Here is a 144179-nt window from a genome sequence, read left to right on the forward strand (position 1 = left end):
TAGATATATGCGTATTGTCATTATCATATAGTGTGAGTAGTGTTAGACATGGTTGTTGTATACATTTTTATGAATTATTATTAATAGTATTATACAAGTGCTTAAAAATGGTAGTAGCTTATTATACATATTATTAGTATTATTACTTCTGGTAGTAGTAGTAGTATTATAAATATTGTTAGTAGTAGTTCTATTATATTTTATCATTACAGTTAGAATTGTTTATATTCTTTTTAGTTGTAAAAATGCAGGAGCCAGGCTCATATTTCTGTCCAGCTGCTACACCGACATCTCCATTATGTGTCAGAAACTGTACTGGTTGTCCTTCCTCCATTGAATACAAAATAAATGTATTACTGTCACCCAATAGGCTCTCCACAGTGCTGCACTGCCCTACATCTCCTCCCTCATCTTTGTCTACCACCCTATCCATCCTCTCCACAGTGCTGCACCGCCCTACATCTCCTCCCTCATCTTTGTCTACCACCCTATCCATCCTCTCCACAGTGCTGCACCGCCCTACATCTCCTCCCTCATCTCAATCTACCACCCTATCCATCCTCTCCACAGTGCTGCACTGCTCTACATCTCCTCCCTCATCTTTGTCTACCACCCTACCCATCCTCTCCACAGTGCTGCACCGCCCTACATCTCCTCCCTCATCTTTGTCTACCACCCTATCCATCCTCTCCACAGTGCTGCACCGCCCTACATCTCCTCCCTCATCTCAATCTACCACCCTATCCATCCTCTCCACAGTGCTGCACCGCCCTACATCTCCTCCCTCATCTCAATCTACCACCCTATCCATCCTCTCCACAGTGCTGCACCGCCCTACATCTCCTCCCTCATCTCAATCTACCACTCTACCCATCCTCTCCACAGTGCTGCACCGCCCTACATCTCCTCCCTCATCTCAATCTACCACCCTATCCATCCTCTCCACAGTGCTGCACTGCTCTACATCTCCTCCCTCATCTTTGTCTACCACCCTACCCATCCTCTCCACAGTGCTGCACCGCCCTACATCTCCTCCCTCATCTTTGTCTACCACCCTATCCATCCTCTCCACAGTGCTGCACCGCCCTACATCTCCCTCATCTCTGTCTACCACCTACACGTCCTCTCCACAGCCCTGCTCCAGCCTACATCTGGCCTAAATCTGCTCCCATGGCTGCAACATCTCCAGACTTGTCTCCCATCATGCACAGGGATATCATTGGCCTAAATGTGCTCCCATGGCTGCAGTATCTCCAGACTTGTCTCCCATCCAGCATATCTGGGATGTCATTGGCCTAAATGTGCTCCCATGGCTGCAGTGTCTCCAGACTTGTCTCCCATCAAGCACATCTCGGATATCATTGGCCTAAATGTGCTCCCATGGCTGCAGTGTCTCCAGACTTGTCTCCCATCCAGCATATCTGGGATGTCATTGGCCTAAATGTGCTCCCATGGCTGCAGTGTCTCCAGACTTGTCTCCCATCAAGCACATCTCGGATATCATTGGCCTAAATGTGCTCCCATGGCTGCAGCGTCTCCGGACTTGTCTCCCATCGAGCACATCTGTCACATCATTGGTTTGTGACTACACAGGAGCTGCCAGCAGCGGACCTTGATGATTTGCTCAAGTGCACTCAGCGGCAGAACCTTCCTCAGACGCCCATTAATAACTTCACTGAGTAAATCCAGATGTTTTGAAATTGTTGTTTCCATTTTTCATTACTTGCATATTAGTAACTTGTCTATCCATCCCGTGATTTCCATCTTTCTACCCCTTTTCTTTATTGGTGCTTCAGTTTCAATGTTGAGGAGTGTATATGTATAGATATAGGGTAAAAGTACTATTAATATTGGCAGCAGTAGTCAGATGATTTTTCTTCTCCCGTTGCAGTTTATGGAGAGTTAAGTGAATCCTGGCACAATAACTGTATCATCCAGACCACTCCGTGGAGCCCGTGCACCAAGACGTGCGGCATGGGAATATCTACACGGATATCCAACGACAACGACAAGTGTAAACTGCTCAAGGAAAGTCGCCTCTGTAACATGAGACCCTGTGAGGTGGACATAACGCGGCATTTCAGGGTATGATATAATTATATGCAATATCGTACTTTGATGCTGTATATAAAGAAGGCGTGAGAGGGACCGGTACAAGCTACAAATCCTTATATTTTTGTAGGACATGGTTAGAAGCTCTGTTTGCAATGGGACACAAATGTAGTACCAGACACAGCCATAGACAAGAGTGGCGCTGTTTTTGGAAAAAACAACAACAAATAAACAAACAAAAAAACAACAACAGATCCTTCATTCTTATTTCATAAATCCCCCAGATGTTGAGCATCTTTAGCTTTTCCCATTGGTCTTCATTTACCTCTAAGAAACCCTCATCTCCACTTAAAAGGGTTAGAAAAACATGGCTTTTTACTTCAAGAAACAGCACCAGTGAAGATAAGCTGCAATACCACACACAGCCTGAGGACAGGAGTGGCGCTGATTTGCAAGAAAAAGCCATGTTTTTTTTTTCAATCCTGTACATCTCCTTTAAAGTTAACCTGTTAACTTGGAATTTCTGCACCTCTTGTAGTCACAAACTTAAAGATGATCTATCTCTTTCCATAAATTATATATATAACCTGATGTAAACGCCGCTGTTCTCCTGAATCAGGCGATGTTTTTCTTTTGTTCCTGCGCCTCTCCAATCCTGAGATATGGCCCACACTCTTTTTTTGTATATAAATCTTACAAGTGGGTGTGACTTTCAACTATTTTCTTGTGGACCATGCCCAGTTGGCTAAATATCATAGACTTATATAGAGGGAAGAAGTGGCCGTATTTCAGGAACGGAGAGGCACAGGAAGAAAAGAAAAACATCGCCGGATTCAGGAGAACAGCGAGATTAACATCAAGTAAAAAAATAACTTATTTATGGCAAGTGGCAGGTCCTCTTTAAAGGGATTCCTTAACGTAATAAAAAAATAAATAAATAAAGAGTAGGGATTATTATTAATTAATTCAAGAAGCTCTACTCACTGGCTGTTACCTCTGTGTCTCCAACGTTGGCCTCCGGTGTTGTCTCCGGCAGGACAGGAGGCATGGGATATACATTGGATGATGTCTCATTCCAGTCCCTTCACTGCTGCAGCCAATCACTGCAGTCAGGAGTTAGAAAAATAGGACCGTTGGAGAATACTGGCTTAGTCTGTGCTTGCGTCAGGGTTTTTGTTTTCTTTACAAGTCAGAGAACCTCTTTAAATGAAAATTAATTTTTCACATTAATATTTTTTTGTTCTCCCCCCCCCCCCCCCCCCAGCCTGGTAAAAAATGTCTGGCAGTTTACCGTGAAACCGAAGCCAAAAATTTCACTATTTCCGGCTGCGTGAGTAAGAAAGCGTACAGACCCAAATACTGCGGCGTGTGCTCGGACGACAGATGCTGCACTCCGTACAAGTCCAAGACTATCAATGTCCAGTTTGATTGCCCAGGTGGGTCGGGGGTCTCCTGGAACGTCATGTGGATCAACGCTTGTTTTTGCAACCTGAACTGTCGGCGACCAAATGACATTTTCGCAGACCTGGAAAGCTACCACGATTATACCGAAATTATAAACTGAGGAAAAAATAATGAAGACCCGGACGTCCTGCCCCCGAGGATCCGTAGATGTTAATGTTGATATTGGTGCTATACCTGTAAAGTGCATTATTGAGTCTCAGGGTGAGATATGACTTATAATCCGCTGCTTAACTTATTATTATTTCCTTTAAAGACGCTTCGCACTTCTATAAGAAGATATTAAGATATAAGAGAAGAAACGTTCCCTCCTTCCAGCCTTCTCTTATCTCCATATATTGTAAGTCCAGTGTTTCACTCTTCTCGAGAGTAAGTTCCGACATCATGGCTGCCAGCTCAGACTTTCCAGTGTGACAGTAATTAGAGTGCCCCATACCCCCCCCCCCCAAAAAATCTTTAAATTGCTGTGGAATTAATGGTGCTATATAGGTGAGTAAAATAAATAAATAAATAAATAAAGGGGTATTCCCATCTCTAAAATCCTATTCCAATAAATAGTAAATGTAATAATAATATTATCAGTACATGCATACAATTAGAAGTGTAGTATAGTTCTTCTGATTAGCTATGTCGCTTACCCCATGTGCAGGGAATTACAATAACTAACTAATAACTACCTGTCACCATATGAGTGGTTCTAACCATGGATACCTAAGCTACTGCAATGCCCTGTACATGGGGTAAGCAGCATAGCTAATCAGAAGAACTATAGTACATTTCTATATCACTTACCCCATGTGCAGGGAATTGCAGCAGCTTGTGTATCCATGGTTACGACCACTCATATAGTGACAGTTAGTTAGGTATTAGTGGTTGTAACCATGGATACCAAAGCTACTGCAATGCCCTGCACATGGAGGAAGCGATATACAGTGCTGGCCAAAAGTATTGGCACCCCTGCAATTCTGTCAGATAATACTCAGTTTCTTCCTGAAAATGATTGCAATCACAAATTCTTTGGTCTTATTATCTTCATTTAATTTGCTTGCAAGGAAAAAAACACAAAAGAGAATGAAGCAAAAATCAAATCATTGATCATTTCACACAAAACTCCAAAAATGGGCCGGACAAAAGTATTGGCACCCTCAGCCTAATACTTGGTTGCACAACCTTTAGCCAAAATAACTGCGAACAACCGCTTCCAGTAACCATCAATGAGTTTCTTACAATGCTCTGCTGGAATTGTAGACCATTCTTCTTTGGCAAACTGCTCCAGGTCCCTGATATTTGAAGGGTGCCTTCTCCAAACTGCCATTTTGAGATCTCCCCACAGGTGTTCTATGGGATTCAGGTCTGGACTCATTGCTGGCCACCTTAAAAGTCTCCAGTGCTTTCTCTCAAACCATTTTATAGTGCTTTTGGAAGTGTGTTTTGGGTCATTGTCCTGCTGGAAGACCCATGACCTCTGAGGGAGACCCAGCTTTCTCACACTGGGCCCTACATTATGCTGCAAAATTTGTTGGTAGTCTTCAGACTTCATAATGCCATGCACACGGTCAAGCAGTCCAGTGCCAGAGGCAGCAAAGCAACACCAAAACATCAGGGAACCTCCGCCATGTTTGACTGTAGGGACCGTGTTCTTTTCTTTGAATGCCTCTTTTTTTTTCCTGTACACTCTATGTTGATGCTTTTTCCAAAAAATCTCTACTTTTGTCTCATGTGACCCGAGAACATTCTTCCAAAACGTTTTAGGCTTTCTCAGGTAAGTTTTGGCAAACTCCAGCCTGGCTTTTTTATGTCTTGGGGTAAGAAGTGGGGTCTTCCTGGGTATCCTACCATACAGTCCCTTTTCATTCAGACGCCAACGGATAGTACGGGTTGACACCGTTGTACCCTCGGACTGCAGGGCAGCTTGAACTTGTTTGGATGTTAGTCGAGGTTCTTTATCCACCATCCGCACAATCTTGCGTTGAAATCTCTCGTCAATTTTTATTTTCCGTTCACATCTAGGGAGGTTAGCCACAGTGCCATGGGCTTTACACTTCTTGATGACACTGCGCACGGAAGACACAGGAACATTCAGGTCTTTGGAGATGGACTTGTAGCCTTGAGATTGCTCATGCTTCCTCACAATTTGTTTTCTCAAGTCCTCAGACAGTTCTTTGGTCTTCTTTCTTTTCTCCATGCTCAATGTGGTACACACAAGGACACAGGACAGAGGTTGAGTCAACTTTAATCCATGTTAACTGGCTGCAAGTGTGATTTAGTTATTGCCAACACCTGTTAGGTACCACAGGTAAGTTACAGGTGCTGTTAATTACACCAATTAGAGAAGCATCACATGATTTTTCAAAGGGTGCCAATACTTTTGTCCACCCCCTTTTTAGGTTTGGTGTGGAATTATATCCAATTTGGCTTTAGGACAATTCTTTTTGTGTTTTTTCATTGAAGACAAATTAAATGAAGAGAATAATACCAAATAATTTGTGATTGCAATCATTTTCAGGAAGAAACTGAGTATTATCTGACAGAATTGCAGGGGTGCCAATACTTTTGGCCAGCACTGTAGCTAATCAGAAGAACTATACAACATTTCTAATTAGAGGTATTTGCTAATATTATTATTATTACACTTAATACAAATTTGGATAGGATCTTTGAGACGGGAATACCGCTTAGTGAAGAATATCTAATCTGTATGTCTACAATATATAAGGGGCATGCACATATCAATAAGGGGGCCATATGGGCATACACACCATAGAGACCATACCATCAAGCCCAGACCAGGCTGTAGAACTATGGAAAATATGCAAAAGTAGTCAATAAATCTTGTTTCTGATGATTTAGAGGAAGGAAGTACAGGAAGTACTGCAACCCCCAATCTGACTTATGTAACTCTGTGTTCCGCATATTTAAACGGAACTTGTCACATTGTACATTCCGTCTGATCTGTGCTCAGCGTGGTACAGAGAAGGAGAGGCTGAGCACAATGATATACAGTACAGACCAAAAGTTTGGACACACCTTCTCATTTAAAGATTTTTCTGTATTTTCTTGACTATGAAAATTGTACATTCACACTGAAGGCGTCAAAACTATGAATTAACCCATGTGGAATTATATACTTAACAAAAAAGTGTGAAACAACTGAAAATATGTCTTATATTCTAGGTTCTTCAAAGTAGCCACCTTTTGCTTTGATGACTGTTTTGCACACTCTTGGCATTCTCTTGATGAGCTTCAAGAGGTAGTCACCGGAAATGGTCTTCCAACAATCTTGAAGGAGTTCCCAGAGATGCTTAGCACTTGTTGGCCCTTTTGCCTTCACTTTGCGGTCCAGCTCACCCCAAACCATCTCGATTGGGTTCAGGTCTGGTGACTGTGGAGGCCAGGTCATCTGGCGTAGCACCCCATCACTCTCCTTCTTGGTCAAATAGCCCTTACACAGCCTGGAGGTGTTTGGGGTCATTGTCCTGTTGAAAAATAAATGATGGTCCAACTAATCGCAAACCGGATGGAATAGCATGCCGCTGCAAGATGCTGTGGTATGCCTTCAATTTTGAATAAATCCCCAACAGTGTCACCAGCAAAGCACCCCCACACCATCACACCTCCTCCTCCATGCTTCTCGGTGGGAACCAGGCATGTAGAGTCCATCCGTTCACCTTTTCTGCGTCGCACAAAGACACGGTGTTTGGAACCAAAGATCTCAAATTTGGACTCATCAGACCAAAGCACAGATTTCCACTGGTCTAATGTCCATTCCTTGTGTTCTTTAGCCCAAACAAGTCTCTTCTGCTTGTTGCCTGTCCTTAGCAGTGGTTTCCTAGCAGCTATTTTACCATGAAGGCCCGCTGTACAAAGTCTCCTCTTAACAGTTGTTGAAGAGATGTGTCTGCTGCTGGAACTCTGTGTGGCATTGACCTGGTCTCTAATCTGAGCTGCTGTTAACCTGCAATTTCTGAGGCTGGTGACTCTCATAAACTTAACCTCAGAAGCAGAGGTGACTCTTGGTCTTCCTTTCCTGGGGCGGTCCTCATGTGAGCCAGTTTCTTTGTAGCGCTTGATGGTTTTTGCAACTGCACTTTTCCCAATTTTTCAGACTGACTGACCTTCATTTCTTAAAGTAATGATGGCCACTCGTTTTTCTTTACTTAGCTGCTTTTTTCTTGCCGTAATACAAATTCTAACAGTCTATTCAGTAGGACTATCAGCTGTGTATCCACCAGACTTCTGCACAACACAACTGATGGTCCCAACCCCATTTATAAGGCAAGAAGTTCCACTTATTAAACCTGACAGGGCACACCTGTGAAGTGAAAACCATTTCCGGTGACTACGTCTTGAAGCTCATCAAGAGAATGCCAAGAGTGTGCAAAGCAGTCATCAAAGCAAAAGGTGGCTACTTTGAAGAACCTAGAATATAAGACATATTTTCAGTTGTTTCACACTTTTTTGTTAAGTATATAATTCCACATGTGTTAATTCATAGTTTTGATGCCTTCAGTGTGAATGTACAATTTTGATAGTCATGAAAATGCAGAAAAATCTTTAAATGAGAAGGTGTGTCCAAACTTTTGGTCTGTACTGTACCTTGTAGGTTTGTTGGAAAAGATTCAGTATAACTCGTATATTATTCATTAAAATCCCTGGTGTTTGGTGTGAGTCCAGTGGGCGGCGCTACTCAGTGATTGACAGCTATCACTGCATGCAAAATCATACAGAGAAGACTGTCAATCACTTAGTAGCTGCGCCCACTGGACTCATATCAAATACCAGGGATTTAATGAACAAATTACAATTCTTTTCCCAGAAAATTGTATATCAATTCCTCCTGATCTATAACATCCTGCCATCACATACCATTATATCATGACAGGTTCTAGTTCAAGCAGTTTTCCAAGACTTTATTACTTTTGACCTTTTTTTTTAATAATAATATATTATCTAAGGTGGTCTGATTTCCAGAATTCCCACTGATCATCTGATTGAAGTGGTCAGCGGAAAAAACCAGAGGAGTCATGCAGCGCCACACATTGCATAGTGGTTGTAAATGGGACTGCGCACTCTTTCCCATAAAAGGTATAGCCTGCAATACCATTTGCTGTCACTGCGCTGTGACTTTTTTTGGTGCACTGTGATTCCTTCAATCAGTTTTTTTCCACAATCTGATATTTGTAAATTATCCTAACGATAGACCATGAATATTTAACACAGTTCAGATCTGATAATAGTAATGAAACGGCCGCTTACCATGACATGGTTTTCCTGTAAAAGGTAGCAGGGGAGGATACACACACGGTCTCACCTGCTACCATGAGCCCTAATATAATAACATCATTAATAAAGGTGTTTAAAAAAAGATGCATAAGCCTCATAAATTAGCAAGAAAAATTTAGTCCAAACACAAGATAATGCCACCCCAGTACCCTAAGAGCAAAGCCTGTGGCTAGATAATAATGTCACCAAGTACCCTAATAATCCTGACATACAGTACACTGCCTAAATAATTGCCATGGGAGGTCCTGATCGAGACTCTGGACCATTTACCCCTTTATTTGGAAATTATTTTCAGAAGTTGGTAACTAGGAACTAAATATGTGTCAATAACTTTATGTTAATTAATTTAAATAAAAATATCTATTTTGTTTGACTCCTTGTGTTGATGCAAATTGGGGTTTCAGAAGTGGAGAATCTGTTGAACTCATGGTTGCTGTAGTGAGATAAGCCCTTTACATGTGAGGATCTTAGCGCACATTTTAATCTAAGTGGGGCAGATATTATTATTCATGGTATATTTTTTGAAACTTGTGACTCAAATTACTGACTAAATGAGTCAATTACACAACCATTTCCAGTTTACTATGTTACAGAATTGCAATGTATCCATAAAAAACCAGATGTTATACTGCGTCTCTGCATGGCATCGGAATACTCACCTGCGCTGCTCCACTGAATAACTTTGGTTGGAGTGCGGTCTGTTTTTTTTTTCATGGACAGCACTTGTACTGAGCCCTGATTATGAGGCTTTGGTGGAGGAAGCCATCCCTGCCCATAATGAGAAGAGGAAAAGACCACCGAGAGGGTAAGCAGGTAGATGGGCTAGTAACAGAAACAGTTTATTTCCAGGTGAACGTCTGCTGTGCTGCATCCCCTGAGAGTCCTGTGTGTACATGGAGGGTGAGGAGTTTGTCACCGAGATTGTGAGATTTCTTATACGAGTGGGTTAGCAAAGCTGCTGAAGACACGTGTGACAAAAGCGCGGCCGGCAGAAGTGTCTCCCGGGGAGAGAGTGACTGAGAAGTGGATGGATGCAGAAGCGTTCTTGTGATTGTCCGCCTGACTTTTGAAGGAGAATTAGACTAAAATAAATGAATAATTAAGCGTCATTGAGACGTCAGATTTTCGCGTACGAGTGCTATCAGTGATTTTCACGGATAGCCCTTGTACCTGTGATAGTCTATGGGGCCATTCACTTGTCCGATTTTAATCCGAGGTTTGGATCAGCGATGCAAATCAGTGGGTCTGTGAAAAAATTGGACCGCACTCAGATGACGTCCAAGTGCGGTCCGATTTTCACTGACTGTCAAAATGGAGAAAGTGTAGAAATATCTTTTTTTACATTTCTCCACATACAAGAAAATCAGATGACACTCCTACCACACTCTGATCAGAATTATCGGTCCGATTTTCTCACACGTGTGAATGAGGCTTTAGTGCTCATTTAGACGTCAGTGATTTTTATCATACGCAAGAAACGGTCCATATTTCATCAGTGTTTTTGATGATCCGAGTGTCATCAGAGTCTTCAGAGTTTGATCAGAGTCTTCAGAGTTTGGTCAGAGTCTTCAGAGTTTGGTCAGAGTCTTCAGAGTTTGGTCAGAGTCTTCAGAGTTTAGCCAGAGTTTCATCAGTTTTTTTTTCCAGTGGAAAAAAAAAACTGAAGGAGGTTCCCGTGAAAAACACTGAGATCACATGGATGTCATCTGGGCGCTGTCCAATTTTTTCACAGACCCATAAACTTGCATTGGCAAGTTTCATCCAAGACTCGGATCAAAATCAGACATGTCTCCATGATTTTGTGTGGATTATAGACCATAGAAAATACCCGGATATTTTAAAAGCTCCAGACGATAATAGGTACGAGTTCTATCCATGAAAAACACTAATATAACTCATGTGAGAAATACTGATGTCTGAATGAGCCCTAAGGTCACGTTCACACATTCAGTATTTGATCAGTATTTTACATCAGTATTTGTAAGCCAAAATCAGGAGTGGGTCAAAAATGCAGGAGTGACTTGTTTCTATTAAACTTTATTTTGATTGTTCCACTCCTGAATTATCAATCATAGCCTAGTGGCTAAAGTTGTCAAATGCAATTAATTTTCAAAAGTGCTCTCTGCTTCGGGTATATCACCCCCTGAAAACCCGCATTTAAGGCTGCTGTCAATTTGGCTGCCCATGGCTACATTCTGTAGTTTTTTCATGACAGGTCACACATGCTCAGTAGATACTGGCTATTGTTCTGCAGCGGGTATCCTCAGGTCACACATGCTCAGTGCATACTGGCTATTCTTCAGCAGGTATCCTCAGGTCGAACATGCTCAATAGATACCGGTTATTCTTCTGCAGCCGGTATCTTCAGGCCACACATGCTCAGTGCATACTGGCTATTCTTCTGCAGAAGGTATCCTCAGGTCGAACATGCTCAATAGATACCGGTTATTCTTCTGCAGCGGGTATCCTCAGGTCGCACATGCTCAGTGCATACTGGCTATTCTTCTGCAGAAGGTATCCTCAGGTCGAACATGCTCAATAGATACCGATTATTCTTCTGCAGCGGGTATCTTCAGGTCACACATTCTCAGTAAATACTGGTTATTCTTCTGCAGCAGGTATCCTCAGGTCACATATGCTCAGTAGATACTGGTTATTCTTCTGCAGCAGGTATCCTCAGGTCGCACATGCTCAATAGATATAGGTTATTCTTCTGCAGCGGGTATCCTCAGGTCACACATTCTCAGTAAATACTGGTTATTCTTCTGCAGCAGGTATCCTCAGGTCACATATGCTCAGTAGATACTGGCTATTGTTCTGCAGCGGGTATCCTCAGGTCACACATGCTCAGTAGATACTGGCTATTCTTCTGCTGCAGGTATCCTCAGGTCGAACATGCTGAACAGATACCGGTTATTCTTCTGCAGCCGGTATCTTCAGGTCACACATGCTCAGTAAATACTGGTTATTCTTCTGCAGCGGGTATCCTCAGATCACACATGCTCAGTAAATACTGGTTATTCTTCTGCAGCGGGTATCTTCAGGTCACACATGCTCAGTAAATACTGGTTATTCTTTTGCAGCGGGTATCCTCAGGTAGCACATGCTCAGTGCATACTGGCTATTGTTCTGCAGCGGGTATACTCAGGTTGAACATGCTCAATAGATACTGGTTATTCTTCTGCAGCGGGTATCCTCAGGTCGCACATGCTCAGTAGATACTGGCTATTCTTCTGCAGCGGGTATCCTCAGGTCGCACCTGCTCAGTGGATACTGGCTATTCTTCTATGGCGGGTATCCTCAGATCGCACATGCTCAGTACATACTGGCTATTCTTCTGCAGCGGGTATCCTCAGGTCCACATGCTCAATAGATACCGGTTATTCTTCTGCAGCGGGTATCCTCAGGTCGCACATGCTCAGTAGATACTGGCTATTCTTCTGCAGCGGGTATCCTCAGGTCGCACCTGCTCAGTGGATACTGGCTATTCTTCTACGGTGGGTATCCTCAGGTCGCACATGCTCAGTACATACTGGCTATTCTTCGGCAGCGGGTATCCTCAGGTCACACATGCTCAGTAGATACTGGCTATTGTTAAGCAGCGGGTATCCTCAGGTCGAACATGCTCAATAGATACCAGTTATTCTTCTGCAGCAGGTATCCTCAGGTCGCACATGCTCAATAGATACCGGTTATTCTTCTGCAACGGGTATCCTCATGGACGCACTTGCTCAGTAGATACTGGCTATTCTTCTGCAGCTGGTATCATTAGGTCGCACCTGCTCAGTGGATATCGGCAATTCTTCTACGGCGGGTATCTTCAGGTCACACATGCTCAGTATACTGGCTATTCTTCTGCAGCGGGTATCTGTTACAACTCTCCTGTTAGTTTTTTTTTTAGTTTGCTGGTCACATGACCAGTTTTGCCTATTTAATCCGGCTCCGCCCTTCTGGCATTGCTGGACTTCATTTGTATTTACTACTGTTGAGCTAGCTTGGTGCTCTGTTGCCGTTCTCTGTTAGTTTTGCTAGGTCTTCTGGCCTCTTTACTTTTTGTTGTGTGTTTGTCTTTGTCTGCTACGATTTCTGCTAGGAGATGTCCAACTTTTCCCAGTCCCTAGATCTTGTAGGGATCCCTCCCTCACATCTATAGGTCTTCGTACAGACTAGCCGAGGACTTTAGCGGGTCTGATCGCAGGATCAGGTTCCCCGTTACATCGTAGGGATCTAGTTTAGTTCTATTGTAGGGACAGATCTCCTGTCTTTCCTTAGTCTCTGTAGCAGATCATAACAGTAAGTCCAGCCTTAAAAAAAAAAAAAAAATTTCTCTAAGGAAAGACCTCCAGTTTTCCATCATGGTCTCGGTGCAAGATTTGGCTCAACGCTTGCAGGGACTCTCTCTGGAGGTGGCCAAGCTCCAACAACACGTGAGTAGCTGTTCTGGAGCGCATTTTGTGGAACCAAAGGTACGTCTGCCTGATTTATTTTTTGGCGAACAATAAGATTTTTTTTCTTTTAAAAATGCTTGTCTATTATATTTTCGTTTGAGACCCGGATCCTCTGGTGATGAATCACAGCGCATAGGGTTCATAATGTCACTTTTGCGCAAAGATCCTCAGGGATGGGCCTTCTCTCTCCAACCTAGTGATCCGTGCTTTAGATCAGTGGATAGTTTTTTTTCTGCTTTGGGTTTATTGTACGATGATCCTGATCGTGTCTCATCTGCTGAGTCTGAATTAAGACGTTTGAGGCAGGGATCAGGTAATGTGGAAAAATATTGTTCTCACTTCCGTCGGTGGTCTGCCCAGGTGGGGTGGAACGATTCAGCTTTGAAAAGCTTGTTTCTTGCAGGACTCGGTGAAAGGGTTAAGGATTTACTGATTGCTTATCCCACACCTGGAAACTTGCAGGAGGCAATGCAATTAGCTATACGGGTGGACAGGAGACTGCGTGCAAGGGTTAATGAGAGCAAATCCTCTGCTATGTCAGCTTCGAGTCCTGAGAGGTTCAGTGCTGACAATGGTGAGCCGATGGAAATTGGGGCGATGACACCCCGCTCTCAGGAAAAAGACCGCCGACTTTCTGAAGGCTTGTGTTTCTATTGCGGAAATTCTGGTCATTTTATTAAGAGCTGTGTGCTTCGTAGGAAGAAAGAAAAAAAAATGGTCAGTCATGCCCGTATTGCCTGTTTAAATTCTAAGGGAGTATTCCTATCTGCCACTACTGCTGCTCAGGATGAATTAATTGAATTTCGGGTATTTGTCGATTGTGGATCTACTCTGAATGTGATTGATGGGGGATTCTTGGAAAAACTTAGATTAGAACCTAAAACTTTGTCATCCCCTATTGCTGTGGTTTCTGTCGATTGCTCTCCCTTGAAGAGTGTTACTCATAAGGTCTGTGAATTTCCCCTCACTATTAATGGTATTCATCAAGAGAATTTGGATTTGGTGGTATTGGATAATTTGCCTTCTCCAGTAATATTGGGGTTACCCTGGTTAAAATTGCACAATCCTGTACTGGATTGGTCTACCAATGAAATTAAGTCCTGGAGCCCTAAGTGTTATGACAAGTGTTGTAACGGGCGCATTGCTGCTGTGGATAGAGGGGAATTGCCTGTACCTATTCAGGATTTTTGGAGAGTTTTTTCTGAGGAGGAGTCGCAGGTTTTGCCTCCCCATAGAGACTATGATTGTACCATTGAATTTGTCCCTGGAGCGACTCTTCCTAAAAGTCGTTTATTTAATCTTACTATTCCTGAGAGAAAGGCTTTGGAGGAATACATACAGACAAGCTTGGCCGCTGGTCACATTAGGCCTTCCAAGTCTCCTGTGGCTGTTGGATTTTTTTTTGTAAAAAAAAAAGATGGCGGTTTACGTCCTTGTCTGGACTTTCGTGAGATTAATAAAATTACTGTACGCAATCCTTACCCACTGCCATTGATTCCTGATTTATTTAACCAGTTAGTGGGGGCCAAGTGGTTCTCTAAAATTGATCTCCGGGGGGCATACAATTTGTTGCGCATGAAGGAGGGTGATGAATGGAAGACTGCTTTTAACACTCCTGTGGGTCATTTTGAGAATCTGGTTATGCCTTTTGGTCTCACCAATGCTCCAGCATTTTTTCAGAATCTTATTAACGATATCCTTAGACCTTTAATCGGCAAAAATGTGGTTGTGTATTTGGATGACATTTTGATTTATTCGCCTGATCTGGAGTCTCATTGGCGGAGCGTACGTGAGGTATTACAGTTATTAATGGACAATTCGCTTTTTGCTAAGCTGGAGAAATGTGAGTTCGCTGTACAGAGAATTAGTTTTTTGGGCTACATTATCTCCAGTGAAGGTTTTGAGATGGATCCGGTTAAGGTTCAGGCTGTGCAGGAATGGCCTAGACCTATTGGTTTGAAATCGATACAGAGGTTTTTAGGTTTCGCCAATTATTACAGAAAATTCATAAAAAAATTTTCTATTATTGTCAAACCGCTGACCGATCTCACCAGGAAAGGTGCTAATGCGGTTCAGTGGACTACTGAGGCCATTGAAGCTTTTGTGTTTCTAAAGGAGAGGTTCACCTCTGCTCCCATCCTTATGCAGCCTGATGTGACTAAGCCATTTTTGGTTGAGGTTGATGCTTCTTCGGTGGGGGTTGGTGCGGTGTTGTCTCAGGAAAACAAGGATGGAGTACATCCCTGTGCCTTTTTTTCAAAAAAATTTTCCGAGACTGAACTTAATTACGATATTGGTAATCGGGAATTGCTGGCGATTAAACTCGCATTTGAACACTGGCGTCACCTCTTGGAAGGTGCTGATTTTCCCATTCAGGTTTTCACTGATCATAAAAATCTGATCTATCTTGATGCTGCCAAGCGCTTGAATGCCCGTCAGGCTAGGTGGGCACTTTTTTTCTCGCGGTTTAATTTTTCCGTTACTTACATCCCGGGTACCAAGAATGTTAAAGCGGATGCTTTGTCTCGCAGCTTTTCTCCCATGGTCGGTGTTGAGGAGGAAAAGGAGACCATTTTACAAGAAGGTGTTGTGATTGCTGCTTTGGACTCCGTTTTGGAGGATGAGATTCTTAAAGCACAGGAGAATGCCCCATCTAACACTCCCCATGGGAGGTTGTTTGTGCCTAGGACCTTTAGGAGAGATTTGTTTGTTGAGTGTCATGAGTCTCGGTTGGCAGGTCATCCAGGAATTTCTGAGACCAAGAGACTTGTGGGTCGCAGTTTTTGGTGGCCTGGATGGCAGAAGGAAGTCATTAAGTGGGTGCGCCAATGTACTGTGTGTGCTAGATCCAAGTCTTCGCATGCTCCTGCTGCGGGGTTGCTTTGCCCTCTGGAGGTTCCTAGTGCACCTTGGACACATCTGGCTATGGACTTTATTACTGACCTTCCTCCCTCTGAAGGTTTCACGGTCATCTGGGTGGTCGTGGACCGTTTTAGCAAGATGTGTCACTTGGTTCCCTTTATCAAACTGCCTTGCGCTAAGACACTCGCTAAGGCCTTTGTCAAGGAGATTGTCAGACTACATGGTGTTCCTACTGACATTGTTTCTGATAGGGGACCTCAGTTCGTGGCTCGTTTTTGGCGTGCCTTTTGTGACAGGTTGGGAGTCCATTTGTCGTTTTCATCCGGATATCATCCTGAGTCTAATGGCCAGACAGAAAGGAAGAACCAGGATGTTGAGCAGTTCTTGCGTTGTTTTGTGGTAGACAATCAAGAGGGGTGGTCTGAGTTTCTGCCACTTGCTGAATTTGCTCTTAACAACCATACATCCTCTTCTGCTGGGTGTTCGCCTTTTTTTTGTTGTTCTGGGAGACATCCGTCTTTTGGGTCATTCTCCAAATTGGTTTCGGCTGTGCCTGAGGAGGAGAGTTTTTCCGGTGATTTGGAGAGAGTTTGGACGGATGTGCGTGGTAATCTTCAGGAGGCTAACAAAAAATCTAAGAGGTACTTTGATAGGAAACGGCAAGAGGTTTTGTTTGCTGTTGGTGACATGGTTTGGTTGTCCTCTAAGAATCTGCGATTGAGGATTCCTTCTAAAAAATTGGGTCCCAAGTTCGTAGGGCCCTTTAAGGTGCTTCAGATAGTTAACCAATCTGCTGTTAGGCTGGAGGTTCCTACGTCCTGGAGGATTAATCCGGTGTTTCATGTTTCTCTGTTGAAAAAAGCTGATGTGTCGGATGGTGACGCCTCTGCCACTGTTCCTCCGGTGGTGGAGGACGGGGAATATGAAATTTCCCGCATCCTAAATTCTAGAAGGTATAGAGGGAGTTTGCAGTATCTTGGAAGGGTTTCGGACCTGAGGATAACTCATGAGTGAGGGCGGATGATGTTTCTGCTTCCAGACTTGTCCGAGCATTTCACAGGAGGTTTCCTGGTAAGCCTGGGCCTAGGGGATCCGGAGGATCCTCTTAGAAGAGGGGGTACTGTTACAACTCTCCTGTTAGTTTTTTTTTTAGTTTGCTGGTCACATGACCAGTTTTGCCTATTTAATCCGGCTCCGCCCTTCTGGCATTGCTGGACTTCATTTGTATTTACTACTGTTGAGCTAGCTTGGTGCTCTGTTGCCGTTCTCTGTTAGTTTTGCTAGGTCTTCTGGCCTCTTTACTTTTTGTTGTGTGTTTGTCTTTGTCTGCTACTGACGCGCCCCTGGGCCAGTGCTGTTTGGGGATTACCCGGAGCCGGATCTGATGGGGGTTGTAGTCTCCGAGTGGCGGCGACCCGGTCCGTGCCCAGGGTGTCAAACTAAGTGTGTGGCAGTCTTTACAGATGTTATTAGTTGTTCTTAGTGTCGACTACGCCACACGTTGATTTGCGGTCAAAAGGCCGCCGCTGCAGCAGGGTCCGCTGAGGCTGGTGGTATATGTGCAGCTGTGGTAGTATAACCCCCAACGGGAGGGGTATAGCCTCAGGGGGTCAGGTGTAGAGGATGGTGGTAGTGGTGGTGCAGTGTGGATGGTAAGAAGACTCAGAGTCGGGCTGTGCAGTTCAGGGTTTTTACTTACTGCTGTTCTGTTGGTCACTCTGGCCTTGAGTGACCGCCCGAGCCGTGCTGCGTCCACCAGGTCCTGGACTCGGCCAACCCCCAAGCAATTCTGGAGCGTGGTCCTGAGCTCCCTTTCTGACTGTCCTCTCTACTGGCCGTTCCCACCAGGGGTCCACTTATGTCCGGCTCCCTCGGGTCTCCTGTTGGGTGAACCTTCTTTGGCTTCCCTGACCCTATGCTCGGTGTGCCTTCTTAGTGGACTTGGTGAGGGGCTGCTCCACATGTAATGTCGCAGCCTCCGGTTCTTAGTTGAGGGTAGTTTCTCTCCTCCACTAATTTGGGATCCGGTTCCCTTGCGTGCCAACCCTTCACCCTTCTGGTTGTATACTGGGTTCTTGGGGTTCCTTCTTCTCCCCCTCTGGGTCCTTCTCTTCCCCTCTCTCTCTTCTCTCTGCAGGCGCTCCTGGACCTCTCTCAGGACTGACTGACCCTCTACAGAAGACTGACCCTGATCTAAGATGGTGCCCACCTTATATACTCCCTCTATGTGTGAGCTCAGGTGACCAGCACCCAATGAGCTCCTAGCCTTACCCAGACTGCTCCCCCTATCTGCCCCTACACTACTGGGATGTTCCACCCCCCTCCCACTCCAGCCAGGGACAGACACTGTCGTACCTGCACATATACTGGTGGGAGTACCGTCGGTCTGTCCCCCGGAAATGGGATGTATGTAGTGTATGCAGCTATCTGAGCTCAGTCCCACACTCCACCCTTACCCGGGAGTGGAATACCACACCTCTGGCTTGAGGCGTAATACCCCTGTAGCAGCCGAGTCCTCAGGGTGCTACATTCCCCCCTGGTAAATCACAGCACGTCCTCGGGCTGTAAGAGAATAAAACATCCATAAACATACAATTTTTTTCCATAACAACATAAACATATAAAACATTATATATATATTTCTGCAGCATACAACTTTTTCATAATAAACATTCTTGTAAACTTTCTTGTTCCTCCGGCCACGGTGCAACTTGTGACCGGGTAAAGTGCGACAGTCTCTTGTAGAATAACACAGCTTTCCTATAAAACCAGTAGGGGGCGCCTTAAAAAGCGCAACTATATACAAGGGGAAATATGGCCGCTCTCAGTCCTCGGCCAGTGGGGAAAAGGAATGGCTGCTCACAGTCCTCAGCCTGTGGGGAGATGGGACACACTGGAACAGTTCACTGGTCCCAACGGGGACTATATTTTAACTAGCAGCAGTACTTATAACAGTTCTCATACCCCGACGGGTAACTATATACAGTGCTCCTACTGTACATCAGTGGCGACGTCCTCCTGGGGGGTCCCACTCAAACTGCGCCTCCTCTAACGAGAGCGGGGTCATCTTGACGGGCTTCGGAGCCGGAATCAGGGGCTCGCACAGGGGCCTTGCTTTTTGGAGTTCCAGTTGGTAGTACTCCGGTGGCCATCTAGGGGGCTGCCCATCCGGGCACGTATGCTGGGCAAATAGGTCTTCACCCAGGTGTGGCGCTGTGGATGTTGAGGGCGCGGTGGTGGTGGCGGCGCCCGGGTTCGCCAGGCCTTGCGACCAGGCCTGGGGTACCCTGAACGTAAAGGGCACCGTGAAGATGGCGGCGCCCGGGGTTACTTGGCCCAGCGACCAGGCCGGTGGCTCAGTGGAGGTAGAGGGCGCTGTTGGTACTGCGGTGCCCGGGGGTACTAGACCTTGCGACCAGGCCGGTGGTGTTTCCTGCTTTGCCGCGCTCAGGGTTGAGGCGCGTGACGTCACAGGGGTCACGGCCGCGGCTTCTGCTTGAGGCCTTGTCTGGAGCGGTGACGATGCAGCGACGGGCACGGCAGGGGGAATTTCGGGCTCTGCGACGGGGAGCTGGGGCAGGCACGCGGTTTCTCGGCTCGGGGTAGTGACGTCCCCTTTACCTGCCTCCATCTGTTCAGCTCCCTCTTCGGCGCCGTCTCCGGCCTTCACTCCTCCTGCACCATCCTCAGAGGCGGTCTGTCTCCTCGTCTCGGGTGGCGTGCTTCGCTGGCGGGTTCTTGCCTGCAGGGCCATCTCTCGGCTCCACTCCGTCAGCGTCTCTCGCTGCACCTGGGCCATCCTCCATGCGAGGCGCTCCAGCGCGGTCTGCGCACACTCCCGGTCTCGGGGGAGCTGTGCCAGGATCTCCACTAAGCCTAGTGGGGTTGTTGCTTGCAGCAGGCTCCTGACCACAGGGTCGGTGCTGCCTGACTCTCCTTCCATCTCCGGGTACGACTTCTCCGGAGTCCTCTCCAGACTTCTTGTCTCCGGGTGCGCTCTCTCCAGACTCCTCCAGGCTGCACCCATCTTCGCTCTCTTGTTCTGTCTCCGCCCACATTGAAGGTGGTCCCGGGGCAACTTTGTGATTGTCAGTTCCAGGGGCAGTTCTCTCACGCTGATGGACATCTCTAGCATCACAGTCTCCGTTGGTGGGGGCGGTTTCCGCTTTTGGCGCCATTCCTTTACCTGGCCCACGATGGGAGGTGACCTCTTGCCACCCTCTGGCACGCCCATAATGGCGTCCGCTCTTCCAAGGCGGGAAATTTTCTGGAAATGGCGGGAATCGTCTCCCAGTGGCGGGAAACTCCGTGGATGGCGGGAAAAAGCTGCAGATGGCGGGCAACCGGCGGGAAACGATCCGTGATGGCGTCCCATGGCGGGGACCCTCTGGAACCGGCGGGAGACTTCTTCTTCAGGTAAATTTGAACTTTTCTTCAGGCACGCAGTACCCGGTGGTTGCGGGCACGAAATCCTGCCGACTACGCCAAAGTTGACGCGCCCCCTGGGCCAGTGCTGTTTGGGGATTACCCGGAGCCGGATCTGATGGGGGTTGTAGTCTCCGAGTGGCGGCGACCCGGTCCGTGCCCAGGGTGTCAAACTAAGTGTGTGGCAGTCTTTACAGATGTTATTAGTTGTTCTTAGTGTCGACTACGCCACCCGTTGATTTGCGGTCAAAAGGCCGCCGCTGCAGCAGGGTCCGCTGAGGCTGGTGGTATATGTGCACCTGTGGTAGTATAACCCCCAACGGGAGGGGTATAGCCTCAGGGGGTCAGGTGTAGAGGATGGTGGTAGTGGTGGTGCAGTGTGGATGGTAAGAAGACTCAGAGTCGGGCTGTGCAGTTCAGGGTTTTTACTTACTGCTGTTCTGTTGGTCACTCTGGCCTTGAGTGACCGCCCGAGCCATGCTGCGTCCACCAGGTCCTGGACTCGGCCAACCCCCAAGCAATTCTGGAGCGTGGTCCTGAGCTCCCTTTCTGACTGTCCTCTCTACTGGCCGTTCCCACCAGGGGTCCACTTATGTCCGGCTCCCTCGGGTCTCCTGTTGGGTGAACCTTCTTTGGCTTCCCTGACCCTATGCTCGGTGTGCCTTCTTAGTGGACTTGGTGAGGGGCTGCTCCACATGTAATGTCGCAGCCTCCGGTTCTTAGTTGAGGGTAGTTTCTCTCCTCCACTAATTTGGGATCCGGTTCCCTTGCGTGCCAACCCTTCACCCTTCTGGTTGTATACTGGGTTCTTGGGGTTCCTTCTTCTCCCCCTCTGGGTCCTTCTCTTCCCCTCTCTCTCTTCTCTCTGCAGGCGCTCCTGGACCTCTCTCAGGACTGACTGACCCTCTACAGAAGACTGACCCTGATCTAAGATGGTGCCCACCTTATATACTCCCTCTATGTGTGAGCTCAGGTGACCAGCACCCAATGAGCTCCTAGCCTTACCCAGACTGCTCCCCCTATCTGCCCCTACACTACTGGGATGTTCCACCCCCCTCCCACTCCAGCCAGGGACAGACACTGTCGTACCTGCACATATACTGGTGGGAGTACCGTCGGTCTGTCCCCCGGAAATGGGATGTATGTAGTGTATGCAGCTATCTGAGCTCAGTCCCACACTCCACCCTTACCCGGGAGTGGAATACCACACCTCTGGCTTGAGGCGTAATACCCCTGTAGCAGCCGAGTCCTCAGGGTGCTACACTACGATTTCTGCTAGGAGGTGTCCAACTTTTCCCAGTCCCTAGTTCTTGTAGGGATTCCTCCCTCACATCTATAGGTCTTCGTACAGACTAGCCGAGGACTTTAGCGGGTCTGATCGCAGGATCAGGTTCCCCGTTACATCGTAGGGATCTAGTTTAGTTCTATTGTAGGGACAGATCTCCTGTCTTTCCTTAGTCTCTGTAGCAGATCATAACAGTGTCCTTAGGTCACACATGCTCAGTAGATACTGGCTATTCTTCTGCAGCGGGTATTCTCAGGTCACACATGCTCAGTAAATACTGGTTATTCTTCTGCAGCGGGTATCCTCAATTCATACATGCTCAGTGGATACCGGCTATCCTTCTGCAGTGGGTATCTTCAGGTCACACATGCTCAGTAAATACTAATTATTCTTCTGCAGCGGGTATCCTCAGGTCGCACATGCTCAATAGATACTGGCTATTGTTCTGCAGCGGGTATCCTCAGGTCGTACATGCTCAATAGATACTGGTTATTCTTCTGCCGCGGGTATCTTCAGGTCACACATACTCAGTAAATACTGGTTATTCTTCTGCAGCAGGTATCCTCAGGTCACACATGCTGAGTAGATACTGACTATTCTTCTGCAACGGGTATCCTTATTGTCGCACATGCTCAGTAGATACTGGCTATTCTTCTGCGGCGGGTATCCTTAGGTCGCACCTGCTTAGTGGATACCAGCTATTCTTCTACAGCAGGTATCCTCAGGTCGCACATGCTCAGTAGATACTGCTATTCTTCTGCAGCGGGTATCCTCAGGTCACACATGCTCAGTAGATACCGGCTATTCTTCTGCAGTGGGTATCCCCAGGCCGCACATGCTCAGTACATACTGGCTATTCTTCTCCAACGGGTATCCTCAGGTCACACATGCTCAGTAGATACTGGCTATTGTTAAGCAGCGGGTATCCTCAGGTCACACATTCTCAGTAGATACTGGCTATTGTTCTGCAGTGGGTATCCTCAGGTCGAACATGCTCAGTAGATACTGGCTATTGTTCTGCATCAGGTATCCTCAGGTCACACATGCTCAGTAGATACTGGCTATTGTTCTGCATCAGGTATCCTCAGGTCACACATGCTCAGTAGATACTGGCTATCGTTCTGCAGCGGGAATCTTCAGGTCAAACATGCTCAATAGATACCGGTTATCCTTCTGGAGCTGATATCCTCAGGTCGCACATGCTCAATAGATACTGGCTATTGTTCTGCAGCGGGTATTCTCAGGTCGCACATGCTCAATAGATACCGGTTATTCTTCTACAGCGGGTATCTTCAGGTCACACATGCTCAGTAAATACTGGTTATTCTTCTGCAGCGGGTATCCTCAGGTTGCACATGCTCAGTAGATACTGGCTATTCTTCTGCAGCGGGTATCCACAGATCGCACATGCTCAGTAGATACTGGCTATTCTTCTGCAGCGGGTATCCTCAGGTCGCACCTGCTCAGTGGATACCAGCTATTCTTCTACGGCGGGTATCCTCAGGTCGCACATGCTCAGTAGATACTGGCTATTGTTCTGCATCAGGTATCCTCAGGTCACACATGCTCAGTAGATACTGGCTATTGTTCTGCATCAGGTATCCTCAGGTCACACATGCTCAGTAGATACTGGCTATCGTTCTGCAGCGGGAATCTTCAGGTCAAACATGCTCAATAGATACCGGTTATCCTTCTGCAGCTGATATCCTCAGGTCGCACATGCTCAATAGATACTGGCTATTGTTCTGCAGCGGGTATTCTCAGGTCGCACATGCTCAATAGATACCGGTTATTCTTCTACAGCGGGTATCTTCAGGTCACACATGCTCAGTAAATACTGGTTATTCTTCTGCAGCGGGTATCCTCAGGTTGCACATGCTCAGTAGATACTGGCTATTCTTCTGCAGCGGGTATCCACAGATCGCACATGCTCAGTAGATACTGGCTATTCTTCTGCAGCGGGTATCCTCAGGTCGCACCTGCTCAGTGGATACCAGCTATTCTTCTACGGCGGGTATCCTCAGGTCGCACATGCTCAGTAGATACTGGCTATTATTCTGCAGCGGGTATCCTCAGGTCGCACATGCTCAGTACATACTGGCTATTCTTCTGCAGTGGGTATCCTCAGCTCACACAGCTCAGTAGATACTGGCTATTCTTCTGCAGCGGGTATCCTCAGGTCGCACCTGCTCAGTAGATACTGGCTATTATTCTGCAGCGGGTATCCTCAGGTCGCACATGCTCAGTACATACTGGCTATTCTTCTGCAGTGGGTATCCTCAGCTCACACAGCTCAGTAGATACTGGCTTTTCTTCTGCAGCGGGTATCCTCAGGTCGCACCTGCTCAGTGGATACCAGCTATTCTTCTACGACGGGTATCCTCAGGTTGCACATGCTGTCACACATGCTCAGTAGATCCTGGCTATTCTTCTTCAGCGGGAATCCTCAGGTCACATATGCTCAGTAGATACTGGCTATTCTTCTGCTGCGGGTATCCTCAGGTCACACAGCTCAGTAGATCCTGGCTATTCCTCTGCAGCGGGTATCCATAGGTCGTACCTGCTAAGTGGATACCGGCTATTCTTCTATTGTGGGTATCCTCTTCTTACTATACAGTGACATGGTGCATGTGTGATTGCAGTGACCTCACCGGGTGAACATGGCACCGTGTGCCCACTCTCTTCCTCTCCGACTGCCCCGCTTGTCTTTGTGAGAGCAAGAGCAACAGCCACTAAACCACCAAGGATTTTCCTCATTAAAAGAGTGACTATTTCTGACGCGCCCCTGGGCCTGTGTCGCGCTGCGGTGCGCACGCGGGAGCTTACCCGGAGCCGGATCCGTGGAGGGTTGTAGTCTCGTGGCGGTGACCCGGTCCGTGCCCAGGGAGTCAAACTGGACGGCAGTCTACTAGTAGTAAATAGTTGATGACTACGCCACCCGTTGAGTGCAGCCAGGGAGCTGCTGCTGCAGGGCAGACCGCTGAGGCCGATGGTAGGATTATGCAGCGTGATAGTATAACCCCCAACGGGAGGGGTATGGTCTCAGGGCAGCCGACGTGGATGATGGGGGTAGCAGGAACCACTCAGAGACGGTACGGTGTAGTTCAGGGTCTTTACTGGTGACAATGATAGACCCTCCCGGAGTACTTGCTAGCGAACGGGGCCTGGTCAGTCCTTGAGCAGATGGGACACCCCTGGCCAGGCGTAGTTGTAGGCCTCCCAAACTGACTGTACTCTTCTGGCTACCTTGCTAGAAGCTGATGTAAGTAGCCCACGTCACTGAGTGTACCGTGTGGTGCTCACCCGTATGGCCGGTGACTCGGGGCCTTCTAATGGCTTCCGCTCCACGATGGCGGTGCTGGTCCCACGCGTGTGACCGTGCCTTCGGGCTTCTGGGCCAGAGGACCTGAAATCCCCTGCCTGACGGATTCTGCTGCTGGGTAGGAGTTAGTCCCCACAGCCTCGGACTCCGGGTCCGGAAAGAAGTCTTCTTAGTCAGGGCGAGCTCTGCGGCTGCCAGCCCCTGACTCCTTGTAACTCTGCTGTTTCCTATGCTGCTTCTTGTCTCTACTCCACTTGTCTGACTCACCCTGCCTCAGCCCCGGGTTTATACAGGGGAAGTTCTTCCCCTCCCAAGACTGGGCAGGAGGTGTGGCATGCACAGGATCCCTGACCAAAGGACCTCCCACCTGCTCTCAGACATAACATTACATTACTGTGGAAAACCAGACCCCGGGGGTGCCACATTCCCCCCTAGTGAAATTTAGTACTCCGGGACTAAACACATTTAGAAAAACATAACAAGGCAAAAACATTAATAATACAATAAGAAAACATATAAAGATGGTTACGGCGTGTCCGCAACCGGGTGCAGTCTCTGAAGAGAGCAAGGTGTCCATTTCACCAACACAGGGAGACGTAACCAGGTAGGGGTCTGTCCTACCCCGAGTCCTTAACAGTCTCTAGTCCATCCTAGGTTACGCTCCAACTATGTATAAGGATTCCCGGTAAATCCACCAAGGATTCCTAAAAATAACTAGAAACACAAAATTATACACAAGCAACAAGACACAGAAAAACATAAATAAAACAATTTATACACTTTAAATTCTCCAGCGTGCGGGTAACTGGCCTCTAGTGGCCCGAGTGGACCTACGGAGCTGACTGTCTGGCCCTGAACTACAGGGTGTAGGAGCTGTCAAGGGTAAACTGGGCAGCTGTCTACCGGCTCTTTGTCTCACTAGGGGTACGGCAGGCTCACTATAAGCAGAGGGTTGATTCTCCTGTTCTGCTTGTGTGGAGTCTTCTGCCTCCTGGACCGGCTGTTCTTCCAGCTCTACCCGTTGCTCCGTAGGTTCTTGGGATGATGGTTGGAGGAAGGTGAGTACGGGTACCACAACTGCACCATTGACTTGAGTCCAAGACTGAGGGAAGTCCCCGAGCACGGTACTAACCATATCTTCCCTTTCTTCCACGGGTCGATGGTCTTCTTGTTCCTCTTCAGGGTTCCTCAGTTGTTCGGGACACTTCTTCAGGTGGTCCCGGGATACAATGGCTGTGGTTTCCCCTCCGTCTTTACTGATGGTACAGACCTTCGGGTTCTCGTGGCTTGAAGGCAGTACGGTGTACGGGTCCTTCTCCCACTGGTCGTCCAACTTGTGGAGCCGTCTCTTCCTCTTCAAGACCTGCTCTCCGGGTACCAGGGGAACAGCGGGAGCATACTGGTTGTAAGTTTTCTCTTGTCTTTCCCTAGCCTGACAGAGACTTCGCTCCACGCTCTCCTGTACTCTCCGGTACTGCTGCTGCCTCTCTGTGTCCCAGTCTGTTTCTGGTGAAGTGTCCTCGGGGGTCAGGACTCCCATTTCCAGGTCAACAGGTAACTTACCAGGTCTTGCCCTCATTAGGTAAGCCGGGGTACAGTTGGTGGAACCTACCGGGATGTGGTTGTATAGGTCCACCAGATCGGGCAACTTTTCAGGCCACAGACTGCGTTCTTCCAGGGGCAACGTTTTTAGAAGATCCATTACCACCTGGTTCATTTTTTCACAAAGTCCATTAGTCTGCGGATGGTAGGGTGTCGTCCTTATCTTCCGGCAGCCATACAGATTGCAGAATTCCTGAAAGACCTCCGCTTCAAAGGCAGGTCCCTGGTCCGTCAGCACTTGGTCCGGGTACCCGTGTGGACGGCAGAAGTGCTGCTGGAAGGCTCTAGCTGCTGTTTGAGCCGTTAAGTCCTTGACGGGGACGACAACCAAGAACCGGGAGTAATGATCCACGATGGTTAACGCGTAGACGTAGCCACTTCTGCTTGGGGTCAGTTTTACATGATCCAAGGCTACCAGTTCCAACGGTTGCCGGGTGACGATGGACTGCAGGGGAGTCTTCTGGCTGGCTCAGTCCTTCCTTCTCAGGTTGCACGGGCCACAATCTCTGCACCACTTCTCGATGGTTCCCCTCATGCCTACCCAGTGGAACCGCTCGCGCAGCAGGAACTCCAGCTTTTTCCACCCAAAGTGTCCAGCTCCGTCGTGGTATGCCTCCATCACCATGGCTGCGTCTCTTCGTGGCACCACTACTTGCCAGAGTAATTCATGCGTCCGGGAGTTAACCATTCTGCGGCACAACTTCCCTTTGTAAAGGAACAGTCGACTCTTCTCTGCCCATAGTTGTTTGGCTTCCTCCGGAGCGTCTGGTTCAAGGCGAGCCTCCGGCCGAGTCAGCATCTCCTTCACCAGTCGGACGGCAGGGTCGCTGTCTTGCGTTTCCGCCCAGTTGTAGTGGGGTAAGGGGTTCAACGTAGCAGCCTGCTTACTCCTTACCCGGTGGGAATACTGAATAGTCCCATGACGGTGGAACGCAGGGAGTTCAACTTCTTCCAGTCCCTCCGGATCTTCTCCTCCGTCCGGCAGGTTGGGCATCCTGGACAGGGCGTCCGCGTTGGTATTGGAGCGTCCTGCCCGGTATTTAATTGTGAACTCGTAGTTGGACAGACGGGCCATCCACCTCTGCTCCAGGGCACCGAGTCTTGCCGTGTCCAGGTGTGTCAGCGGGTTGTTATCCGTGTACACGGTGAACCGGGAAGAAGCGAGGTAATGCTTAAAGCGCTCAGTGATTGCCCATACTACGGCCAGGAACTCTAACTTAAATGAGCTGTAATTCTCGGGGTTCCTTTCGGTGGGTCGCAGTTTTCGGCTGGCGTAGGCGATTACTCGTTCCTTCCCCTGCTGGATCTGGGACAGTACGGCTCCTAGCCCGATGTTACTGGCGTCGGTGTAGAGGATAAAGGGCTGGCTATAATCCGGGTACGCCAGGATTTCGTCCCCCGTGAGGGCCATCTTCAGCTGGCGGAAGGACTCTTCTTCCAGCTCTTCCCATTTGAAGGGCGGCTTCTGGTTCTTGGCCTTCCGGGACTGGCCTATCAGGAGGTCCTGCATAGGTGCTGCCTTTTTGGTGAAACTGGGAATAAACCTTCGGTAGTAGCCTACCAACCCGAGGAACTGCCGCACTTCTTTTACGCTGGAGGGGCTTGGCCATTCCTTAATTGCGGTGATTTTATCAGGGTCGGGAGCCACTCCGTCAGCGCTCACTACGTGTCCCAGGTACTGCACCTTTGGTTTCAGGAGGTGACACTTGGAGGGTTTCACCTTTAGGCCGTAACTCGCCAGAGCCTCGAACACTTCCGCCAGGTGTTTCAGGTGGTCCTCATACGTCTTGGAATATACGATGACATCGTCCAGGTACAACAGGACCGTCTCGAAGTTTCTGTGGCCCAGACAACACTCCATTAGGCGTTGGAAGGTTCCTGGTGCGTTGCAGAGTCCGAACGGCATGCAGGTGAACTCGCTAAGTCCCATCGGGGTGGTGAATGCGGTCTTCTCCCGGTCCGCCTCTGCTACAGGAACCTGCCAGTACCCGCTAGTGAGATCCAAGGTAGAGAAGAAGTTAGCAGATCTTAAAGCAGCCAATGACTCCTCTATCCTTGGTAAGGGGTACGCATCCTTGTGTGTGATACGGTTGATTTTCCGGTAATCTACACACATCCTCATGGTGTTGTCTTTCTTTTTGACTAAAACTAATGGGGCTGCCCAGGGGCTACAACTATCCCGGATTACCCCAGCCTCCTTCATGTCTCTAAGCATCCCCTTGGCGTGTTGGTAATGTGCAGGGGGTACGGGTCGATACCTCTCTTTTATGGGAGGATGATCTCCCGTGGGGATGCGATGTTCTACCCCCTTGACTCGCCCGAAGTCTAACGGGTGTTTACTAAACACTCTCTCATACTCTTGAACCACCCGATAGACTCCTTGTTTCTGATGTGAGGGAGTGGAGTCAGTACCCAGATGTAGTTGCTGACACCAGTCCTCCATGTCTTTCTTAGAGCCGTTACCTTCCTCCGGGTGAGATGGAGGCAAGGGTTCCACAGATTGTATAGAATTTTGATTAGTGATATATAATTTGGCTAGCGTGGCATACCGGGGCAGGTACACTTCCCTCTCCCCGATATTTATTATGCGAACGGGCACCCTCCCATGGCGTACATTGACGACCCCCCGTGCTGTCAAAATGGTGGGCCTACTGTCTGAGTAAACTGGTTCTACCATTGCCTGGTAATCTCTACCTCTCAGACCAATAGCTGCCCGGCACCAAATCATCATTTCACTTTTTGGGGGCATGGCAATAGGAAAAGGGTCACACATTCTTACGCTACCAATCTCACCGCCGGAGAGTTCCACTTGTTGCCGTTGCATCAGTGCCCGGATCTCTTTCTGGAGCACCCGCTGCTCGCCGGAGCTGGCATTCTTGGCAACCTGCTGTAAAAGGAAAATCACCTCTGCAAGACAATTTTCAATTACATTAGTTCCTAGAGTTATTTTTGGGTGACTCTCATGTTTATCAATATCTACAATGATCAGTCCCTGTGCGGCCAGTTCGACTCTACCAATTTTGATGGTCACCTCTTTAAATCCGATCTGTGGCACGGGCTGACCATTGCTGGCGATGATACTCAAGTCGTCGTCGGGGTAGCGGGTAATATCCGAGTCATTCCAGTACTGCTTGAAGAGCACGTACGGGATGGTGGTGACCTGTGACCCGGTGTCCAGTAGGGCACTCATGGGAATGCCATCCAGTACCACAGGCAAGACTGGACGTCCTCCCACATATCTGTCGCGCCAGTTCGATGGGCCTGGTGATCTTTTTCCTGGGGGTTGGCCCTCTACCCCAGGTTGTGCCCGTTTAAAGAACAGTACCTTGCCATATGTCCGGGTTGATTGCAGCGGCGGCAGATGGGTCGTCCGTCCTCACTGTATCGGTCACTGGGTCTTCCTCTGGCCGGTGGGGTCCTCCTTGGTCGACGCCACGGGATGTCCTCCGGTCCGGATGCCAGCTGGATCTTCCCTGGGGTGGAAACCTGTAAAGACTGCACAGTTCGGGTTAGCGCAGCAACGCTCTTAGCTAGCTCTTGGACCTGATGGTGTAGGTCTGGAGCCGGGTCATTGTCCAAAGCCTGCGCATCAGCTCCCACAGGCCCTGCTGACAAGGGCGCCGCCTCCTGGTAGTAAGTGGTAGTGGGGCGTCTGTGGGTCACAACGCCACCTGGTGCCGGTTCTCGGAGCACCCGGATGGCTCTGTCCTTGAACTGTGCAAAGTCCAGATGGGGATCCTGTAAGGCCATTGCCCGCAACTGGGTTCGGTGGGCATTGCAATATAAACCCTCTATAAATTGTTCAGTCAACAGCCTGTCCTCGTTTCCCACCCCATCAGGGTCGGTCTGCTTTATGGCCCTCAGGGCCTCTTGTAGGTTTAGTGCATAGTCCCTTATACTCTCATGCGCTCGCTGCTTGCACCCGTAGAATCTAAGCTTAATCTCGGCTGAGGTGCGGGTATCAAAGGTGTCCTTCAGCCGGGTTAGTATCCCTGCGACAGTCTTCCTCCCAGGTGGCCAGGATTTTACTTCCCTTTTGGCTGCCCCTGTTAGTTGGGCCACCAGGATGCTCACTTTTTGCTCTTCTGTGAGGGGGTACACCTGGAAGAGGCTATCCAGCTTTTCTCTAAAGTCATGCAGGGTATGTGACTCCCCTGAGTACTGGGGTAGCCAAGCTGCTCCCGGGATATAGGGCATGGTGAAGGGCATAACTGCAGCAGCGGTAGCGCTGGCGGGGGTTGAGGCAGTGAAGCTCTCCTCCGTATCCGACATCTTCCTCCCCCCTAGTGGACCGTGGCCTACCTTGCGATGATCCTCTTCCGTAGGCCGCGGCTCCGCAGTGGATCGTCAGGGTTGAGGACCTTCCGTCACGCTCCTGTGACGTCGGCGTCTGCTGGGCTCCTTCCAGGACCTTACGCAACGTCCGGACGTGAGGCGGGGCTTCAGTTCTCGCGCGCTTTCGGAGTCCACGCCCCTCTTCTTCCCGCGCGGCGTCCTCAAGATGGCGTCCAATGGCGGGAAAACTCCACGGATGGCGGGAAGAAGGTCGAAGATGGCGCCGGATGGCGGGAAAACTTCGCGGATGGCGGGAAGAAGGTAGAAGATGGCGCCGGATGGCGGGAAACCTCCACGGATAGCGGGAATCTTCACCACTGGTAAGTTTGAACAGTCTTTGCTTTTCAGGCACGCAGTACCCGGTGGTTGCGGGCACGAAATCCTGCCGACTACGCCAAAGTTGACGCGCCCCTGGGCCTGTGTCGCGCTGCGGTGCGCACGCGGGAGCTTACCCGGAGCCGGATCCGTGGAGGGTTGTAGTCTCGTGGCGGTGACCCGGTCCGTGCCCAGGGAGTCAAACTGGACGGCAGTCTACTAGTAGTAAATAGTTGATGACTACGCCACCCGTTGAGTGCAGCCAGGGAGCTGCTGCTGCAGGGCAGACCGCTGAGGCCGATGGTAGGATTATGCAGCGTGATAGTATAACCCCCAACGGGAGGGGTATGGTCTCAGGGCAGCCGACGTGGATGATGGGGGTAGCAGGAACCACTCAGAGACGGTACGGTGTAGTTCAGGGTCTTTACTGGTGACAATGATAGACCCTCCCGGAGTACTTGCTAGCGAACGGGGCCTGGTCAGTCCTTGAGCAGATGGGATCTCCCCTGGCCAGGCGTAGTTGTAGGCCTCCCAAACTGACTGTACTCTTCTGGCTACCTTGCTAGAAGCTGATGTAAGTAGCCCACGTCCCTGAGTGTACCGTGTGGTGCTCACCCGTATGGCCGGTGACTCGGGGCCTTCTAATGGCTTCCGCTCCACGATGGCGGTGCTGGTCCCACGCGTGTGACCGTGCCTTCGGGCTTCTGGGCCAGAGGACCTGAAATCCCCTGCCTGACGGATTCTGCTGCTGGGTAGGAGTTAGTCCCCACAGCCTCGGACTCCGGGTCCGGAAAGAAGTCTTCTTAGTCAGGGCGAGCTCTGCAGCTGCCAGCCCCTGACTCCTTGTAACTCTGCTGTTTCCTATGCTGCTTCTTGTCTCTACTCCACTTGTCTGACTCACCCTGCCTCAGCCCCGGGTTTATACAGGGGAAGTTCTTCCCCTCCCAAGACTGGGCAGGAGGTGTGGCATGCACAGGATCCCTGACCAAAGGACCTCCCACCTGCTCTCAGACATAACATTACATTACTGTGGAAAACCAGACCCCGGGGGTGCCACATTTCTATCCGTACTTCTCTAATGGACGCCTCCGACCTATAAATACAATGTAAACAGAACTTGGCCTTTATCTATGTTACTCACCACAGCAGCCAATCAAAGTGCAGCTTTCATTTTAGTAAACAGCTCTGGTACAATGAAAGCTGTGCTGTGATTGGTTGCTATGGGCAACAAAGACAGGTTATTGGGAATGGAGGATTAGAAACCTTTACACAAGGGAAGCGGGTTCTTTATAGTATAGTATTAGAGACAACGCACATCCCCGCATCTCCTCCTGTCAGCTTTGCAGACCACAGAGTAGTTAGGGGAGCCGCTATTATTATCTGTGCAGGGGGAGAGAAGGGAGGATGGAGAAGAAGCAGGTGCTTGTGGGAAATGTAGTCTACAGTGGTCACATGGGCAGCAGGAAGGACCGCCCACTTCACACGGAGCGGAGTATGCAAGAGATGGAGAAAGAAAAATGATGTAAGATATCATGTTGTGGGGATCTGCAGGCATGGCGGGGTTAATTTAGAAAGTCTACAGGGAGTTAAAAAAAAAGATTCTGGTAACCCCCTTTAAGTGCACTATAAATCCTTATTTCATGGGTCAGTCATACTGCCATCAATCAGGAGATGGCGCCATAACCTAGTGATAAGCTGTAACACTATAAGGCTGGGTCTTGGCTTTCTGTTGGAGGGCTGCATGTCTCTCAGTGTATTAGCTCTGATAGTAATCAGTGATGTGTGACACTATATACAGAATTACACAGTGCCTTGAAAAAATAATCAAACTCTGTGAACTTTTCCAAATTTTTACATGTTACATCCACAAGCTTAAATGTATTTTATTAAGATTTGAGAGTCCTCAGTGGTTGATACTAGTGATGAGCGAGCACTAAAATGCTCGGGTACTCGTTGTTCGGGTTGAGAAAATTGGAATACTCGGGTGATTGTGTCTCGCCCCCGGTGGGGCCTTACTGACTGGGGCAGTATATATGTATATCACGGTGGCTGGCCCAGGGCGGACAGTGCGCCAAAAAGGGGGTTTAATATTATGAAAATAAAAGTTTGTGACGCCACCTGTGGATTCTGGTAAGAGGTCACCAGCGCTGTGACAGTCCACTGAGGCTGATGTTAGGGGCAGCTTTGATGGGACGGCTCCCCACAGGTGGAGCAGGCCTCAGGGCAGTGTAGAATGAATGGAGGAGGGTGCGCTGGGCGTTGTGGTGCAGGTAGGGAACGATGGCGCAGCCGGAGTAACGGACAGAGACAGGGGGTTTTGCTTCGTTATCTTTACTGGTACAGCTGGTAGATACGGTCCAGGGTACTCTAGGTGAAGGGCGCACTTTTGGACTTCTCCCCAGTGAGCGGCTATAAGGCCTCCGGTTCCGTGTCTGTCTCTGTGTAAGCTCCTGGCCAGCCTGCAACTGTGCCTAGCTTATGTGTCTTGCTTGTTACTCCACCTGTTGCTCTGAAGTAGGATCTCCGGTTGGTAACCACTTTCCCTGGACATCGGGGCCTTCGTGGTACCTGGTCCTGTGAGTCTAGCTTCAGGTCTGCCAGGGATTTGTAGTCCTCCTGGGATTCCGGTTAACCCTATGGGTGTGAAGGATCCCTGTAGGCTGGGACTCGAGTGTCCGGTAAATATACTGGGGTGAGCCTGGTATGCTCCTCTGCCCCCTTTATCACTCCTTCTCTCCTCGCCGTCAGCCACGCTTGGGGCCTTCTCTACAAGGCAGCTGGCGGGCTGCGTCTTCACCGCTCTCTGAGCGTCGGCACGCTCTCTGTCAGGCTGCAGAGCTGCTGGAGGCCTAGCTTGCCTCTAACAGCAGCCTGTGTGCTGCTCGCTTTCTGATCACACTGCCACACTCTCTGTGGACTAAACACTACTCCTCTCACACTAGACTTAACTGAGCTGCCTGGCTCCACCTTCCCTTTATATATCCCTATCAGGGCTCCCTCTGCTGGTATGAGGTTTAACGTGGAGGTGTTTGCATGTAGTGAGGGCCTCTTGTGGAGAAATCCGTCCGTGCAGCCTTCTGGGTTCTGTGGCACCAAGCGCAGCTGGGCGCCACATTCCCCCCTAGTAAAACACAGTACTCCCGTACTGAAGCATTTTTTTGCAAAAACAGGTTAAACAACAATAACTCTTCCCTTTACGGGAGGCACCTGCTTGAACGTTACATAAGAAAACATTAATAAAAATAAATAGATATGTACAATTTAATAAGCAACCCCAGAATTCAAGTCTCTTCAGGTGAGGTTCCACGACAGGATGTCCATCTCACAGGGTAGAGTACTTGGTGGTGGCTGCAGGGCATGGTGATCCTGAGTTGGACCTCCGCTTATGCCACACCAGACAGGTTTTCCTTCTGAGGTCACCTAAAGGGGCACTCCAGGGAGTGCAATTATTTACATGTAACAGTTTTTGGGCTGCTCACAGTCCTAGAGATAAGGTTAAGTGTCCATATCACTTAAATTGTCCATAAGCAAGGCAAAACAAAACAATGATTAAATACATGACAATTTTACAATAATAACATACCCCAGGGGCAACTATTTATACAATCAGAATTTCCTTCTTCATCTATATATATAATCGTCTTATCCCGTCTGTCTGTCTGTCTGTCTGTGTGTCTGTCTGTCCAGGAAATCCCGCGTCGCTCATTGGTCCGGCAGCGGCCAATCAGCGCCGCAGGATTTCTGAAAAAAGATGGCGGCCGTTAGCGGCTCATCTGCGGGACGGAGCTGAGCGGCGATGCAGCCGGGAGATGAGCGCCGCGACGCGCTCATCTCCCGGCCGGCAACAGCAGAAGGAACCCGACCGCCGGACCCATCTGCGGGACCGCAGGCGTCGCTGACCTCCATGCGTAAGAGAGGACTGGGGAGCGGCGCTGCGGGTCGGGATACTTCTGCGAGCGCCCGCTCATGTCCCGGGTTCTCGCAGCGGAAGTACCCGCACAGGCAGCGGCGCTCCCCGGTCCTCACCAAGACGATTCGATGATTGGTCGCGGTCTTCGGATAGCGGCCGCGACCAATTGGATGTCAACGCCGCTCCCCGGTCCTCCCTTCACGCCCTAGCCGCATGGATGTCAGCGGCGCTGCCTGTGCGGATACTTCCGCTGCGAGAACCCGGGACATGAGCGGGCGCTCGCAGCAGAAGTATCCCGACCCGCAGCGCCGCTCCCCGGTCCTCCCTTCACACCCTAGCCGCTGATGTCCCCACAGTATCCGCATGGTGTTACAAAGATCCGGACATTTGTGTTAAAAATCGCTGATTGGTCGCGGGCGGTGCCCGCGACCAATCACCGATTGGGCGCCAAATTAAAATATCGGCCGCGACCAATCACCGATCTTGGCTCCACATTTAAACACCGCTGTACTGATTGGTCGCGGCCGATATTTAAATTTGGCGCCCAAATCGGTGATTGGTCGCGGGCAGCGGCCGCGACCGATCAGCAGAGCGGTGTTTAACTTTAGCGCCAAGATCACTGATTGGTCGCACTCTCCACACGCGACCAATCAGAGAATCGTATTGGTGAGGAGCAGGGAGCGGAATCGTATTAGTGAGGACCGGGGAGCGCCGCTGCCTGTGCGGATACTTCCACTGCGAGAACCCGGGACATGAGCAGGCGCTCGCAGCAGAAGTATCCCGACCCGCAGCGCCGCTCCCCGGTCCTCTCTTCACATCCTAGCCGCTGATGTCCCCACAGTATCCGCATGGTGTTACAAAGATCCGGACATTTGTGTTAAAAATCGCTGATTGGTCGCTGGCGCTGCCCGCGACCAATCACCGATTTGGGCGCCAAATTTAAATATCGGCCGCGACCAATCACCGATCTTGGCTCCACATTTAAACACCGCTGTGCTGATTGGTCGCCGACGCTGGGCACGACCAATCACCGATTTTGGCGCCACATTTAAATAGCGTCCGCGACCAATCAGTACAGCGGTGTTTAAATGCGGAGCCAAGATCGGTGATTGGTCGCGGCCGATATTTAAATTTGGCGCCCAAATCGGTGATTGGTCGCGGGCAGCGCCAGATCAGCGATTTTTAGCTCAAATGTCCGGACCTTGGTAACACCATGCTGATACTGTGGGGACATCAGCGGCTAGGGTGTGAAGGGAGGACCAGGGAGCGGCGCTGCGGGTCGGGATACTTCTCCTGCGAGCAGTCGCTCATGTCCCGGGTTCTCGCAGCGGAAGTAGCCGCACAGGCAGCGGCACTCCCCGGTCCTCACCAATACGATTCCGCTCCCCGCTCCTCACCAATACGATTCGCTGATTGGTCGCACTCTCCGCACGCGACCAATCAGTGATCTTGGCGCTAAAGTTAAACACCGCTCTGCTGATTGGTCGCGGCCACTGCCGCGAATACTGGAATCGGAAGTTCCCATAATGCCTGCGCTCTGCAGTGTCTCTGAAGGATGACAAGCTGGATGGCAGCGCTCAGCTTACTGTACTTGTCATTTAGTGTTAAAGGATTTATTTAAAAAAATAATAGTGTTTTCATGCACCGTCTCTTTAAAAAAGCCGGCCGGCAATTCAGCATCGGTACCCGACAATTTATAACAGAAAGAATAGAGCTTCACACATAGATTAGATAGATAGAAACATGTCAGTCACATATATAAGAAGTACAGTGATAGTGCTGATTACTGTACTTGTCATTTAGTGTTAAAATAAAGGATTTATTAAAAAAAAATTGGGGTGGGGTTCCCCGTAATTTTAGTCTCTAGCGGAGGTTAAGCAGACGGCTGGGGCAGATGTTTGAAGCCTGGGAAGGGGGTAATACCCACGGAGCTTCCCAGGCTACTAATATCAGCCCCCAGCTGAATACCTAGCCTTTACTAGCTATTAAAATGGGGGACCCCCCCAAAAAAATGACGTGGGGTCCCCCCTATTTTAATAGCTAGCATAGGCAGGGCAGACAGCTGGGGGCTGATATTAATAGCCCAGGAAGGGTGCCATGAATATTGGCCCCCTCCCAGGCTAGAAACACCAGCCGTCAGCCGCCCCAGAAATGGTGCATCCATAGGATGCGCCAATTCTGGCACTTAGCCTCGCTCTTCCCACTGCCCTGTAGCGGTGGCAGTGGGGTAATAGGGCTGGGGTTGATGTCAGCTTATAATGCCAGCTGACATCAAGCCCAGGTTAGTAATGGAGAGGCGTCTATAAGACACACCAGCCGTCAGTGAAGGAATGGTGGGTGCTGCGGGCTCTGGGATGGTCCCACCCTGGTAACGCTGGATAGCAGTATCTGTGGTTTCCAGGGGCTGCAGGCCCTTTATAGCCATGTCCTTAAGGGTGTCAAAGGTGGCATCTGGATGGTCTAAAGCCCACCACCATACAGTTCTGCTCTCTTCCTGGGACTTCAACCCCCGGATGAACTGTTTCGTCAGAATTTTATTTTCATCATGGATGCTGGCTGGACTAACCTGTTTCAGGGACTGCAGGGCCTCCTGTAAGCGCCAGGCATAGTCCCGGATATTGTCCTCAGGCTTTTGGACGTAATGGTAGAACCTCATCCGGAGATCTGTCTCAGTGCGGTTTTCAAACACTGCTTGCAGTCTTTTAAAGATAGTGGACACTGATTCTCGGTCTGCGGCTGGCCAGGTCTCAACTTCTCGCTCAGAGGCACCAGTCAATTGTTCTAACACTACAGCGGCTCTCTGTTTGCCAGTCATAGAGTACATGTCCAGTATGCCGCATATCTTCCTCTTGAATCCGGACAAGGTGTCCGGTTTGCCATTATACTGGGGGAACCACTTCACTCCCGGGATATACGGCAGGGCCATAGGTATGACAGGGGTTACAGGCCCTGCTGGTGGAGCGACCGCTTCAGCCTGCTCAGCGCCGAGCGCAGGTGGGACATCGGGACCGTTAACTGATACTTCGGCATTCTGGTGGGCTTCCGACATCGTTGCGCCCCCCTAGTGAACCGCGGCCTACCTTCTTTACTTTTCCTCTGGTAGGCCGCAGCTCCGCAGGTGACGGTCTTCTTAGGGACCTTGTGTCGCTTGCGTCCTACGTCAGGGCGTCCTCTCGCTACTTCCAGGACCTGACGCTTCCTGGTTTGACATCAGGGGCGGGGCGTGTCCTCGACTTCGCGCGCTTCCAGCGGTTACGCCCCTCTTCTTCCCGCGCGGCGTCCGGAAAATGGCGGCCAGTGGCGGGAAACTCCGGAAAATGGCGGGAATAGCTTCACCACAGTGAGTTTTACCGTTTCTTCAGGCGCACAGTACCCGGTGGCCACGGGCATGCAATCCTGTTTGTGACGCCAAAAACGAGCTGTCCCGCCCCCGGTGGGGCCTTACTGACTGGGGCAGTATATATGTATATCACGGTGGCTGGCCCAGGGCGGACAGTGCGCCAAAAAGGGGGTTTAATAAAATGAAAATAAAAGTTTGTGACGCCACCTGTGGATTCTGGTAAGAGGTTACCAGCGCTGCGACAGTCCACTGAGGCTTGTGTTAGGGGCAGCTTTGATGGGACGGCTCCCCACAGGTGGAGCAGGCCTCAGGGCAGTGTAGAATGAATAATTCTCATTCCCCATTACCATAAATCAAGCACCAGAAAATTCAAAATATTTAACCAAATTTATTGTTTACAAAGTTTATTCAACAAACAACAGACAACCCTCATAAAATATGCCCCTAAAAAAAGACCCATTTAAATTTTGAGGCAGTGTGGTCCATGGTATGATCTGATACAATCAATGATAGTTATTGCATGGACATGATCCAATTTCCAATACATATATTATGTAATATATCTCAAATACACAAGATCCAAAGATAACATATATATATGGCTAGTATATTATGGATCTAGTATATTATTAGTGGCTATCTACAATGTCATAAGGAACCAGTTTCTAGGTTGATAATAACAATATAAAGTACATATTTGTCTCAGTAAATCATAGAATTAAATTGGTTCTCCTTGCATAATAGCCATACAAAGTAGATCACTATGATAAAGTGGAATCTGAGAGTCCTCAGTGGTTGATACCTTTTAATGGCTAACTGAAAAGATGGTAAACATAGCAAGCTTTCGAGACAGCTCAGGTCTCTTCTTCAGGCTAATAATGACACCAAATCTGGTTCTCCTTGCATAATAGCCATACAAAGTAGATCACAATGATAAAGTGTACAAAAAGTTTTTTTTAAGTCATAGACCACAACATTTATATATATGCATAAACATTATACAGACCATGTGCCATAACTTATGGAGCCATACTGCCTCGTAACCCAATGCGTGTTTCGTGTTCAGCTTCGTCGGGGGGTACTGAGGCAGTGTCTGCCTGGGTATTTATATCAAAAGTATATGCCAGTCACCTGTAAATCCTCGTGCTTTTAGCATCTCCACCCCTCGCCCCTAGGCGGATTTGGTCAATTGCTCTAAAACGTAAGAGGCGCCAATTACACTTATGGGACTCACGGAAGTGTCTGGGAATATTTTTGAGCTTCGCTATTTCTTCTGTAGTAGTAATTTTTGCGGCATTTTCTATGTCCTGTATATGTTCCAGAATTCTCACACGAAACTCTCTGGATGTTAGTCCCACGTAAATCAATTTACAGGGACATATTTCCCAATAGATTATATCGGTGGAGCGGCAGGTTACCCGATGGAGGATTTTAAAGGTACGCGTATTAGAGGAATCATGAAAATCAAAAGCTCTATCTACTTGGGAGCAAGATCCACAAGAACCGCAAGAATAACAACCCCATTTGGGGTTGTGGGAGCCAAAATTTGACCCTTCTGTGGGAGGTGGTATGTAATGGCTTCGTACCAGCATATCATTTAGATTCTGGGATCTTTTTGTAGTTATCAAAGGCTTTGGAGATATAATGTTTTTAAGAATGGGATCTGACATCATAACCGGCCAATATCTAGTGAATATTGCAGACATTTCCCTCCAATGTGCATGGTAAGGGGTAATCAGTCTCACCTGTTCATCTTTTTTCTTAGGTTTATTTCTCAGAAGCTGGTCCCTTGGGGTTGTCGCTGCTTTAGCATAACCCTGTTGGATAATATCATTATTATAGTTACGGGCTTTAAAGCGTTTGTGTAATTCCCTAGCTTGATTTTCAAACAGAGCATCCGAGGAACATACTCCCGAAGGAATTGTCCTGTGGGAATTGATTTTATAACTTGAGGAGGATGAGAAGACTTAGCACTCAGTAAAGAATTTACTGCCGTTTTTTTCCTGTATATAACAGTTTGTATTTTACAGTCAGTCCCCTTTTTTAATTTGTAAATCAAGAAATTCGATTTCCTTGGGGCTCAGAGAGTATGTCAGTCGTATGTTCCGCTTGTTATTATTTAATTCGTCAAAAAAAAACACTTTAACTGATGTTCGCCACCTTGCCAGATCAAGAAGAGATCATCTATGAAGCGGACCCACATGTGGACCGCACCATCATCTTTATCTGGATAGTCAATGCCATGTTCCCAATACCCCAGGAAGAGGCACGCATATGAGGGCGCACAAGACGCCCCCATAGCCGTGCCCCTCTCCTGGAGGTACTGTATATTCTATCCTTAAATAGGAAAGAATTATGTGTAAGGATATAACATAACAATTGCAGAAGTAGTTCTATCAATTGGTGATCTATATTGGTCAACTCCAGGAAGAATTTGACTGCCGTCAGGCCAACCTCATGGTTAATTGATGTTTAAAGGGACTCAATGTCCGCAGTTGCCATGATTATATCCCGGTCAAGCGTCAAATCCTGGAGTCTGACCAACAGATCTGTTGAATCCTTAATATATGACGGCAGGTTCTGCACAAGTGACTTAAGGTAGTAGTCAAGGAATTTACATGCTGGTTCACATAAACCATTTTTACCAGATACTAAGATACTATTGGTCGTCCCGGAGGTTCAATAGTATTTTTATGGACCTTCGGGAGGAGGTATAGTGTTGGCATGGTAGGGTTGGTTACAATCAATCCCTCGAAAACAGATTTGGGAATGATGTTTTTCTCCACTGCAATTTCAAGAATATTTACCAGCTCCTTATTGAATTTCAGGGTTGGATTTTTATCCAATCTTTGGTAGCAAGATAGGTCAGAGAGTTGCCGAAAGTCTTCCTTCTCATACTTTGCTGTAGGCCAAATAACAATGTTACCCCCTTTGTCCGCCCTTTTTATGAGAATGTCCTTCATTATCCTGAGTTCTTTAAGGGCTATTCTTTGTTTATAGTTAAGATTGTCATGGGATCTGTGGCCCGGGAGTGATCTCAGATCCTGAATTACTAATTTAGTAAAGAGTTCTAGTGGGGCACAGGCGGACAAAGGGGGGAAGGTTGTAGATTTTCTCTTAATATATGATGGAAAGTTGGATGAATCATCCTGCTCTGCTAGGAGGGATTCAAGTACCAGTAATGCTTCTCTTTCCTCAGGTGTAACACCCTGAAAAAAATTCATCATGTGTTCTAGAGAAATATCTTTTCAGGAGCAATTTTCGGCTAAATAATTGAACATCTTTTATTGCTGTGAAACAATTGAAGTCTGCTACAGGCGAAAATGTCAGCCCCTTAGCAAGCACTTCCAATTGTTCAGTGGAGAAAATCTTATCAGAGAGATTGATTACCTTTAGTTTATCCTGCTCTATCGTTTCCTCCACGATGGTCCCTGTTTTTTCTTGTAGTTTTTGGATGCAGTATACCGAGTTTCCATCCGCTCTCCCTAACTTGGATCTGGATCGTCCTCTGACATCTGACGCTTGTCCAAAAAATGGACCGCAGATGAACTATCACTGGATGAAATAGAGTCCTGTCTAGACTAAGATCAAGACCTCTGATTAGAATGTTGGCTGTGATACCATTTATAAACACGCCCATTTTTGTAATCCAATAGATCCCGATGATATTTCTTCATTTTATATTGTTTATTTCTACTTCCCATTTGTCAAGATCTTTTGTAAGTTCTCTATCAAGAGCATCCCAGGCCTCCTTAGATAAAGATTTTTTCAATTCTTTTTGAATATCACCAATTTCAATTTCTTAATTATCAAGCTGTTTTTTGTCTAAGCCTATCAGGAGCTCAAGCATAGTGCGTGAGCAGTTTTTACTTCCTCCCTCCCATCGTAATTTAAAGTTAGCATCCTCTACGGGAAAGGATGGAAATACCTGTATACGGAGTCCTCTAGGGATAATCTCTTTACTTAGGTATTGTTCCAGTGAGGCTTTGTTCCACCATGTTCTTGTGGATTGCTTTGTAGTTCCTGACATTGCTGTGACGGAGATTCCGTCCCACTTGCAGTCCCATTGCCAAAAATGTCCGTAAGTTTTGTAGACCAATTAGCATCACGACTACGAAAGTCCATTGCAGAACCTGTATCCACCAAAAAAACAGTTGTAAGTATACAAAATAGGACAACTAGATTCATCACAATTATTCTAATAGATATATATAATTAATGAGGAAGTTCCAAAACCTTATAGACTAATTCTCATTCCCCATTACCATAAATCAAGTACCAGAAAATTCAAAATATTTAACCAAATTTATTGTTTACAAAGTTTATTCAACAAACAACAGACAACCCTCATAAAATATGCCCCTAAAAAAAGACCCATTTAAAATTTGAGGCAGTGTGGTCCATGGTATGATCTGATACAATCAATGATAGTTATTGCATGGACATGATCCAATTTCCAATACATATATTATCTAATATATCTCAAATACACAAGATCCAAAGATAACATATATATATGGCTAGTATATTATGGATCTAGTATATTATTAGTGGCTATCTACAATGTCATAAGGAACCAGTTTCTAGGTTGATAATTACAATATAAAGTACATATTTGTCTCAATAAATCTAGTTGCCCTATTTTGTATACTTACAGTGTAGAATGAATGGAGGAGGGTGCGCTGGGCGTTGTGGTGCAGGTAGGGAACGATGGCACAGCCGGAGTAACGGACAGAGACAGGGGGTTTTGCTTCGTTACCTTTACTGGTACAGCTGGTAGATACGGTCCAGGGTACTCTAGGTGAAGGGCGCACTTTTGGACTTCTCCCCAGTGAGCGTGTATAAGGCCTCCTGTTCCGTGTCTGTCTCTGTGTAAGCTCCTGGCCAGCCTGCAACTGTGCCTAGCTTATGTGTCTTGCTTGTTACTCCACCTGTTGCTCTGAAGTAGGACCACCGGTTGGTAACCACTTTCCCTGGACATCGGGGCCTTCGTGGTACCTGGTCCTGTGAGTCTAGCTTCAGGTGTGCCAGGGACTTGTAGTCCTCCTGGGATTCCGGTTAACCCTACTGGGTGTGAAGGGTCCCTGAAGGCTTGGACCCGGTGTCCGGTAAATATACTGGGGTGAGCCTGGTATGCTCCTCTGCCCCCTTTATCACTCCTTCTCTCCTCGCCGTGGGCAACGCTCGGGGCCTTCACTACAAGGCAGCTGGCGGGCTGCGTCTTCACCGCTCTCTGAGCGTCGGCATGCTCTCTGTCTGGCTTCAGAGCTGTTGGAGGCCTAGCTTGCCTCTAACAGCACACTGCCACACTCTCTGTGGACTAAACACTACTCATCTCACACTAGACTTAACTGAGCTGCCTGGCTCCACCTTCCCTTTATATATCCCTGTCAGGGCTCCCTCTGCTGGTATGAAGTGGGCCTAAAAATTGCCAAAATCGATGGGAACAGTGCTCAAATGACATGGGAACAGTGTGGGGAAGACCCCTGGAAGCATTTCTGGCTCCCAGGTCACTGCTGTCAACAACGTTGTCAGAGGTATTACTCCACTTTTACGGACTCACAATAAAACATACAAAATGAAACCAAAATGGATTTTCCTGGGAAATATGTTAAGGAACATCCTTTCCAGGGTAATGACTTGTATATAAGGCAAAATAAATAACCAAAAACAAAAATGCTCCTCCACACCTTGGGCTATGCTCACACGTAGCATTTTTGATGCGTTTTTGCACTTTTGTATTGCTTTGAACCAAGACAAATGCATTCACCATTTTAACATTTTACAACCTTATCTGGCCATGTGGTGTGTGAGATATCATCAGACACATCCTGTTTCATTTATAATGGAGGGACTCTGAAAGTCACAAAGCCTATCTTTATAGGGCCATCAGGCAGCCCTCACTATACTTAAAGCGCCAGCAGTCAGCCCTCGCTATTGTTAGAGGGCCATCAGCCGGCTATGCTTTGTTGTTCCCATTATTAACGAGTGGGTATTGACGCGCCCCCTGGGACATGGGGTACTCGGTAGCCGGGCCGGTCGTTGCTAGGGGAGAGGTCACAGTGGCGGTGACCCGGTCCGTGACCCAGGGCGGTCAATAAAAGCGGAATTTGGGAAAGGGGATTATAGTTTTTATATAATGTTCGTGATGCCACCTGTGGTATGGGGCTATATGAACCTCTGGAGCCGATGAGGACGCAGCAGAGTTGGTTCAGCTCTCCACAGGCAGAGCTTAGTTCCAGTGCAGGAAGTGGTGATTTTATAGATGTTGCTGTGCAGTGTAGTGCAGGGGATGGCGCAGTTAATAATCAGTCCCCAACTTAATGGCGGTTTCCTCTTATCTTTACTTACGGTGGTTAGGCAGACCGGGGCACGGGTACTAGCTGGTAGTAGAGGTCCGGGCGGCCTGGAAGCAAGTTGGGGGATCCACCTAGCCAGGTGGAGTTGTAGGCCTTCCCTTTGCGCTACCTCTTTAGCCCTGCTGCGTATAGCTATGCTGCGGCCCTCGTCCCTGAGTAAAACATCTTTGTGCTCACCCATTTGGCAGGCAGCTCGGGCCTTCGTGGAGTGTCGCTCCAACGTGGCGGTGCTGGGTCCTATCATCCTGCTGAGCCTCCGGGTGTCTGATGGGGCCAGGAGACCTGCAGTCTCCTGCCCTCCGGTTTCTGCTGCTGGGCCTTCAGTGCCCCACAACCTCGGACTCCGGTGTCCGGTTCTTCTGCGCTTCTCTCCTCTGGGGTGAACTGCCGTGCAGCTCCACTCCCTAGGTCTTTCCTTGTCAACGTCCTGACTTCAACTCCTCTCTGCTCTCCTCACACTAACTAACCCCGCCTCCAAATCCCAGTTGCTAAGGGGAGGAGCTCCCCTTGCTGGTCTGGAGCCAGGAAAGTGTTTCATGCTAGCAAAACCAGATTAGGTGACCCCTCCTTGCTTCCAGGCATGGCATCACCCCTTGTAAGGGAGGCAATGCCACTGTGGCAACCAGACTCCCGGGGTGCCACAGTATCCTATACTGTTATTGCATATGCAGTGACTGCAACGGCTGCCAAAAATTTGGAGGAATTCCAATGCCCCTTGCAAGAGACTTAGAGGTCGGAGGGCCTCCTGCAAAAAATGCACCTATTATTAGGAAGTGGGTCTCCCATAGTGTTTGCCTATGCAGTGAAGCAACGGCTGCCAAAAATGTGGAGGAACTTCAATGTCCCTTGCAAGAGACGTAGAGGTCAGAGAACCTCCTAAAAACAATGTTCCCATTATTAGGAAGTGGGTCTCCCATAGTGTTTGCCTATTCCGTGAAGCAACAGATGCCAAAAATTTGGTGGAACTCCAATTCCCCTTGCAAGAGACGTAGAGGTCGGAGGGCCTCCTGCAAAAAATGCTCCCATTATTAGGAGTGGGTCTCCCATAGTGTTTGCCTATGCAGTGAAGCAACGGCTGCCAAAAATTTGGTGGAACTCCAATGCCCCTTGCAAGAGCCGTAGAGGTCAGAGTCAGCCTCCTTAAAACAATGTTCTCATTATTAGGAAGTGGGTCTCCCATAGTGTTTGCCTATGCAGTGAAGCAACAGCTGCCAAAAATTTGGTGGAACTCCAATGCCCTTGCAAGAGGCATCGAGGTCGGAGTCAGCCTCCTTAAAACAATGTTCCCATTATTAGGAAGTGGGTCTCCCATAGTGTTTGCATATGCAGTGAAGCAATGGCTGCCAAAAATTTGGAGGGACTCCAATGCCCCTTGCAAGAGACGTAGAGGTCGGAGAGCCTCATAAAAATAATGTTCCCATTGTTAGAAAGTGGGTCTCCCATAGTGTTTGCCTATGCAGTGAAGCAACGGCTGCCAAAAATTTGGAGGAACTCCAATGCCGCTTGCAAGAGGCATCGAGGTCGGAGTCAGCCTCCTTAAAACAATGTTCCCATTATTAGGAAGTGGGTCTCCCATAGTGTTTGCCTATGCAGTGAAGCAATGGCTGCAAAAAATTTGGAGGGACTCCAATGCCCCTTGCAAGAGACGTAGAGGTCGGAGAGCCTCATAAAAATAATGTTCCCATTGTTAGAAAGTGGGTCTCCCATAGTGTTTGCCTATGCAGTGAAGCAACGGCTGCCAAAAATTTTGAGGAACTTCAATTCCCTTTGCAAGAGACGTAGAGGTCGGAGGGCCTCCTGCAAAAAATGCTCCCATTATTTGGAAGTGGATCTCCCATAGTGTTTGCCTATGCAGTGAAGCAACGGCTGCCAAAAAATTGGAGGAACTCCAATGCCCCTTGCAAGAGGCGTAGAGGTTGGAGGGCCTCCTGAAAACAAATTTCCCATTATTAGGAAGTGGGTCTCCCATAGTGTTTACCTATGCAGTGAAGCAACGGCTGCCAAAAATTTGGAGGAACTCCAATGCTCCTTGCAATAGACGTAGAGATGTTGATATGGTACATATGGTGGTGATGTGGTGGAGGATGAGGATGCCGAGAAGGAGGAGGACAAGAGTAAATAAACAAAATCAGGAAGCGTATACCCATGTCTGGGTGTGAAGACAGAGGTGCTTGGGAATAGAGTTAGACCTCCCCAAAAAAAGACACTGTATTTGAGTTTATGTTACGCTGCTATCATTCGGTGGTGTGGAGAAGCCTGGTCCAATCCAGCCCTTGTTCATTTTTATAAGAGTCAGCCTGTCAGCATTTTCAGTTGACAGGCGGATGCGCCTATCGGTTATAATTCCACCGGCGGCACTAAAAACCCGCTCTGACAACACGCTAGTGGCATGGCAGGCCAGGACCTCCAAGGCATAGAGAGCCAGTTCATGCCACGCGTCCAGCTTGGATACCCAAAAATTAAAAGGCACAGAGGAATCATGGAGGACGTTGGTACGATGAGCAATGTACTCCCTCACCATCTTCTGAAACTTTGCTCTCCTTGTGAGAGTACCCCCGCTTCAGGACCTGTAAGATGGGAGGGTCTAATAAAGCTGTCCCAGAACTTTGACAGTGTTCCCCTGCCTCTGCTGGATTGCATTTGTGGCTCTCTCGTCTGTACTCCTTGGTTGTCCAACGATCTGTTACCTCAGCCGCCAGTGTTTTCAGATGTGAATTTTTTTAATAATTCCGCAACAAGGGCCTTCTTGTACTGCCCCATTTTATTAGGCCTGTCCTGCAAAGGAATAAGAGACATAAAGTTCTCCCTGTAGCGTAGGTCTAGAAGCGTCACCAACCAGTAATGTCTGTCACCCAAAATTTAGACAACGCGAGGGTCATGGGAAAGGCACCGTAACCTGAACTCAGGCATGTGTGCCAGTCTGCAAAGAGGCAAGACTTCTGTGTCCTCACCAAGAGGACGAATGACCATGCTCTCTTCTTCATCCTCCTCCTCTTCCTTGTCCTTAGGCCATCCATGCTGAACAGAAGGTATGACAGTTGTGCAGGTAGTACCGTCTATAGCGCAGGAAATTAGCTCCTGTTCTTCCTCCTCTTCCTCATTGTCACTCAATCCATGTTGGGATGAGATGAGGCTGTGCTGTGTGTAATCACCCTGTATAATTCCTTGCTTCATCTCATCGTGCTCCGCGTGCAATGCATCCTCTTTAATTGAGAGCAGAGAGCGTTTCAGAAGACAGAGAAGCAGGATGGTAACGCTAATTATGGTGACATCGCCGCTCATCACCTTCCTTCCATCAGTCTTCAAAGTTTTGGAGGATGGTACATATGTCTGACATCCATGTCCATTCCTGAGGTTTTAAGTGTGGAGTCTGACCTGAATACCGATGGCCTTGTTGATGCTGATAGTCAACAACTGCCCTCTTCTGCTCACAAATCCTTCCCAACATCTGCAATGTAGAGTTGCAACGTGTGGGGGCATCACAGATCAGTCGGTGAGCTGGAAGCTGCAAACGCTGCTGAAGCACAGCAAGAGTGGCGGAAGCTGTAGCTGACAAAGACAAGGATGTGCTTGCTGATGGTGCTAGTTGAGAGTGTTCAACGACAGGTGCAGGGCGGGAGGCATCTTGGCATGCGCCATGGACAGGGGATTGGCGTGCACGCACAACAGCGGAACAAGCAGTGGTGTCACCCGCAGACACTGTTGCTGGACCCTGGGGTTCGGCCCACAAAGTTGGGTGCTTTGCTACCATGTGCCTGATCATGCTGGTGGTGGTCAGGCTGGTAGTTTTGCTACCCCTGCTGATGCTGGCTGGGCAGGTGGTGCAAATGGCCTTTTTGGGGTTATCGGCAGATTCTTTTAAAAACAACCAGACTCGGGAAGACCTAACAGTTGTACTGGCAACTTCCGTCGTATTGGCGTTACGGGGAAGGCTTTCCCGCCTTCTGTCTGCGGCCACCACACTGCTTCTTCCTGCCTGTTGTGGTGCTATGCCTCCTTCCCCCTGTGTGCTGCTGTCCTCGCTCTGCATGTCCTCCTGCCAGGTTGGGTCAGTTACTATATCATCCTCCACCTCGTCTTCCACTTCCGCACCCTGGTCCTCCTCCTGACTTTCTGGCAATTGTGTCTCATCATCATCCACCTCTTGTGACAGTTTCCCACTGTCACCTTCGTGTGACCGTGGCTGCTCAAATATTTGGGCATCGCTACATGCGATGTCCTCTTGCTCCGCTTCAAGTGGACCGGGCGAGGGGCCCTAATCTATAAATGGAAAAATTAACAGCTCTTCGGAGTATCCAAGTGTGGGATCAGTTGTCTCTGGGCACTCGGCATGGTGGGAGGAAGGAGGTACAGGGTGCGGAATATGCGCTCCAGACTCACGGCTACTGAGACTTGACCATGTGGAAGACAGGATGGTGGTGGTGGCTAAGTGACTGGAAGCATTATCTGCTATCCAACCAATAACCTTTTCACACTGCTCTGTGTTCAATAGTGTTGTTCTGCGGCCCCCTAGTAATTGGGAAGGTCAAGCAACAAGATGTGGGTGTTTGTTGTGGCATAATTTCAGCTTGCCCACGGCCTCGTCCTCTGCATGCACCATCACTTCCACTTCCCTGTCCCTTGCCACACGCCTCGCCGATTTTAAATGGAGGACAATATTTTCCACGTTCACTACTAATGACTGCATTTGAACCGCAGTGATATGTGATACGTGTGACGGAAAACCACAGTTTTAAATAGCTGGCCTGTAGGTTACTATTTTTCACAGCGACCTGGTGACAATAACTTCACTGACACACTGCAACAAAATTGAAATGGAGGCCAATATTTTCCATGTTCACTGCAAATTTCTGGATTTTTATCGCTGCAATATGGAAAGAATCTGGCAGTATCCTTCTGTGGCAACAAGCAAATGGAGCAGAAAAAAGGTGTTCTCTGGATTGCTTTTTAAGCAAATAATTAGGATTAAGATCAAAAAAATAATTATCCCTGGCCCCTGATACTTGGGGCTATTTGTAGAAATATCTAACAGCAGCAGAAGGCAGAACTGGAATGCAGCCTCTTGTGCTGTATGCACTGCAGTCTGCCACATACACTGCCTGCCTGCCTACCTCTGAGATATATATATATATATATATATATATATATATATATATATATGTTGTGTAATACCTAGACTAACAGGACGTTTAATGGACCCACTGCAGTCTGCCATATACACTGCCTGCCTGCCTAGCTCCTGCTATCACCTTCACCACTGAAAATATGCAGCTAGATTAGTCCTCAGAAGGACTGTTAGTTCAGATGTATATACATATATATGTTGTGGAATACCTACACTAACTAATAAACAAGCAAATCTCTCCCTAGTTCAGCAGCATCTCTCCCTACATTTCCTGTTTCCGGGGTAGACTGTGACGAGCATAGCGGCGCCAGGTCTGATATAGACCTGATGACGCTGTGCGGCCAGCCAATCACTGTAATGCCACAACCAACATGGCTACGGCATTACAGTGAGTGACAGGCAATCCCTGCATGTTCATTGGTTCTCTAAAGAGCACCAAACATGCAGGGAGGAGACCCGAGCTCCCACCCGAGCAACAAGGAAATACTCGCAGAGCGCTAATCATTTTGAGAATAGAGATGCTCGGGCGAGCACCGAGCAGTGGCGAGCACGCTCGCTCATCACTAGTTGATACCTTTTAATGGCTAACTGAAAAGATGGTAACAAGTTGCAAGCTTTTGAGACTATGCAGGTCTCTTCATCAGGCATAGTATACCACAAATCTGAAGAGTCACATATTGATACACAATGTGACACAGAAATAATGCAATAGATAAGACAGCTGATGTAAAGCAGAGCTATTACTGTGGGAGATATATAAACAGTTCTGATTGTAAATATTGGATTAGTTCATAGATAAGGACTGTGAAAGTTTTATTGTCCAGTGATTGAGGTCTGGTCCAGGGTTATGAGGACCACATTCCTTAGTTGATGTAGAATGACATAAATCCATGTGACACATTCATTCCTGCTCTGAATGTGTCAAAGGTCACCATCAGTTTATATTCCCAAACTTTTCTGTCTCTTTGAGATTTGAAATTACCTTTTAATACCAATTATTTCATGTCTGTGATGGTGTGATCAGGGAAACAAAAATGCTTGGCCACAGGTAGATCTATTTTTAGTTCTTTTATTGTGTGGCAATGAGAATTCATCCTTGTCCTAAGTTTTTGCTCTGTCTCCCCTACATACAAACCCCCTGATGGCCATGTGGTGCATATAATTAAGTACACTACATTAGATGTGATACAGCTGAAAGTACCTGGGATCTTATAGTCCTGATGTGAATTGGGAATCTTTATCTTGTCTGTGGTCGTTATACATGGACAGGTTTTACATTTTTTCTGGTTGGAGGGAGAGGTACCTGTAGCTGGTGGAGATGACAGGGGCTACCTGAAACACAGAGGTGGGGGGTCTGGAAATATGGATTGTAATCAGGCATCTTTTTGTAGTAAGGGTTGTAGTTTGGGCTAAATGCAAGACGCTATGTGTGGTGGAAAACTAACACTGCAGCAGTAATTGCAGCGAAAGATGGTCCTACAAAGTATTGACTTGGGGGCTGAATACAAATACAAGTCTCAAATTTCATATTTATATATTTTTTTAAATTTAGAAAGTCATGTATCATTTCCTTTACACATCACAAATAATTGCTACTTTGTGTTGGAATATCACTTCCCAAAATCCCAATAAAATATATTTAAGTTTAGTTTGTGGGTGTAACGTGAAAAATGCAGAAAAGTTCACGGGATATGAATACTTATTCAAGCCCCTGTATATTCACAGTAGGGAACCAGATAGAGGGACTGCCTTAGCTATAGAATGTGTATGGCTACCTATTTAAGGTGTCAGTAGCTGTAGGCCGACAGCTAGACCTCCTCAAACACATGCACACTCAGTTTGGGGGAGTATGCATGTCTTTTAACAGGGCATGTGTATTAGAGGCAGATTATCTCCCTGAATAACAAATTATTCGGCATGTTAAGGATTTTTACCAAGTTACTAAATTAATCCTGATCGATAGTTTAGGGAGTAGGATAGGTCAGACCTCCGGCGATCTCGAAGAGGTCTACTCCATTCATTCTTATGGGGCTGTCGGGGACAGTCGAGCTCTGTACTTTGCCATCTTCAGCAGTTCTATAGAGAATGAAGGGATTGGTGGTCCGCAATGTTTGACCTCATCCCAGAGATCGGTAGAATGGAGGTCCCAGTAGTTTAGACCCCCCAGTAATCAGTAAGTTATCCATTATCCTAATCTTTTTTTAAGAACGTAGGTTAAACAAATGTCGGCAAAACATACTCATCCAAAACATCGGATGGTCATCGGATTCAACAAAATCGCTTGGCTTGCAAATTTTAGTTTAATGTGTATGGCTACTTTTACCTTTAGCTTAAAGCAAGTATATAAATACGGTAGGGACAAAAAAAAAGTTAAATAGATAGAAATAAGATAAAATGTACAACATTATACATCAAATAATAAAACAAAATAATGATAATATTGTCAGTGAAGCGCTGTAGAATTAATGGCGCTATATAAGTGAGTAAAAGAAAGAAATTAATAAGTGATACTGGATATTTCGGTGCAGTTTCCTTTTAATAAGAACAAAGACTTATTCACATCTTGCAGGCAACACATGCGGAGGCTAAATAGTCACTTTGTGTTAGCAAATTGTTTTCCAAAAAAATGCACAAAAAAAACCCCGCCGTAGAGCAAAGTTACAAGTTTATTGTTCTTTAATAAATACAATAATCCCATTCATGTATACAATGAGCTCCTTCAACTAGTTCTAGAGAAATCACAGTTTTCTGCCCCAAAACACTTAGAAAATGAAAATATAGAGAACACTGGATAATGAGTAACATAAAGAACAGGCTAAAATCAACAAATGCAGAAATTAGATTTTTTTTTTTTTGGGTCATAATGCAATAAAACAAATTTACCAAAATGGAAAAAAAAACATTTTTAAAATCTTCAAGCTCTGGAACAAGATGCTAGTTTATAATTAAATTGAAGGGTTACTTTTTTTATATATATATATATAGTTGGAATATTTTCTTGTTAATTAGCAGCAATTTTCCTTTATATAGTTTATTAAACTTTATCAATGTTATGTTGTTAATGATTATTTTTATTTGCTGTTTTTTTTTTGTTTTTTTTTTACTTTTGTCTGTAACGTTGAAAAAAAAAAATAAGGTCTTGAAATTAAAATTCAGGTGGATTTAGAAAAAAAAATGGAAAAATAAAACAAATAATAAAACGATTAATCAGATTTATTTCCTAAAATAGATTTGATAATGTTTGAAATATTGTTCTTTTACATTAAAAAAAAAATAAAAATCCCACTTATAAGTGGCTTAGACTACAAACTATTTCCTAGTATTTAAAACTATTAAAATAGATTTAAATGCACAACACATTTATAAATATTTTCAATTAATTATTTACATTTTTTTTTTTTAGCGCTAAATAGCCCCAAAAATTGCTGCAAACGCCATTAAATTGAGTGGTATTAAAATAAAACAAAAAAAATGCAAAAAAATAAAAATAAAAAATTGCCAGTGTTATCTGAACTATTGAAGCACAATCAAATACAAAAAAAAAAGATTTACTTGTGCTGCTAATACCACAGAGCAAAGTTTTTGAAAGTTTCCATTATACTTTTTGGGAGTGTATTGGGCTTATTGTGTAAGGTTAAATGTCAGACTTAATCTTTGGTCCTCGACTATTTCTGTTTTCCAGAATATACGTCAGCTGTAACCCCTTTGCTGTCATAAAGAATGAGAATTGCTTTAATCTGTACAATTGGCAGGAAGGATTACACTGATCACTGGGATCGATGATTTAGCAGGAAACTTCCATAGATTTGACATTATTGTGGTCTGGGTTGCTGGTATTATTCACATCCATTCTGGTGTCTGTGTGGGAGCGGCCGCGGTTCCCCTCTCCAGTCTGAGATCGGCTTCTGTTACCGTCTCCGGTTTGGGAACGGCTCCTTGACCCTTCGTTAGTGTGAGACCGGCTTCTGTTGCCATCCATAGACGACACACTGGCTCCAGAGTTCGTTCTGGATCTCATCAGTCTGGTCATGCTAGCTGCAGGCACTGAAGAGACAGGAGAGGTTAGAGCTACGGGATTCACTCAGGTCTATGATATACTTATAGATATGAGGCAGTATTATACTACTATATTCTGATACATAAGGGCAGTATTATAGTAGTTTTTGTAGTTTTTGTACATAGGAGCAGTATTATAGTAGTTATATTCTTGTATATAGGAGGCAGTATTATAGTAGTTATATTCTTGTACATAGGGGCAGTATTATAGTAGTTACAGTTATATGAAAAAGTTTGGGCACCCCTATTAATCTTAAGCTTAATGTTTTATAAAAATTGGTGTTTTTGCAACAGCTATTTCAGTTTGATATATGTAATAACTGTTGGACACAGTAATGTTTCTGCCTTGAAATGAGGTTTATTGTACTAACAGAAAATGTGCAATCTGCATTCAAACAAAATTTGACAGGTGCATAAGTATGGGCACCTCACCAGAAAAGTGACATTAATATTTAGTAGATCCTCCTTTTGCAAAAATAACAGCCTCTGGTTGCTTCCTGTAGCTTTTAATGATTTCCTGGATCCTGGATGAAGGTATTTTTGACCATTCCTCTTTACAAAGCAATTCCAGTTCAGTTAAGTTTGATGGTCGCCGAGCATGGACAGCCCTCTTCAAATGATCTCACAGATGTTCAATGATATTCAGGGTCTGGGGACTGGGATGGCCATTCCAGAACATTGTAATTGTTCCTCTGCATGAATGCCTGAGTAGATTTGGAGTGGTGTTTTGGATCATTGTCTTGCTGAAAGATCCATTCCCTGCGTAACTTCAACTTTATCACTGATTCTTGAACATTATTGTCAAGAATCTGCTGATACTGAGTGGAATCCATGCGTCCCTCAACTTTAACAAGATTCCCGGTGCCGGCATTGGCCACACAGCCCCAAAGCATGATGGAACCTCCACCAAATTTTACTGTGGGTAGCAAGTGTTTTTCTTGGAATGCTGTGTTTTTTTGCCGCCATGCATAACGCCTTTTTGTATGACCAAACAACTCAATCTTGGTTTCATCAGTCCACAGGACCTTCTTCCAAAAAGAAATTGGCTTCTCCAAATGTGCTTTTGCATACCTCAGCCGACTCTGTTTGTGGCGTGCTTGCAGAAACGGCTTCTTTCGCATCACTCTCCCATACAGCTTCTCCTTGTGCAAAGTGCGTTGTATAGTTGACCGATGCACAGTGACACCATCTGCAGCAAGTTGATGCTGCAGCTCTCTGGAGGTGGTCTGAGGATTGTCCTTGACTGATCTCACCATTCTTCTTCTCTGCCTTTCTGATGTTTTTCTTGGCCTGCCACTTCTGGCCTTAACAAGAACTGACCCTGTGTTCTTCCATTTCCTTACTATGCTCCTCACAGTAGAAACTGACAGGTTAAATCTCTGAGACAGCTTTTTGTATCCTTCCCCTGAACAACTATGTTGAATAATCTTTGTTTTCAGATCATTTGACAGTTGTTTTGAGGAGCCCATGATGCCACTCTTCAGAGGAGATTCAAACAGGAGAACAACTTGCAAGTGGCCACTTTAAGTAGCTATTCTCATGATTGCATACACCTGGCTATGAAGTTCAAAGCTCAATGAGGTTACAAAACCCAAAAAAGTGCTTTAGTAAGTCAGTAAAAAGTAGGTAGGAGTATTTAAAACAAGAAAATGATAAGGGTGCCCATACTTATGCACCTGTCAAATTTTGTTTGAATGCAGATTGCACATTTTCTGTTAGTACAATAAACCTCATTTCAAGGCAGAAACATTACTGTGTCCAACAGTTATTACATATATCAAACTGAAATAGCTGTTGCAAAAACACCAATTTTAAGAAAACATTAAGCTTAAGATTAATAGGGGTGCCCAAACTTTTTCATATAACTGTATATTCTTGTACATAGGGGCAGTATTATAGTAGTTATATTCTTGTACATAGGGGCAGTATTATAGTAGTTATATTCTTGTACATAGGAGCAGTATTATAGTAGTTATATTCTTGTACATAGGGGGCAGTATTATAGTAGTTATATTCTTGTACATAGGAGCAGTATTATAGTAGTTATATTCTTGTACATAGGGGCAGTATTATAGTAGTTATATTCTTGTACATAGGAGCCGTATTATAGTAGTTATATTCTTGTATATAGGGATCAGTATTATAGTAGTTATATTCTTGTACATAGGGGGCAATATTATAGTAGTTATATTCTTGTACATAGGAGCCGTATTATAGTAGTTATATTCTTGTATATAGGGGCCGTATTATAGTAGTTATATTCTTGTATATAGGGATCAGTATTATAGTAGTTATATTCTTGTACATAGGGGGCAATATTATAGTAGTTATATTCTTGTACATAAGAGCCGTATTATAGTAGTTATATTCTTGTACATAGGGGCAGTATTATAGTAGTTATATTCTTGTACATAGGGGGCAGTATTATAGTAGTTATATTCTTGTATATAGGGGGCAGTATTATAGTAGTTATATTCTTGTACATAGGGGCAGTATTATAGTAGTTATATTCTTGTACATAGAGGGCAGTATTAAAGTAGTTATGTTCTTGTACATAGGGGCAGTATTATAGTAGTTATATTCTTGTACATATGAGTAGTATTATAGTAGTTATATTATTGTACATAGGAGCAGTATTATAGTAGTTATATTCTTGTATATAATAGCAGTATTATAGTAGTTATATTCTTGTAAATAGCAGTATTACAGTAGTTATATTCTTGTACGTAGAGAGCAGTATTATAGTAGTTATATTCTTGTACATAGGAGCAGTATTATATTAGTTATATTCTTGTACATAGGGGCAGTATTATAGTAGTTATATTCTTGTATATAGGGGGCAGTATTATAGTAGTTATATTCTTGTACATAGGGGCAGTATTATAGTAGTTATATCCTTGTACATAGGGGGCAGTATGATAGTAGTTATATTCTTGTACATAGGAGCAGTATTATAGTATTTACATTGATGTACATTGAAGGAAGTATTATAATAGGTTGTTGTACATAGGGGAACATTGGATTATTGTAGATGTTATATTATTGTTTTATTGATAGGGACAATCTAAGTTCAGACAAAAGAAGGTGCTTTCATCAATATTTCACTTACTGTAGCCCATGCCTTGGACAAAGTATTTGAAGGCTTCAGCAAGCTTTGCAGGCTAAAATAAAAAAAAATATCTATGTTATTGAAGGATTATTATTTCTAGCCACATGATTTTTTGCATTTTTTGTGACACTAATTAGGTGATACACAAATTGAAAAAATAATCTAAAATTATTTTAGAAAAAAATATAATTACCTGAACGACTTGTGGAAATCCTCCACAGTCCGACATCTGTTGAGAAATAAGTAACAAAATTTTTCTTATTAATGAACATTTTTTTAAGATCATGGGTGAAAAAAATGCTGTGCCTGACTGATTTACGTAAAGGAGTTTTTTGGGGAAATATATATTGATAGTTATGGTTGTGTGATCGGCGGGGGCCTGACCTGATCCGAAATATAGATCATCAATGCATCCTCTTTACTGCACTCATCAATCGGAATAAGGATCTCTGAGTTAAAAGCTGAAGGCACGTAACTTCTGGTGTTGCACCTCGAGCCCCTTCATGCTTTTTATTGATGGAGGCCACTTGTCCGGAATGAGGGTTAGAACAGGTTACTTGATCCTACCTTTAGTAGTGTAGTCTTGGTTGGGTCCAGTTTTGAGTTGCATTCCACCTAAAATGTAAGGAAAAATAATAAATTAAACTTTTCATGTTTCTTTATTTTTTATGTTTTTGACAATTACATTTTCCATAGCGGCTTATTGAGTGGTTCTTGCTCGTTTCGGTGTAACCTTCTTCCAAAATAATAGCTATTAATGAGGCTGAAGAAGACTGCGTCCCGACAGATGGACCTCCAACATTCAACTGGTGGCATAAACCCGATGTCTTGGCCAACAGATTGAAATCTGTGTGGAAGAGTCATTCCGACTGTGGCCAACTTCTATCTTATTTCTATGACTTGTTGAACCCTCCAATAACTTTAGAGAAGACCTCTCACGGGTCAAAAGTGACCAGTTTTAATGCTTACTTAGTTGCCATAAGTATTTGTCTTCTTTTTAAATTCCACCATACAGAACAAGAGATATGGGGTCTTTTTATTTACGGCAAATTTTTATGGCTTTTTCCAAAGGAGTGTTGCTTACAGGGTAATTATGCAGTACAGTCTAAAGACACGCCCCAGAGGATCTTGTGAGCCATGCCCCCTTAGAAAAGAACATGAATTAGCAGTAAACACGTTTCTTGAACAATAGAAGATTAAATACTCAAGGGAACAACGGCAATAAAATAAGGTAAAAAACTGTCCACTTTTGACGGGGGGAGAGATCCTCTTTAACCAAGACATTTGTTCATCTGGATCTTTTACGTAAAATTCAACATTCAACCCTTGCATTTTCAAAGTTAATGGCTGAAGAATTGTTTAGCTGATACTTCAGTTAAAACAGTTTTATCAAGTCTATGGACGATGAAAACAGAAATCAATAAATCAATAGTCTGGTCCTTGGTATTGTCGTATGAGTCTTACAACTTACCACAGCATCCACGGCAGGAGAACTATCACCAACAACCAGCAAAGCAGGACACCTGGAGCACAGGGAGAGAAATGTTTAGATTAAGGAGTCTCCCAACTTATCTGCAGAAATATGTATGAAAGTTGTCCCCTTCATGGCCTGTAGGGGCCCTCAGGACTGAGGATCCTAATAATGTTTTTATGACCTGGACTCTCTAAATATATAATAAAATTTAAGTTAACATTAAAAGAACATGTTATCGCTCCCCACGTATATCATGTTGGAGAAACCATAGGTAGACAGGTTGAATTTTAAACTATCCCGTCCTATGTTTGCCCTGGGGGTCTGAAAGCTTCCTCTCCTCCTTTATCCATACATATGATATTCATTGGGGCATCGTTAAACATGACGGGCCTAAAGAATCCCCCACCCAGACAATTTGTAACAAAGGGCACAACTTTTGACTCCTCAGGGGTGGGGCTTACTGTGACATCTTTACCAGCTTTTAGCTGTAGCAATAAATTGATACACATTAGATTACATCACATTCTCTCACATTAAGTCCCCTAGACCCTTGATCTATATCTTTGAGAGATAAAATGTCATCTTATTTTACATAAAGGTTAGTCGAGTCGGACTTTCATTTACAAATTTTGGAATGTCTGATTGGGGCCTGATCATATGAAAGTAAGGTCTACAGTTGTGTCTAAGAATGAGGCCCCATAATGGACGACATTAGTAGGGTAGTAACAGCAAATATTAACATTCTACTGAGAACTTTTGAAAAACATGAAGAATATCGGCTTTTACATTCAAGACAAAACATAATCTGCTGATTCAGTTACAATTGGAAGGATTTATTAACTTACTTTAATGTTACTGCGTTTGTTCCAGGCACTGGACGTTCAATTTCTAGGTCTCTTCGACTGTGGAAAACCAAAAAATTGACCTCAATACTGGGATTTTCTTTTACAGGAATGTCAGTGCATTATTTTGTAGTCATTTTGTGCCAGCCACAAATATATATATATATTCTTGTATATAGGAAGCAGTATTACAGTTGTTATATTCTTGTACATAGGGGCAGTATTATAGTAGTTATATTCTTGTACATAGGGGGCAGTATTATAGTAGTTATATTCTTCTACATAAGGGGCAGTATTATAGTAGTTATATTCTTGTACATAGGGAGCAGTATTATAGCAGTTATATTCTTCTACATAAGGAGCAGTATTATAGTAGTTATATTCTTGTACATAGGGGGCAGTATTATAGTAGTTATATTCTTCTACATAAGGAGCAGTATTATAGTAGTTATATTCTTGTACATAGGGGCAGTATTATAGTAGTTATATTCTTCTACATAAGGGGCAGTATTATAGTAGTTATATTCTTGTACATAGGGGGCAGTATTATAGTAGTTATATTCTTCTACATAAGGAGCAGTATTATAGTAGTTATATTCTTGTACATAGGGGCAGTATTATAGTAGTTATATTCTTCTACATAAGGGGCAGTATTATAGTAGTTATATTCTTCTACATAAGGAGCAGTATTATAGTAGTTATATTCTTGTACATAGGGGCAGTATTATAGTAGTTATATTCTTCTACATAAGGGGCAGTATTATAGTAGTTATATTCTTGTACATAGGGGGCAGTATTATAGTAGTTATATTCTTCTACATAAGGAGCAGTATTATAGTAGTTATATTCTTGTACATAGGGGCAGTATTATAGTAGTTATATTCTTGTACATAGGGGGCAGTAGTATAGTAGTTATATTCTTGTACATAGGGGCAGTGTTATAGTAGTTATATTCTTGTACATAGGGAGCAGTATTATAGTAGTTATATTCTTGTACATAGGGAGCAGTATTATAGTAGTTATATTCTTGTACATAGGGGCACTATTATAGTAGTGATATTCTTCTACATAGGAGCAGTATTATAGTAGTTATATTCTTTTACATAGGGGCAGTATTATAGTAGCTATATTCTTGTACATAGGGGCAGTATTATAGTAGTTCTATTCTTATAAATAGGGGAGGTATTATAGTAGTTATATTCTTGTACATAGGAGCAGTATTATAGTAGTTATATTCTTGTACATAGGGGGCAGTATTATAGTAGTTATATTCTTGTACATAGAAGCAGTATTATAGTAGTTATATTCTTGTACATAGGAGTAGTATTATAGTAGTTATATTCTTGTACATAGGAGCAGTATTATAGTAGTTATATTCTTGCACATAGGAGCAGTATTATAGTAGTTATATTCTTGTACATAGGGAGCAGTATTATAGTAGTTATATTCTTGTACATAGGAGCAGTATCATAGTAGTTATATTCTTGTATATAGGGGCAGTATTATAGTAGTTATATTCTTGTACATAGGGGTAGTATTATAGTAGTTATATTCTTGTACAAAGAGGGCAGTATTATAGTAGTTATATTCTTGTATATAGGGGCAGTATTATAGTAGTTATATTCTTGTACATAGGGGTAGTATTATAGTAGTTATATTCTTGTACAAAGAGGGCAGTATTATAGTAGTTATATTCTTGTACATAGGAGCAGTATTATAGTAGTTATATTCTTGTACATAGGGGGCAGTATTATAGTAGTTATATTCTTGTACATAGGGGGCAGTATTATAGTAGTTATATTCTTGTACATAGGGGCAGTATTATAGTAGTTATATTCTTGTATATAGGGACAGTATTATAGTTGTTATATTCTTGTACATAGGGGGCAGTATTATAGTAGTTATATTCTTGTACATAGGGGGCAGTATTATAGTAGTTATATTCTTGTACATAGGAGCAGTGTTATAGTAGGTATATTCTTGTACATAGGAGCAGTATTATAGTAGTTATATTCTTGTACATAGGGTCAGTATTATTGTAGTTATATTCTTGTACATAGGAGTATTATTATAGCAGTTATATTCTTGTACATAGGATCAGTATTATTGTAGTTATATTCTTGTATATAGGGAGCAGTATTATAGTAGTTATATTCTTGTATATAGGGGGCAGTATTATAGTAGTTATATTCTTGTACATAGGGTGCGGTATTACACTAGTTATAATGTTGTATATACAGACATTATTGAAGGTTTTCTTACACATTATATTACAGCACAGTAATTTTTGTAACATACGTTATATCATATCAAATCTAAATGAAAATAACTGATACACTGAATACTTTAGATTGGTGTCTTCGCTATTACCTGTTGTATGACTTTACAAACAGGGCGAGATTATTCTGGTTGATGTCATTGAGGATGTGCTTTCGGTAGGTGTGCACTAGTTCGTGGTTATTGTGGATTTCATCCTAGATGCGCAAGGAAAAAAAAAAAAAAAAGAGTTAAGCTGAAATGATTAGATGCCGAACAGGCCCCGGACTCCGATGCAGTCATGAATTTCTGAAACTAGGTCAGTAAACAAGCGGCTTCACCCGAGGAGAATAAAAAACACATGAAACGACATCGACATGTCCTGGGGACAGAGACAGGATGCCGTGCTCTGCAATGTAGATAAAAGCTTATGTCTCCGCGTGTTACACACTTATTTTATAGTAACGCTGCATCACATAAAGGGAGAAGATTCTCCATTTCACTAAATGACCATCAACTGGGCCCCAAACAGTATATGGCTCCCCCGTTAATTATATGCTTATTCATACTATTTTTTGTCTTCGGATTTGGGGCCCAGTAAAGCGACTGCATCCTAAAAACCTAACTTGACGCTCCTGGGTCCTAATGCAAAATGTGTAAGCAGTCCCATGTATTGGGGATGTTATAGAAAAAAAAAAGTTTTTCTGGGGGCGTTCCTGAATGTTTGAGGGAGTGGAGCTTTTATGGTGGTCCTTTGTTCAGGGCTGAAAGAGGAACTGTCACCAGGTCAAAAGTGGGCAGTTTTGCTTTTATTACATTCTCACTGCTCCTCTGAGTATTCTGTGATTTGTATTTTTTTAATCCACCATACGGTTCCAGAGATATTGGCCTTTTTATTTAGTGCTAATTTTATTGGTCTTTTACCAAAGGGGTGGTATTAACGGAGTAATTATACAAAGCAGCCTAAAGACACGCCCATGAGGATCCCGTCAGCCACGCCCCCTAGTAAAGACCATAAAAATCAACACTAAATATAAAGGCCTATATCTCTAGAACCATATGGTGGATTTGAAAAAAAAAACAAAAAGTGTAATACTCAGTGAAGTAGTGGGAATAAAATAACAGCAAAACCGGACACCTTTGACCTGATGATAGGTCCTATTTAAATATACAGGCTAGATGATGAGCTGCATGAGTCATTGGACACTTTCTTAATTTCAGGCTTCAGGTGTCAACAAGTCCTCATCACACAATTTTCCAGATTGTAATAATGTCAGCAAAGAATTATTAAAAAAATAAAATACCAAAAAATTTCAATATATTAAGTATATAAAAAATGTTGCCAGACTGCGACTAGTACTGACTTATATAAATTTTGTAAATCCCCATTAAATTCTTGAATAACATAAACTCACCTTGGAAAATAAATGTGAAATCACCATGTCGGGCAATCCATGGGTAAGGCCAGAGAGCTGTGAAACAATACATAAAAAAGTTATAAAGACTTTATTTTTTAAAAAAAAGGAGTTTTCTGGAAACCTAAATAATGAGTATTAACTGTGCTCAGTGGATCCTTCACTGGCCATTTGCCCCATTAGGATACAATATTTAGCAATATGGATATGTCCAATTAATGGATGGTTTAGCATTAATGCCGCCCTGGCTTGGAATGCCCCTAATCCCACATAGAAAATCCCATTTCCTGGCTCTTTTTTCTGTCCAGGACATCCCCAACTGTTTCCAAAAAATTGGTTTCCGTGTGGAAATGTCATAGACAAGGGCACCCTGATGTGGTTGAAGAGAAGACCCACCATAACAAGTGTCTCTTTCTCTTAAAATATGGTGCATTCTTGATATGTGGACAACCACTTTGCCCCCTTAAGGGTCATTAATATTATCAGGAGTCCTGTGGGGTCCATTCGGGGCGCCCCTCGAGTGCTGATAGAATAAGCAGTTCTCACTCCAGAAGAGTAGATGGATCAATGTATTAGATTGTTCCTCCTTCATACAGCAAAGCAAATGTATAATAATCATTACGAGAGACGACTTATAGAAATAAATTTGAGAGAGCCCAAAACGCGTGGGTTCAATTTACCTTGGTGGCTGCCCAGTCCATCCAGCCCTCGGCACAGGGGTTAATATTAATGAGAACCAGGCCTTCCACCATGCTGGGGTGGTTCAGCTGGAACAGAAAGAATTGTTTATGCAGATCAGTAATTCAGTAACTTTCCACCGACAGAACGACAAGCTGCGTTTCACATGGTGGAGTCGCTGCAGCTGGAGCTGACGCACATTTCCGAGTTGGTTTGTTGTGAATTACGGAAGTCTTCTAATCCCTTTAATGGATCTTAATGAAAACTTTATATCCCGTGGAGAAAATAAAAACTTGGATTACACTTGTGCGCAGATGTAGATGTTTTATGTGAGATACAGAAGACTTGATTAGCACAACCCTTGAATATTTTACAATCTGAAAAGTTGGCTTAAAGGGGTTTCCCCATTCATGGGAAGTGATAAGCAGCTAAGCACTGATTGGTGAGGGACCCCTATGATTGCCAAACTACCAAAATTACATTTCTGCACATTACCAATAACATCCAGGTCGGAAGAACAGAAGGAACAAGGCGAAAAGGTAGAGCAGCAACCCAATCAAGATAACGATGGAGAAGACCCTGATGGACCTATCTAGGCTTGCACAAGATCTATCTTCCTACAGATCGTTCCTCCATCAAGTCGACATGGCTCGAAATCGAGCCGAAGGCCATTAAATAAGTAATAAATATCATTAACATCCAGGTCGGAAGAACAGAAGGAACAAGGCAAAGAGGAAGACCAGGAATCCGATGGCTTGAAACAATCAAGTTAATGGTGGAGAAGACCCTGATGGACCTATCTAGGCTTGCACAAGATCTATCTTCCTACAGATCGTTTCTCCATCAAGTCGCCATGGTTCGAAATCGAGCCGAAGGCCATTAAATAAGTAATAAATATCATTAACATCCAGGTCGGAAGAACAGAAGGAACAAGGCAAAGAGGAAGACCAGGAATCCGATGGCTTGAAACAATCAAGTTAATGGTGGAGAAGACCCTGATGGACCTATCTAGGCTTGCACAAGATCTATCTTCCTACAGATCGTTTCTCCATCAAGTCGCCATGGTTCGAAATCGAGCCGAAGGCCATTAATTAAATAATAAATATCATTAACATCCAGGTCAGAAGAACAGAAGGAGCAAGGCAAAGAGGAAGACCAGGAATCCGATGGCTTGAAACAATCAAGTTAATGGTGGAGAAGACCCTGATGGACCTATCTAGGCTTGCACAAGATCTATCTTCCTACAGATCGTTTCTCCATCAAGTCGCCATGGTTCGAAATCGAGCCGAAGGCCATTAATTAAATAATAAATATCATTAACATCCAGGTCAGAAGAACAGAAGGAGCAAGGCAAAGAGGAAGACCAGGAATCCGATGGCTTGAAACAATCAAGTTAATGGTGGAGAAGACCCTGATGGACCTATCTAGGCTTGCACAAGATCTATCTTCCTACAGATCGTTCCTCCATCAAGTCGCCATGGCTCGAAATCGAGCCAAAGGCCATTAAATAAATAATACATATCATTAAAATCCAGGTAAGGATTACTGAGGGTCTGCAGATGGCCCCCCAAGATCTTAATGCTTTATAAGACTCCCTTTAACCTAAGGAGTAAGTGATATTCAAAAAGGGCAGATAAAAAATGTTTTAAAAAAAAATACAAAAGAATCTGAATTAAAACAGCATCTCGATGAGTGATACTTACAGCAAATCTTGTGAGGATATAGGCACCAGCTCCGATTCCCAACCCAAGGATACTCTTTAAACTACAAGCACAAAAAGAATGATACATCACATTCTGAAGAAAGTACAGAAGTCTCCGCATTACCTACAGGTGGCACTATCTAACCAAGAGCTCAAAGACAAAAATACAAATTCCTAAACTTTTGTTGTTCTATCCCTATATCTAAAATTCCTGCTCAAAACTAGCTTCCAGTAGCAGCACCAGGTGATGTGACCAGTAACACCTCTTTTAGCTCCGTCTCCGAGGAGTCTAAATGAAATCAGAAACTTGCCCAGAATTAGAAGGGAAGGCACTCAGGGTCTCAAATTAAACCTATGTGCACTGCCACCCCATTAACCCTAATTTTGGGCAAACCCATAAAGTTTTCCAAGCCAGTAGCTCATTTGGAAAAGACTTAGGGCTCCCATAATGATAGGTAAAAGTTCCCATTAGAGGGACATCCCTTATTTTTTCAACTTTTGGGAAAAGGTTATACATAGGATATAGAGATCTAGAAAAATGAATATATATGAGTCCTTACCCCAGCTGCTGTACAACACCAGGTAACATTTCAGCCAGTTGGTCCATTGAAGGATATACATACCTGAGCAAAATAAAATGTATTTATTAGCATTTTTATTCTCTTGGTTTCTGCCAGTGGCGCTATTACCGCCAGCCACATGACCTTAGTCTTCAATCCGATGTCCCTAGTTCTAGTAATCAACACAATCGATTGATTCCAATTAATCTGTAACCTCCACCTTCACCATTGTATTAGATACCTACAGACCCTACCAACAAAAGGTCAATGGGTCTACTTAGACTTCTCTAATCAAAGGAAATTCTGGCCACTTGTTTTAAGATTGGTGACCACTCAGACCTCAAAATAATTAAGAAATATTGAAAAGCATGATTACTCTCAGGTAATGTGGATGGGGAATTCATTATTCACAGCTTCTGTGGTCGGACCTCCTTTGGTCAACCTTTAACTACACTCTATAAAAAGAAGAGAACCCAATGGCCATCAGCCACTGACTTCTTTGACAACCCCATATCCCGTCTTGGGATGGAAGGAGAACCTCTACTTCCCCACCAATATAAAGTGTAATTTATCCAAAAAGAAAATTAGTAATTGGCCTCATTGTTTGTTGATGTCCAGAATCGATGCCAAAAATAGGACTTTCCTCGTCACTGAGCCGTACTTATCTGTGATTTCCCGAGCAGCAATCCTGAAGACGCTAATCATTGCTAAATCTTAATTCTGATAAGTCTCATTGAACCTGACAGGGCTTAGTGGTCCATTAACCTCCTATTTTCCAAAGTCACTAATCTGGGGAGAGAAACAAAATAATAATCATCTCATTACGCCCTTACCCGGCTGGGAAAGAAGCAGCTCCTTCGTTCTGACCGGGCGCGTCCACATGGCACACGGAAAAATGCTGTGTGATTTCGTGCATGTCTTCATAGTTAAACAAGGAGTTGAAGCACGTTTTATCTGTACGTTAGGAAAAAAATATGCAAAGTCGTTAGTATAGTTTTGAAAAATTCCGAAAAGGTGAAAAATGTTGGACAACTAGCACTTGTGGGAAGTCTTTACAACCAGACTGTTGTATATGTACACTTGGTTCAAACAACGGAATTGGTTGCTTTAGGTACGTCTTTGGCATGATGATGCCACAAAGCATGGTTTTCTATTGGACTTTGGGTGAACCTAATGAAATTACACAACAACAACAGTTGATTTTGGCCGTGGCACATCACTCATAAAGAATTTATGGTACTTGAGCTCAACAAAGCATGAAAACACCATAAAAGTCATTATGCCTCACAGATGCTCAGGTGCCACCACAAAAAGCAGAACCTACCTTGTAGGACCTACTAATAAAAAAGGGTCACTCTATGCGATGACAGCAATGGTCTTGTGATGTCCTGCCACCATGTCCTTGGGTGTCTTTGGAATTGGACACTACTGAAGTGACTCAAAGTTACCAAGACGTGGATGCCATCCAAGGATTCACTAAAGCATAGACAGTATCCAATGGGTCCACCATAGAATACATACTGCTTTAATGGGCGACGTTACTAGACTAGGGGCCATCAAATAGATGGACACTAGGGTTGAGCAAAATGATTCACAGGACCCTGGTCCAGCTGCCACTGAGGTTGAACCAGAGATCTGCGAACCTCCTCCTACCTGTCGGCATCCACAGCTACTTTTATGATTAGTTGGCCCGGCACGAAGCCATGCCAGCATTATGCCGCAATGATTATGTTGGAGCCAATTCTACTGACATGGCTGCTTAGACCACGGTCCTGCGAATCTTTGTGCTCAACATGACATGATTAAATGCTATCCCAAAGGTTGACCAAGCAGGTGCAATCCTTACGTGGGGACAAGGGATTTTCAACTATACCATCTACCCCAAAGGATCATTGAGTTTGGATATTACTCCACGAGCTCACCAGGAAGTTCACACTATGGCCTTGGGTCACCAAAGAGAAGATGGTATGAGGAAACCATCCCTAGAGAGTGGACACGATTTCTCAAGGTGACCAATGAGTGGTTGCCCTAGGCATTTAGTCAAGTCAAGATGGATCCCCTAAGTGTCCGTGCATTCAGTCTTACAAGATTTGGAGGCTTTATATAAGTCCAATATATCTAGAAACTATTCAGAAACCATAGAGAAGTTCTAAAGTAAAAAAAAAAAACCATTGCTTACGATTTAGTCCAATATCATGGTATGTCAGGATGACAGGCCGGTTCTGTCTTGGCGTTCCACACATGGTGACATGGACGATTCCATGAGCTGTTTCAATGTCATGCTCCTGAGGAAGATACCAGAAAAGTTTTTATTAATTATCATATACATGATTGACCATGGCCTCGCATCTGAAATGTCCAAGGCAGGACCGGACATCAGCCCAAACTTCAAGACCCCCTATGACACTGCCCAAGTTTGTTTTTTCTAGAAATCAAGAGGAGCTATTGAGTGCATGTCCAAACCGATGTTATTGTACGTAATAACATTATGTAGTATATTTTATATTTAGCTGTCAAATAAAGACATCAGTGTAATAGACAGCAAATGGTAGGAAGGCGCCCTGTTGAAGGTTTTGCTTTAGGGCCCAGTAGCCTTAAAGGACTTCATTTGCTTTGGTTGTTAGAAAGGACCCTTGATAAACAGCTGATCACAAGAGTGTCCAATGATCTGCTGTGATCTGTGGGGAAACCTGGCAGTAAGAGTTCTATTTCCCTGCAGCGCCTCCGCAGGAGAAAAGAAGCATTACACTGTGTCTATTTAAATCATCAGGTTGTTTTTGTAACGCAGGACAGGACAGATCCTCCCAAAAGAGAGAGAGAAGCTCTTTGTAGCTGAGATTAGTATCCTGAACAGGGGACCCCCCTCTAATAACTGGGAATTTTCCATTATAATTATTAAAAAAAATGGTTTTCTATATCAGACAACCCCATAAAGTTATGCCTGAGGTTCAACAGTTAACTCTGCCTGTACATAAGTACTTTAAAGAAAACTGGACTGAACTGCAATACCACGCGCAACCTGTGGACAGGGTGGCACTATTCTTGGAAGAAAGCAGCCATGTTTTTTTAATCCTGGAAAAGCACTTTGGAGGTTGTGCAAATCTTAGCTACATGTAATGGTCATCTATCTATTATCTATCTATCATCTATCTATTATCTATCTATCATCTATTATCTATCTATCTATCTATTATCTATCTATCTATTATCTATCTATCATCTATTATCTATTATCTATCTATTATCTATTATCTATCTATTATCTATCTATCATCTATCTATTATCTATCTATCTGTTATCTATTATCTATCTATTATCTATCTATTATCTATCTATTATCTATCTATTTATTATCTATTATCTATATATTATCTATCTATCTATCATCTATTATCTATCTATTATCTATCTATTATCTATCTATCTATCATCTATCTATTATCTATCTATCTGTTATCTATTATCTATCTATCTATCTATTATCTATTATCTATCTATTATCTATCTATTATCTATCTATTATCTGTCATCTATCTATTATCTATCTATTATCTGTCATCTATCTATTATCTATCTATCTATTATCTATCTATTATCTATCTATTATCTGTCATCTATCTATTATCTATATATTATCTATTATCTATCATCTATATATTATCTATCTATTATCTATCTATTATCTATCTATTATCTATCTATTATGTATCTATTATCTATCTATTATCTATCTATCTATTATCTATCTATTATCTATCTATTTAGTAGCTATCTATCTCTATCTATCTTGTTATCTATTTCACACTTTATCATATAGTTGCTCCTGATAAAAGTCCTTTGATTCAATTAAATCCGTCTGGACAGACCTAATAAACCCTGAAAAAGCTCCCTGCTCGTGTCTCCATAGAGATATAGATTATATGTCGCGCCTCTGACCTGTCAATGCGCATTTGCAAAGTTTTACTCTATAAACTCCATCTGCATGATTTGATACATTGTGTTATCTATGGAACAATGGAAGGAACAAGCAGAGAAAATACCATAGTAATAGTAATATTCTATGGCAAAAAAACAAGAATATTACAAATTATTGTGCAGTTCATCAATTGTATCAGAGCTGGACGAGGTATTTACCTGTCTGTATTGTACAATGGGAAAACAATGGGGCAAGTTTAGCTGAAGTCCCATGTAAAGTCATAAATAGCTTTAATAGATGACGCAGTTTGCTCTGATACATTTAGATAAATCAGCATTTTTTTTTGCATGGAATTTGCTATAGAGTGCTGCCCACTTTTTTTTTGCATTTTTTTGCTTGTTTAGATAGATAATAGATATATGGATATATACATAATATAGATAGATCTATAAATAGATAGATAGATAATAGATAGATAAATAGATAGATAGATAATAGATAGATAGATAGATAGATAGAGGGATAATAGATAGATAATAGATAGATATATGGATGGATAAATAGATTTATAGATAGATAGAATATAGATAATAGTTAGATATATGGATATATAGACAGATAATAGATAGATAATAGATAGAGAAATAGATAATAGATAGATAATAGATCGATAGATATATGGATAGATATATGGATAGATAAATAGATTTATAGATAGATAATAGTTAGATATATGGATATATATAGATAGATAATAGATATGAGATGTAAGATAATAGAGATAGGTATATAAATAGATATATAGATAATAGATATAGATAGATACATAGATTGATAGACAATAGATAGAGAGATCAGTAATAGATAGATAGATAGATAGATGATAGATAAACTCCACACATTTTGCCTATTAATGGAGTACTGCCTCTTCTTATCTTTATATATCTGACAGATTATGGGATTCTTAGTCTAGGAAGTTTTCACCATGAGTTTTTTTTTAATTTTTTGCATTTTTGGCAATTTGTGCTGCTCAATTTTTTCTATTTAGATGTATAGATAGATAGCAGGTGATACAATAGGGTAATGCACAGACCATATATACATATATACAGGCAGAGACTCTCACTTACTTCATTAGTAGTATAGAAGACGCAGTCATCCACATCCAGCACCATTATGGAGGAGTGAGATGAGGAGCAGCGTGTGACCAGTGCTTACACGGAGGTCCCATGTAACAGGCTTATATAGCCCGCCTGCTGCTCTGCATAAGCTAGCTCCCAGCATGCACCACCTGCACAACAAGCTAAGTTGGGATGAGGATGTTCTTAACCTTGATCTGTGTCAAAGGTTCATCATATGTCAAACGCCCTCCCAATCCAGCTCAGACACCAAAACAAGGTCAACCTCTGAAAAAAGATGGGGGCACCCATGCTGGCAGCGTGCCACAAGGATAAATCCCCTCCATCGCCAGTTAAGAAGGGCACGGCCAGGGATGTAGAGCAGCATCCCACAGAGTATAACACTACAACAACATGTGATTCTGATTAGTCCTGGCAGGTCTCAACTATGACGCTGGGCCACCACAGGGTCAACTAAGTCCGACCATCCCGAAAATCTAGGAAGATCAAATATAGAATCCAATCCAATCAGAAAAGGTTATCATGACTTGGTAACATTAGGTAATACTTAAGATTGTAAACTTAGAAATGATCATTTAGGACAACGCCTGTCCATATGCCCTAATATCAGGTACTACCGATTAGTCAGAGCAGGGCGCCACTGAAAAGAGAAACTCCATTCTGGAGGGCACAGCGCTAATGAGTATTACTATTCACTTGAATTGGGGTCATGTAATACCTAATCTCTCCAATAGCAGCTACTGCAGGAAAAATGTCCGTCTGCTGCAGATCCCCTCAATCACAAGGGGTCTTCATTTAGAGGTTGTCACAATAGGTGAACAGCTAGAAAAAAAAGTGTCCCCGGAAACAGCACTTCTCCTCCCCATGAGCAGTGTTTGGTATTACAGTAGTAGATAACTTGGGGTTATATTTGACTCATATCCTTCCTTCACTCCCTATATCTTACTGTAGCTAATCAGTCTCAAACTTACTAAACCATCCCCTCTCCAATCCATCCTGAATGTGGCAGCCAGGATCATATTTCTGTCCAGCTGCTACACTGATGCCTCTACCTTGTGCCAGTCATTGAACTGGTTGCCCATCTGCTGCAGAGTCCAATATAAACATATCATTCTCATCCACAAAGCTCTGCACAGTTCTGCACCACCCTGCATCTCCACCCTCATATCCGTCTACCAACCTACCCGTGCTCTTCGTTGATCTAAGACTAACATCCTTTATAATCCGAACCTCCCACTCCCATGTCAAAGACTTCTCTGGTGCTGTGCCAGTTCTTTAGAATACTTTACCCGAGACAATCTGGTTAATTCCCTGTCACAGTTTTAAGTGTGAAATAAAAAAAAAATTCTGTAGATTGACCTATCACCTAACTAATCTAACTATACCCTGTTCTCCTTTCCTAAATTTTCCACAGAATCTGTTCCCACACCCTCCATGCACTCAATAGCACTTTGTGGCAGGTTCGCTGGAGTGTGAAGCATCAAATTCATTAAGAGGAACACGCCACTTCATAAATTTGGGGCATCTTCTCAGTGGTGTGCACCTCCGTTCATCTCACCAGAAATGCTAGTGGACTGAAGTGGCATTTCTCGAGTAAGAAATTCCGACACTTTTAATGAATTTGACGGGCTGGCGAGCAGGGCCCTCGCTCCTCGATAACTGCAGAATTATCTGTTACTCTGTAATGCCTTATATTGTCTTTGCATGTATACATGATTTGTAAAGTGCTGCGGAATATGTTGGCGCTATAGAAATAAAATTATTATTATTATTATTATTATTAAAGAACTGCATCAATGATTTTAACATTTAACATATAGGTACGTCAAAGGTCATCTCCCTGCATTTGATGCAGACTCCGGCACTGAGCCCGCATCTTTCCCTGCACATGACAGCTGATCTGATCACCAGTTAAATGCTGCTGTCCGTCACGGACAGCGGCATTTAACACGCGCCGGTTGGAAGCGCGTCACAAGCCCCGCCGATGGTCGCCCCTGTCAAGTGATCAGGGGGTGCCGATGGGTTGTCATAACAGCCGGGGGTCTGCAAAAGAGTTCCATGCCTGTCATTGTGAATCTCCTATGAACGCTGGCCCGTGGCCGGCATTCATTGGAGATAGTGATTTCTGCTATACATAACAGTGCTGGAGCCCTGCTGTGTGTAGCACAAGCGATCAGATGATCACAGCTTCTAGTCTCCCATAGAGACTATTGAAGCAAGTAAAAAGTAAAAAAAATAAGTTTTAAAAAATATTAAAAAGATAAAAAAACACAAAAGTTCAAATCACCCCCCTTTCGCCCCATTGAAAATAAAACACTAAAAAAAAACACATATTTGGTATCGCTGTATTCAGAAATGTCCGAGCTATCAAAATATAAAGTAAGTTAATCAGATTGGTAAACGGCGTAACGATAAAAAAAATCGATATACCAGAATTAATTATTTTTGGCCGCCGCAACATTGTAATAAAATCCAAAAACGGGCGATCAAAACATCGTCTCTACCCTAAAATGGTATCAATAAAAACATAAGCTCGGGGCGCAAAAAAAAAAGCCCTCATCTGGCCCCATATCCCAAAAAATGGAGATGCTACGGGTCTCGGAAAATGGTGCCATAAGCAATTCTTTTTTCTTACAATTTTTTTTTTCACCACTTAAATATAAAAGAACCTACACATGTTTGGTATCTATGAACTGCTACTGACCTGGAGAACCATGATGCAGGTCAGTTTTAGCATTTAGTTAACGTGGTAAAAAAAAAAAAAGCAATTGTGGAATTGCACTTTTTTATGCAATTTCACAGCACTTGGATTTTTTTCCCGTTTTCCAGTACACTATGTGGTAAAATCAATAATGCAATTCAAAAGTACAACTCATTCCGCAAAAAACAAGCCCTCACACGGCCATATTGACGGAAAAATAAAAAAGTTATGGCTCACGGAAGAAGGGGAGGAAAAAACAAAAGGTCAAAAACAGAAAATCGCAAGGTTGGTTGAGGGAAACCTCCTCGTACTAACCCCATAACTCTCCTCTTGAGGGGCAGTTCTTGGATTTCATAGTTTGTCCTACAAGAGTTTGGAAAGTTTAATGTTAGTATTGCACTTTACGGTAAATATACAGGAATCCATGGAGGAGAGAGGACAAGCACTGGTAGGCGTACAGTCTAATCTCCCTATGTTCATTTTCTGTAGGTTCGGAGGCAATCTAAACAATTATAGGAAGAACATAAAGACTCCATGTAAATGTTGTCCGAGGTTGGGTTCGAACCCACGACTCCACCGCTATTATTGTGTCCAGTAAGGTTATTATATGGGGAGAAATGAAGCAATTGCCACATATTTGGGCATCATTCTACACTTTAATCTAACACCCCTTTCAGTACATTATCCATAGATGTCTTGAGAAATGCTGCAGCCACAAATGTCCCCATAGATGTTCCCATAAAGTGTTTTTATCTACAAATTCCCCATAAATTTCTTATCTAAAAATGCCCCCAGTATCTTATCAACGAATGTCCCCAATAAGTATTTAATCCATAAATGCCCCATGAGTGTCTTATCTAAAGTTGCCCCCAAAAAGTGTAATGTCCAAGGATTCCCAATAATAGTCTTATCTATAGATTTCCCATACATGTGTATGTGCAGATGCCCCCAATGGGTATCTTATCCACAGATGATTGATAGATAGAATGGTATGGTGCTGAGAAGGATCACCGGTGACCCTCTACCCCATTAGCCAGGAGTAACCGCCCAGCAGTGGGCATATATAACAAATCACCAAGTTAAAGGGTTGTCATACATGTGAGTATCACTCGCCACAAAATCTAATACCTCTTTAAGTCCCATGCTTAGTGACAGGACGTCCACCTGTGCGCAATCTAATGTCACATGTCTGTCAGTATATACACTTTACCTTTTCTGAAAGGCCACAGAGGCTGCAACACCATTAACAAGAGGCACCACTAACCAAACAACACCATAAAGACCAAGGAGATCTCCAGACAACACCATGAAGACCAAGGAGATCTCCAAACAACACCATGAAGACCAAGGAGATCTGCAGACAACACCATGAAGACCAAGGAGATCTGCAGACAACACCATGAAGACCAAGGAGATCTCCAAACAACACCATGAAGACCAAGGAGATCTCCAGACAACACCATGAAGACCAAGGAGATCTCCAGACAACACTATGAAGACCAAGGAGATCTCCAGACAACACCATGAAGACCAATTAGATCTCCAGACAACACCATGAAGACCAAGGAGATCTCCAGACAACACCATGAAGACCAAGGAGATCTCCAAACAACACCATGAAGACCAAGGAGATCTCCAAACAACCTGAAGACCAAGGAGGTCTCCAGACAAGTCAGGGACAAATATCTTGAGAAGTACAAGTCACGGTTGGGTTATAAAAAAATATCCCAATCTTCGATGATCCACCCGAGCACCATCAAATCCATTATTATCAAATGGGAAGAACATGGTACCACAACAAACCTATCAAGAGAGGGCACTCACCAAAACTTTCAGCCCGGGCAATGAAGACATTAATCAGAGAGGTATCTCAGAGACCAAAGGTAACCCTGAAAGAGCTGCAGCGTTCCCAAGCAGAGAATGGAGTATCTGTCCATATGACCACAATAAGCCGTACACTCCATAGAGGTGGCCTTTATTGAAGAGTGGCCAGAAAAAAGCCTTTACTTACACCAAAAATTGTAAGGATCGTTTTGAGTTAGCCAAAAGGCACGTGGGAGAGTTCCCAAATGTATGAAGGAAGGTGCTGTGGTCAGATGAGACCAGAATTTAATTTTTGGCCATCAAGGTAAAAGCTATGTCTGGCGCCAAAACAACACAGCTCATCGCCCCAAGAACACCATTCCCAAAGTGAAACATGGTGGTGGTAGCATCATGCTGTGTGGGTGTTTTTTGGCAGCAGGGACAGGGAAAATGGTCCTAGGGAATAAGATGGATGGTGCAAAATACAGGGATATTCTTGCGCAAAACCTGTTTCAGTCAGTCAGTGATCTGAGACTCAGACGGACGTTTACCTTCCAATAACACAATGACCCAAAGCGTACTGCTAAAGAACATTCGAGTGGTTTAAGGGAAGACCTTAATCCAATTGACAATCTGCGGTCAGACTTGAAGATTGCTGTTCACCAGAGGAAACCATCTAACTTGAATGATTTGGAGCAGTTTTAGCTTGAGGAATGGACAAAAATCCCAGTGACCAGATATGGAAAGCTGATAGAGACTTATCCAAAGAGACTTGCAGCTGTAATTGCCGCAAAAGGAGTCTCCACAAAGTACTGACTTTAGGGGGTGAATAGTTATGCGCACTGAAGTTTTCAGTAATTTTGTCCTATTTGTTGTTTGCTTCACAATAAAAAGAAACCAAATATTCACAGTTGTCTGCATGTTCTTTACATGAACTGATGCAAACGCTGAAAAAAAAACGGAAATTTCAAGTGGTGAGGAAGCAAAACACGAAAAATGCCAAGGGGGTGGATATTTCTGATGGCAGCCCTGGCCTTCATTGCAATCAGCCAGTGTCCTTATATTATCTCCTAGAACGGACCTCGGCAAAGTGCAGACCAAGACAAATGAAGGTTTGCAAATAGTGGCCCATGGGCTGCACCATGGGGGCTCATGCTGTGTATAGGGAGGCTATGTGGGGGCTCATACTGTATAAAAAGGGTATCTGGAGCGGCTCATACTGTATTTAGGGTGGCTCATACTGTATACAGGGGGCTCATGCTGAATATATGGAGGGCTGTGTTTTGGCTCATACTCCATATAGGGGTGCTGTGTGTGGTCTCATACTGTATATAGGGGTGCTGTGTGGGGCTCATACTGTACATAGGGGCTGTGTGTGGATTCATACTGTTTATAGAGGGTGCTGTGTGTGGGATCATACTGTATATAGTAGCTGTGTGGGGGCTCATGTTGAATATATGTGTTGACTCATACTATATATAGGGGTTCTGTGTGTGGGATCATACTGTATATAGGGGGCTGAGAAAAACCAAAGACAAGCAAAATACCCAAATATCTGGAAGTAAATGGGTAAATTGCACAGTGCAAAAATAATGATAAATAATAAAGGGTATTTAGTTAACATAATTTTGATCAAAATAATGTAAAAGCCATCCCACCACGTCACGGTAACCCTTACGGGACAGTCCTAACTCTAATATTAAAACCTTACCATTTGTCAAGTGACGTAAAGTGGCCTTATGTGAACATGCATTTACATTTTGCATGCATGTTTGCATGTTTCTACTAGGGGTTCAGTCTCTCTGCCCTTATCCATATGTATGCCACTTGACAAATGATAAGGTTTTAATATTAGAGTTAGGACTGTCCCATAAGGGTTACCGTGACGTGGTGGGATGGCTTTTACATTATTTTGATCAAAATTATGTTAACTAAATACCCTTTATTATTTATCATTATTTTTGCACTGTGCGATTTACCCATTTATTTCCAGATATTTGGGTATTTTGCTGGTCTTTGTTTTTTCTCTGTCTAGTGGCCTTATGTGAACATGCATTTACATCTTGCATGCTCATCAATTTACGTTTCAGTACAGACTCCCAGGTTTTTTCTTTGTATATAGGGGGCTGTGTGGATTCATACTGTTTATAGTGGGTGCAGTATGTGTTATCATACTGTTTATAGGGGGCTGTGTGGGGGCTCATACTGTATATAGGGGTGCTGTGTGGGGGCTCATACTGTATATAGGGGCTGTGTGTGGATTCATACTGTTTATAGGGAGTGCTGTATGTGTTATCATACTGTTTATAGGGGGCTGGGTGGGGGCTCATACTGTATATAGGGGTGCTGTGTGAGGATCATACTGTATATATGGGGGCTGTGTGGGGGTTCATACTGTATATAGGGAGACTGTGTGTGGACTCATACTGTATATAGGGACGCTAACACTGTATATAGGGGATGTGTGGTGGCTCATGCTGAATATATGGGGGCTGTGTGTTGGCTCATACTGTATATAGGGGTGCAGTGTGTGATCTCATAATGTATATAGGGGCTGTGTGGATTCATACTGTTTATAGGGGGTGCTGTATGTGTTATCATACTATTTATAGGGGGCTGTGTGAGGGCTCATACTGTATATAGGGAGGCTGTGTGTGAACTCATACTGTATATAGGGATGCTAATACTGTATATAGGGGCTGTGTGGGGGCTCATGCTGAATATATGGGGGCTGTGTGGGTCTCATACTGTATTTAGGGGGCTGTGTGCATTCATACTGTTTATAGGGGGTGCTGTGTTATCATACTGTTTATAGGGGGCTGTGTGGGGGCTCATACTGTGTTTAAGGGGCTGTGTGTGGACTAATATTGTGCATAGGGGGCTGTGTGCAGGCTTATATTGTATATAGGGGGATGTCAGCATACTTAATTCTGAGCAATTAATATAAATTAATAATATAATTAATATGTTAATATTGAGCAGAATTAATTTCATCCTATTGATTCGGCCTCCACAACAGTCACAGTATCTCATGTGGCCCCCCGGGAAAATTAATTGCCCACCCCTGACCTAAAACATCTGGGAGGCTTCCAAAAAAGGAAGACATCTGGGATTCCTGGAAAATGAGAAATCTTCTGGGCATTGCATAAACCTTCCCTAAGCAGCACTCCCTGAAGGTTTGTGGGGAGGAGAGACATTCCTGGATCTCCCGCACGACAACTTCAAAAAGCTGGCGGGTATGCTTTATGTAACCGGAGGGTCTTGGGCCTCCTGAAGTATCAGTGCTCAGGTGGGACTTCTAACTCCGCTTGTGGCCAGCCACCGAAGTTGTCACCTTGTGATCCTCAGGGGTTGTGTTCTTACTCTTTGGGAAATGCTATGTCTAGAGCCAAACCAACACAGCTCATCGCCCCAAGAACACCATCCCCACAATGAAATATGGTGGTAGCAGCATCATGCTGTGGGGATGTTTTTCGGCAGCAGGGACAGGGAAAATGGTTTGAGTCGAGGGGAAGATGGATGGTGTGAAATACAGGGATATACACAGTCATTATTCGTCCCTTGTTTCCATCCATCATCCTTTATCCTACTAGGGTAGAATTAATTGACATGAGGGGTCTGGAAATCCCACTGTTTTTTGTAATGTAATTATTGGCGCCATTTGTGTCATTGACTTCTTCAGTAGTAAATTCCGTGTTATCGATGCGCTGCGATCACTGCGGAGACAGATGGCTGCACATAACAAGGGAACGTCCCTGTTATTAGGGAAGCAGCCTCTTTAACCACCGATTTGCATTAAAACACCATCTCAGGGAAGGGGAGGAGGCGAATGCCGCGGTCTAGCATGGTAATCTACTGAGGATGAAGGCGCTCGCCATCTGTCCAGACATTGTGACCTTTATGCAGCACAAGAATTGTTCCATCCGTCACATTGGCGCGGGCCGTGTACACAGAGGAAGTGCAACAATGTCACCATCATCTGCAGAAAGTATTCATGGCTTTATCCCAGCAGCCTGGCACTGTGCACATGAGGAACATGTAGAGATCACGAATGTGATAGACACAGACCGATACTTTGTGGATCCTCCCAGAGAGTTACTGGAGTCACTAATATTCACAGAGACCACCCATGAGCGCTTACTCCCCTTCATCAATCATCACATAAAGCCTTGTCCTTACTGACATCACAGGTCAATTCCTCCTGGTACATCAACACTCCTCTCCTGACATACTCTGTGCTGCTGTGGATGCTGCTCTTTCTACTAAGTCAGTGACCGCCCATTCCCCTACTCATATCATGGGATTACCCCCATAACATGCAGTCTTCTCCTATCTAATATGAGAGGACAGGTTACTGCCTCCTGCAAAATCAGCATACGCCTCTCCTGACATACTCTGTGCTGCTGTGAAACTCCCTTTTCTCTACTCATATTGTGAGCTAACCCCCCATAAAATGCAGCCTTCTTCTATCTAATATGAGAGGACAGGTCACTGCCTCCTGCAAAATCAGCATACGCATCTCTGTGCTGCTGTGGACCCTGCTCCTTCTATTAACGTCAATGACCGCCCATTCCCCTAATCATATCATGAGATTGCCCTTCATAAAATGCAGCCTTCTCCTATCTAACATGAGAGGACAGGTCACTGCCTCCCTCAAGATCAGCATTCTCTTCTCCTGACATACTCTGTGCTGCTGTGAACCCGGCTCTTTCCACTAGATGAGTGGCCATCCATTCCTTGACTCATATAATGAGCTTTCCCCCTAACATACAGCTTTCTCCTATCTAACATGAGAGGACAGGTCACTGCTTTCTACAAGATCAGCATACGCCTCTCCTGACATACTCTGTGCTGCTGTGAAACTCCCTTTTCTCTACTCATATTGTGAGCTAACCCCCCATAAAATGCAGACTTCTCATATAGAACAGGAGAGGACAGGTCACTGTCTCCCCCGTGGGATCAGCACACTGCTCTTCAGGGAAAGGAGCAGGGTGACCCAGCAGAGCAGAGTATTTCAGGAGAGTAGTTCACTCATTGGTGCATATGATAGCGGCTGCATGATTATGTGCAGAGAAGTCAGATCTTATAAGTAAAGGGAGTCGCAGTCGCACCAGGGCCCTGAAGATTAGAGGGGCCTTGGAGATTAGAGGGGTCCTGGGGATTAGAGGGGCCCTGGAGATTAGAGGGGCCCTGGGGATTAGAGGGGCCCTGGGGATTAGAGGGGCCCTGGAGATTACAGGGGCCCTGGAGATTAGAGGGGCCCTGGACATTAGAGGGGCCCTGGACATTAGAGGGGCCCTGGACATTAGAGGGGCCCTGGAGATTAGAGGGGCCCTGGAGATTAGAGGGGCCCTGGAGATTAGAGGGGCCCTGGGGATTAGAGGGGCCCTGGGGATTAGAGGGTCCCTGAGGATTAGAGGGGCCCTGGAGATTAGAGGGGCCCTGGAGATTAGAGGGTCCCTGGAAATTAGAGGGGCCCTGGGGATTAGAGGGGCCCTGGAGATTAGAGGGTCCCTGGAAATTAGAGGGGCCCTGGGGATTAGAGGGGCCCTGGAGATTAGAGGGGCCCAATAATAAACTGTTTTGCATTATTTGGGAGTTTCGCCCGCATTGTGGTACCCATATAGAGAAGCACTGATTGCCCTCCGGTATAAACACTAATCGCTTGGAAATGCTCTTCCGGAGATCTGCACGTATGGCGGCTTTGGAGCGAGCTGGATATAACAACAGTTAAATGGATTAGCCTCCCCTCACTGGCTGACACACTTACACGGGGCAAATCAGACAAGTGGGACAAGAGATCATTACGTTACCAGAACACCAGGGAACTGGGAAGGAAACACCAGAAAAGACGTCTGATCCTGCTCCATTAGGATACAAAGTATCAGGACTGGGGATCTCTTCGCCCCGTGATAAATAGAACGAGAGTTTGATACAAATAATGTGATTCTTGCACAATGTAATGTGCCTAGAATTTCCCAAATCTCAGCAGTAAGACCTATAGCAGGGGTCCTCAAACTACGGCCCGCGGGCCACATGCGGCCCGCGGAGGACTTTTATTCGGCCCGTCGGGCTGTGGGCAGAGGAGAGCGGTGTCAGCGCCCGCTCCCCCCCGCTTGCTCAGGGCCCCGGCAGCTGGATACTTACCTCTCCCCGTGCCTCTGCAGATCCGCTGTCTTCCCGCTCTGCGCTCCCTGTGACGTCTCAGGTCAGAGGGTGCGGTGACGTCTTTACACCGCGCCCTCCCCTGAGCCGTCACAGGCAGCGCAGAGCGGGAAGACGCCGGCGACGCTGGAGTCCTGACCTGAGCAGCGGCAGCAGGTGAGGAGGAGTGAGGTAAGTATTTTTTTTTTTTTTTTTTAATGTATGGAGGCATGGGGCATAATATTAGGGGTGACATCCTGCATGGGGCATAATATGGGGGGGGGGTGACATCCTGCAAGGGGCATTATATGGGGGAGTGATATGCTGCATGGGGCATTATAAAGAGAGGGGGATGATATCCTGCATGGTGCATTATAACGACAGGGGGGTGACATCCTGCATGGGGCATAATATGGGGGGGTGACAGCCTGCATGGGGCATTATATGGGGGGGGTGACAGCCTGAATGGGGCATTTTAACGACAGGGGAGTGATATCCTGCATGGGGCATTATATGGGGGGATGACATCCTGAATAGGGCATTATATGGGGGGTGACATGCTGCATGGGGCATTATATGAGGGGTGACATCCTGAATGGGGCATTATAAAGACAAGGGAGTGATATCCTGCATGGGGCATTATATGGGGGGGTGACATCCAGCATGGGCCATTATATGGGGGGGTGACATCCTGAATGGGGCATTATAAAGACAGGGGAGTGATATCCTGCATGGGGCATTATATGGGGGGGGGGGTGACATCCTGCATGGGGCATTATATGGGGGGGGGTGACATCCTGCATGGGGCATTATATGGGGGGTGACATCCTGCATGGGGCATTATATGGGGGGGGGGTGACATCCTGCATGGGGCATTATAAGGGGGGAACAGCCTGCATGGGGCATTATAAGGGGGGGAACAGCCTGCATAGGACATTATAAGGGGGAAACAGCCTGCCTATTGAGGACCTATGCTGCCTATTGGGGACATTTACCTGCCCATTGAAGACCTATGCTGTCTATTGGGGACATTTACCTCCCCATTGAGGACCTATGCTGCCTATTGGGGACATTTAACTGCCTATTGGGGACCTATGCTGCCTAGTGGGGACATTTACCTGCCTATTGAGGACATATGCTGCCTATTGGGTACATTTACTTGCCCATTGAGGACCTATGCTGCCTAGTGGGGACATTTACCTGCCTATTGGGGACCTATGTTGCCTATTTGGGGACATTTACCTGCCTATTGGGAACCTATGCTGCCTATTGAAGACCTATGCATGCTGCCTATTGGGGACATTTACCTGCCTATTGGGGATATTTATCTGCCTATTGGGGACATTTACCTGCCTATTGGGGACATTTACCTGCCTATTGGGGATATTTATCTGCCTATTGGGGACATTTACCTGCCTATTGGGGACATTTACCTGCCTATTGGGGATATTTATCTGCCTATTGGGGACATTTACCTGCCTATTGGGGACATTTACCTGCCTATTGGGGACATTTACCTGCCTATTGGGGACCTATGCTGCCTATTGAAATACCGGTTGATTTAACTTTATTTGTTCTTCATTTTAAATATTGTATTTGTTCCTGTATTGTTTTTTTTACTACAAAATAAGATATGTGCAGTGTGCATAGGAATTTGTTCATAGTTTTTTTTAAAAATTATATTCCGGCCTTCCAATGGTCTGAGGGACCGTGAACTGGCCCCCTGTTTAAAACGTTTGAGGACCCCTGACCTATAGTATCAGCTTATATCAGGGAGCCTGTCAGCACAAAATGACTGTTCAAACCAAGCACCGACGATTGGTGCAACCTTGTCGTGGCCGAGCAGTTCATGTGCACTTTCCACCTTCTTGTTTGACAGATGCAAAACGAGTAGGTGGGAAGGTGCACCGAACTACTCAGCCACGCCAAGGGTGCACCGAGCTCTTGAGCTTGGTTTGAACAGTCATTTTGTGCCTTAACCAAGTCCTGCTGCAATCCGTTTTCATTTTTTTCTGCTTCCTTTTTTTATCACCATCTTCCAAGAACCAAAACTTTTTACTTTTTATGTCAATGAGGGTTTTTTTTTTTATAGCATTTAATATCCCATATAATTTACTGGAAAGGCGAAAAATAATCATTGAAGAATAGAATTAAAATTAAAAAAAAAAAAAAAAGCAATTTCCGCTTTCATTTTTTGGGTGTTATTTTTATAGTTTGATGTTGTACTTTATTCTATGGGTCAGGCCCATTATGTTAATATCAGATACATCGTTTTTCTCTTTTTAATCTTTTACTACTCTGAAAAAAAAACAAAAAAACCCAAAAGCTAAATTTGGTTTGTTTCTTCATATTCTGAGAGCCGTAACGTTGGCGCTTTTTTTTTGCATGTAGTTTTCATTGGCACCATTTTTGCATTCATACAACCTGTCATTGTCCTTTATTCCATTCTTTTGATATGCATCATGATAAAAAACAGCAATTCTGGAAATTCTTTAATGGTGTTTTCTATAAAAAAAATTATTTGATTTTCTTTTAAGCACTAACTTTTACCAGCAAGGCGAAAACAAAAATGTTCATTTGTTATCCTTTAGGTATTTTTTTTTAATTTCCAAAAAAAGTTTTGTTTTTTTTTTTACTAAAAGTTAAACTTTCCTACAAACTCCCCTGCTGCACTGGATCTCAGGAACAATACATTGCAATAATCCTGTACTTTTATGGTTAGGGGGCCTTAATTGGTGCCCCTACAGGGGTATTGCGGTATTGCAGTGTTTTTCTTTAGCAAATTGCTAGTAAGGTCTGGCAAAGAGTACAAAGATGGCAGTCCTGGAGATACAGGGATTTCATTAGTTCCCTGGCCACCGAGACAGCCCATTATGCCATGGCTATGTCTAACCGCTTAGATACTATTGTTGCTATTGATTGCAGCATCTAAGGGGTTAAACTGTTGAAAGCTACAGGTGGGCGTCAGCTGCTTAACACAGCCGGCATCCGCAGTCTCAGCAATGGATGCCGAGAAGGGAATAAACTGGAAGACAGTTGACCAAGAAGGAAAAGTCCCTTTAATAGGAATTGCACCTTTTTATAGAGTAATCCTTTATTTTCAATGGCATTTATTTTCACCATCAAATTCTTTATCATGGACATAAATGTCAGACAATGCAGTATATATAGTATACATCTGATAGAAGGGTAGAAGCTAATCCAGCACCCTTAACATTCTCCATAATGCAGCCATACAATGCCACTATCATACCGCCCTTATCTGCCTAAACTAGAGCACAGTGCCCACCTGATATTGCCATGCAGTGCCAATAATAAACTGCCGTACACTCCTTCCATAACACTCCCGTATACTGCCTAAATAATAGAAGCATGTCATGAAAAAATATTTCTACCCTTACTCTTTCTCACAAAATATTAGCATGTTGGGAAAAGTAGTGAAAGGCTGCAACTCGCTTTACAACCACTGGGTGGCCACATAAAGAAACATATGACATACACATCTCCCAACAGAGTATCACAAAATCATGTTTTGTTTTTTTAATAATGCTGGTCTCCTCACACCAGGGTACTGTAAACCAAGAGAAAAGGAATATAAAACTGCTACAAAATACTGCCAAACAGCATTTACACAATACCGCCATATGTTGTTATTCAATTGGAGCTCTGATGTAAGTTTGGGACAAGGCTACAGTGAGGGTTAGGGGCTCTTTCATGCTGCCCTTGCTCCTTTAACCCACATTAAATCCCAAAAAGTAAAAACAAAAGAAAACAGTATTAAATATGAAGGTTCCTAATATAAATATTGACTTACCCGGATTTCATATTGCTGCAGTAATACTGTAATTCCCTACAAGATTAAAGAAAATCACATGAACCTCTTGCTGGCGCCAGGTGACTTTTTGTTTTTTCTGCTTTCATAGTCTTTTTACCTTCCTTAATTTTTACACAAAATATGTCCTTTGTGATCATTTGATTGCTTGTACTATACCTTGTATTAGGGCTCATGCACATGACTGTACTTTTGGTCCAAGTGCGATCCGGTTGGATCGCACTCGGACCACTTTTATTCTAAGGGGCTGTGCACATGTCCAATTTTTTCCTCGCGCTGAGTCTGTCTGGGGAAAAAAATCGCAGCATGTCCGAGCTGGATCCAATCGGATCGTACTCAGCCATGCAAGTCAATGAGTCCATGGAAAACATCGGACTGATCCTGGATGACGTCTGAGTGTGGTCAGATTTTCACAAACTGACACAATGGAGAAGATGGAGAAATGTTTTTCTCCATCTTCTGATTTGAGAAAATCGGATCACACTGAGAGTGATTGCATAATAGGCCAGATTCTCTCGGATGAGAGAATATATGGTTGTGTGACCCCGGCCTTAGAGGATGTAGTGAAATTAGCAGACTCCTATGAAGCTCCATCACGGGTGTACAATCGTAGCAGGCATGAGGATTTTCAACAGGATCCTGGCTTCCATTGCAACCCATTGGCACCCTGCGATCATGCTTCATGGAAGAAAATGGTGGTCTCCAAATGCACGCCCCACCAGGATCATGACACTTAAATGCTGTTGTCAGAATTTACATAGTTGAAGAGCAGCGATCAGAGCCAGCTCCAGTTGCTGCTGATAACGCAGCCTGCTGAGTATAGCACTGGGTTCAGCTCCTGAGCCTGCTCCATACAGCCGTACACAACATGCAGTTTACTTTTGCGGTGAATAGAAGTATTATACAACCCCTGGCAAAAATTATGGAATCACCGGGCTCGGAGGATGTTCATTCAGTTGTTTAATGTTGCTGAAAAAAGCAGATCACAGACATGGCACAAAACTAAAGTCATTTCAAATGGCAACTTTAGGGCTTTAAGAAGCAGTTTTGTGCCATGTCTGTGATCTGCTTTTTTTCAGCAACATTAAACAACTGAATGAACATCCTCCGAGCCCGGTGATTCCATAATTTTTGCCAGGGGTTGTATAGATACAGTATAGCAGTACTATTACATAACAATCTGTATTTGGTGACTATATGATGGTATTATTTGGATACTGTATAGTGAGACTAACCAACACCAAAGCAGCCAAGATGTACACTTCAGAGCTCGAGGACTCAAGAGTAGGGAAGAGTGGACCTGAGGAAGTTCGAGTTCTGGCACCCGACCCAAACTTTATTCCAAAGTTCGGTTCGGATACAATAACTGAACCCGAGCTTAAACCAGAACCCGAACCCCTTTGGAAACAATGGGGACCTGAACTTTGGAGCTGGAAAATTCTCTCTCTGAACTTTTCCCCGGAACTCTGAACATTGTAACAGATTGCCGGGAGAAGTCCATGTTCAGAGTTCGTCATCACCGGATACTAACTGTCTGGTACGATCCCTAAACTTTTAAGCTTGGGTTCCCTCAAGAGGCCAATTGATGGTCCAGTCTGGGGTCTGAATAAATTTGTTTGAGTCTGAATTCTTTTTCGGCTGTGTAACAGATTTATTTTCGGATCCAGATCTTTTACTTCTAACTTTCGGCTTTGTGCTCCCCGCGGGAGGCCCGGCTTCTACAGATGATTCCTAAGAAATTACTCACATCCACATGCGCGGGCAAAAACATCCTGTAACTATAGGGCCTGGGGAAACTCCCTGCCAAGAGCGTAGCACTGCCGGCCATCGAATACATGAAGTAAGGATGCAATAATAATTACCTCTTCCTTCTCCACCAACAGCGGCTTCCCCTCTCCGAAACTAAAGTCTTGGAGCTGTGTAGACATTTTGAGAGTCTGCAAAAAGAAAAAATGTCAGTGATTATAATAAGAAACAGATTGCACAATACACAGCACGTAACAAGAATGCGAGATAAAGAGGTCTTACAGCCAGAAAAGTAAAGTCTGCGGTCACTCTGTGTGCAATGTGTACACTGACATGATTCCACAAAGTTTGGGCAGTCACGCGGCCACATCTATGAAATGGGCCCATAAGCCTTCATGGCCAGCGAGGTTCTCGTAAGCTTCTCTCAATGTTCTCTCTATTTGTCATGTGACCAATACTTTGCAAATCGCATAACCGCCCAATATAGCTGCAAGTACCGGGGAATCATGACAGTGAACAGATTGCACATTTCTTCAAACTAGAGTAATAATGGATAAAGCACTCATCAGCTGATTTATAAGCAGTAAAATTTGCTTTATTTGCTGCAAATACAAATGTGAGAGGAAGTATGGAGCAGGCAGCTGGCATTTTCTGTTCCATACTTCCTCTGTACATGTAACATGTAAAGCAAACTTTAATGCTTAAAAAATCAGCTAGTAATGCCATATCCATCCATACTGTATTGTGAAGATAACTACTATAATACTACCACTAAGTACAAGAATATAACTACTATAATACTGCCCTCTATGTACAAGAATATAACTACTATAATACTGTCCCTATGTGCAAGAATATAACTACTATAATACTGTCCCTATGTACAAGAATATAACTACTATAATACTGCCCCTATGTACAAGAATATAACTACTATAAAACTGCCCCTATGTACAAGAATATATCTACTATAATACAGCTCCTATGTACAAGAATATAACTACTATAATACTGCCCTCTATGTACAAGAATATAACTACTATAATACTGCCCCTATGTACAAGAATATAACTACTATAATACTGCTCCTATGTACAAGAATATATCTACTATAATACAGCTCCTATGTAAAAGAATATATCTACTATAATACTGCCCCTATGCACAAGAATATAACTACTATAATACTTCTCCTATGTACAAGAATATAACTACTATAATACTGCTCCTATGTACAAGAATATTACTACTATAATACTGCCCCTATGTACAAGAATATTACTACTATAATACTGCCCCCTATGTACAGGAATATAACTACTATAATACTGCTCCTATGTACAAGAATATAACTACTATAATACTGCTCCTATATACAAGAATATAACTACTATAATACTGCCCTCTATGTACAAGAATATAACTACTATAATACTGCCCCTATGTACAAGAAAATAACTACTATAATACTGCTCCTATGTACAAGAATATAACTACTATAATACTGCTCCTATGTACAAGAATATAACTACTATAATACTGCTCCCATGTACAAGAATATAACTACTATAATACTGCCCCCTATGTACAAGAATATAACTACTATAATACTGCTCCTATGTACAAGAATATAACTACTATAACACTGCCCCCATGTACAAGAATATAACTACTATAATACTGCCCCCTATGTACAAGAATATAACTACTATAATACTGCCCCCTATGTACAAGAATATAACTACTATAATACTGCCCTATGTACAAGAATATAACTACTATAATACTGCTCCTATGTGCAAGAATATAACTACTATAATACTGCCCCCTATGTACAAGAATATAACTACTATAATACTGCCCTATGTACAAGAATATAACTACTATAATACTGCACCTATGTACAAGAATATAACTACTATAATACTGCTTCTATGTACAAGAATATAACTACTATAATACTGCCCCCTATGTACAAGAATATAACTACTATAATACTGCTCCTATGTACAAGACTAGAACTACTATAATACTGCCCCTATGTAAAAGAATATAACTGCTATAATACTGCTCCTATGTACAAGAATATAACTACTATAATACTGCCTCTATGTACAAGAATATAACTACTATAATACTGCTCCTATGTACAAGAATATAACTACTATAATACTGCTCCCATGAACAAGAATATAACTACTATAATACTGCTCCCATGAACAAGAGTATAACTACTATAATACTGCCCTATGTACAATAATATAACTACTATAATACTGTTCGTATGCACAAGACTAGAACTACTATAATACTGCTCCTATGTACAAGAATATAACTACTATAATACTGCTCCTATGTACAAGACTAGAACTACTATAATACTGCCCCTATGTAAAAGAATATAACTGCTATAATACTGTTCCTATGTACAAGAACATAACTACTATAATCCTGCCCCCTATGTACAAGAATATAACTACTATAATACTGCCCTCTATGTACAAGAATATAACTACTATAATACTGTCCTATGTGCAAGAATATAACTACTATAATACTGTCCCTATGTACAAGAATATAACTACTATAATACTGCCCCTATGTACAAGAATATAACTACTATAAAACTGCCCCTATGTACAAGAATATATCTACTATAATACAGCTCCTATGTACAAGAATATAACTACTATAATACTGCCCTCTATGTAAAAGAATATAACTACTATAATACTGTCCCTATGTACAAGAATATAACTACTATAATACTGCCCCTATGTACAAGAATATAACTACTATAATACTGCTCCTATGTACAAGAATATATCTACTATAATACAGCTCTTATGTAAAAGAATATATCTACTATAATACTGCCACTATGCACAAGAATATAACTACTATAATACTTCTCCTATGTACAAGAATATAACTACTATAATACTGCTCCTATGTACAAGAATATTACTACTATAATACTGCCCCTATGTACAAGAATATTACTACTATAATACTGCCCCCTATGTACAGGAATATAACTACTATAATACTGCTCCTATGTACAAGAATATAACTACTATAATACTGCTCCTATATACAAGAATATAACTACTATAATACTGCCCTCTATGTACAAGAATATAACTACTATAATACTGCCCCTATGTACAAGAAAATAACTACTATAATACTGCTCCTATGTACAAGAATATAACTACTATAATACTGCTCCTATGTACAAGAATATAACTACTATAATACTGCTCCCATGTACAAGAATATAACTACTATAATACTGCCCCCTATGTACAAGAATATAACTACTGTAATACTGCTCCTATGTACAAGAATATAACTACTATAACACTGCCCCCATGTACAAGAATATAACTACTATAATACTGCCCCCTATGTACAAGAATATAACTACTATAATACTGCCCCCTATGTACAAGAATATAACTACTATAATACTGCCCTATGTACAAGAATATAACTACTATAATACTGCTCCTATGTGCAAGAATATAACTACTATAATACTGCCCCCTATGTACAAGAATATAACTACTATAATACTGCCCTATGTACAAGAATATAACTACTATAATACTGCTCCTATGTACAAGAATATAACTACTATAATACTGCTTCTATGTACAAGAATATAACTACTATAATACTGCCCCCTATGTACAAGAATATAACTACTATAATACTGCTCCTATGTACAAGACTAGAACTACTATAATACTGCCCCTATGTAAAAGAATATAACTGCTATAATACTGCTCCTATGTACAAGAATATAACTACTATAATACTGCCTCTATGTACAAGAATATAACTACTATAATACTGCTCCTATGTACAAGAATATAACTATTATAATACTGCTCCTATGTACAAGAATATAACTACTATAATACTGCTCCCATGAACAAGAATATAACTACTATAATACTGCTCCCATGAACAAGAGTATAACTACTATAATACTGCCCTATGTACAATAATATAACTACTATAATACTGTTCGTATGCACAAGACTAGAACTACTATAATACTGCTCCTATGTACAAGAATATAACTACTATAATACTGCTCCTATGTACAAGACTAGAACTACTATAATACTGCCCCTATGTAAAAGAATATAACTGCTATAATACTGTTCCTATGTACAAGAACATAACTACTATAATCCTGCCCCCTATGTACAAGAATATAACTACTATAATACTGCCCTCTATGTACAAGAATATAACTACTATAATACTGTCCTATGTGCAAGAATATAACTACTATAATACTGTCCCTATGTACAAGAATATAACTACTATAATACTGCCCCTATGTACAAGAATATAACTACTATAAAACTGCCCCTATGTACAAGAATATATCTACTATAATACAGCTCCTATGTACAAGAATATAACTACTATAATACTGCCCTCTATGTAAAAGAATATAACTACTATAATACTGTCCCTATGTACAAGAATATAACTACTATAATACTGCCCCTATGTACAAGAATATAACTACTAAAATACTGCTCCTATGTACAAGAATATATCTACTATAATACAGCTCCTATGTAAAAGAATATATCTACTATAATACTGCCCCTATGCACAAGAATATAACTACTATAATACTTCTCCTATGTACAAGAATATAACTACTATAATACTGCTCCTATGTACAAGAATATAACTACTATAATACTGCTCCCATGAACAAGAATATAACTACTATAATACTGCTCCCATGAACAAGAGTATAACTACTATAATACTGCCCTATGTACAAGAATATAACTACTATAATACTGTTCGTATGCACAAGACTAGAACTACTATAATACTGCTCCTATGTACAAGAATATAACTACTATAATACTGCTCCTATGTACAAGACTAGAACTACTATAATACTGCCCCTATGTAAAAGAATATAACTGCTATAATACTGTTCCTATGTACAAGAACATAACTACTATAATCCTGCCCAAATGTACAAGAATATAACTACTATAATACTGTCCCTGTGTCCAAGAATATAACTAGTATAATACTGCCCCCTATGAACAACAATATAACTACTATAATACTGCTCCTATGTACAAGAATATAACTACTATAATACTGCCCCTATGTACAAGAATATAACTACTATAATACTGCTCCTATGTACAAGAATATAACTACCATAATACTGCCCCTATATGCAAGAATATAACTACTATAATACTGCCCCCTATGTACAAGAATATAACTACTATAATACTGCCTCCTATGTACAGGAATATAACTACTATAATACTACTCCTATGTACAAGAATATAACTACTAAAATACTGACCCTATGTACAAGAATATAACTGCTATAATACTGCTCCAATGTACAAGAATATAACTGTTATAATACTGCCCCTATGTACAAGAATATAACTACTATAATACTGCTCCCATGTACAAGAATATAACTACTATAATACTGCCCCTATGTAAAAAGAATATAACTACTATAATACTGCTCCTATGTACAAGAATATAACTACTATAATACTGCCCCTAAGTACAAGAATATAACTACTATAATACTGCTCCTATGTACAAGGATATAACGACTATAATACTGCTCTTATATACAAGAATATAACTACTATGATACTTCCCCCTATGTACAAGAATATAACTACTATAATACTGGTCCTATGTACAAGAAAATAACTACTATAATACTGCCCCCTATATACAAGAATATAAGTACTATAATACTGTCCCCTATATACAAGAATATAACTACTATAATACTGCTCCTATGTACAGGAATATAAATACTATAATACTGCCCCATATACAAGAATATAACTACTATAATGCTGCCCACTATGTACAAGAATATAACTACTATAATACTGCTCCTATGTACAAGAATATAACTACTACAATACTGCTCCAATGTACAAGAATATAACTACTATAATACTGCCCTCTATGTACAAGAATATAACTACTATAATACTGCCCTCTATGTACAAGAATATAACTGCTATAATACTGCCCCTATGTACAAGAATATAACTACTATAATACTACTCCCATGTACAAGAATATAACTACTATAATACTGCCCCCTATGTACAAGAATATAACTACTATAATATTGCCACAATGTACAAGAATATAACTACTATAATCCTGCTCCTATGTGCAAGACAATAACTACTATAATACTGCCGCTATGTACAAGAATATAACTACTATAATACTCCTCCTATATACAAGAATCTAACTAATATAATACTGCCCTATGTACAAGAAAATAACAACTATAATACTGTCCTATGTACAAGAATGTAACTAATATAACACTGCTTCTATGTACAAGGATATAACGACTATAATACTGCTCTTATATAATACTGCCCCCTATGTACAAGAATATAACTACTATAATATTGCCACAATGTACAAGAATCTAACTACTATAATACTGCTCCTATGTGCAAGACAATAACTACTATAATACTGATCCTATGTACAAGAATATAACTACTATAATACTGCTCCTATGTACAAGAATATAACTACTATAATACTGCTCCTATGTACAAGAATATAACTACTATAATACTGCTCCTATGTACAAGAATATAACTACTATAATACTGCTCCTATGTACAAGAATATAACTACTATAATACTGCTCCTATGTACAAGAATATAACTACTATAATACTGATCCTATGTACAAGAATATTGCTACTATAATACTGCCCCTATGTACAAGAATATAACTACTATAATACTGCTCCTATGTAAAAGAATATAACTACTATAATACTGCCCCCTATTTACAAGAATATAACTACTATAATACTACCCCCTATGTACAAGAATATAACTACTATAATACTACTCCTTTGTACAAGAATATAACTACTATAATACTGATCCTATGTACAAGAATATTGATACTATAATACTGCCCCCATGTACAAGAATACAATTACTATAATACTGCTCCTATGTACAAGAATATAACTGCTATAATACTGATCCTATGTACAAGAATATAACTACTATAATACTGCCACAATGTACAAGAATCTAACTACCATAATACTGCCCAATATACAAGAATATAAGTACTATAATACTGTCCCCTATATACAAGAATATAGCTACTATAATACTGCTCCTATGTACAGGAATATAACTACTATAATACTGCCCCCTATATACAAGAATATAACTACTATAATACTGCCCTCTATGTATAAGAATATAACTACTATAATACTGCTCCTATGTACAAGAATATAACTACTATAATACTGCTCCAATGTGCAAGAATATAACTACTATAATACTGCCCCCTATGTACAAGAATATAACTACTATAATACTGCTCCTATGTACAAGAATATAACTACTATAATACTGATCCTATGTACAAGAATATAACTACTATAATACTGATCCTATGTACAAGAATATAACTACTATAATACTGATCCTATGTACAAGAATATAACTACTATAATACTGATCCTATGTACAAGAATATAACTACTATAATACTGATCCTATGTACAAGAATATAACTACTATAATACTGATCCTATGTACAAGAATATAACTTCTATAATACTGCTCCTATGTACAAGAATATAACTACTATAATACTGGCACAATGTACAAGAATCTAACTACTATAATACTGATCCTATGTACATGACAATAGCTACTATAATACTGCCGCTATGTACAAGAATATAACTACATAACTACTATAATACTCCTCCTATATACAAGAATATAACTACTATAATACTGCCCTATGTACAAGAAAATAACAACTATAATACTGTCCTATGTACAAGAATGTAACTAATATAATACTGCTTCTATGTACAAGGATATAACGACTATAATACTGATCCTATGTACAAGAATATTGCTACTATAATACTGCTCCTATGTACAAGAATATAACTACTATAATACTGCTCCTATGTACAAGAATATAACTACTATAATACTGATCCTATGTACAAGAATATTGCTACTATAATACTGCTCCTATGTAAAAGAATATAACTACTATAATACTGCCCCCTATTTACAAGAATATAACTACTATAATACTACCCCCTATGTACAAGAATATAACTACTATAATACTACTCCTATGTACAAGAATATAACTACGATAATACTGATCCTATGTACAAGAATATAACTACGATAATACTGCCCCCATGTACAAGAATAAAATTACTATAATACTGCTCCTATGTACAAGAATATAACTGCTATAATACTGATCCTATGTACAAGAATATTGCTACTATAATACTGAACCCAAGGTACAAGAATATAATTACTATAATGCTGCTCCTATATACAAGAATATAACAACTAAAATACTGCCCCCTATTTAGAAGAATATAACTACTATAACACTGCTCCTATGTACAAGAATATAGCTACTATAATACTGCCACAATGTACAAGAATCTATCTACTATATTATTGCCCCCTATATACAAGAATATAAGTACTATAATACTGTCCCCTATATACAAGAATATAACTACTATAATACTGCTCCTATGTACAAGAATATAACTACTATAATACTGCTCCAATGTATAAGAATAAAACTAGTATAACACTGCCCTCTATGTACAAGAATATAACTACTATAATACTGCCCTCTATGTACAAGAATATAACTGCTATAATACTGCCCCTATGTACAAGAATATAACTACTATAATACTACTCCTATGTACAAGAATATAACTACTATAATACTGCCCCCTATGTACAAGAATATAACTACTATAATACTGCTCCCTATGTACAAGAATATAACTACTATAATACTGCCCCTATGTACAAGAATATAACTACTATAATACTGCTCCCTATGTACTAGAATATAACTGCTATAATATTGCCACAATGTACAAGAATCTAACTACTATAATACTGCTGCTATGTACAAGACAATAGCTACTATAATACTGCCGCTATGTACAAGAATATAACTACATAACTACTATAATACTCCTCCTATATACAAGAATATAACTACTATAATACTGCCCTATGTACAAGAAAATAACAACTATAATACTGTCCTATGTACAAGAATGTAACTAATATAATAATGCTTCTATGTACAAGGATATAACGATTATAATACTGCTCTTATATAGAAGAATATAACTACTATAATACTGCCCCCTATGTACAAGAATATAACTACTATAATACAGCTCCTATGTACAAGAATATAACTACTATAATACTACTCCTATGTGCAAGAATATAACTACTATAATACTGATCCTATGTACAAGAATATTGCTACTATAATACTGCCCCTATGTACAAGAATATAACTACTATAATACTGGTCCTATGTAAAAGAATATAACTACTATAATACTGCCCCCTATTTACAAGAATATAACTACTATAATACTACCCCCTATGTACAAGAATATAGCTACTATAATACTGCTCCTATGTACAAGAATATAACTACTATAATACTGATCCTATGTACAAGAATATTGCTACTATAATACTGCCCCTATGTACAAGAATAAAATTACTATAATACTGCTCCTATGTACAAGAATATAACTGCTATAATACTGATCCTATGTACAAGAATATTGCTACTATAATACTGAACCCAAGGTACAAGAATATAATTACTATAATACTGCTCCTATGTACAAGAATATAACTACTATAATACTGCCACAATGTACAAGAATCTAACTACTATACTGCTGCTCCTATGTACGAGAATATACTGTAACTACTCTAATACTGCTCCTATATACAAGAATATAACTACTATAATACTGCTCCTATATACAAGAATATAACTACTATAACACTTCCGCTATGTACAAGAATATAACTACTATAATACTCCTCCTATATACAAGAATATAACTACTATAATACTGCCCTATGTACAAGAAAATAACAACTATAATACTGTCCTATGTACAAGAATGTAACTAATATAATAATGCTTCTATGTACAAGGATATAACGATTATAATACTGCTCTTATATAGAAGAATATAACTACTATAATACTGCCCCCTATGTACAAGAATATAACTACTATAATACAGCTCCTATGTACAAGAATATAACTACTATAATACTACTCCTATGTGCAAGAATATAACTACTATAATACTGATCCTATGTACAAGAATATTGCTACTATAATACTGCCCCTATGTACAAGAATAAAATTACTATAATACTGCTCCTATGTACAAGAATATAACTGCTATAATACTGATCCTATGTACAAGAATATTGCTACTATAATACTGAACCCAAGGTACAAGAATATAATTACTATAATACTGCTCCTATGTACAAGAATATAACTACTATAATACTGCCACAATGTACAAGAATCTAACTACTATACTGCTGCTCCTATGTACGAGAATATACTGTAACTACTCTAATACTGCTCCTATATACAAGAATATAACTACTATAATACTGCTCCTATATACAAGAATATAACTACTATAACACTTCCGCTATGTACAAGAATATAACTACTATAATACTGCTCTTATATACAAGAATATAACTACTATAATACTGCCCTATGTACAAGAAAATAACAACCATAATACTGTCTTATGTACAAGAATGTAACTAATATAATACTGCTGCTATGTACAAGGATATAACGACTATAATACTTCCCCTATGTACAAGAATATAACTACTATAATACTGCTCCTATGTAGAAGAATATAACTACTATAATACTGCTGCTATGTAGAACAATATAACTACTATAATACTGCTCCTATGTACAAGAATATAACTACTATAATACTGCTCCTATGTACAAGAATATAACTACTATAATACTGATCCTATGTACAAGAATATTGCTACTATAATACTGCCCCTATGAACAAGAATATAACTACTATAATACTGCCCCTATGTACAAGAATATAACTACTATAATACTGCCCCTATGTACAAGAATAAAATTACTATAATACTGCTCCTACGTACAAGAATATAACTGGTATAATACTGCCCCTATGTACAAGAATATAACTACTATAATACTGCTCCTATGTATAAGAATATTGATACTATAATACTGCCTCCATGTACAAGAATAAAATTACTATAATACTGCTCCTATGTACAAGAATATAACTGCTATAATACTGATCCTATGTACAAGAATATAACTACTATGATACTGCCACAATGTACAAGAATCTAACTACCATAATACTGCCCCCTATATACAAGAATATAAGTACTATAATACTGTCCCCTATATACAAGAATATAGCTAATATAATACTGCTCCTATGTACAGGAATATAACTACTATAATACTACCCCCTATATACAAGAATATAACTACTATAATACTGCCCTCTATGTATAAGAATATAACTACTATAATACTGCTCCTATGTAGAAGAATATAACTACTATAATACTGCTCCAATGTGCAAGAATATAACTACTATAATACTGCCCCCTATGTACAAGAATATAACTACTATAATACTGCTCCTATGTACAAGAATATAACTACAATAATACTGATCCTATGTACAAGAATATAACTACTATAATACTGATCCTATGTACAAGAATATAACTACTATAATACTGATCCTATGTACAAGAATATAACTACTATAATACTGATCCTATGTACAAGAATATAACTAATATAATACTGCTCCTATGTACAAGAATATAACTACTATAGTACTGATCCTATGTACAAGAATATTGCTACTATAATACTGCTCCTATGTACAAGAATATAACTACTATAATACTGCTCCTATGTACAAGAATATAACTACTATAATACTGATCCTATGTACAAGAATATTGCTACTATAATACTGCTCCTATGTAAAAGAATATAACTACTATAATACTGCCCCCTATTTACAAGAATATAACTACTATAATACTACCCCCTATGTACAAGAATATAACTATTATAATACTACTCCTATGTACAAGAATATAACTACGATAATACTGATCCTATGTACAAGAATATAACTACTATAATACTGCTCCTATGTACAAGAATATAACTGCTATAATACTGATCCTATGTACAAGAATACTGCTACTATAATACTGAACCCAAGGTACAAGAATATAATTACTATAATACTGCTCCTATATACAAGAATATAACAACTAAAATACTGCCCCCTATGTAGAAGAATATAACTACTATAACACTGCTCCTATGTACAAGAATATAACTACTATAATACTGCCACAATGTACAAGAATCTAACTACTATAATACTGCCCCCTATATACAAGAATATAAGTACTATAATACTGTCCCCTATATACAAGAATATAACTACTATAATACTGCTCCTATGTACAGGAATATAACTACTATAATACTGCCCCCTATATACAAGAATATAACTACTATAATACTGCCCTCTATGTATAAGAATATAACTACTATAATACTGCTCCTATGTACAAGAATATAACTACTATAATACTGCTCCAATGTCTAAGAATATAACTACTATAATACTGCCCTCTATGTACAAGAATATAACTGCTATAATACTGCCCCTATGTACAAGAATATAACTACTATAATTCTACTGCTATGTACAAGAATATAACTACTATAATACTGCCCCCTATGTACAAGAATATAACTGCTATAATATTGCCACATTGTACAAGAATCTAACTACTATAATACTGATCCTATGTACAAGACAATAGCTACTATAATACTGCCGCTATGTACAAGAATATAACTACATAACTACTATAATACTCCTCCTATGTACAAGAATATAACTACTATAATACTGATCCTATGTACAAGAATATAACTACTATAATACTGATCCTATGTACAAGAATATAACTACTATAATACTGCCGCTATGTACAAGAATATAACTACTATAATACTGATCCTATGTACAAGAATATTGCTACTATAATACTGCTCCTATGTACAAGAATATAACTACTATAATACTGCTCCTATGTACAAGAATATAACTACTATAATACTGATCCTATGTACAAGAATATTGCTACTATAATACTGCTCCTATGTAAAAGAATATAACTACTATAATACTGCCCCCTATTTACAAGAATATAACTACTATAATACTACCCCCTATGTACAAGAATATAACTACTATAATACTACTCCTATGTGCAAGAATATAACTACGATAATACAGATCCTATGTACAAGAATATAACTACGATAATACTGCCCCCATGTACAAGAATAAAATTACTATAATACTGCTCCTATGTACAAGAATATAACTGCTATAATACTGATCCTATGTACAAGAATATTGCTACTATAATACTGAACCCAAGGTACAAGAATATAATTACTATAATGCTGCTCCTATATACAAGAATATAACAACTAAAATACTGCCCCCTATGTAGAAGAATATAACTACTATAACACTGCTCCTATGTACAAGAATATAGCTACTATAATACTGCCACAATGTACAAGAATCTATCTACTATATTACTGCCCCCTATATACAAGAATATAAGTACTATAATACTGTCCCCTATATACAAGAATATAACTACTATAATACTGCTCCTATGTACAAGAATATAACTACTATAATACTGCTTCAATGTATAAGAATAAAACTACTATAACACTGCCCTCTATGTACAAGAATATAACTACTATAATACTGCCCTCTATGTACAAGAATATAACTGCTATAATACTGCCCCTATGTACAAGAATATAACTACTATAATACTACTCCTATGTACAAGAATATAACTACTATAATACTGCCCCCTATGTACAAGAATATAACTACTATAATACTGCTCCCTATGTACAAGAATATAACTACTATAATACTGCCCCTATGTACAAGAATATAACTACTATAATACTGCTCCCTATGTACTAGAATATAACTGCTATAATATTGCCACAATGTACAAGAATCTAACTACTATAATACTGCTGCTATGTACAAGACAATAGCTACTATAATACTGCCGCTATGTACAAGAATATAACTACATAACTACTATAATACTCCTCCTATATACAAGAATATAACTACTATAATACTGCCCTATGTACAAGAAAATAACAACTATAATACTGTCCTATGTACAAGAATGTAACTAATATAATAATGCTTCTATGTACAAGGATATAACGATTATAATACTGCTCTTATATAGAAGAATATAACTACTATAATACTGCCCCCTATGTACAAGAATATAACTACTATAATACAGCTCCTATGTACAAGAATATAACTACTATAATACTACTCCTATGTGCAAGAATATAACTACTATAATACTGATCCTATGTACAAGAATATTGCTACTATAATACTGCCCCTATGTACAAGAATATAACTACTATAATACTGGTCCTATGTAAAAGAATATAACTACTATAATACTGCCCCCTATTTACAAGAATATAGCTACTATAATACTGCCCCTATGTACAAGAATAAAATTACTATAATACTGCTCCTATGTACAAGAATATAACTGCTATAATACTGATCCTATGTACAAGAATATTGCTACTATAATACTGAACCCAAGGTACAAGAATATAATTACTATAATACTGCTCCTATGTACAAGAATATAACTACTATAATACTGCCACAATGTACAAGAATCTAACTACTATACTGCTGCTCCTATGTACGAGAATATACTGTAACTACTCTAATACTGCTCCTATATACAAGAATATAACTACTATAATACTGCTCCTATATACAAGAATATAACTACTATAACACTTCCGCTATGTACAAGAATATAACTACTATAATACTGCTCTTATATACAAGAATATAACTACTATAATACTGCCCTATGTACAAGAAAATAACAACCATAATACTGTCTTATGTACAAGAATGTAACTAATATAATACTGCTGCTATGTACAAGGATATAACGACTATAATACTTCCCCTATGTACAAGAATATAACTACTATAATACTGCTCCTATGTAGAAGAATATAACTACTATAATACTGCTCCTATGTAGAAGAATATAACTACTATAATACTGCTCCTATGTACAAGAATATAACTACTATAATACTGCTCCTATGTACAAGAATATAACTACTATAATACTGATCCTATGTACAAGAATATTGCTACTATAATACTGCCCCTATGAACAAGAATATAACTACTATAATACTGCCCCTATGTACAAGAATATAACTACTATAATACTGCCCCTATGTACAAGAATAAAATTACTATAATACTGCTCCTACGTACAAGAATATAACTGGTATAATACTGCCCCTATGTACAAGAATATAACTACTATAATACTGCTCCTATGTATAAGAATATTGATACTATAATACTGCCTCCATGTACAAGAATAAAATTACTATAATACTGCTCCTATGTACAAGAATATAACTGCTATAATACTGATCCTATGTACAAGAATATAACTACTATGATACTGCCACAATGTACAAGAATCTAACTACCATAATACTGCCCCCTATATACAAGAATATAAGTACTATAATACTGTCCCCTATATACAAGAATATAGCTAATATAATACTGCTCCTATGTACAGGAATATAACTACTATAATACTACCCCCTATATACAAGAATATAACTACTATAATACTGCCCTCTATGTATAAGAATATAACTACTATAATACTGCTCCTATGTAGAAGAATATAACTACTATAATACTGCTCCAATGTGCAAGAATATAACTACTATAATACTGCCCCGTATGTACAAGAATATAACTACTATAATACTGCTCCTATGTACAAGAATATAACTACAATAATACTGATCCTATGTACAAGAATATAACTACTATAATACTGATCCTATGTACAAGAATATAACTACTATAATACTGATCCTATGTACAAGAATATAACTACTATAATACTGATCCTATGTACAAGAATATAACTACTATAATACTGCTCCTATGTACAAGAATATAACTACTATAATACTGATCCTATGTACAAGAATATTGCTACTATAATACTGCTCCTATGTACAAGAATATAACTACTATAATACTGCTCCTATGTACAAGAATATAACTACTATAATACTGATCCTATGTACAAGAATATTGCTACTATAATACTGCTCCTATGTAAAAGAATATAACTACTATAATACTGCCCCCTATTTACAAGAATATAACTACTATAATACTACCCCCTATGTACAAGAATATAACTATTATAATACTACTCCTATGTACAAGAATATAACTACGATAATACTGATCCTATGTACAAGAATATAACTACTATAATACTGCTCCTATGTACAAGAATATAACTGCTATAATACTGATCCTATGTACAAGAATATTGCTACTATAATACTGAACCCAAGGTACAAGAATATAATTACTATAATACTGCTCCTATATACAAGAATATAACAACTAAAATACTGCCCCCTATGTAGAAGAATATAACTACTATAACACTGCTCCTATGTACAAGAATATAACTACTATAATACTGCCACAATGTACAAGAATCTAACTACTATAATACTGCCCCCTATATACAAGAATATAAGTACTATAATACTGTCCCCTATATACAAGAATATAACTACTATAATACTGCTCCTATGTACAGGAATATAACTACTATAATACTGCCCCCTATATACAAGAATATAACTACTATAATACTGCCCTCTATGTATAAGAATATAACTACTATAATACTGCTCCTATGTACAAGAATATAACTACTATAATACTGCTCCAATGTCTAAGAATATAACTACTATAATACTGCCCTCTATGTACAAGAATATAACTGCTATAATACTGCCCCTATGTACAAGAATATAACTACTATAATTCTACTGCTATGTACAAGAATATAACTACTATAATACTGCCCCCTATGTACAAGAATATAACTGCTATAATATTGCCACATTGTACAAGAATCTAACTACTATAATACTGATCCTATGTACAAGACAATAGCTACTATAATACTGCCGCTATGTACAAGAATATAACTACATAACTACTATAATACTCCTCCTATATACAAGAATATAACTACTATAATACTGCCCTATGTACAAGAAAATAACAACTATAATACTGTCCTATGTACAAGAATGTAACTAATATAATACTGCTTCTATGTACAAGGATATAACGACTATAATATTGCTCTTATATAGAAGAATATAACTACTATAATACTGCCCCCTATGTACAAGAATATAACTACTATAATACTACTCCTATGTGCAAGAATATAACTACTATAATACTGATCCTATGTACAAGAATATTGCTACTATAATACTGCCCCTATGTACAAGAATATAACTACTATAATACTGCTCCTATGTAAAAGAATATAACTACTATAATACTGCCCCGTATTTACAAGAATATAACTACTATAATACTACCCCTATGTACAAGAATATAACTACTATAATACTGCTCCTATGTACAAGAATATAACTACTATAATACTGATCCTATGTGCAAGAATATTGCTACTATAATACTACCCCTATGTACAAGAATAAAATTACTATAATACTGCTCCTATGTACAAGAATATAACTGCTATAATATTGATCCTATGTACAAGAATATTGCTACTATAATACTGAACCCAAGGTACAAGAATATAATTACTATAATACTGCTCCTATGTACAAGAATATAACTACTATAATACTGGCACAATGTACAAGAATCTAACTACTATACTGCTGCTCCTATGTACGAGAATATACTGTAACTACTCTAATACTGCTCCTATATACAAGAATATAACTACTATAATACTGCTCCTATATACAAGAATATAACTACTATAATACTGCCGCTATGTACAAGAATATAACTACTATAATACTGCTCCTATATACAAGAATATAACTACTATAATACTGCTCTATGTACAAGAAAATAACAACCATAATACAGTCTTATGTACAAGAATGTAACTAATATAATACTGCTCCTATGTACAAGGATATAACGATTATAATACTGCTCTTATATACAAGAATATAACTACTATAATACTTCCCCTATGTACAAGAATATAACTACTATAATACTGCTCCTATGTAGAAGAATATAACTACTATAATACTGCTCCTATGTACAAGAATATAACTACTATAATACTGCTCCTATGTACAAGAATATAACTACTATAATACTGATCCTATGTACAAGAATATTGCTACTATAATACTGCCCCTATGTACAAGAATATAACTACTATAATACTGCCCCTATGTACAAGAATATAACTACTATAATACTGCCCCTATGTACAAGAATAAAATTACTATAATACTGCTCCTACGTACAAGAATATAACTGGTATAATACTGATCCTATGTACAAGAATAATGCTACTATAATACTGCCCCTATGTACAAGAATATAATTACTATAATACTGCTCCTATGTACAAGAATATAACTACTATAATACTGCCACAATGTACAAGAATCTAACTACTATAATGCTCCTCCTATGTACAAGAATATAACTACTTTAATACTGCTCCTATATACAAGAACATAACTACTATAATACTGTCCTTATGTACAAGAAAATAACTACTATAATACTGCCGCTATGTACAAGAATATAACTACTATAATACTGCTCCTATATACAAGAATATAACTACTATAATACTGCCCCTATATACAAGAATATAACTGCTATAATACTGCTCCCTATGTAGAAGAATATAACTGCTATAATACTGCTCCCATGTACAAGAATATAACTACTATAATGCTGCTGCCATGTACAAGAATATAACTACTATAATACTATCCCCTATGTACAAGAAAATAACAACTACAATACTGTCCTATGTACAAGAATGTAACTAATATAATACTGCTCCTATGTACAAGGATATAACGACTATAATACTGCTCTTATATACAAGAATATAACTACTATAATACTTCCCCTATGTACAAGAATATAACTACTATAATACTGCTCCTATGTACAAGAATATAACTACTATAATACTGTCCCTATGTACAAGAATATAACTACTATAATACTGCCCCCTATGTACAAGAATATAACTACTATAATACTGTCCCTATGTACAAGAATATAACTACTATAATACTGCTCCTATGTTCAAGAATATAACTACTATAATATTGATCCTATGTACAAGAATATTGCTACTATAATACTGCCCCTATGTACAAGAATAAAATTACTGTAATACTGCTCCTATGTACAAGAATATAACTGCTATAATACTGATCCTACGTACAAGAATATTGCTACTATAATACTGCACCCAAGGTACAAGAATATAACTATTATAATACTGCCGCTATGTACAAAAATATAATTACTATATTACTGCTCCTATGTACAAGAATATAACTACTATAATACTGCCCCTATGTACAAGAATATAACTAATATAATACTGCCCCCTATGTACAAGAATATAACTACTATATTACCTCCTTCTTACCTCCTCACATGACTTCATCTACAGACCTGCTCCTCAACCTCAGGTCTATCCTACTTTGACATGCAGAAGAAGTAGTGCTGTTGCTTTAAAAGCATTCAGCAACTATTAGAAATAACAAAAGCACATGAGACAGGAAGTGTTGTGCTCCAGAAGCATACATCAACTAGAGGGGTTAACACAGTCACAGGAGAAGAGGAGTGTTTTAGCAGAGCCCCAGGGGAATTGAGCAGAAGCTGTTTACTGTCTGGCTGGAGCCAAAGAGAAAGGTGGTGTGTGTGTTCTGTATCTCACAGAAGCGAACCTGCAAGTGAAACGGATTCAAGTCAGGAGTGAAGCTAAGCACAGGTCAGGTAGAGTTCCTGAACTACCAGTGCAGAGTATTGTCAGGCAGAAAGATAAGGACTGGAAGAAATGGTGTCACAGGGATCATCTCCCTCAGCAAACCCTCCCCCCCCTCCTCCATCTCACTGTGCTGTAAAGAATGCTGTGTTCAATAATGTGCCTTTGCATTAGAACTATGCTGTCCTGTACTACTGGGAAGACTGTGACCTGCTGTGCAGCTAAGGAAACTGTACTGTTTGTCACTGGAGCCTGTTGCTGATAAGACTTAACTTGCACTGGCTGTGCGGCTTCTTATTAAATGCTACTGTTCTCCCGTTTATGAGGACTCTTGTCAAGTGTGTCTGGTCAGCAAGTGAAACAACCTACATGTCTGTGCCTGAGGGTCAATACCCCTGTGTGCCTGAGAGACGCTGCAGCACATGGTCTATGGTCGCCCTGAGTAACGGTCCCCCCAGGATTCCAAAGAATTCATGTAACCTGTCTCGCCCCTATCTGAACCTAGCGGTGTGCGCGTAACACTTCCAAAACATAACACAAGCCGGCGACTCTCCTTCTCCCACCTGCTCTCCCTCTCTCTGCTTCTCCTCACTGCTTGCGAGATATCTCCCAATCCTGGATCCCCACAGCTTGCACCTTCCACCAATTCCCCCACCTATGGCTTTAAACCAACTGCAAATACCACAACCTCTTCTACATAAAACCCGTGCCCCTGATGCCCACCCCCCTGCTCCCTCTCTATGGAGCACTCTGGAATGTCCACTCTGTCTGCAACAAGCTCCATGTTATTCACGACCTCTTTACCTCTCACAATCTCTCCTTCCTGGGTATCACAGAGACATGGTTGACACCCTCCGACACTGCCTCCCCTGCTGCGCTGTGTTACGGTGGCTTGCACTTCACCCACACTCCTCACCCTGGTAACAGACATGGTGGAGGAGTGGGTCTTCTCCTTTCTACCAACTGCACCTTTAGCCCTATTCCTCCTCTTCCCTCCCTTATTTTCCCTTCTTTTGAAGTCCACTCTGTCCGCATCTACTCTCCCTCCCACCTCCAAGTGGCTGTCATATACCGACCTCCGGGCCCGATCACTGCCTTTATTGACCAATTCTCCTCCTGGCTTCTTTACTTTCTCTCTGCTGACATTCCCACCATCATCATGGGCGATTTCAACATCCCCACTGACACTCGCCCGTCAACAGCATCCGAACTCCTGTCGCTTACTTCATCCTTTGGACTTACTCAGTGGTCCTCCTCAGCCACCCTCACAGACGGACACACACTAGACCTGATCTTCACCCGACTCTGCTCCCTATCTAACCTTACAACCCCCCCTACACCTATCTGACCACCATTTACTCAACTTCTCATCCCTGTCCTCCTCACCTGTCACCCATGTCCAGAACACCAATTTACATTCCAGTTCAGGTCTCTTGGTTTTTACAGTGACTGCACCAGCAGAATAGTGAGTGCAGCTCTGGAGTATAATACAGGATGTAACTCAGGATCAGTACAGGATCAGTAATGTAATGTATGTCCACAGTGACTGCACCAGCAGAATAGTGAGTGCAGCTCTGGAGTATAATACAGGATGTAACTCAGGATCAGTAATGTAATGTATGTACACATTGACTGCACCAGCGGAATAGTGAGTGCAGCTCTGGAGTATAATACAGGATGTAACTCAGGATCAGTAATGTAATGTATGTACACAGTGACTGCACCAGCAGAATAGTGAGTGCAGCTCTGGAGTATAATACAGGATGTAACTCAGGATCAGTACAGGATCAGTAATGTAATGTATGTACCCAGTGACTGTACCAGCAGAATAGTGAGTGCAGCTCTGGAGTATAATACAGGATGTAACTCAGGATTAGTACAGGATCAGTAATTTAATGTATGTACCCAGTGACTGTACCAGCAGAATAGTGAGTGCAGCTCTGGAATATAATACAGGATTAGTACAAAGAAACAATATAATGGTTTAGAAAAATACTTTACTTTACCACAAAACTGATAGTAGCAATAAATGACATTTCAGATCTGTTACATCTTTTCTCCAGTTTCCATGTGACTGAGGACATTTGTACACGGCTGGACACACTTTACAGATGTGAGTTGCGCTGTCAGCGGATTCCTCACCCTTGTCCTATAACATTTAATAGGTCTTGTGACAAACCTTGTAAAGGTGTAAGGACACTTGGAAGGAGTGGAGGAGCGCAGTAATCTGCGCAGGTTAATGATTACACCTGGATTTATGGAAGGTGCAAGTGAGCAGAAGTCTGAAAAAGAAAAGTTGTTTCTCCGGTCATCTGTCATGTGATTGTGAGCTGCCGATGCCATCAGCCTCTTCTCCAATACCATATAGCGCCCGCCCCGGCCCCTGGATCTGTCCTCGTAGATTGTATTGTATGGTATTCTATGGGCGTTTGTCAGTCCTCGCTGGTATCTGCCCATTCTGGTGTCTTGGTCCGTGGCACAGCAGTATCATTGGATCAATGGGTCAGATGATTAACAAAACCGATCTATAAGGTACAGAATCTACCACGTTCCTCGTTCTCTGCTTCAGGTCTTGTGAAATATCAGATTACATCGAGTTAGCAGAATATCAGACGTTCTAGATTATCAGAGGCCGGATTAAAGGAATTCCACTTTGTTGTGGTGATTCTGTATAACTCGATGCCAAACTGCATTCTTATCTTCTATCATCCAACACAATCATTAATGGGTAACGTTTTACCCAGCGTTAATCGCTCTACTGACCAAAATCTCCAAACAGTCAGATAAACGTCCTTTTTTGTAGTATTGTGTTTTGCAATCCAGAACCAGAAAGTCATCATTCAGCAGAACGGCCGGGATCATAGTGCACTGAGCTCCAAGGAGATAAGAAACTCCATGCACAAATCTCCAAGAAGACTTTTCCACAACTCTTAGTTTACTTATTAAATTAATCTTCATAATCACTGTGTACTGATCCTGAATGAAATCTTATATCATACTCCAGAGCTGTGCTCATTATTCTGCTGGTGCAGTCACTGTGTACATACATTACATTACTGATCCTGTACTGATCCTGAGTTACATCCTGTATTATACTCCAGAGCTGTGCTCATTATTCTGCTGGTGCAGTCACTGTGTACATACATTACATTACTGATCCAGTACTGATCCTGAGTTACATCCTGTATTATACTCCAGAGCTGCACTCACTATTCTGCTGGTGCAGTCACTCTGTACATACATTACATTACTGATCTTGTACTGATCCTGAGTTATATCCTGTATTATACCCCAGAGCTGCACTCACTATTCTGCTGGTGCAGTCACTGTGTACATACATTACATTACTGATCCTGTACTAATCCTGAGTTATATCCTGTATTATCCTCCAGAGCTGCACTCACTATTCTGCTGGTGCAGTCACTCTGTACATACATTACATTACTGATTCTGTACTGATCCTGAGTTACATCCTGTATTATACCCCAGAGCTGCACTCACTATTCTGCTGGTGCAGTCACTTTGTCCATACATTACATTACTGATCCTGTACTGATCCTGAGTTACCTCCTGTATTATCCTCCAGAGCTGCACTCACTATTCTGCTGGTGCAGTCACTGTGTACATACATTACATTACTGATCCTGTACTGTTCCTGAGTTACATCCTGTATTATACCCCAGAGCTGCACTCACTATTCTGCTGGTGGAGTCACTGCACATATATATATATATATATATATATACAGTACAGACCAAAAGTTTGGACACACCTTCTCATTTAAAGATTTTTCTGTATTTTCATGACTTTGAAAATTGTACATTCACACTGAAGGCATCAAAACTATGAATTAACACATGTGGAATTATATACTTAACAAAAAAGTGTAAAACAACTGAAAATATGTCTTATATTCTAGGTTCTTCAAAGTAGACACTTTTTGCTTCGATGACTGCTTTGCACAATCTTGGCATTCTCTTGATGAGCTTCAAGAGGTAGTCACCGGAAATGGTTTTCACTTCACAGGTGTGCCCTGTCAGGTTTAATAAGTTAGATTTCTTGCCTTATAAATGGGGTTGGGACCATCAGTTGTGTTGTGCAGAAGTCAGGTGGATACACGGCTGATAGTCCTACTGAATTGACTGTTAGAATTTGTATTATGGCTATAAAAAAGCAGCTAAGTAAAGAAGGACGAGTGGCCATCATTACTTTAAGAAATGAAGGTCAGTCAGTGCGAAAAATTGGGAAAACTTTGAAAGTGTCCCCAAGTGCAGTTGCAAAAACCATCAAGCGCTACAAAGAAACTGGCTCACATGAGGACCGCCCCAGGAAAGGAAGACCAAGAGTCACCTCTGCTTCTGAGGATAAGTTTATCCGAGTCACCAGCCTCAGAAATCGCAAGTTAACAGCAGCTCAGATTAGAGACCAGGTCAATGCCACACAGAGTTCTAGCAGCAGACACATCTCTACAACAACTCTTAAGAGGAGACTTTGTGCAGCAGGCATTCATGGTAAAATAGCTGCTAGGAAACCACTGCTAAGGACAGGCAACAAGCAGAAGAGACAAGTTTGGGCTAAAGAACACAAGGAATGGACATTAGACTAGTGGCAATCTGTGCTTTGGTCTGATGAGTCCAAATTTGAGATCTTTGGTTCCAACCACCGTGTCTTTGTGCGACGCAGAAAAGGTGAACGGATGGACTCTACATGCCTGGTTCCCACCGTGAAGCATGGAGGAGGAGGTGTGATGGTGTGGGGGTGCTTTGCTGGTGACACTGTTGGGGATTTATTCAAAATTGAAGGCATACTGAACCAGCATGGCTACTACAGCATCTTGCAGCGGCATGCTATTCCATCCGGTTTGCGTTTAGTTGGACCATCATTTATTTTTCAACAGGACAATGACCCCAAACACACCTCCAGGCTGTGTAAGGGCTATTTGACCAAGAAGGGGAGTGATGGGGTGCTACGCCAGATGACCTGGCCTCCACAGTCACCAGACCTGAACCCAATCGAGATGGTTTGGGGTGAGCTGGACCGCAGAGTGAAGGCAAAAGGGCCAACAAGTGCTAAGCATCTCTGGGAACTCCTTCAAGATTGTTGGAAGACCATTTCCGGTGACTACCTCTTGAAGTTCATCAAGAGAATGCCAAGAGTGTGCAAAGCAGTCATCAAAGCAAAAGGTGGCTACTTTGAAGAACCTGGAATATAAGACATATTTTCAGTTGTTTCACACTTTTTTGTTAAGTATATAATTCCACATGTGGTAATTCATAGTTTTGATGCCTTCAGTGTGAATGTACAATTTTCATAGTCATGAAAATACAGAAAAATCTTTAAATGAGAAGGTGTGTCCAAACTTTTGGTCTGTACTGTATATATATTACTTATCCTGTCAGATCCTTAGTAACTGTCTGTATCATTCTCTACAGTTGTTTTTATGATTCGTAAAGCTTCAGAGCTGAAATCTACCATCATCATTGTCACTGGCAGTATACAATAATGTAATATAAGTAAAGCTATCTGCCTGCTTTATATTATAGGAATCCAGTTAAGCTGTTGGAGGAACATCTAGAGACAAGCTTACTGACGGTTTCCAATAACTACAAACCAAATTGTGAATACAGCACTGGAGTGTAATACAGCCTACAGCATTGTGACACACCCTAAAAAATACAGGTTTTCTTGGCATTTTTCTTAAACCGATCTGTAGATAACCTCAGGTGAGAACTCAGGCAAATATCACATTCCTTTGTGGCTCACGTCCACCTCTATCCTACAGATGGCGCCAGTGCACTAATTTTAATGAGGGGTTTCTACTAATTCTCTTAGGCCTAAGTGTCAATTACACAATATAGACTGTGTGCTAAGACCCTACTAATCCTGATAATAAAGGGGTCCCAACCTCTATTCCGAGCGGAGGGGTGGTCATTAAACCACAGGAAGCTCTTTAAAACTTACATTTATGGTAATATAGTTATAGAGATGTCTCCATTTACAGATAAAATAGATTTCATAATATGTCACATGGTTAGTGAAAATTAAAGGGTCTGTCCAGATCAAGAGAATATATTGTGTTATGGGAAGTGCAGACCCTGCAGTAAGCAGAGCACAGTAGTATAGTTTTTCCTGCCCCTTTAAGGGTCATCTGAGAATCAATCAGTAGAATTGTTGTATTTCAGCACAAAAGTTTCCATTATTACCATTACTGCACAAGAAGCAGATGTAGCAGAGCTGAGTTGTGTTTGTCATTATTTAATTTCACATACTTTAGTCGTGGAAGGAAAAACTAAATGATCACGTGTAGAAAAGTTCTGCAACTTTTTAATATACTGTACTTTGTATTTCAAGATCTCTGCTTGCTGCGCTGACTGGCAACAATCGTGTTTCCCTCCAGAGGTTTAGAAGCAGAGTTGGTTACATTAGTATCCAGCCTAGACAATCTCCAGACTTCAGGATGATACATTGTAACAAACTGTCAGGACAAGTAAGAGGACATTGCTGCTGAAGAGCTCACAGAGCATGGTCTATTCTGCACTGATACATTGTAGCAAACTGTCAGGAGATGTAAGAGGACATTGCTGCTGAAGAGCACACAGAGCATGGTCTATTCTGCACTGATACATTGTAGCAAACTGTCAGAGGAGAGGTAAGAGGACATTGCTGCTGAAGAGCACACAGAGCATGGTCTATTCTGCACTGATACATTGTAGCAAACTGTCAGAGGAGAGGTAAGAGGACATTGCTGCTGAAGAGCACACAGAGCATGGTCTATTCTGCACTGATACATTGTGGCAAACTGTCAGGACAGGTAAGAGGACATTGCTGCTGAAGAGCTCACAGAGCATGGTCTATTCTGCAGTGATACATTGTAGCAAACTGTCAGGACAGATAAGAGGACATTGCTGCTGAAGAGCTCACAGAGCATGGTCTATTCTGCATTTATTTTTAGCAAAACAAAAGACAAAAATAACGGTTCTGACTTCACACAAAACGTATGAATCGCGTGCGGCAGTTTGAAGAATTTGGCGCAAAAAAAAAGTTGACGAATAAAAAAATAAACAAGAAAGTGTTCTAGAAAAAACAAACAAATGATGAACAGAAGTTGATTGCGCTGCAATTCACAGCTTCTCTTTACCATTGAATGGCTGATAACAGAGAATGATAGCATCCATCAGAGCAGATGAGAGATGTCATAGATGCGGACGGATCTCCAACATGAGGTCACTTCAGTACAATCCGGAGCAATCCAGGCCAAATCCCCTCCATACACATCACACATCCTGACCTAATAGATGTAGCAGAGAAGAGTGTGTACAGCTACATGTGGATTTACATAGGACTGACAGCAACTCCGCTGCATGATGCCAATATCGAAGGTGTCGACTCTGCTACATCTGTGTGCACAACTAAGCAATGCCAATAATTAAAGTCCTATGGATGTGGTTGCTGGACATTATAGTCCCTTTTAGTTTACCACCTTTACCTAGCAGCTAAGGAACTACAAGTTCCAGCATAGACAGTGCCTGATGATGACTACAACTCCCAGCATTAATTCTTGGGAACCACCAATCCCAGAAGTTGCAAAACAGAATTACAACTCTTTTTTTTAAAGATTTTTTGCAGTAGTTAAGTCTTCAGTTTCCCTGTAGTTGCTGGGACTTGTACTTCCCCTGGGTTTAAGAAGCCTGAGCTGGAGATCTGGAGGTCTTACCTTGCACCAGTGAGATGTGTCTGTGTTCCCAGTTGCTGCTTTCTCTCCTTGCAATGTTTTTTTTTATTTATTTTTTTTTTCACTAATCCGGCTGGCTCAGTGTGGGGGGTTATATGGAGATGGAGCTGCTCCACCCAGCTCTTCCCCCACCCCAGGGCTGGGTCTGGAGTGGGTCAGCCACTCCACGCCTTGTAAACAGCACAGCAGCATGGAGCCCAGGAATATCCACCCACAATGGGGAAGAGGCGCTGCTGATGTGATTGCTCGCACGTCACTAGATGCCATGTTGTGTGCAGATGTAGCAGAGCTGAACTGGTCGTTAACTTTTAGCGGAGCTGTAGCTACTTATTATACTCTTTTATATTGCTCCTCAGCATTTTACACACATTATCTGCACTGTCCCCATTGGGGCTCACAATATACATTCCCTATCAGTCTTTGGAGTGAGGGAGGAAACCAGAGAACCCGAAGGAAACCTACAGTCATGGTCAAAAGTATTGAGAATGAGACAAATAGTAATTCTTCCAAAGTTTACTGCTTCATTTTTTGTAATGGCAATTTGCATATACTCCTGAATGTCAAAGAGTGATCAGCTTAACAGCAATTACTGTACTTGCAAAGTCAATATTTGCCCAGAAAATGAACTTTAACCCCCAAAACACATTTCAACATCATTGCAGTCCTGCCTTAAAAGGAGCAGCTAACATCGTTTTAGTGATTGATCCATTAACACAGGTGTGGGTGTTGATGAGGACAGGGCTGGCGATCAATCAGTCATGATTAAGTAAGAATGACATCACTGGACACTTTAAAAGGAGGCTGGTTCTTGGTATCATTGTTTCTCTTCAGTTAACCATGGTTATCTCTAAAGAAACACGTGCAGCCATCATTGCACTGCACTAAAATGGCCTAACAGGGAAGAGTATCGCAGCTACAAAGATTGCACCTCAGTCAACAATCTATCGCATCATCAAGAACTTCAAGGAGAGAGCTTCCATTGTTGTCAAAAAGGCTCCAGGGCGCCCAAGAAAGACCAGCAAGCGCCAGGACCGTATCTTAAAACTGTTTCAGCTGCGGGATCGGACTACCAGCAGTGCCGAGCTTGCTCAGGAATGGCAGCAGGCTGGTGTGAGTGCTTCTGCACGCACTGTGAGGCGGAGACTCTTTGAGCAAGGGCTGGTTTCAAGGAGGGCAGCAAAGAAGCCACTTCTCTCCAGAAAAAACATCAGGGACCGACTGATATTCTGCAAAAGGTACAGGGAGTGGACTGCTGAGGACTGGGGCAAAGTCATTTTCTCTGATGAATCCCCTTTTCGATTGTTTGGGACATCTGGAAAACAGCTTATTCGAAGAAGAGGTGAGCGCTACCACCAGTCTTGTCTCATGCCAACTGTAAAGCATCCTGAAACCATTCATGTGTGGGGTGGCTTCTCAGCCAAGGGAATCGGCTCACTCACAGTCTTGCCTAAAAACACAGCCATGAATAAAGAATGGTACCAGAATGTCCTCCAAGAGCAACTTCTCCCAACCGTCCAAGAGCAGTTTGGCGCCCAACAATGCCTTTTCCAGCATGATGGAGCACCTTGCCATAAAGCAAAGGTGATAACTAAATGGCTCATGGAACAAAACATAGAGATTTTGGGTCCATGGCCTGGAAACTCCCCAGATCTTAATCCCATTGAGAACTTGTGGTCAATCATCAAGAGACGGGTGGACAAACAAAAACCAACAAATTCTGGCAAAATGCAAGCATTGATTATGCAAGAATGGACTGCTATCAGTCAGGATTTGGTCCAAAAGTTGATTGAGAGCATGCCAGGGAGAATTACAGAGGTCTTGAAGAAGAAGGGGCAACACTGCAAATATTGACTTGCTGCATTAACTCATTCTAACTGTCAATATAACCTATTGGTACTCATAATATGATTGCAATTATATTTCTGTATGTGATATAAACATCAGACAAACACTAATAAAAACCAGAGGCCAGCAGATCATGTGAAAATATCATTTTGGTGTCATTCTCAAAACTTTTGGCCATGACTGTACACAAATACGGGGAGAACATACAAACTCCTTGCAGGATCTTAGAGAGATTTGAACCCAGGACCCCAGCGCTGCAAGGCTGCAGTGCTAACCACTGAGCCACCATACAGTGCTAACCACTGAGCCACCATACAGTGCTAACCACTGAGAGACCATGCACCACAGACTTTCCTTCACCTGGGGCAAAAGGTTCAATGTACTGCCTCCACCCTGCATCTAAATACCCTGGCCTGGGCAAAATGGCTTATTGGTGCCACCTCTGACACCAGAAATGCCCCAGTTGCTCCCCTCCTACTACACCTTTACTGTTTTTTGTACATACTTGTAGGTGGTACTACACAAATTCCCCTCTCAGAACTCCTCCCCGGTTCTCCTTTGTGCCCCTCAGGGTAATAGTTCTGATAATTCCCCGCTAAACAAAACTTACTGTCTATTTTGTGCCCCACAATACAAGTGCCCCCTTTTAGTGACCCACAAAGTAAGATGCCCTAATAATTCCCCAATAAACATGTACCGCCTCCTTTGGTGCCTCACAATAAAAGTGCCCCTTTTTGTGTCACTCACAGTACCAGCGCCCTTTTTTTGTGCTACATAAAGTTATATTGCCCTCATACAGTTATCATTTTGTGCCCACTATAGCATAATAATAATGTCCCCTTTAGGCACACAGAAGCCCCCCATACACAATAATAGTGCCCTCCCTGATGTCCCACACAGTAATAGCTCCTCTGACAAATTCCCCATCTATACCAACCCTAAAAAGTCTTCATTATGCCCCACAATAAAAGTGCCCCCTTTTTTGTGCCCACACAGCAATATTACTCCAGTCGTGGTCCCATAATGTGAACATTACCCTCTTAGCAACTCCACACAGTATTAATCTTTTATGTTTGCCCCTTACAAAGTAATAATGCCCCTTCGGGAACAGTATAGTGTCCCACTGTGTGACCTAACACCATATTTATACCCTCAAAGGTTGATCCCTACTTTGCCCCCATACAGATACCCCCTTTTTCCCTATAGGTAAAATTACTTTTATACCCCAAAAGTAATACCCTCCTTAGTCCCATAAATATCTGCGATGACAATAAAGTAATGTGTTTCTTTGTGCTCACAAAAAGTAATGATCGCCCCTTTCGGCCAGAAAAAGTAAGACAATACCCAAATCCCTTTGTGCCCCATAGTGCCCTCTATTTTTAAGTTGTGCCCCCATACAATAATATCGCCCACCTTACAAAAGCTATAAAATGTTCTCGTTGAGCAGAGCAGCTCATGTTCTGTTCAGTGGCCCCGGTGCAGGAAGCATCACAATCTCATGATTGTTACAATGTATCAGTGCAGGTAAAATGTAAATAAAAAGAAATGTAAAGTGTAACAAACTCACAGCTGTGAGGATCAGGACGGGGGTGGGGGGCGCTTAGCTTCTGGATGGGGACAACAATGTTTCCATTCGCAGACAGCAAGCAGAGGTCTTCAAAATGAAAAAGGGTTTGAGATATAAAGTATATCACAAAAACGCTGGACTGTTCCTTATTTAATAAAAACACTTTTAAGAGGTTGTGTCCATGACCGGTCCGGCACATGAGCACCACTCTGACTGTCACCACTCTGACTGTCGCTTCCCACAGCACCATTATATCCACAGGATTGCAACCATCACTTTATCTACGTCCCATAGATTTCTTATTTTTAGATTTTTTGGGCTATTTCAGATCGCTGTGACCCGGAATCACTGCGTTACATGTCCTTATACACAAAGATTACCGACCACATAGTTATAAATGTAAGAAATAAAACTAAAATGCAAAAACCCAACCGACAGAAAGAGAGGGGTTTAAAGGGATTGTACAAGTCATTTCCAATCCACAAGATAGGAGAAAACCAATCCTAAAAATGGATCAAGAATGAGACCAAATTGACCCCAAGAATAGGTTTGGATTGTCCTATTGGAATGGAGCCATGGTCTCGTATGCTCATCTTTGTCCATGTGCACGGGACTGACGCTGTACCTGGTTATCGCCATCAGTCCCATTGACCATGACTGGTGCAATGGTGCCATTCTAGGAGGTCACTCCACTTCTTAGGATCGGTGGTGGTCCAGGAAGAAGTTGCATTTGTGGTACAACCCCTTCATCATCAAAGTTAAAGAAGCCCTCCTCCTCCCATCAAAAATTTTATCCTCTTAATATATTGCAGTCATCACATTATACAGCACTGTGCACTTACAATTGCTCATTTTGCCTTTCTACCCAGCTAATTCTTCTCTTTTCTCTGCTCTATGTAGAAACAGGAAGTCTCTTGTCCCTGCATTTATCATTCCTCTCTTCAACTCCTGACCCAGCTGCTCCCTCCTTCCCTTGCCAGGGACTTTTGCAGTGACTGATGACTCATACAGGGAAAATTGACCTCCTGTTTCTACATAGAGCTTAGAAGGATTCAGCTAGTCAGTGTTTAATCAAATGATGTCATAGACCTAATGGAAAAGAGAAGAATTATCTGGGTAGAAAGGCAAAATGAGCAATTGTAAGTACACAGTGCTATATAATATGATGATCGTAATATATTAAGAGGATAAGAATTGTGATGGGTGGAGGAGGAGGATGAAGAGGGCTTCTTTAAAAGGGTTGTACAAAAAAAAATAAAATTAGCATTTATGGCCAGTCTGAGGGATGTCAACATCTGGGACCCACAGGTGTCACGCAATATGAAGATGGTGCTTGTGCACTGCGACATTGCTTCTAATGATTGTGAAAAGGATCACAATACAACAATACAATACAAACGCAGTTGGTAGTTTCACAAAAAATCCAATCTTGTCTCCGAACTTCCAGAGTCATTGTGTAACCACAGCTCTAGATCTCTCCTGGAAGGAGAGAACACAACCCCACTAGTGCTACCCTATAAGCCGATGTAGCTGCCTCTGCACTAGTGACTTAATTTTCTTTCCTTCCAGGAGAGAACTAATTTTCATTTTTTTTTCCAATGGAGCACTGCCAATAAGACTCTATACTCAACCAGTCCTCCCCGAAAGCTCCACAGAATTGGGAAATGTCACAACACCAACTCCTTCCTCGTCCAACTCTCCAACCAAAATATAAGTCCTGGGGCCCTATAAGCTTGGAAATGTGAAAAGTGAGACCTTACCAGTTAACACATCATAAAAGCCCGCAAAAAAACCATTGTCATGGACTTCCCCTTTAAGTCCCGCCCATAACTCATTGATAAAGCAATGGCCGCCAGCTTCGTAATGTAAAACATAGATATTAGAATAGTTTCTCATCCTTAGGGAAGTATTGAGTGCACCATATTAATGAATGAATGTGTGAAGAACCAGACGTGACCGCAGGTGAATGGTCTTGAGGACTTAAGAAGGAGTTTATGAACTTTAATTGACGTGTGAGTCACAGGTCGCCTCTGCGGGGGACTCCAACAACCCTTTATACTCTGTTCAGATCTGGCAGCGTCTGATGAAGTTTACAAGCGGATGAGCTGCTGCCGGCCTGGCCCCGCTCCCGAACATTCCCAAGCAGTAGGGCATCTTCTGGGCCGCAGGAACCTATCACAGCTCAGCCGTCAGGAGGATTTATCACGGTTACTTAAATCAGGGTCGTTAATGGTAATTGGAAGAGGTGAGAACAGTAAAACAGAGGAATAATATCCTGTATTACGTAAAAGAACGAGTCCTGCTCCTCAACGTTCATATTTATAATACTACTGGGACATCATATGAATATATTGGGACCAAGAAGTGATATAAAGGTTGGAAGAGCCATATGGCACCAGATTTTGGGTTGGGTATGACATATGACAAGGTAGTATGGAACGAACCCTTACAAACTCCCACATGACCGTACATCTTAGAAAAAGGGAAGACCTTCCAGAAAGATGGAAGTGATGGCTAAGCTCCCAGGGGCCAAAAAAGCCTCCAGAAATGTTCCACAAAGTTGCGCTTACAGAAGGTTTCTTGGGCAGGATTCTCCATCAAAAATACGGAAGGGGCGTGGAGAAGTCAATAATGACCGTCCCCCAATATCACTGGGGTTGCTGTGGCTTCTCATCAATGGCCAAACATTAGGAGCTTCGCCTAAAGATAAATCCCTCACATTAAATAGAAATCTCAAAGAATCTACATCTTCGAAATGTGGTGCTGGAGAAGGATGTTATCAATACCATGGAAGGCAAGAAGAATAAAGGAATCAATTTTGGAATAAACCAAGCCAGACATGTCTATCGAAGCAAAGATCATCAAGCTACGACTTGTCTACTTTGGACACATCATATGAAGAGATGAAGAGAGCAATCACTGGAGAAGGACATCATGGTTGGAAGAATAGAAGGAACAAGGAGAAGAGGAAGATCAGCAAACCGATGGCTTGATACTATCAAGATAATGGTGGAGAAGACCTTAGTGGACCTATCTAGGCTTGCACAAGATCGATCTTCCTGAAGGACGTCAATAATAATAATAATGTACCGTAAGTTGGAGATTCCCCATTCTGGACTCTCCTAATTTATGACCCGAAGTGGAAAGTCGCTACAACGAGTGTCTACGACTTGGAAGGACTCGGTATATTAATGCCTTGCAGGGACAGCCCATTGATTTAATTGGAAATTGTGTAGTACTTCACTTCTCCTGTGATGGCGCTGCAGATAAGTTGAGCCGTTGTTGCGTTCCTCCACAGATGACAGCTGATCACTGGAGGTCACAGCTGGAGGATACCCTATGATCAGATTATTATTGGAAAGTAATAGTTTCAAATAGAAGGGAAAAGTCATACCACAAACCAAAATATACAGAAAGTAGCAGGCTCAGGTCCTGAACCCGGCCTCCCACAGCAGGATCTGGCTCCAAAAAACAGCAGGGCTCCAACTGCAATGTCAAGGGTCTTAAATGACTCTGATCCGGGCCAGTCAACCCCTTAGATGCCACAGTTAATATGAACCCTAGCACCTAAGCAGTTGGGGAATCCTTTTCTGAACTCAATATTCTCCCTTGATGCTAAGCAATTGCTTGGTTCTGATAGACCCCAGGCTGCCAGAACAACCTAACAACAGCCATCTTAATAAAGTTATTAAGCCCTGAGATTATGGACTAAAAGAAAAAGTCATAGAAGGTTTCATAAAATGTTAAAAAATAATCAAAGCAAAAAAAAAAAAAAAGTTATGTAAAAAATATAAACAATATAAAAAAACTGCATTAAAAAATGGTATTGCTGCTTATAAACTATCCTATTATTTATCTGCAAGAAGAACAAACCATGTCAGAATTGCTATTTTTTTAATTCCAAGAGAATTAAAAAGTGATCAAAAATAAAAAAAAATAATATAGCTTCTGGAACCCAGTGGCACAAAAATTATTTTTTAAATGTTTTTTTTTAGCTGAATGTAAGAGTATATAAATTTGGCATTGTAGTGACGTGCAGGATAAAGATAACATTTCATTTATACTGTACGATTAACTGAACCCCGTAAAACAGTAAGAAAAACAGCACAAGAATTGTTGTCTTTCATTCATTTTGCCTCAAAAACAAGGAATGAAAAGTGATTATATTGTCACATGTATCCAAAAAATGGTAGCAATGAAAATAACAGGTCATCCTATCAAAAAAAGATCCCTCCGTCAGCAGAAAAGTAAAAAATAACAAAGTTCTGGCCCTCGGAATATGGTGAGACGTAAAAAACGCAACATTTCTTTTAAATATATTTGTTTAATTCTTTAGCATTTTCTATGGGGGGAAGCACTGTTTGGGGTCATTTGTGGACAGCATTTAAGGAAATGATGGTGTCATCTAAGATTTAGGCACTCATAGGGCATTAGTCCCTGACGATCTGGGTAAATGTGTATAAGCTTGTTTAATTAAGGTTGGGATAGACAGGAACTCATTGTGATTTTGTTGCCTAAGGGTCCACATTTCCCTGTATAATCACCATCATCTGATGGAGGAGGAAGATTTCCAAATTGGCCACATTATTTTTTTGCCCTTAAGGGTAGTCATTTTGCAAGGCTCCTTGAAGAGTTGGACGTTGACTGTTGCAAGATACTTTCTATCCTCTGAAAAGAGCTAATTTCAGTACTGTTTTTCCCATACAGCATTACTCCATTTTTAGCTGGTCTTCTTAAAGGGGTTATCCAGGCTTGAGACTCAAGTCTACAGTCACTCTATGTGACTGCAGACTTGTCAATTCTCACAGTGCAAACAGTGCTCGCTGTGAGGATTGTCTGGTGCTGGGGTTGTAAGCGGTCAGGTGACCGGAAGTATGTGGTTTCCATACATCCGGTCACATTCTGACTAGACGTGTCCAGCCTGCTCAATTCACTTGTACTAAGCGAGGTTGCACAGGTCTACAAGGCTTACACCCTGTCGAATTTCCTGGTTCCCATCTCGTCCTATACACAGATGTCCTTGCCGGATAAAATAAATTAACACTGCAGCAAGACCTGCAGTCTCATTTTCTTTTGTGGTGCTGAGGTTCCCACTTCAATTAATCTGGACCACGAGTCCCTTCCTTGAGCACACTATATTTTTTAAAAAATAAGGACAGTGTTGCTGGTTTTTCTCCTTTATCTAGTTGCACAAGTCAAGTTGGCATGTAACAGCTGCCACAGAATTTTGACAGGGCACACACTGCGCGATGTAAGTATGCACTTTCCATACCTCCGGTCACATTCCGACTAGACGTGTCTGGCCTTGCTCAATTCACTTGCTTTGAGTGAGGTTACACAAGTCTAGTCCTCATGTGACAGCTCCCGCAGAATTTTGACAGTGTGCGCACTGTGCAATGTGATTATGCTGTTTGTACACTTCTGGGCATATTCATACTAGACGTGTCCACCCTTGCTCAATTCACTAGTATTGAGCAAGGTTACACAAGTCTAGTCAGCATGTGACAGCTCCCGCAGAATTTTGTCAGGGTGCATACTGCGTGATGCGGGTATGCAGTTTGCACACTTCTTGGCATATTCATACTATACGTGTCCAGCCTCACTCAATTCATTTGTATTGAGCGAGGTTGCACAAGTCTAGTCGGCATGTGACAGCTCCCACAGAATCTTGACAGTGTGCACACTGCGTGATGTGAGTATGCAGTTTGCACACTTCTGGGCATATTCATACTAGACGTGTTTCCGTCCTCACTCAATTCATTTGTATTGAGCGAGGTTGCACAAGTCTAGTTGTCATGTGACAGCTCCCACAGAATCTTGACAGTGTGCACACTGCGTGATGTGAGTATGCAGTTTGCACACTTCTGGGCATATTCATACTAGACGTGTTTCCGTCCTCACTCAATTCATTTGTATTGAGCGAGGTTGTACAAGTCTAGTCGGCATGTGAGGATTCAAAAGTCTGCAGTCACATAGAGTGAATGCAGACTTGTACCCCAAGCCTGGACAGCCCCTTTAAGCTGAACCCACTTCCCCAAAAGCCATGGTAAACAGCTGAAATCTCAGATGCAGAAATGAAAAAATCAGAAAACCACATTCTCTCCGCTCATTAAAGGAAATAAACCGTGAATCCTCTCTGCTTCATTTAACAAGAAACTTTGAGAAAATTTTAGAGGCCAATCAAAGTCTTAAGTTTTACAAGGTTATTGTCCTTGACTCGAGAAGCTGACGTGGGAACGTCATATGTCATAAAGACCAAACGCCAAAATCATTAAAATGTCTTGTTTTCGGCGGTACGACTTGTACTCTTTATTAACAATATTCAATTTACCGTAGAATAGATTCAAAAACAGAAAGACATTTTTATTGTGGTGTGGAATAGAAAAAAACTGCAACTCCAGGTTTTGGTTTTTTTTTGAGGGGGTGGGGGGGGTTACGTTTTTATGCTGTTTAATGCCCTGATAGCTTTATTCTGGAGGTCAGTTTGGTTACAAAATACCAAATTGACATAGTTTGTTTTAGATACTTTACTACTTTTCCAAAGTAAAAAAACTTTTGCTTTGCGTCCCCATATTCTGAAAACTATGTATATATACACGACGTGATGGCTGCTTTTTTTAATGGTGGTTTTTATTGGTGTCATAAAACTTTTTTTCAGAACTTTTTATTTGGCTTTTTTTTTTTTTTTAAGTGCAAGATATTTACAATGCGATTGTGATATTTTCTTAGTTCGGATTGTTATGTTGCCAGCAATACAAATTAAAATAATGTGTTTTTTTTTAATTATTTTTTTGTTTTTGTTTTTTTGTATCATTTATGTGATTATTTCTAAAACGTTGGCGAATTCAACTTTTATATATTTCGTATTTTTATGTAAAGAAAACATGGAGACTTAAATCTACATCACTGTACACCGAAAGTCCCACCTGCGATTGCGTTTCATCTGGGTGGGAGTTGATCGTTGCGATGACAGTCCGCCTTCTGCTAAGAGACAGTCGAATAGAAAGAGGCTGAAAATTTTTATTTTTTTTTGTTTTTTGGAGAATTCTTGTGAACTTTACCGCTTCAAGTCCAATAAATTTCTCGGTGAGCCCAAATGGCGATTAGGTTGGATCTCTGCTTTTCTGAGACTATACTTTTTTTTCCTCCGTGTGAGTCCCTGCCTCTCATGTTACACAACATATCCTTGTTGGCTTTAGCAGCAGCTGATTGACATTGTGCTGTTATTTACTGTACGATCTACAAATCCGCCCAGATTCTTCTCTAAAACCAACTCCTCCAGTTTTGTTCCCCCTCAGACATTTTTTTTAACACAACTCTTTGCGTGACTGTCCAGAATCTGAGATGTTTTTGTGTCCCTCCAGAAGTTTTCATGTTGTTTTCCTCTCCAGCTCTCCTCCATAAGTAACGTATTACTTGATGATTCACGTGGAGCTTGTGGTTTCCTGTGTTTCCACCAGTTTGTAGTTGATGTTTTGCTTAGTGGCAATGAAATCACCGTAAATTGCTGAACTTTCCATTCTTGCATCATGCTGTGGGTGGATAATTTTGCTTCGTTGAGTCTCGTGACTCCTCACATGACTCCCAATATTAAATATAAAACCAGACCTACCCTGAAGGTCTACATTAAAGGAAAAAATCTACAATTTGGGATTATTGAGGTTGTCCAAAGCTTGGGTGGACTTCTGAGAGCTTTGGTGGAGTCCTCTACCTACAAGCTCCTCTCCATCGGTTGACCACTTTATATTGATACAATCTTATCCTTTTGCCTCTGGTTTTGAGTAATCTAAAAAAAATTTGTAGAGGATCTCTGATTTAGAGGAACCCAGGTATCCGTTTAGGACCTATTGCGGTAATGTGGTGGTCGGGGTGTCCATTAGTTATAATAGGTGAATGCCATGTTTTGTTTTTACTGCAACGGTACCATCAAGAAAAAAAGACCCCCCTCGACACAAGGTGTGTCCCCCTACTGAAACCTCCAGCAATCAGTTATAGTTTGGGGTGAAACCTGGTTTCATTCCTCTGCAGCGCCACCACAGGGGGAAATGAAGCATTACACAGGACTCATTTATACCGACGGGATGTCTATGTTGTGCAGGACAGGTCCTCCGGAGACTGAGAAACTTTCTGGAGTCAATTTCCACTCTGGCCAAGATTTGCGGAACTGTGTCCAATAGTGGACAACCCCTTTCAGATATTAGTTGATTGGCAAAAGGTGATCATTTAGGCCTCATTCAGACATCCGTGTTTCACGTACGTTTTTTGTCTGTGATTTTCACAGCTAGAACTAGTACCCATTATAGTCTATGGTGCTGTTCACATGTCCGGATTTTTTTCTTGTCTGTTTTTTTACTGGCATCATGGATGAAAATTACCAATTAAAGTCTATGGGTCTTTGGAAATCGCGTGGATGGCGTCGGTGTACAATCCGTGTTGTGCCCGTGATAAACATGACAAAGGATCGGAGAAGTTTTCTCAATTATTTACTGATCAATGTGTGAAAAACACTGATGAAAAACTGACGGTACAAACTGACACGCTGAGAAAACACTGATGAAAAACTGATGGTAAAAACTGACACACTGAGCAAATACTGATGGTACAAACTGACACACTGAGCAAACACTGATGCAAAACTGATGGTAAAAACTGACACACTGAGCAAACATTGATGAAAAACTGATGGTAAAAACTGACACACTGAGCAAATACTGATGGTACAAACTGACACACTGAGCAAACACTGATGCAAAACTGATGGTAAAAACTGACACACTGAGCAAACATTGATGAAAAACTGATGGTAAAAACTGACACACTGAGCAAATACTGATGGTACAAACTGACACACTGAGCAAACACTGATGCAAAACTGATGGTAAAAACTGACACACTGAGCAAACATTGATGAAAAACTGATGGTAAAAACTGACACACTGAGCAAATACTGATGGTACAAACTGACACACTGAGCAAACACTGATGCAAAACTGATGGTAAAAACTGACACACTGAGCAAACATTGATGAAAAACTGATGGTAAAAACTGACACACTGAGCAAATACTGATGGTACAAACTGACACACTGAGCAAACACTGATGCAAAACTGATGGTAAAAACTGACACACTGAGCAAACATTGATGAAAAACTGATGGTAAAAACTGACACACTGAGCAAATACTGATGGTACAAACTGACACACTGAGCAAACACTGATGCAAAACTGATGGTAAAAACTGACACACTGAGCAAACATTGATGAAAAACTGATGGTAAAAACTGACACACTGAGCAAATACTGATGGTACAAACTGACACACTGAGCAAACACTGATGCAAAACTGATGGTAAAAACTGACACACTGAGCAAACATTGATGAAAAACTGATGGTAAAAACTGACACACTGAGCAAACACTGATGAAAAACTGATGGTAAAAACTGACACACTGAGCAAACACTGATGAAAAACTGATGGTAAAAACTGACACACTGAGCAAACATTGATGAAAAACTGATGGTAAAAACTGACACACTGAGCAAATACTGATGATACAAACTGACACACTGAGCAAACACTGATGCAAAACTGATGGTAAAAACTGACACACTGAGCAAACATTGATGAAAAACTGATGGTAAAAACTGACACACTGAGCAAACACTGATGAAAAACTGATGGTAAAAACTGACACACTGAGCAAACACTGATGAAAAACTGATGGTACAAACTGACACACTGAGCAAACACTGATGAAAAACTGATGGTACAAACTGACACACTGAGCAAACACTGATGAAAAACTGATGGTACAAACTGACACACTGAGCAAACACTGATGCAAAACTGATGGTACAAACTGACACACTGAGCAAACACTGATGCAAAACTGATGGTAAAAACTGACACACTGAGCAAACACTGATGAAAAACATTGATTATTGTGTCAAATAGAGAAATGTCAGATCAGAGATTCCCACATCATTACATTCTTGTTTTCTTTACATTTTACAGGGTCTGAACTTTTTTGGAATTGGGGTTGTAGAAGATCCCAACGCTTCTCCAGACAATCAATGACAGATGGGTTTAAGTAGATCTCCATCCACATCCCAGAGGGATCCGCTCTGGTGTACGTCTGCTTAGATCCCTCACACTCACAGCTGCGTCTGGCTCCGATGACCTGTAGAGCGCAGGGCTGTTGTCCTTGGGCCGGGCGTCCGGCCAGAGGACCGTGAATGTGCACCGGAATGGCTGATTAATCAGACACTATCAGAATTTACAGCAATACAGTAACCAGACTGCAGAATCTACTCTCACCACGTGTAAAAAGCAGAGAGACAAACTTCCCCGCAGGGGATGGAGAGAAAAACATGTTTCTCTCAAATGCAACAGGTTCTGTCAAGGTTACAGGACCCGTGCAGTGATGGAGGGATTCTGCATATTTCATCTAGAGTTATGTGCAATAGATAAATGTTGTTTGCATTGGTATAGGACGGAATGTGGATGCCATTTTGTACAAGAATGTTGCATTTTTCTCATGCTTGTTATGATATATTTTTAAGAAAAATAATATATACATAAGCTACATACCAAGGGCTAGTCTGGTGCCAGGGGCGTACATAGAAATCATAGCAGAAGTTCTAATTGGGCCCCCCCCCCAAAAAAAAAAAAATATTCGTCAGGGTCACAGAAGAGAGTAATTTTCCTCCCACTGAAGTCCTAGATTCCTCTTTTATTGCGCCCGTAAAGTGTGAAGCGAACAAAAGTGCCCCTCCAAACACAGTATGATACCCGTAGAGTAAATTTCTCCACAGTACCCTCCACATGAACAGTGTGATGGCCCTGCTGTACCTTCCTCAACTCCCTCAGCAAAGTATGGTGACCCCAACACAGTATGATCCCCCAACGGTGACCCCCACACAGTCCTCCATGCAGTAAGATGGGCCTACAAACAGTATACTGGCCCCCACACCTCACCACACTGTATAATGGCCCCCAATAGCCCTCCAAATATTATAATGGCCCCCACATAGCCCTCCATATAATATACTGCACCCGATAATCCTCCATATAGTATATAATACACTCCCCATAGTCCTCCATACAGTATAATGCACTCCCCATATTCTTCGTACAGTATAATGCACTCCCATAGTCCTCCATTTAGTATAATGCACTCATCATAGTACCCCACACAGTATAATGCACTCCCCATAGTCCTCCCTACAGTGTAATGCACCCCCTTAGTCCTCCATACAGTATAATGCACTCCCCATAGTCCTCCATACAGTATAATACATTCTCCATAGTCCTCCATACAGTGTAATGCACCCCCTTAGTCCTCCATACAGTATAATGCACTCCCCATAGTCCTCAATACAGTATAATACATTCTCCATAGTACTCTATTTAGTCTAATGCACCCCCATAGTCCTCCATTTAGTATAATGCACTTCCCATAGTTCTCTATACAGTATAATGCACTCCTCATAGTCCTCCATTTAGTATAATGCACCCCGTAGTCCTCCATACAGTATAATGCACCTCCATAGTCCTCTATACAGTATAATGCACTCCCCCATGTCCTCCACACAGTATTGTGACCACCACAATGTTCTCACTGATTTAAAAAAAAAATACAATACTCATCTCTCCTCGTTCCCCCGCTGCTCCCATCTTTGCAGCCAGTGTTCTGAATTGCATGTACATCTCAGTGCAGCGGGCGCCAGGTAGTGATGTCATCGCACCCACTGTGCTTAGATGCCAGACGTCAAGAAATACTGTTGAGGGAGAGTTTCAGCTGATGCTCCCTCTTTCATCATTACTTTCAACTGCATCAGCATCCAGGATGCCGATACAGTTGATTAAACGATGATGGGTAGGAGGGAGACCCGGTGCCGGAGCTGGAAACAGACCCTCTCGGCTCATGGGCTCCATAGTAGTCGCGTAGCCTGCCGCCATGGGTGGTAGGCCACTGACTGACACCAGGGACAAAAGCACTAAGCCACTAGACACCAGGACTGGAGCACTAAACAACTGGACCTCCAGCATAGGAAAAATGTGAAAGACCAAGGACTGTAGCACAAACCAAGAACTGGAGAGTTAACTACAGAGACAAAAAAACAAAAGGAACTAACCTACTAGACCCCAAGGACTGGAATACTGAACATCTGTATACTTACAACTGGAGCACTAAAGTACGGGATATCAAGGACTGGAGCACTGAACCACTTGACACATGGGACTGGACACAAGGATCTTAAATACTAAACCACCAGACCTTCGGCATTAAAAATAATCTGAAACAAACATAAAGTCGACTGTCAACCTGAAGTCAAATGCCCCATAAACAAATACCGTATTTTTCGGACGCACCAGATCATAAGACGCACCTAGGTTTTAAAGGAGGAAAATAGAAAAAAAAATTGAAGCAAAAAATGTGGTCATGATGCACTGTTAGGGGCTCTGTTGCTGACACTGTTATAGGGGTAATGTCCCCCAATTCTGTACTAATATCCCCCATCTTGGTATATGACGCGCCCCCAGGGCCGTGGGGTACTTGGCAGCCGGGCCTCTGGTTGCCTATATAGGGAATATCACGGTGGCTGGCCCGGTCCGTGGCCCAGGGCGGTCACTCAAAAGGGGGGATATGTATATATGGGGATTTGGGAAAGTTTGTGACGCCACCTGTGGTACCTGGTGAGCATCACCAGAGCTGCAACAGTCCTCTGAGGCAGATGTTAGGGCAGCTTGAGATGGCATGGCTCTCCACAGGTGGAGCAAGCCTCAGGGCAGTGTAGAGGTAGAGAGTGGGTTGCGCTGGGCGTTGTGGTGCAGGGGGAACGATGGCACCGATGACGAATGGACGGAGGCAATGCAGTGCAGTCATCCGAGATTTTACTCACAGTTCTTTAGACACTTCACAGGTTCACTATACAGGTAAAGGCCTCCCGCGTCGCGCTGCGTTCACCGGGCAGAGGTTCAATCCTTCCTCAGGCAACTTGAGAATACCTGGCAGAACTCCACTTTCTCGTGTTCCTATTTTGACCGCCTTCACTCTGGTCTTTCTCCCTCCTGCTCTGCGCTGCCCACTCTCAACCCCGCTCGGGTTCTCTGAAGTCCTTCCTGTACGTCGGATCCGGGACCTATTGACCCTCCTGGGGATTAGAATGTTGCAACGATCCCTCTGTCTTCTGACAGATGTGGGGCGTGCGGGTGCCGTCCTGCACGCGCCGTACCCCCTGGGATCCTTTCTGTAGAATGGAGCCTACTCCCTGCTCCCCTCCTGGGCCTCTGACACTGGGCCCTAACTGTGGAGCAGATCTCCTGAGACTCTGCTCCCGGACTGTTCTTCTGAACTGTCCCAAGCTGTTCTTCTGAACTGCTCCCTAACTCTGATCCTGCCACCCTAAGATGGGTTCCCTATTTATACTCCTACTAAAGTGCTCCCTCTAACTACTTCCTCCACCCACACCCCCTACCTTTGGGTTCCCCCCACTCCAGCCAGGGTCAGGGCTCAGCAGCTGCGCTCTGCATGTTGCCCCTCCAGCCGGCCTGGAGCAGTGTAGTGTTAGATGCAGGTGTTTGGGGTTCCATGCAGCACTCCCACCTTACCTGAGAGAAGGGAGACATCACACCTCTGGGTGAGGTGCAGTACCACTGTGGCGACTGAACCCTCAGGGGCGCCACATATGCATGGCACCCCATCCCCATCCTGGAATGTATGGTCCCCTCATCACCTCCGCCGCTGCCGCTCCCCCCCCCCACATCCACAGCCACAGCAACAAGGTACATTTGAACTATAAGACACCCCCCCACTTTCCTCCAAAATTTTGGAGGAAAAAAGTGTGTCTTATAGTCTGAAAAATACGGTAAGTTAATAAGTCCGCCTGAAAATATAAAAGGAACTTAGGACGATTCCAATACAAGAAACATCTCAGCACTTCTGATTGGGTGATAACATGCAGCCGCAGAGGGCTCAAACATATTAGCAGAGCACCCCAAGATACTCGGATAACACCCGAGCATGCTCAGATAACACCTTATCCGAGCACGCTCGCTCATCACTAATGAAGAGGCTTCTGAACAGATGGACCTCACCATTTTGAATGCCTTTTATGCAGCTGCCAATTTTTGTTTGAAAAACTTTTTGCCTTTTAGTCTGACAATTTTTTCTTATCCATATCTTAATGGGAATGCATCCTCAGATAATATGTTGTTTAAATCAGGTTTTTGTGTTGCAAGTAATTTGAAAAACAATGCATTTTTTCTTTATATCATTTTGAAGAAACGGTAACAGGGCGACCCCGCAGAATCTCTCTGTTGCCACTACTTGTGATGGATCAACACCCAGCCACCTGCCTGACGTCATACTATGCCGGATGGAGCACATGATATGGATCTACCCTTTGCACCAAAGTGATGTTCCGCACCCCCATCAAGCACGCGTAAGGTAAGATTGGTACAGTTCTACACAGTCACTCCTTGTCCACATGGGTACAGAGAGGCACCAGGGAGTGAGCAAAGGTGGTCCACTCAGTCACTGACATGGCACCACACTCGCTCACACCCCCTGACAGCCTGAGAGGCTCTTTCACTGACTCCAGTGAAGTAGAGCCTTGTCAGCCTGGTAGAGCTGCCACCAGTTTCTGTTTGATATAACGGTCTTAGATTGGGCTAGAAACCAGCCTGGTAGCGTGTTCGTTGGTCCGAACAACAGACGTAAGGTAGGTGGATCGAGATAATAAAACAGCCCAAGCTTAAATTAAATATTTAATCGCCGTAAGGGCACACTAAACAATACACTATATACATAAGGGTTATACATACACAGTGGTCAGAGTTACAAATACAATAGCCGGGTACAACAAGTATAAGCAGAACTTAAGAGTCAATTACCAGTGTAGATGGAAAGGTCAGGCTTGTGGGGGAGGGCTGCCACATTGGAGGCTGTGGGACCTCTCTTGGTGGATGATGTAACGGGTCTGGGAGGCGGAACCTCTGAGCAACTATACAAGGGGGCGGTCCTTGTAAGGAAGCGGGTGGCTCCCAGGGAAGACGGGCAGGTAGTCACGGCAAGTGACAGGGACAGTCTCTGGGTAGAAGGGCAGGTAGTCGCGGCAAGTGACAGGGACAGTCTCTGGGTAGAAGGGCAGGTAGTCACGGCAAGTGACAGGGACAGTCTCTGGGTAGAAGGATGGGTACTCACGGCAAGTGACAGGGACAGTCTCTGGGTAGAAGGACAGCAGGCAGGTGGCTGGTGAGCGCTCCCAGGTGAGCGGGCGAGAGTCTTTGGACAGGCAGGTGGTCACGGCAAGTGACGGCAGAGCCTCCAGGTAGGCTAGCAGGCAGGTAGCAGGTGAGTGCTCCCAGGTGAGCAGGCAAGAGTCTCTGGACAGGCAGGTGGTCACGGCAAGTGACGGCGGAGCCTCCAGGTAGGCTAGCAGGCAGGTAGCAGGTGAGTGCTCCCAGGTGAGTAGGCAAGAGTCTCTGGACAGGCAGGTGGTCACGGCAAGTGACGGCGGAGCCTCCAGGTAGGCTAGCAGGCAGGTAGCAGGTGAGCGCTCCCAGGTGAGCAGGCAAGAGTCTCTGGACAGGCAGGTGGTCACGGCAAGTGACGGCGGAGCCTCCAGGTAGGCTAGCAGGCAGGTAGCAGGAGAGCGCTCCTAGGTGAGCAGGCAGGCTGGTCCATAGACAGACTGACAGGTGTCGGAAGGCAGACCGTCGGACCGCAGGCTTGCAAGCAGGTAAACGGATATCAGGCAGGAATCAAGCAGGAATCTGACAGGTGACTGGCAGGTAACTGGTAACGGGACCTGAGGGCTGAAGCAGAGTGAAGGCTTTGCAACAACATTGCTCGGGCACCTCCATTTTGGAGGAGGTGCCTTATATATGGTGAAGTCCTCCGGCCATTGGCCGGGGACTCCTTAGGACGGCGCGCGCGGCCCCTTTAAGAGAGGGGGAGCGCGCCCTAAGCACCGTGGCCAGGAAGCAGCGCGCGCTGCCAGCAGAGCGGGAGGAAGACGCCGGGCTCAGAGCGGAGAGGTGAGGGGAACAGCATCCCTGCCTAGCAGGAGGCAGGGACGCCAACGCCAAGGATGAGAGGGGCATGGATGTTCTCCCGGGGCTCCCACGTTCTCTCCTCAGGACCAAACCCCTTCCAATCTACCAGAAAAAAGGTTTTTCCTCTTACCCTTTTGGTGGCCAGAATGTTCTCTACCTCAAACTCGTTCTCAGCGGAAACCGGAGCAGGAGGCGTACCTGTAGACTTGGAAAAAGAGTTAAGTACCACGGGTTTGAGGAGAGATACATGGAAGGAGTTAGGGATCCGCAAGTTGGCCGGGAGTTTTAATTTATAGGCCACCGGGTTGATATGTTTGATAACCTCCAGTGGGCCGATGAACCGAGGCCCTAACTTGTAGGAGGGAATCTTGAGCCGGACATATTTGGACGAGAGCCAGACTTTATCTCCAGGACGGAATTGTGGAGGATCCAGGCGTTTCTTGTCAGCGTGTTTTTTCATCCGTTCGGACGACTGAAGGAGTGCGGATCGGGTACTCTCCCAAATGGAGGAGAATTCGCGAACGAGAGATTCCGCAGCCGGATTGTCCACCGAGGTGGAGACGGGAAATGGGATCCGAGGATGCTGACCGAAGACTACAAAAAACGGGGATTTGGAGGAAGATTAGCTCTCGTGATTATTGTAAGAGAACTCGGCCCATGCTATGAGATCCACCCAGTCCGAATGGTGGGCATTAACGAAGTGCCGTAGGTAACTGGTCAGGTTCTGATTGATCCGCTCCACTTGACCATTGGACTGTGGATGGTAAGCGGAGGAGAAGTCCAGAGTGACGTCAAGCAACTTACATGTGGCTCTCCAGAAGCGTGAGGTGAACTGAACTCCACGATCTGACACGATGTGGAGGGGCAGGCCATGGAGACGGAAGATGTGGCGGATAAAGTCTTTAGCCAGTTCGGGTGCAGACGGGAGACCCGGCAGGGGAATGAAGTGCGCCATCTTGGAGAAGCGATCAGCGACCACCAAAATGACCGTACAACCGGCAGAGACAGGAAGATCCGTTATAAAGTCCATAGCAATATGCTGCCACGGGGCAGCAGGTACTGGAAGAGGAAGAAGGCGACCGGCTGGCAGGTGTCTCGGAACTTTGTTGCGGGCGCAGGACACACAGGCAGAAACAAAGTCTATTACATCCTTGTGCAGGGTAGGCCACCAGTAATGCCGGGTAATGAGCTGGAGGGTCTTTTTCTGACCGGCGTGGCCAGCTAGCTTAGACGAATGACCCCAGTGTAGGACCTTCTTCCGATCAGGTACAGTTACAAAAGTCTTACCGGGAGGGAGACGATTTAGGTTCACAGGAGCCACTTGCATTACTCTGGCGGGATCAATGATGTGCTTAGGTTCCTCCTCTAGATCAGACACCAGGAAGGATCGGGACAAGGCGTCAGCTTTGATGTTTTTGTCTGCCGGGCGAAAATGAAGAACAAAATCAAAGCGGTCAAAAAACAAGGACCACCGGGCTTGGCGCGGGTTAAGTCTTTGGGCGCTCTGAAGGTAAACCAAGTTCTTGTGGTCCGTGTAAATTATTACCGGGTGAAGAGCCCCCTCGAGCAGGTAACGCCACTCCTCCAGTGCCAGCTTAATGGCTAACAATTCACGGTCTCCAATAGAATAGTTGCGCTCAGAAGAGGAGAAGAGTTTGGAGAAAAAAACGCAGGTTACCATTCTTCCGGAAGATGACTTTTGGGTAAGTACCGCCCCGGCTCCGGAGGAGGAAGCGTCAACTTCTAGGAAGAATTGTTTGTTGCCGTCCGGACGATGCAGCACCGGGGCGGAGGAGAAGGCCTGTTTTAAGGAAAGAAAGGCCTCCTCAGCTTCGGGCGGCCATCTTCTGGGATTAGTACCCTTACGGGTGAGCGCAGAGATAGGGGCAGTCCGGGAAGAGAAGTGCGGTATGAAGAGGCGGTAATAGTTGGCGAAGCCCAGGAACCGCTGAATAGCCTTCAACCCCTCTGGTCGGGGCCACTTCTGGATGGCAGACAATTTCTCAGGATCCATTTGTAGGCCGGTCTGAGAGATTATGTAGCCCAGAAATGGAAGAGAGGTCTGCTCAAAGATGCACTTCTCATATTTAGCGTAGAGGTGGTTCTGCCTGAGCCTGAGCAGGACCTGACGAACATCCCTCCTGTGAGTAGGAAGGTCCGGAGAGAAGACCAAGATGTCATCCAGGTACACCACCACGCAGGAGTAGAGAAGGTCACGGAAGATGTCATTGACCAACTCTTGAAAGACGGCAGGAGCGTTACAGAGACCGAAGGGCATTACAAGGTACTCATAGTGGCCATCCCGGGTGTTGAATGCCGTCTTCCACTCATCCCCCTGACAGATACGGACCAGGTTATACGCCCCACGGAGATCCAGTTTGGTGAAGATTCTAGCCTCCCTCAGGCGGTCAAATAATTCAGGAATGAGCGGGAGGGGGTATTTATTCTTCACTGTAATCTGGTTAAGGCCTCTATAATCTATACATGGACGGAGTGAGCCGTCCTTCTTTTTGACGAAGAAGAAGCCTGCTCCCGCCGGGGAGGTAGATATCCAGATAAATCCCCGGGCCAGATTCTCCTCAATATATTCTGACATGGACCGGGTCTCTGCTGCGGACAAAGGGTAGATACGCCCACGGGGAGGAGTAGAGCCGGGTATCAGGTCGATTGGACAATCGTATGGTCTATGAGGGGGTAATGTCTCTGCTTCTTTTTTATTGAAGACATCCGCATAAGACCAATAGGGAACCGGTAGGCCGGGTAGACTGACTGGGGTAGGAGAAGGACGAGCAGGATGAACGGGAACTAGACAAGTCCTATGGCAGTCCTGTCCCCAGCGAAGGACTTCTCCGGTCTGACAGTCAAGCACGGGTGCATGTTTCTGGAGCCAAGGTAGGCCTAACAAGAGTGCGTGAGATAGTCCAGGCAGAACATGAAGGGAGATGCTCTCAGAATGCAGCATTCCCACCTGCAGAGTTATGGATTCGGTGATGAGTTGGATGGGATGTGGTAAGAGGCCCCCATCCACGGCGGCGACAGATAAAGGTACGGCCAGAGGTTTGGTGGGAATGCGGTATTTCTCTACCAGAGACTGAGAAATGAGATTTCCAGCAGCTCCTGAGTCAAGTTGAGCCAGTTCGAAATAACGGTTCTCTCCGCAGGTGATAGAGACTGACAGCATCAGAGATGGAGATGGTTTACTTTTGTCTAGGGTGACCTCTCTGAGCGATCCTAGACACAGGCGTTTCCCGACCTCTCTGGGCAGGAACGGATCCGGTGCTCCTTACTGCCACAGTAGAAGCAGCTCCCCTCGGCACGGCGTAAGCCTTGACGGGTTTTGACCATCTTGGTCTGGTCGACCTGCATAGGCTCAGGTGAGTGTGCCTGGGGAGTAACGGAGGGAGTGACGGATTTCTGGAAGGTGGGGGCTAGACGTGGAAACCTCCTCTCACGGGTGACCTCTTTGGCGCGCTCCTGGAATCGGATGTCAATCCGGGTGGCAAGTGTTATTAAGTCGTCGAGAGTGGTAGGAATGTCCCGACCGGCGAGTTCATCTTTAATACGGCCGGACAGACCCTCCCAGAAGACAGACACCAGAGCGTCGTTATCCCAGGCCAGCTCCGAAGCAAGGGTACGGAACCGTATGGCATATTGGCCCACGGTGAGATCTCCTTGACGGAGGCGTAGCAGAGACGATGCGGATGAGGTCTTCCGTCCGGGTTCGTCGAAGACTTTCCGGAAAGCCGTGAGAAAAGCTGGCAGGTCGGACACCAGGAGATCTCCTCTCTCCCATAGAGGATTTAGCCAAGCCAGTGCCTCCCCCGTGAGATGGGACATGATGAAGGCTACTTTGGCCCGGTCGGAGATAAACTGGTGGAACAGGAGTTCAAACTGCAGGGTGCACTGGTTTATGAAGTCCCGAGCTTGAGCGGGGTCGCTTCCGAAGCGAGGAGGTGCAGAAAGCCGGGGTCCGGGGCAGGATGCCATGGTATTGGTGGGCAGCGGCGCTGCCAGGCTGCGAGTCATGACACTAGCGGTGGTTGCTGGTGGAGCAGTCAGAGTGTCCAGGCGAGAGTTGACATTCCGTAGATGACTCAGGATGGACTCCTGTTGGGACCTCTGACGGGACAGTTCATGACATAGGTCCGAGAGCGAGGGAGCTTGGGTGCCACCGGGTTCCATGGCCCCGAGCAAACTGTAACGGGTCTGGGAGGCGGAACCTCTGAGCAACTATACAAGGGGGCGGTCCTTGTAAGGAAGCGGGTGGCTCCCAGGGAAGACGGGCAGGTAGTCACAGCAAGTGACAGGGACAGTCTCTGGGTAGAAGGGCAGGTAGTCGCGGCAAGTGACAGGGACAGTCTCTGGGTAGAAGGGCAGGTAGTCACGGCAAGTGACAGGGACAGTCTCTGGGTAGAAGGATGGGTACTCACGGCAAGTGACAGGGACAGTCTCTGGGTAGAAGGACAGCAGGCAGGTGGCTGGTGAGCGCTCCCAGGTGAGCGGGCGAGAGTCTTTGGACAGGCAAGTGGTCACGGCAAGTGATGGCAGAGCCTCCAGGTAGGCTAGCAGGCAGGTAGCAGGTGAGTGCTCCCAGGTGAGCAGGCAAGAGTCTCTGGACAGGCAGGTGGTCACGGCAAGTGACGGCGGAGCCTCCAGGTAGACTAGCAGGCAGGTAGCAGGTGAGTGCTCCCAGGTGAGCAGGCAAGAGTCTCTGAACAGGCAGGTGGTCACGGCAAGTGACGGTGGAGCCTCCAGGTAGGCTAGCAGGCAGGTAGCACGTGAGCGCTCCCAGGTGAGCAGGCAAGAGTCTCTGGACAGGCAGGTGGTCACGGCAAGTGACGGCGGAGCCTCCAGGTAGGCTAGCAGGCAGGTAGCAGGAGAGCGCTCCCAGGTGAGCAGGCAGGCTGGTCCATAGACAGACTGACAGGTGTCGGAAGGCAGACCGTCGGACCGCAGGCTTGCAAGCAGGTAAACGGATATCAGGCAGGAATCAAGCAGGAATCTGACAGGTGACTGGCAGGTAACTGGTAACGGGACCTGAGGGCTGAAGCAGAGTGAAGGCTTTGCAACAACATTGCTCGGGCACCTCCATTTTGGAGGAGGTGCCTTATATATGGTGAAGTCCTCCGGCCATTGGCCGGGGACTCTTTAGGACGGCGCGCGCGGCCCCTTTAAGAGAGAGGGAGCGCGCGCGCGCCCTAAGCACCGTGGCCGGGAAGCAGCGCGCGCTGCCAGCAGAGCGGGAGGAAGACGCCTTGCTCAGAGCGGAGAGGTGAGGGGAACAGCGTCCCTGCCTAGCAGGAGGCAGGGACGCCGACGCTACAGATGAACTTTCCCACACGTCTTGATGTCACGACCTCCCAGGAAAAAGACAATAGGCTCTAGCTACCAAGACCTTCAAACTCTCTGGGTCACTCCCTCTACTGCACCCCTGTTCTTTCCAAGCTAATAGCTCCCAAAACTAAAGTGGGCCATACATCCTTGCTACACGGTCCTAGGGAGCCGGTCCTGGTGTCATCGGACCCAGCCGGGCCCCTGCTATGCGTGGATACCAGACATCGGGGTCCTAGGGGTCCCTGCAAGGCTGTGCCGGGTATCTCCTTTTCCTTACTCGCTGGACTATGTTTAACACTAGGGTTACATTCCCCATCCCCACAGGTTTCCAACAAACTATTTTGTGTAAGATACTATAATTTAACGCGACACCAGTTTGGGCCGCACAAGGGTCATCTCAGCGCTGTTGTCTCTCAGTCCTATGGCCCTGGTGTGGCCTATGGTGGCAATCTGAAGGTTGTCAAGGGACCTCCCACCACCCCCACTCACAAACAAAACAGTGCATGGTTTCTGGGAAGGGCCCTTCTGACACTGGGGACACATGGTTTTGAAATGGCCCGGCTGTCTGCAAAGGTAACATAGTCGGGGTTCCCCCACTTTGAGCTTCTGTACTGCTGGCATGCGCGGGGCCCTCTGGCTCGGTCATCAAATATGTCGTGCGGTTCCGTGACAAAATGCAGGAGATACCCGGCACAACCTTGAAGGGGCCCCTAGGACCCCGATATTTGGTATCCACGCATAACAGGGGCCCAGCTGGGTCCGATGACACCAGGACCGGCTCCCTAGGACCGTGTAGTAAGGATGTATGGCCCATTTTGGTTTTGGGAGCTCTTAGCTGGGAAAGAACAGGGGTGGAGACTTCGGCTCGACCAAGGAGGCAGTAGGGGGAGTGACCCAGAGAGTTTGAAGGTCTCTGTAGCTAGAGCCTATTGTCTTTTTCCTGGGAGGTCGTGACATCAAGATGTGTGGGAAAAGTTCATCCACCAAGAGAGGGCCCACTGCCTCCCACAAGCCAGGCCTTTCCATCTACACTGGTAATTGACTCTTAAGTTCTGCTTATACTTGTTGTACCCGGCTATTGTATTTGTAACTCTGACCACTGTGTATGTATAACCCTTATGTATATAGTGTATTGTTTAGTGAGCCCTTACGGCGATTAAATATATAATTTAAGCTTGGGCTGTTCTTTTATCTCGATCCACAAACTGGGCTGGTTTCTAGCCCGATATAAGTCTGTTATATCAAATAGAAACTGGTGGCAGCTCTACCAGGCCGACAAGGCTCTGCTTTATTGGAGCCAGTGAAAGACCCTCTCAGGCTGTCAGGGGGTGTGAGCGAGTGTGGTGCCATGTCAGTGACTGAGTGTACCACCTTTGCTCACTCCCTGGTGCCTCTCTGTACCCGTGTGAACAAGGTGTGACTGTGTAGAAATGTACCAATCTTACCTTACGCATCCTTGGGGGGGCTGTGGAACATCACTTTGGTGCAAACGGTAGATCCGTATCATGTGCTCCGTCTGGTGTAGTGTGACCTTAGGTGGGTGGCGGAGTGTGGATCCATCATAAGTAGTGGCAACAGAGAGATTCTGCGGGATCTCCCTTTTGCCGTTTCTTCACATTGGTGGCAACGGTGTGATAATGTTTCTTGAACAAAGAAGCACATGGCGTCAGGGGAGGAAGGGACAAATCCTGTGCAGCTGCTGTGAGGGATCTCACTCTTCGCTTCTCAGGCTCCTCCTTTTCAAGCTGTAGTGTATTCAAAAGAGTCGGATTACACTGTGCATTGAAGATCTCTATAGAACCTGCCAAACAGGTCACAGTGATTGACATGGGTTGGTCTTGAATATTCTTCACAATCATGATCCGAGGAGTTTTCAGCATGCGCTTTATCATCAGAGGCAGGATAACAATGCCTCTATACACAGCTTATAACACAAGATCACAATAGGCGATATCACAGCTCTCCTTCCATTCACAATAACGTTTGCACACGCTCATTAAATGCTCCGGTTCAATTCATTGTGGCTAATGTACATGTTGATTTCCTGAAACAGCAGGAAATTAGAGTCTCCAAAAGCCCCAGTGGCTGGTGTGAAAATTTCTGAATTTTATTTTTAATAAAGATTTTGATATTGCAAAAAAAATATTTATTTTTAAATTACATTTAACACAAAAACCTGATTGAAGCGATAGGTAATATTCTGATTTTAGCTTCCCTTTAGTCCTCAATACAGAAGAATGTGGGGGAAACTTAACTTCCACTGTCAACCTGAGGTCAAAACATCAACTTAATTCTGCAATAACCTTTCGTATCTGGAATAAAAACCCGTTAATGTTACATTCACAGACGAGTAACAGTTTGAGTTTACACGCTCGGTTACACTTTGGCTATGGCAGATTAAATTTGGAACTGACTTCTTTTTAAAGCACTTGTTGCTTGCTCACCTTCAAATTACACAAGTCATATGATCCCTGCCTGTAATTAGTCGTGCGCTCAACTACAGGGTTAATTAAAGTGCGTACAAGAGAGATCAGGTGCATTTGACCTTGTTGTGGCTGATGAGCACAAACAATTTTGTGCACCTGGTCATCATTTGCTCTTTTTCTTTCTAAATTAATTTCTCTTTTTTTTTTATCTTGTGATGTTTGCTGATGTTTTTTACGCCAAGTTCAAAATAATGGCGCACATAGTACATGAGTACTATGTAAAAGTAAAAAAGGTCTTTTTTCCTGTTCTTAACATTTCAGAGAAAAAAGTTGCTTATTATTTAAAATGTGGCAAACATTGCTTTAAAAAAAAGTACATTTGCAACAAATTTTGTCAATTTTTGAAAAATTGCATATCAGGTGAAAATATCTGGAAATATTACACAAAACAGGTGAACACATAAAAAATTGACTTACAAAAGGCACAAATGGAAAGATACATTTGGTACAAAAAAAAAAGAATGGCGCAAAAAACAACAAAAAACAGGCAGGATTGCTATACTGAATCAGATCCTACGTACCTTTTGTAAAGTATATTCTACATATTAGCATTAGCAGTAATGCAGTTTAGATTTCATATAGTAGATCTTTGCAGATATCTGAGCGCACACAGAGGCTGCTGGATTGTTTGGTTTGTATTTACTGCAGTCACAGCAGCTCGCACCTGTTCACACTGTTTCTTTCTGTTAGGAGGTTTTGGTCAGTTTTGTTTTTTATTGTATCATCTTTTTCAGCAATACTCATTTTCTTGCAAAGTACACATTTTAGTCTATAACTATAAAAAAAAAATATGCAACCTTACTTGATTGTGAATATATTAGTTAATGGTCACATTCAGAAGAATATTCATTATTTTACCATTAATGATATTTACTATAATTTGTAATAATAGAATGTAGCAAATAAGAACAATCATCTGTATCATTACAAAGCAAATAGGAAGATGACTAAATAGACAAATAGATAGATACAGTGGCTTGCAAAAGTATTCACCCCTTTGGCTTTTTACCTATTTTGTTACATTACAACCTGTGTATAAATATTTTTCTAATCTGATTGTGTGTGATGCATCAGCACTAGAGATGAGCGTTGTTCTACTCGAACTGTTCGCCAATCTCAAATTCGAGCTGTTTTGGGCGGTGTTCGAGCCGTTCGGCGAACACGAACAATTTGAGAAAAATTCGGCTGTTCGAGGTTATGTTCGATAACTGTTCGTGCACCAAAATCATAACTGGATTTTTTCTCAGTAATGATGAAAATTAATGTTAATACGCAGTTTGAGTGTACAGCGGGGCGGGGGGAGGGGCAGGGGATGGATCTCTGCAGGAACAATGAAGATCTCCATTTTTTTTTCTCTTTCCCGCATTTGCAGTGGGGAGGTGCAATCTGTCAGCCTATCAGCAGCGCACACACGGAGCGAAGTGCTTTTTTTCACACAAGCAAGGGCATGTGTGATTGGCAGTGTATGTCACATGTCCTTGCCCTATAAGACCAAGCCATTTTCCCCGTCGCCACCATTTTCTCACTGCTGCAGCTGCGTGTTAGACGGCACCGCTGTTGCTGTGTGCGCTATACCTTGTTAATTTCAAGCCAATTTTCGCACAAATATACAGATAGCTTG

General features: G+C 43.0%; 2 protein-coding genes across 3 annotated transcripts in view; one reads left to right on the forward strand and one right to left on the reverse strand.

Annotated features, from left to right (window-relative positions):
- Positions 1–4439, forward strand: part of CCN4 (cellular communication network factor 4) — a 128007-nt gene extending 123568 nt beyond the window's left edge. Inside the window, exons 4-5 of one of the 2 annotated variants that reach the window (XM_073679908.1) lie at positions 1892–2085; positions 3317–4436. In XM_073679908.1, coding sequence (XP_073536009.1) covers positions 1892–2085; positions 3317–3616 — 494 coding nt within the window. In that variant the 3' untranslated portion in view covers positions 3617–4436. Of the gene's footprint in view, positions 1–1891; positions 2086–3316 lie in introns of both variants that reach the window. The other variant, XM_073679909.1, reaches the window with a different exon arrangement.
- Positions 4440–53205: 48766 nt separating this feature from the next.
- NDRG1 (N-myc downstream regulated 1) lies at positions 53206–115441 on the reverse strand. The gene is made up of 16 exons (XM_073679910.1): positions 115244–115441; positions 87615–87689; positions 85735–85770; positions 68396–68501; positions 67050–67170; positions 66217–66279; positions 65658–65718; positions 63957–64043; positions 63277–63333; positions 61976–62079; positions 59609–59665; positions 58761–58812; positions 57857–57904; positions 57483–57518; positions 57290–57341; positions 53206–54168 (listed from the first exon to the last, which is right to left on the reverse strand). The coding sequence occupies exons 2-16, from the start codon at positions 87678–87680 to the stop codon at positions 53909–53911; spliced, it is 1206 nt and encodes a 401-aa protein (XP_073536011.1). The 5' UTR covers positions 87681–87689; positions 115244–115441; the 3' UTR covers positions 53206–53908.
- Positions 115442–144179: the final 28738 nt, after the last annotated feature.

Source organism: Phyllobates terribilis, unplaced genomic scaffold (assembly GCF_046119375.1).
Source record: "Phyllobates terribilis strain yellow unplaced genomic scaffold, ASM4611937v1 Scaffold_4__5_contigs__length_816908805, whole genome shotgun sequence".
Lineage (NCBI taxonomy): Eukaryota > Metazoa > Chordata > Amphibia > Anura > Dendrobatidae > Phyllobates > Phyllobates terribilis.

What these genes read in the sequence shown, in the direction of transcription:
- NDRG1 (XM_073679910.1), bottom strand. Translation starts at nt 87,680, where the DNA reads ATGTCTACACAGCTCCAAGACTTTAGTTTCGGAGAGGGGAAGCCGCTG. An exon ending in TGTTGGTGGAGAAGGAAGAG is followed by an intron (nt 85,771 to 87,614) that starts GTAATTATTATT and finishes TTAATCTTGTAG; the next exon opens with GGAATTACAGTATTACTGCA. An exon ending in TTTCACATTTATTTTCCAAG is followed by an intron (nt 62,080 to 63,276) that starts GTGAGTTTATGT and finishes TTGCGCATCTAG; the next exon opens with GATGAAATCCACAATAACCA.